At 45.1% G+C, this 121896-nt stretch overlaps 1 protein-coding gene across 1 annotated transcript; it reads right to left on the bottom strand.

Moving 5' to 3' along the window:
* Positions 1–3731: 3731 nt before the first annotated feature.
* Positions 3732–67435, bottom strand: CASQ2 (calsequestrin 2). Its single transcript, XM_060139250.1, has 11 exons — positions 66997–67435; positions 45754–45838; positions 42190–42290; positions 40618–40729; positions 33564–33637; positions 27296–27426; positions 25854–25899; positions 19110–19164; positions 8552–8652; positions 6335–6409; positions 3732–5351 (listed from the first exon to the last, which is right to left on the bottom strand). Exons 1-11 carry the CDS (start codon positions 67228–67230, stop codon positions 5142–5144), a joined length of 1224 nt encoding a protein of 407 aa, XP_059995233.1. The 5' UTR covers positions 67231–67435; the 3' UTR covers positions 3732–5141.
* Between the last annotated feature and the right edge of the window lie 54461 nt (positions 67436–121896).

The raw sequence follows: 121896 nt of genomic DNA, 5'->3' as shown, positions 1-121896 counted from the left end.
GTGCAGCTAGGCCTCAGCAGAGGAGGTGGTCCTTTTGCCTGGGGCGTGACTGGAAGTGTCACAGAGTGTATCTCTATAGGAGTTTGCCAGTCAGGCACAGATGGGGAAGGACAGGCTTTCCAGTCGGTGGAACAGCATAAGCCAAGGCTTGGAGGTGTTAAACAGCCACGCAGCTTCGGCCAACTTCAGGTTCTAAGGGTAGAGCGGCAAAGGGGCAGATGGTTGGGAGGTGTCATGAGACATGAGGATGGTAAGGTAGATGAGAGACACTTCACATAGACCGCCGGTGTCCTGTAAAGGAAATCAGTTTTTACCCCATGACAAAGCTGGTCCTGGCCCCTTAGCTCGTTGGCAGTGGTACTGACCCCACTTCTGCTTCAATAACAACTGGGTGCTATAATCCAGATGAGGCATTTGGACGCCATCATTCCAAGATGGCGCTCCCCACTTGCAGCATGGATCACCCCAGCTAGGCCAGTGCTCTTCTCATCCCTGAGCCCAGATATCCCCAGCGTCAACACTACTCAGACTTCGCTTTCCTCTTGTGGAGGAGAGACTCTTCAAGGACTTTTAGTTTTACAAGCCCTACCTCATTGTTCCTCCCCAACCTCATGCCCCACAGTCTAGACTCCACGTTTGGCCGTCAGAAAACTTTCCATTCATTACTTGCTCTTTGGACTCATCATCTTAAAAACAACAACAACAACAAATTTTAAGCACCTATTGGGAATAGAGAACCTCTGAAGAATTTTAAGCATGTGTGTGACATGATCAGTTTTTCATTTTCAAAAGATCGTTTGATTGCAGTGTGCACGGCTGGAGATGAAAGTACAGTCAGAAACTGGTGGTCACCCAGCTGAGAGATTGTAAAGCCACAATTACACAGTAAGAGCGAGTGAAGAGAAGAGGACTGGACCTGCTCCCTATTGGATGCGAAAGTGGGAGACAACAAAATGGCTCTAAGGTTTCTGACTGGGACGTTGTCAGAGGGGGATGCCTCTTCCCCACTCCTCTGCTTCTGTGAAGGACTTTCCCCAAAACACTGCTGGCCTTTTGTCCAGTCCTTGTTCCCGTCCTGAGATGGCGTAAGTTACCTGGTTAATGGGCGGTAGCCATTTGTCCATGTTTCTTAGCGTGAAGTGCTTAGGGTGCAGTTAGTGTGAGGGCTCCACTCCTTTTCTCCTGCCTCTCCATCCTTGAGTGCTGAGAGCACTGGTCCTCTCTGCACACCTGGATGACCTGCACTTGAAGGCTGGAAGCTGGCAAGCCCATTCTCCTAATCTCTAGTCTCCAAATTACTGCTTCTCTGTAATCAGGGCGATATTTTGGACTGCTGACTTTTGGAGCTAATTTCTCAGTTGGTTCAGATCTCAGTCAGGAAAAGAGAGCTATCAATACTTTTTAAGGGCACTCCCCCCTTAAAGCCCCAAAGCTGTGTTGGTCTAAGGTGCCTATGGGACATCCAGGTGATGCTGTCCAGGGGAGATGGCTGGAACGAGGGGTTTGGAACTCAGGAGAGGCCTGGCTAGAGACAGAGTTGGAAGCTGTAGGCCGGATGAGATGACTGGGGGGAGTGGCAAGAGCAGTGGTCAGTGCTGACTTGCATCCATCCCCAGTGACTCTTGTTAAAATGGAGAGGGTCGGGCTTCCCTGGTGGCGCAGTGGTTGAGTGTCCGCCTGCCGATGCAGGGCACACGGGTTCGTGCCCCGGTCCGGGAAGATCCCACATACCGCGGAGCGGCTGGGCCCGTGAGCCGTGGCCGCTGAGCCTGCGCATCCGGAGCCTGTGCTCCGCAGCGGGAGAGGCCACAACAGTGAGAGGCCCGCGTACCGCAAAAAAAAAAGAAAAAAGAAAAAAGAAAAAAATGGAGAGGGTCAGACCCCAACTCTGGAGACGGTATATCAGTAAGTCTGGGCTGGTGACAGGAGTCTGTGTTTTCTAAAATAAGCTCAGACATGATTCTGACGCTCACTGAGCAGGGTTGAGGAGCCCTGGTGAGAGTGGGAAGTTTGAAGACAGGCCCACTCAAGGGATGTGTGTGTCTGGGTGTAGCAGGGATTATTGATCAAAAGCTATTCGATAATTACCTGTGACTGGTGACATTATTAACAGAAAGGGCTTCCTGGGCAATACAAACTAGGGCCTGGAAGGTACACAACCTTGTTACAGAAGAGACAAGCTCATTTCAACTATGAGATGATGTTCTAAAGAAATATATTTAAATGATTGTGCATTCTTGATAACACAATGATTTTTTGTTTTATTTTGTTTTCTAGCAGGATGGCCAGATCTCACAGTTCTAATTAGCCTACATTTCTAGTACTGTATAATTGATTACTTGCCTCCAGAATGAAAGGGGAAAGGGCATCTTGGCTTAAGCAGTGAAAAGGATTACGAGAAAGTCACTTGAGTCCATTTTGGGACACCATCTGAAGAAAAGAAATGGAATCCTTTGATTGCTTAATTTAAGGAATTAAATATAGTTTAAATCCTTGATTTAGCTATAAAAATGGGGTTATATTTACACTCCTTTAAAGTATTTGTGTGACCCTGGGAAAAATTACTCGAGGCCTCTGTGCCTCCTTCAGTTTCCTCATCTGTAAAATGGGGAAAATAACAAAACTCATCTCATAAGAACTTTGGAAGGATTAAACGAGAAAATACACGTGAAGCATCTAGCATAGTGCACTGGGCACACACCAAACATTCAATAAATAACAGCTGAGAAAGTTTTAGACCAATAACTAAACAGCACTACTACTTACAGATAGTACTAGTTTAACACTCAGTGCTTCCAGCACAGGAGCAGCATAGCATGATTTAAACTTCATGCACATTACTCAGGCCTGTAAGAACCAGGGAATTTTCCTGGGCTGGGAAATAGACCACTTTCATGACAGAGCACATTCCTTGGCTATTTGAAAGGTTAGCTTCAAAGATCACTTTGAAAACTCACCTCGCCAGGAACTTATTTGGGCCTGTCTGGATGGCAACATAGCCCAGCTTGGGAAGTGTCTGCCTTGTTTTGTGAGGCGAAGGGATAAAACTAAGGAGGCCTTGGAAGCACTGTGATCCAACAGTGCTGATCAAACAGTTATTCACCCATCAGTTCAATAAATGAGTATCTACTTCATGCTGAGCAAAGTGCTAGGTGTTGGGGATACAACAGTAAATAAATTCCTTGTCTCCAAGGAGCCTGTGTTTTAGTGAAAGGACAGACATACAGATATGTGCTACCATTTAAATGACGAGTGCCAGGATTTGGGGTATACACAAAATGCCATGGGAGCAGAGGGGAAGGGGACCCCTTCGGACCACCCAGGCAATTGGACAGATGGTGATATTAATCATTTGAACTGGGGCTCCAAGAAGAGGAGGAGACGTTTAGGGGAGAAGGTAATGAGTTTGGCTTTTGTGATGTTGTCTGAAGAACTTGTGCGACGTCCAAACCAAGATGTCCAGAAGCAGTTGAATGAGTGAGTCTAAAGCTAAGGACAGAGGTCAAGGTTAGAGACCCAGACTTGGAAGTTATTAGCTGATGGGTGTGGATGATAAACTGTCTTGGAAGAATGTTAGAGCTGAGTGATCCTGTGGAAGACTAACATTTCAAGGGCAGGCAGAGGAAGAGGGGCCAGAAAGGAAAACGAAGAAAGAATAGAGAGGAAGAACAGGCGCCCAGAGATAATGAGCAGAAACAAAAACTCAGGAGAGGATGTTCAAGACAGTCTCAGTATTTTCAAAATATAACTTTAATGACAGAGTTAGTTAGCTACTATTCCATAAAGGATTGCCCTATTTTCAAAGAATTTGCAGTGTCTTACACGTGTGTTAAAAGATTGAGAAAATAAATTAGAACATTATAATGCACACTTAACACTAAAACTACCGAGCACAATATAACTTTTAGATAGTTCGGAAGGCACTGAGGGATTTTTTTCAGTGCCTCAGGGTATCATTATGAACTCTAATTATTATTGTTCTGTTCAACTGTGGGAGCACTGATAGATGGAGAGTTAATTGCCCTCTGGTTAAACCAACTTTGACTCTGAATGGGAAGGCTGACTAGGAGCAAAAGAGGGGATATGGGGGCTTCCCTGGTGGCGCAGTGGTTGAGAGTCCGCCTGCTGATGCAGGGGACACGGGTTCGTGTCCCGGTCCGGGAAGATCCCACATGCCGCGGAGCGGCTGGGCCCATGAGCCACGGCCGCTGAGCCTGCGCGTCCGGAGCCTGTGCTCTGCAGCGGGAGAAGCCACAACAGTGAGAGGCCCGCGTACCACAAAAAAAAAAAAAAAAAAGAGGGGGGTTATCAGGATCCCAGCTCAGGCTAGGATGCCAGCTGACCCAATCAGAGACCTAAAGCCATCAGAAAGAATTAAAACAAACCCCTGTGTGTCTATGCAAGACAGTCACCTAGAGGGAAGTTCAGAGAGCAAATCAACCTCCCGTCCCAGTATCCTAATATACTAGAAATGATGGTGACATCAGTACACATGTTTTTCAAGACCTACCCCTCAATAGCCATCCAAAGGTTTGGATGTGAGTTCATAATGGTCTGACCTACACTTAAAATAAGTTTAATAGAACCAAGAGAAGCTGATTTATAAACTTGTTTTCAAGGCTGAGCCTTCCCTAAGAGGGATTCTCTTGGCTTTAGGAGGGATCCTAACTGACGTTGTAGGCATGGGGGCTACGTGGATTGTGTGTCTTCCCCGGGCTCTGGTTATAAGGTCACACCATGCTTGTGAGTTAGCAAGCTGTGAATTCTGTTACTGCCATAGTCAAAGACAACAGGTAAATTTGAGTCAAGGTGTTTGGGGATTGCTCTCCCCAGACTGCCAGATTCGGGCATTGCCATGGCCACTGGTGATCTGGCAAAGAACGAGAGTTTTTTCATGACAATCAAGACCGTCGACATGGGAAAAATTCCCCACTGTTCTTGCTGAGTGGGATTGCTGGATTTAGAAAGGCATTTGCTGAGTTGCACATCTCCTGGTGAGAAGGAGGTGGGAAAAGAGATGTTGGAAGAGGGAAAGGAGCTGGCTGGACGTGGGCCAGGGCTGCTTGCGGCTACCTTGTGCTGTCTCCATGGGGGTGGGTAGCTGTACTTCTGTTTTCATGAAAATCAGCTGGAGTTGGGGGCTAGTCCTCATCGTCATCACTGTCATCATCCTCTTCGTCAGAATTGTCATTGTCATCATCGTCGTCGTCATCCTCTTCATCCTCTTCATCTTCGCCGTCATCATCCTCAGTGTTTATCTTCCCAGAAAGCACATCCTCAATCCAGTCTTCCAGCTCCTCAGCTGTGGGCAGGTCATCACCGTCTGGAATCTCCATCCAGACACTGTCAGCCTGCAGCCAGAGACAGAATGAGTGAGTGAGTGAGTGCACGAAGGGTCAGCAAGGCCAGGGGGCTCCAAGCAGCTGTGCTGAGTGGGCTCCAGGTCACTTACACTTGTCAGGAGTATGTGCACACTGTTAAATGGAAACGCTTAGCTGCAGAATGGCGTGTGTAGTATCCTGTTTGTGCAACCTAAAAGGAAAGGTGTATTCCATTGCATATATATATATATTTTTCTATTGTATGTATGTATGGCCAGTTAGCAATGTCCTTTTATCCTGTTGGTAGATGTTCAGTCACCTGGGAAATTCTACATTTCTTAACTCTACTTTTAAGATTAATAATAATAATAAATAATAATAATTTAAAATTCTGCTTAAGTTAAAACATTTTAAAACAAAACAGTAGGATACAAGGTGAAAAGCAAAAGTATTTCTGGCTGCCCTGACCCCGTCCCTAGTCTCATTGGTGGTAGTTTCATGGCTGTCCTACCAGAAGTTTCATATAGATCCTATATATCATATATATCCATATATTCATGAACATACACACACACACACACACACACACACATACACACACACAATGGTGATTGCCTCCATGGGCTTCTGGGCCACAGCTTCCCCATCACCCATTGAGCAATAACAACTCCCGGTGTGGGTTCCCTTGTGCAAAGACATCTTGTTGGGCTTTGGAAGAAAATATAGGAGAGTTTACTTGTGTGGAAAGTTCTAAATAGTCAGTGAACCAGGTTAGGCTGGCTCCCAAAGCAAGGAAATGTGCCCATGGAAGAGAACCATGGAACAATAGGCTGGGACTGGCTCAGACTAGGATTGGGCCACACTGGCAAGTCTCCTGAGCTTTGGCAAGGCCAAGGGTCCTGCTCATTTCACATGGGGCCAGGCTCCTATACATGATCTCATAGTCTGGGCTGCATGGCAGAAACCAGGGCAGGCTGAGGGCACCCGAGCAAACTTTCATGAGGTATACTTACATCTGTAACATTCACCACTCCAATCTGGGGCTTGAATAGGTCAATCTTGAAAGTCTTTTCCCAATAGGCAACAAGCTGTTATCAACAAAAAATAAAATTAGACAGCAGGCAGAAGGCATTCCCTGTTAAAGCCACTTTTTGTGGCTGGACCCACCTGCCATCCCATCACAGTAATTAGGTAACCATTGGTTACAGGTCTCCAAAACAGCTGTGGGCACTGAGGAAATTGAAGACTTGGCCCCAGCGTTCAGCACTTTAAATAAACACGAAAAAAAAAAAGTCATAACACAAACTGTGAAAGCATGTAATATAAAAGCTTCTACAGCTGTAAGGAAGAATATTACAGAGATAGTCCAAAGCTGATTCCCAAGTCACTTGTGGCTTTTTACAGTTTATGTGTGATGAATGAGCCATTTCCCTCCACCTCTCTTTCAATGTCTCACTTAAAAATCCCTTACCTTGCACCACTCTGCTCGTGAGATGCCCGGGAAAGCAGTGGTGTGCTGTAAGTGGGCACACGAGTAAGAAGAGGGCTTCTTCATTCAGCCAGACTTGGGTTGCATGAGGACTAATCTCTGACTAGGGCAGGACTAAAAAAGTAAGGGGCCATGGGGCTAAGAAAATGGAGATATTCAGTGGTAGAAAGTCTCCCAAACATGGGACTTCCCTGGGGGTCCAGTGGTGAAGAATCCGCCTTCCAATGCAGAGGGCGCAGGTTCAATCCCTGGTCGGGGAACTAAGATCCCACATGCTGCAGGGCAACTGGGCCCTCGTGCCACAACTACTGAGCTCTCACGCCTCAACGAGAGAGCCCGCGTGCCGCAAAACTGCAGAGCCCTCGCGCTCTGGAGCCCGTGCGCCACAACTAGAGAGAGAAAAACCTGCACACCACAACTAGAGAGAAGCCCACTAGAGAAGAAGATCGTGTGCCGCAACTGTAGAGAAGCCCACACACTGCAAGGAAAAGATCCCGCATGCCTCAGTGTAGATCCTGCATGCTGCAACTAAGACCCAACACAGCCAAAAAAAAAAAGAAAGAAAGAAAAAAAAAAGTCTCCCAAACAAATATATGGTCTCATGGAGACTGGAAGAGTATATCTACCACTTACAGCTTTAACCTCTCCAGCTGTCATTCTTTTCACCTGTAAGATAGGGATTATAGGGCTTCCCTGGTGGCACAGTGGTTGAGAGTCCGCCTGCCGATGCAGGGGACACGGGTTCGTGCCCCGGTCCGGGAAGATCCCACATACCGTGGAGCGGATGAGTCCGTGAGCCATGGCCGCTGAGCCTGGGCGTCCGGAGCCTGTGCTCCGCAACGGGAGAGGCCGCAACAGTGAGAGGCCCGCGTACCGCAAAAAAAAAAAAAAAAAAGATAGGGATTATAATAGTCTGTACTTCACAGGGTTGTTTGGAGGATTGGATGAGATGATGCATGGAAAGAATTTACCATAGTTTTAGGCAGATAGTCTATTAGCCACCCTCACTATCATTACCACTGGGCTCATGTATTGTACAAATTCTGTTTATTCTCTTTAAAACAAAGCATAAGCAAGGCTTTCTGGCCATTGATCACTGACCCAGCAAGAGTTTGGGCTTTAAGGACCTGGGAGAACATGCTGAACGAGACAGGCAGGGTCTCTGCCCTCCCTGAGGGTTTTTTTTTTTTCCTGGCTGCGAGGCTTGCGGGGTCTTAGTTCCCCCACCAGGGATTGAACCCGTGCACCCTGCAGAGGAAGTGCAGAGTCCTAACCGCTGGACTGCCAGGGAATTTCCAGCAGAGGTTGTTCTTAACTCTATGCAAAATGTTCATCTCTGCACATTTATTACTTAGTAACTCAGGTTGCCTCACAGCGATGGTCTCCACCCAGAAAATGAAAGAGGTTATAGTAAGGGGTGGTGTGGTGGTGGGGTGAAGGGCAGCTATGGAGCTGCTGGCAGAAGAATTTCACCCAACACCCTTGAGTGGGCCCTGCAGAAGGACTTCTGGCCTCTAGGGGGCGAGAACAATAAGTCTAACCATGTCGGGTAGGCACCAGGCCCTAAGTTCAATGTTGCCCCAGGGGCTAAGATCTCCCACAGCGGGTGGGGACAGCCACTGAGCTTCTGCAAGTGCCCCTCCTATTTCACATCCTCCTTCGTGCATCCAGGTCTCACACTAAACACAAACATGAGGCTGTGAAGGTGGCCAGGGACGGGGCCCCAGTCTGAGCCACTCACCAGAGGAAAGTCGTCTGGGTCGATCCACACGATGCTCAGGTCAGGGTTGTCCGTGTTGTCCCGAGCAACCTGCTTCAGGATCTCCAGGAACTCATAGCCATCTGAAGCGGGATTCAAGGAGGGTGAGTAAGCCCTGTGCATACATGGCTTCTAATGTGGAGAGCAGAGTGCCGTTATTCCACAAGTGTTTCTTAGGCCATTTGGTGCATACCCTCAATTATAGGATTATCCTATAAAATGAGTCAGATGAGAACTCCAGCCACAAAGCAGCTCTTCAAAGGAAACAATAAACATTTTGAATAAAGAAATTGAAAGTTTCCCAGGGAAGTGTCTGGTTGTAACGGAAAGCGAAATTGCATATGAAAATTGACCAGCCCTGTGTCAGAAAGTGCAACCCCAGAACAGAGAAACTTCTGTCTGGTCCTCAGTGCTCTGTGCCATCTCTTAAAACTGATAATTTATTGATACTACCCCTGAGAGTTTCCCATAGCATTTGCTCTATGGAGCAAGAATGTTTAGCCTGGATCCTTAGTTTTCTACAACCTGGAGTTCCCACAACCTTCAGACTAAGTGGGCTTCTGACTGACAGGTGGTTTCAAAGCTTTGAGATAGTAAATAGGGTTCCCTCCCCTCGTCAGCATTTCCCTGCATGCTCTGCCTTCCCTTTATTCAATTCGAAGCATTCATTGCCCCCCAGGGGAGGGATGATTCATAAGAGAAGCAGAGACAAGACTCAAAGGACAAACTCATAGCTTCAAGAGCACAGAAAGCCTAAATCTTGAATAAATGAGAAAGATGAACTTTATACCATAGACAAAAATTTTGGAAGAATGTCTAGTAAGAGAAAGGATAGCCTAAACCCTCGGCGTCTCTGCCCCACTCCCAGGGAGAAACAAAGAGTTTAGCTTCTGGCAAGTCCCTGAGAATAAGCTCTGTGCCTGTGTGTATGTGTTTGTGTGTACATGTGCACGTGCGCGAAAGCAAGCCCACGTAGAGAAACTCCACAGTTTCAGGGAGTCCCAGAGTATAGGGGATTCGTGCTTTGTTCTAAAACTCATGAAAATGGAAAGACCTCAGATTCTCTTGGCGAATCCTCTGGTGCAGGAAGACTAGGGCAGAGAAGAGTGTGAGGAGGCCCCACCGAGTTCTCTGTGGTTTTGAGGAACACGGACAAGGCTAGTGGAGGGGGCAGATCTGAAGAAGTCCAGCAGTTGGGATGAAGGGGACCAGTGGTGACCCTGGCATAAAGCTAGAGTCCAGACAGAATGACGGACTTCTCTGCAAATGCCAGCATGGATAGGTGATGATGATAACTCTGACCAGATGCACACTTCACACATCATACCTGAGAACCAGCAAGACGCCGGATCCCGAGGGACGGTGGGTGGGGGAGGGGAGACCATTCATTGTCAGACCCAGTTTCCACCATCCAGTGGTAAAATCTAGGTTCAGTTCTAGAAAATAAAGTTGTAGCTCTTGCATAGATGAATTTGTGGCCTGAAATTCACCTTCTGTATAAGCAACTAACTCACCCACTACTTAGAAATTCAGTACGGCCACCGCTCTTTCTTTGTAAAAGCTTCCTTCTTTTGTTGGGGGCCCCAGCCATTGTAAGCCCCTCTCTGTGGCCTCTGTTGAACACACCTCTCCTCTCTCCGGCACCCTAGCCTTTGTTTGGCTACCTGGGGCCTCTTGGGAGAGGTTTTTCTCTGCACTTCCTCATAGTTAACATATTCTAGGCAAAATGCACACTCTTCTTAGGAGCTCTGCTTTGAGTGGGTGTAGTCTCTTTAACTGTAGCTAAATAACACTAAAGATTCCGACTCGGCCCCCTCAGGCCTTGTTACCTGGAAGGCAGAGCTACCCTGCTAGGAGAGAAGAGGGTCGTTATGGCCCGCCGCCCTCTCCAGCAGAGATCCGGGTGGCCTGGGTGATTTTTCCATCTATGCTCTGAACTCTATGACAAATTAGATCGTATGACAGACACTTGGGATGGATGGGGCCTTGTGTTTCAGGGCTCATTATCTATTACTGTAGGGGTTGGGGTGGAGATGGGGGTGGAGGTAGGGATACTCTTCTTGCTGCCTGATGTGTGGCCGAGAAAGTCAAATCCCTCCAGAGTGCCACTGGCTGCTGCTACTTGGACACTACGGATCTTCCTTCTCTGGGTGTGTCGCCGTGTCACAGGACGGGGACTATGGCTGCCCCCTGGGTTATCTGTGGATGTATAAGTATCATTATACACAGACTGCAACAGGGGATTTCTCCTCGACAGCTTCAGTGACTGCTTTCAGCAGCCGAGAAGAGATGAATGGCAATAAATAAGGTGATGTTGCCAGTACTCTGGAAGAGGAGAACCACATGTGACAAATCATAAATTCACAAAGAGGATGAAACTCAACCACACAGACCCGAATTCAGGTAGAAAGTAAACTTGAAGGCGAAAGACTAACTCACATAAAGGGCAGGCAGAAACTGTCTAGGCACAGGGTTGTAGAGGGAGAAGATCTGAATGGAAGCCGAACACACAAGATGGCACTGTGGTTTTCTGATGGAAAAACCCACATAACGGGATTTATGAATAAGAATGTACATACAGGGATCGTTTCTATGTTTTAGAGCAGGTTTGGAGATAAAAAGAGAAAGATTGAAGGAACGAAAACTGGGTCCTGCAAGAAAAATCAAATGGATTGGAGTTTTTACATAAACAAGAGAAGTCAAAATTGTGGCTTAATGCCTATGTTCAAGAATACAAAAAGTTTTTGTGAGGAGGATGTTCTTTGTGTCTATGGAGGAGCAAAGCTCAAAAGACATGCCCAGAATAAATTAATAATTGAGTTGACAAAAGCTGGGGAAGTTTCTTCCGGAGTCAAGGGCAGCTTTTTCGTGTTCAGGATGATGGATTTTATAATGGGCATCATCCTTCTGCATCCCTGAATATTTCCAAGAACAGAACAGAACCTGTTCTTTAGGGAGGGAGCCCAGCATGATGTTTCAACACAAAGGACACTTGGGGCAAACAGTCCAAATCCTGGGTCTGCCATTTAGAGTGTGACTTAGGGCAAGTTATTTAATGTCTTGGTTTCTCAACTGTAAAACGGGGATGATAATAATAGTACCTATTTCATAGAATGACTGTTAGTTAAATGTGTTAGTGTCTCTATGGTACTTAGATGGTGCCTGGCACATAGTAAGGTTTAGCCATTATTCTTCTGAAATGCTCTGACAATCTTCTGCTTGAATACAAGGAACCTGGCCACTCATCTGTTCGTTCAATGCATATGTCTTAAGTGCAATGATCTGGGCACAAGGGGGCGGCTAGACACAGTCTCGGCCCCGTGTGTCAGAGAAGACGTACTCCCAAGCAGTTACACCAGGAGGTGGTGTATCATGGAGCTATTCCTTCCGGGCCCTGTTGCTGACTCAGTGACTGAAGTCTGCAGGGGTGGCTGTACCAGGCGGTATGACTATGAGTACCTCGCCTCAGTACGTGGTTAAAGCACGGTTTAATTACTTTGTTTTAAAGTCATTAAGCTAATTTGGATATTCCTGATCCAAGGCTCACAAGCCCCATACCTTTCCCCCCATTATTCCCCAGCCTTGAATATAGACCTGTTGGAATGGATTCTCATTCATCTGGGAAAGCGGAATTAAGGCAGTCACACTGGCCTCGCAGGGATTCAGTCGCTAACATTTTATGTTAGAAGTTCAGTTTCCTCTTAGGGACAGTAACTATTTCTTTGTAAAACAGGTGAGCTGGAAAAGGGACGCGTCCACTGTGGACCCTCCTGTTTTGACCAGGAAGGCAGGTGTAGGAAGCCACATTTCGCTTTTGTAATTCACTGTGAAGCAGAAGACAGCTCACAGTTGCAATTATATGAATGAATGAATGAGTTTGAAATTAAGGACTGTTTCCTTTATCAGTGATATACCTAGCTAAGAAGCCTTTTAAGATTGTGGCCATGTAGCTCTCAAAAGGAGTAGCCCATAATTTTTTTCAGAGGTAGGTTAAGAAAAAAGAGGAAATATTATTTTGAAATTTGTAGGTTAGCAGTTATTTCACCATTGAAACTAGAGGACAATTCTCTGTGGTCATTAGTTAGAGAAGCAGCCATTTTCAAAGCCAGAAGGGACTCCCAAACATCCCACAGATTCAGGCAGGTGTATAGCCCCACCCAGAACATTTGTCTGTCTTCTCTCTTGTATGTTTCCAGGGCTGAGCCCCTCGGACCTCCCTAGAGGTCCACTATAGAATCAATAACCCAGACAGACAAGAGTCGTTTTCTTGCATCCAGCTGAAATCTCCTTTTTTCTCAAGAAGTTCGTCTCCCAACTTCTTCCTTTATGAACACAGGGCATTGTTCTTTACATGCAGGAAGTCTGCCATCATGTAGCCCAACTTTGACTTTATGAGTATTTCTTGAGCATTTACTGGTACTGAGTCCTTTTGTATTTAATCTTCACATCTAGTCCTGATGGAGGTCAGGAAGATGTTTTTATCTCCATTTTAAAGAGGATGAAGTTGAGACACAGGGAGAGTACCTGACTTGCCCAGCACGACACGCCAGCAAGTGGCAGAGCCAGGATTCTAACTCAGGTCTTTGGTCTGCAGGTCGAGAGCCGTTTCCACAATCCACCTGTGGTCTCCACATTCCTACCAAAACTGCCGCATCTTCTTGCTCGAATTTGTGCTTGAGAGCCCAGTGCCCAGTGTAAGAGCTTCAATGTGAGGGAAGCAAGGGCAGGGGCATGAGGAGACACCTGGGCGGAGAGGGGGGCTGGTGGCCGGCCCCTGCCCTCCCCCGGAGTAATCAGGGATCCTTCCCCTCCTTCTAACCTGCCGCTAAGCCACACACTCCCCAGCTACAGCCTGTTTGGTTGGCTGTCTCAGCGATTTCCCTGAGTGCGCCTGGAATCTCAGAGGTGGCGCTAACTAAAGAGGGGCCCGGTGCTGTGAAAGCTGTGACTCTGTCCCTGCCACACAGGCCTGGACCCTGAGATCCCACGACCCGGGGTCGAGGGCTCAGGATGGGCCAGGTTTCCCACGGCGAGTCAGAGACCTCTGGGAATCACATCCTGTGGGAGGGGAAGCCGGTGATTATGCTCTCCTCCTTTCCAGGCAGAGAGAGCCTGGTGGGAAGGAGGCTGCACAAGCCCTGGGGGACCAGTTCCAGGCCAGTCGCCATGTCAGGAACCAAGGCCTGTCTGGCAGAGACACGTGTGTCTCAGACCAAGCAGTGGCCCCAAAGTAACAGGCCCAGGCCCTCAGCGTGCTGCCCACCCGGCTCTCACACCATCCTCTGGACCCAACCTCGGGGACTGGCGGTGCTCATTCCATAAAGGCACTGAGAGACCCCCCGTGCCGCCACACCATGTGCAGTTATGGGACTCGGGGTCTCGCCCCTGGAGACAGGCCTAGGCTTGGGAAGCCGGGCTGTTTGGCCCAATCCTGTGGCTATTGCTTCTACAGCAGACGACACAGATAAGCAGGCATCACACAGCTTGGAGGTTGTGTCTGGAGTTTGAAGACCCTGCACAGGTCACTTAACCTCTCTGGGGCTTCCATCTTATTGTCTGAAGATGGAGAAAACAGCTCCCTTATTACCTTGGGGGCCCACTGATAATAATGATACCGCTGTTATCATGTGTGGCATTTGCAGAAGGAACTGCAAAGATTTTCTGTCTTTCTTTCCCACTCCATCAACATTTAATTCATTTCAAGTGTTAATGGGAGGGATTCATTTTTTCATCGGGCAGGTATGTTCTGAGTGCCCACATGTATTAGACCCAGGGCCAGGTGCTGGGACACACAGGTGTGGAGGGCAGTCACCTGAGAGGTCCCCTCGCAGAAAGGCCCACTCAGGAAGTGTGGAAGTCTCAGAGAGCTGCGGCAGGGCATCTGAAGCTGGGCCCTTTGGGAGCCTAGGGAGGACAAGGTTGAGAGCACCTCCCAGACAAGGCGAGTCACCCAGTCACCTGTTAGAGTGAGACATCCGCTCAGAACCGGGAGACATCGTGTGGGCCCCATGGTTCCGAGATGGCACCTGCGACATCAGAACACCCTGACACTCCTTACTACAGCCCTCCTTCTCCGCTCTGTCTCCTAACTCTCGGGGCCCAGCATTGGTGGAAAAGTCCAGCGGTACAGCTTTGCTATACAGAGGAGCGTAGGTGGTAGTTATAGAGCTTGGGCTTGGGGCTGGACTGCCTGGGCTGGAATCCCAGTTCTACCGCTGATTAGTCACGTGACCGGGGGACGCTACTTAACTTCTCCATGCCTTTGTTTCCCTATCCGCATATCGGGGAAGATGATAGTGACGGTACCTACTGCGTACAATAGGGCTGCTGTGAAGATTAAATGTGTTGATATTTAAGGGCCGGAACTACATTTAGCATTTAGCAAGAACCGAATTTTAAATTTGACAAATCAAACTTAAATTTAGAAGCTCAGTTAAGCAGTTGCCTATTTGAGGCAACAGGTGTCAAAAGCGAAACCGAGGCTGTTGAAACTCGGTTGGAACAAGGGCTTGGAGACTTTGATTCGGGGCCCCTCACTGGTTGTGCTCCGCAGGCGCAGACGGCAGCCGGTTCGCGCATTTCCAGCTTGTTAGTGCTAATATTGCCAGTGCCCTTGGAGGATATCCATCCAGCATGCGCTCACGTAGAAACGCCACTTTGTGAACCGTTCATCGACTCTTCTAAAGAAGTTGTCAGCCTGATGCAGACACATCTGGGGGCGGCCGGGGAGACTAGTTCATTTTCAAACCTGTCACACAGTAGCTCCGGCGGCATTCTGAGCGCAGGAGCTGAGAGGAGGCTGTGAAAGAGGACGCCGGGCCGCACCACAGGGCACCGGCCAAGACCAGAGAGCCGGAAATGTCCTTCCCAGCCAGGCCCGCCTGCAGGGGCAACGAGGATGAGAGCTCACCGCAGAAGAGACCTAGCGATTACGCTCGGGGCCGGAGAGCAGTCACTGCAATCCCTGAACACAAGCTCTCGGCTGCGAATGTCAGAACCGCTGTGAGAGTCCCTGGGATACCCGGGTCACTCAGACCTTTGTTATTGCTGCTGCGGAAAAATCGTAGATTCCAAATTTGGAAACATCAGTAGGGAGGAAGTTTGACTTTTCTTCATTGATCGGGCGCTCAAGCTTCCAGATGGCTCCGCTCGCTCTCCTCACTCCCTCTTCTTTCTCCTGCGCTCTCGGCTCCCTCCGCCCCCATTCCTTGCAGCGGCTTTGCGCATGCCCAGAGCCTGCAGCTGGCTGGGAAGTCCTGGAGACGGTAGTGTGGTCAGATGGACAGTGACCAGAGGAGCCAACCAGAAATCTAAGCTTCTGTGTCCGCTGTGCCTCTAACCGTGTGATCTCAAGCGCGTCGTTGAACGTCTCTGGGTCTTTCAAATGTTGGAGGTGCAGGGGGTGGTAAAGGACAGCAGAGAGCAAGGAGGGTGGGCTAAATGGTCACCCAGACGTCCTCAGGGGTAGTAACTCCGAAGGGCCGGCAGACACAAGGCAGGGCCTTGTGGTTCAGGGTGCGGCTGGGGAACCAGACAGCGCTGAGCTTAATTCCAGCTCCACTACTTCCCAGCAAGTCAGCGGCTCTGGGCCTCAGCTTCATCAGTTGTAAAGTGGGAATAAAAGTAGCACCTCCCACGTGGGGTTGCTCTGTCACCTAAGCATACAGTAAGTCCCCATCATCATCACCTTCTTCCTCAGACTCAGAATGAATTCAGAGGTCAAGAAAGCCTGATAGAATCTGAATCTTGGCTCGGATACATCGAGTGATCTGGGCGAGTCATTTAACCCTTAAGAATCACTTTTCTCATCTGACGCTGGGATGATAATTATTATGCATATATCACAGGGTGGCCTTAGGGACCAAATAGGACCACCTCCATAAAGCTCACAGCACAGTTCCTCCAGACTGTGAGCTCTTTAAGGAGAGCTGTATTGTTTTCCTGGATGTATGACCCGTTTTCTTTGGCGAGGGTTTGGTTGGCGCGGTGGGCCACGTGTAGCTTCTTAGCAAAAGCAAGGTATATGAGGAAGTACTGTCTGGGTAGGAATGAAATTCCTAGTCCTGCAGCCAGGCCCCTCTGGCCCGGTTACACATCAGTGACCTGAGAGTAATGACTGACTAGTCGCAGACTCAGGGACTTTCACGGAAAAGCCCTTCCCTTTCCCAGCCCTGAGCAGGCCAGGCACCCCCCCCACCCCGCCCCCGCCCCCGCCCCCTCACCAAGGAAAGATGCTGAGAGTTCCTCCCCCGCCCCCCACCCCCAGCGCATTTCTTCCAGCTTCCCAGTAACAAGCCCCAGCTTGGGCTCCTTTGGGGCGAGACGCAGCTTCGGGCCCAGGGGTGTTTGTGCAGGGAGGAGGTGGAAGTAGTTTCTGGAGCCTGATTCATTACAGCGGCAATCTCGGTCAAACAGGTTCCTGCAACCTCTCGGAGGCCTCTTTGTTCCATTGTTGCAGAAAGCCAGACAGGCCTCCCCGTAATCCTGGGAGGGGGAGGGGAGGGGGGAGAGGGCGGGGGAGGAAGCCCCCTGGAGTCTGGCCAGCAGGCTGCTGCGGATGGCGATCTCTGTTCACACAACACCAGGGGATCCCATTCTGTTTGATTATAGCTTGTAAACCTTGGGCAACTGGCTTCCTTTGCTATTTTCTTCTCCAGGGGCTGAGGGGTGGCCAGAATCTGTGGGAAAAAGCTGAAAGCATACTGGTATATTTTTTTTTGGACGCAGACTAGATTTTCTTGAAGAGTTTTTCCAAATCTGCAAGTCAATGATAGGAAAACTGGGATATCAATGGACATTCAAAAAAATTAATGAAAAAAAAAGGGGGAAGGAAGCTTTCAGATAATTTGCAGCATAAATTTGTTTTTCATACAATGGAATATTATTTGGCCCTAAAAAGGAATGAATTATTGATACATACTACATACAGATGAATACTGAAAACATTATGCTGAGTGAAAGATGCCAAGCACAAAAGGCCACATATTACATGGTTCCATTTATATAAAAGATATAGAACAGTCAAATCCATAGCGACAGAAAGTACATTAAGTGGTTGCCAGGGGGTGGGGGAGAAGGGAATAGGAAAGGCTGCTAATGGGTATGGGATTTTTCTGAGGTGATGAAAATGTTCTGGAATTAGACAGTGGTGATGTTTGCACAATTTTCTGAATGTACTGAAACTGCTGAATTGCACACTTTAAAAAGGTGAATCTTATGGTATGTGGATTATATCTCAATTTTAAAAATTGCATGATAAAACATTTGGGTTTCAGCCTGTAAGAAACTATGGAGGCTGATAGTGTGTTACCAAAAAACAAAACAAAACCCAAAAAACTACTGGTCAGACAGTGAAGAATCGGGCTCAGTCTCAGTCAGTCATCTGCCTATCTAATCAACTGCCCACAGGCATTTATTGAGCACTATGTGTCAAGGCATGGGCGAGAACCAGGTATATATTGATGAATGAGACAATCTGTCCCTCCTTCATGGCCTCCCTCTAGCTCATTGTGCCCTCTTGGGCAGTTCGTTGAACTTCTCTGACCCTCTGTTTCCTCATCTGTCCCTATGAATGTATAAGAGGCTGAGGTCCTAGGAAAATATGACACAATTGTATCTTACGTGGAACAGTGGTTCCCAACCCCACGGTGCATCAGCACTTGCCTCAGAGCCCCGTGAACTGACAGGTGTCTGAAGGTCCTGTTTCAGTCAGCCCCAGGTGGCTTTGTGGCACTATCAGGTTGGGAATCCCTGCCCAGGCACCTCATAGTCCACAGCCTGACTGCTTAGCCATCCCAAAGGAAGTTCCCTGCCTTCTCTGGTTACATTCTGGATTGCCCCAGGTCTTCCAAAACACACTTCAGAATCACCACTGACACCTCCCTTTGGGGACCCTTTATTCACAGAGCACTGCTGAAGGGACCCGGCATTTTACCACCTGCAAAATTAATTTTTCCTGCACTTCGCTTTCCACTGGTGTTAAAAAGAGTGAAACCAGGAAAAAGTTCCAAAATAAAACAAAATTACACATCCATTTATAGCGTCATTTTGTACTTTAGAAATAAGCTGCTCGTTTTGCCCGGTTCTGATTATTTGGGGGAATATGTTCTATGAAGTCTCCTAAGCACAGACAATATTTTTCAGACCAAAGGGTACATGATTGTTATTTTAAGGTAGGATTGTGATTCACATAGGCTAGGTCACAACATTGGTAAATGAACTTTAAATGTGAACAGACGTTTACACACACACACACACACACACACACACACACATCCTTAAAGCTAGGACGTTTTAATATCCTCAACCTCAGTACTTGGTGCTTCTTCCTAGCTGGACAGGTAGGCAGAATGAGGTTCAACGTTCTGTTAGCTGTGTGCACATTTGAAGGTGGAGTCGTCCCTAACAGGTGACCACCAGGAGGCGCCCGATACCTTGCGGTTGCGAAAAACCGGAAGTGACGGAAGAGAGGATGAGGGCTGACAAAGGTGAGAGGTCAGTCAGGCTTAAGGTGTACAGGAGCAGACAGGGGGCTTCCTACCTGGATCACTCCTCTCCGCAAAGGCCACAATGTGGATCCCGTTCAAATCATCTTCCTATGGGAGAAAAGAATCAAAGTTACTCTCCTGGGTGGAGAGGTACCAAGGACAGACTCAGAGACTGGAATGGAAATGGGAGGTGGTGGAGGGGGGTGGACGCAGGGGCACAGAAGAGCCGAGCAGGGCATGCATTCAGGACAGGAATACTGATGAGCCCCTGGGAGGAATGTGTGGAGTTTGATCAGTGGGTTTGCAAGACAGGGAAACACCAACTGCACACAGACATTAGCACTAAAGGGGCCTCACCCCGGTGGGCTGGTGGGTCCAGGAGAGCAGCAGTAAAAGGCAAAATGAGGAAGAATGTGAGTCTGGTTTATCAGGAGCTCTGAGGGCAACAAGCATTCTGGACACAGCTCAGTGAGTGCGCACGTCCGTCTGTGTTCTCAAGAATTCACCTCCAGCAAATATAATCGGCGATATACCAGATTGTGGAAACTTCCGAATGCTGCTGACAGATCCTGAAGCTGTCCCCAAACAGGCAGCGGACAGGACTCTATGCAGTAAATTAGGATGTGAATCTGTTTTGGTCACACGAGGATCATATGCAAGTGTAGTGCTTCCCTGTTAAGACATCTCTTATTGAAGGAGCAGAACCTGTGTGGTCAGTAGGGGACGCCTTGCTGACTGTGACCTCCAGGCTGTTTCCTTGGGGTCCTTTCTGCTCTGGAACCCAAGCTTGCCAAAGCAGGATAGGCCTCTAAAACATGTCATGAAAGTGGGAGGCTACAGGGAGAGTCTGGAATTTGGAGTTAGGGAAGGTTGAGGGTGTGACAGTAAAGTGTGTGTGGATGTGAAGGCTGGGACGAGGTAAAGAATCTAGAGAGAGTATTTCAAATCCATGGACAAGCAAGTGGCATTCCATGTTTCTATGTCCTGGGCAGAAAGGACCATATATATGTGCCTTGTGTCTCCTCTGCATTGATTATTCCTGCAGAAGGAGAAGCGAGAGCTTAGAGGGACCCCTCTTTGGGAAATGTGATCCTCAGAAGACCTGGAGAGGAAGTTGTGTGAGAACGAGACACCGGGGACAAACCCAAGTGAATATGATTATCACTGACACCAGCAGAGGGATTCACTGGATGCCCTGAATGTGTCATATCAGAATCATCCTAGGGAAAAAAAAAAAACTCCGGGCATCTCAACCCTCCCATGATCTCTGTTTCCATTTCAATTGATTTTAATGCTGGTGCAATCCTATCTAAATGCTAATTTTTCCCCTTTGAGTTTGGAATGGACAAAAACCTCCAAATAGTCTAAGAGAGATTAAATGGAAAATATTATTATTAAAAACAAGAGAGTAGGCACTGCCATGGTCAGACTCTCTGGGGAATTGAATTTTACAGATAACGTGTGTGTGTGCGTGCGCGCGTGCACGAGTGCAGGTTTATTACACAAATCCGACAGCAACCAGAAGGGGAGTCTGAGGTTTCCCTATTTTACATTTGCTATTATCGCCAGACAGAATATCTTGATCAGTTCTCATTAGGCTGCCCCGTATCTCTGTCTCCTGCCATCAGTTGGAAGTAAGCAGTGTTAATTCTGTTCATTTCTGTGTGCCCTTCTAGAATGCATTTGGAAATTGGTTTTAGAATTAAGAATCCATATTCGTTTGCTAAGAGGCTGCTTATAATACAGCTGTCACTCCCCACGCCTGAGGTGGTCCCTGGATGGAGAGCCATACGTAACCCAAAGAAAGAGCCTCTCTCTCTGTGGGTCTCAAAGATTCAGCCCACAAACCTGTATTGAACACCTGCAAAGAGGCAGGCGCTGCTTAGTGCCAGGTGTTTTCAGTATTTTCAGTAATAAACTCACAGAGCAAGAATCCACGGACAAGCCAGTAAGTCAGGGTTACTCGATGAGAATCCAACGTGCATGGGGGGAGGAAGAGCCGAGCTGACCATCCACGGGCCTGAGAATACCCCAGGGGCTTTCTCTGAACCCCACAGCCTTTGCTGCCCAGATCACCCATTTAGTCATCGCCTTGCCTTGGAAATAACCTTTTTTTTTTTTTGTGATACGCGGGCCTCTCACTGTTGTGGCCTCTCCCGTTGCAGAGCACAGGCTCCAAACGCGCAGGCTCAGCAGCCATCTTCCCGGACCGGGTCACGAACCCGTGTCCCCTGCATCGGCAGGCAGACTCTCAACCACTGCGCCACCAGGGAAGCCCAGAAATAACCTTTTTAATGGCACAAATCTCTTCTCAACCAGATGGCAAGCTCTCTGAGGGAAGGCATTATGGCTTAAAATGATAATGATGATGAAAATGGAGACAATAATATTTGCCACCCTCTGTATCAGTACTTTGTAAATACATTGTTTCTAAATCGCAAATCAAAGTCTCATTCCTATTCAATGCTTCAAGAATTAAGTGACTTACCTTAAGGCATGAGATGGTACGTGACACAACTGGGATTCAAGCCAGTTCTGTCTGGCCCCAAAGCCCATGCTCCTTCTCACTGAAGGGGTCCAGAATAGGCCACTGTGGCATAAAAACTATTTTGGCTGAAGGCATTTGAATTCCTGAAATCTTTTATCTGCCTAAAAGTAGAGCCTCCCCAAAGAACTTGTCATCACTCTAATTTTCTTTTCTCAGATAGACATTATCACAAAACTATCATATCTGCCATCTCTTCTCCTAAGGGCCCATTTATCTTTCCAAAAAGTCATTTCGTTCTCCCAGAAGTGCTCCTCTGCCCCTACCCGCCCCATTCCCCATTAAGATGGTATATAAGCCCCTCCTTGAATCACATTTGTGAACTCGCATGCATAAATAGCTAATTACATCTTTTTTTTTTTTTTCTCTCTTGCCAATCTGTCTTTTGTCAGGTTAATTTGTAGGCCGTAAGAAATGAACCTAATAGGGTAGAGGAAAGATTTTCCTCCCTGACATTATGAACAACAGCAGAATGGGCTCCTTAAATCTATTGTCTCTCCACGGGCTTTGCAGAAGATGTTGCAAACTCTGGTCAGTGGCTCTTACTTAAGTTGAAAGAGGCCAAGAAGGGGCTTTTATACAAAGTGGCTGAGCGCCAGATCCCCCAAAGAAGTGGAAATTTGGGAGTTACTTTGGTGAATACCTTACTCTAGATTCCCTAGCACTTTGTATGTCCGTTTGTCATAGCGGCAAGCATACTGGGCTGGTGTTGTATTATTGCAACTGTTTCATCTACTTAACCTCAAATTCCTAAGGACAGGACAGCAAGGCTTATTTTTATAACCTCCGTACTTAGCACAATGTAATAGGTTCTTCTTAATGTTTATTGACTTAAAAAAAAAGAATATAGTGATAAAAATCTTACATACCGCTTGAAGAAAATTAGCAAATATTAGAGATACCAAGGAGAAATGAAACATCAATTACCCACCAATCAATTACCATTGTTCATATTTAACTCTGTTTCTTTCCAGTCTTGGTTGAATGTTTGCTCTCATGTTGAATGAAGAGATGCAAAGGAAAAAAAGAAGCAGTTAAACCTGTCAGACTCCCTAACTAAGGGGCAGTGAAGTGGTGCAGGGGCTCATCTGGAGGAGCTCTCTGCCCCCCTCTGGGAATTACTTGCCTATTGCAACAAAGGGAAGATTCTTTTAGAAAGAACTGCTGACTCCCATTTCTGTGGGCTTTTGCTAAGGACTCTGGCTGGCCACTTGCTAGGATGGAGAGCCGGTGGGAAGGTGGAGACTCAAAGAGGAAGGACAGGTCAGCATTGGGTCTGGACCGCCCTGCTCTACCTCGACATTCTTTGAATATTCTAAATAAATAAATAAATAGCTGTCTGGGGCTTTCCTGGTGGCGCAGTGGTTGAGAGTCCACCTGCCGATGCAGGGGACACGGGTTCGTGCCCCGGTCCGGGAAGATCCCACATGCCGCGGAGCGGCTGGGCCCGTGAGCCATGGCCGCTGAGCCTGCGCGTCCGGAGCCTGTGCTCCTCAACGGGAGAGGCCACAGCAGTGAGAGGCCCACATACCGCAAAAAAAAAAAAAAAAAAAAAAAGCTGTCTGATTTTCACACAGCAAATATTACTAGGCATAATGTTTTTAGGAATAATAAGTTATGTGTTTTCTATGATTTGCTGCTTTAAAAACCTGTAGAGTTTGGGAGAGAAGAAGGTCAATAGTTGCTTTAGCTCTACCTAGTTTTACTATTTTATTTAAATATCTTGCAATGTCTAAGGAAGTGGGTATTGAAGATAAAGACTTGAAAGTTCATGAGCTGGTCACTTTCCCCAACATGTGGGGTTTAAGTTGCTATGACCAAGTAGCCCAGGAAGATGCTGCTTTGGGGGTGGGCACATGTGGATGGGTTGGGGATAGGCAGAGAGGTTCCCCAAAGAGCCTTCTGACAGACTGATTTCTGCTCCTCCTTTTTCAGGATGTGAAGATAACCCTGGATGGCCTGTCTTGCCCTCCCTCCCTAGTTGGAGACTTGGATGAGGGGCTGACTAGGTCTGGCTAGGGCTTCTGGGGAATCACTTGGGTATTCCATGATGGCGTGTTGGAAAGGAGTAAACCAGTCTGTTTGCCCTTTTCTCTACCTGGTTAACTTCAATACACAGCCCTTTCCCAACTAGAAAACAATTGAATATATAATAATGTGAGCCATCACTGTTATCTTATAGTATAGCAAAAGCTGTATCTTACTAAGTGAAAAGAAAGCAGAGGATGGGTTCCAGGGAAGCCAGGCCGTGAACTTTCTTTCTGAACATCTACCTCCGATATGGGAGAGAGAGCATTTCTTCAGGGCAGTGTGGAGGATTAGGGGTGTCTGTGAAGGAGGGGACAGGACCTCTCCCGCTATGGTGTGGTGGTTTGGGACGTGATACTGCTATGTCAGTGAGGAAAGGCCTGAGAAAAGGGTTCTACAGTTTTGCAGTGTCTCCCTTCCAGGAGCCTAGAGACTTATCTCTTAAGAATGAACAAAGTAAGAAGAAGAAGTAAAGATAAAGGCATAGCAGAACGGAACAGTAATAATCACTCTCGATTTAAAATGGTACCTTGTGTCATGAGAGACAAAAACCAATGACCTCTTCCAGATTAAAGGCAACTGAAGTAACATAACGACCAAACATAAGCCTGTGATCCAGGATTGGATCCTGGGCCAGGAAAAAACAAATGTTTTCTCTTGCTATAAAGGATATTAGTGACAACTGGTCAATTTAAACGTGGAATTGTATTAATTTCCTGATTTTGATAAGCATACTATGATTGTATAAGAGAAAGTTCTTGTTTTTAGACAACTTCTGAAGTATATAGGAGCAAAGGGGAATTGGCTCTGCTACTTAGTCTCAGACAGTTCAGGAAAAAATCTGTATATCACGAGAGTGTGTGATAAAGCAAAAGGAGTAAAATGTTAACATTTGGGGAATCTGGGTAAAGGGATCATGGAATTCTTTGCACTATTTTTTATAAGTCTGAAATTGTTTTAGGTGAAAAGCAAAAATAATTTAAAAAGGAATATTATTTTCAAAGCACTGTTATATGCTTTTTGTTATTTTTAAATCTAATAATGAGACCTCCTAAAGGTTAAATTTTTGAAAGGTTTAAATGTTAGGAAAAGATGTTTCTATTGTGCTGTGTTGCTCTTCTATAGTTCTCTCCTCTGGACCAGATCATTTGCCTTCGGTGTGAAATGTTTGTTCTACCTTCAGATATCCAAAGAAGTTACGTGCCAGTAAAACAGAGGGTGTCAAGTTACTCCACGGTTCTGTTCATCTGTCACTTTAGACTCTGAGTTAGAGAGTAAATATATGCTTCCATGTTAATCCCTTTCCGCCCCCTCCCCGCCAGAATGTTGCCTTATGGGGACATGGCCCACTCTAGGAGGTATACTGGAGAAATGAGATTTGGCCCCAGGTGGTCTAAATTTAAGTCCCAAGATCTAATGCTTATTAGTTATGTATCCGTGAGTAATTAATCTAATCTGTATGATTGTCAGTTTCCCCAGGAAGCTAAAATAATACTTGTTCTATATCACTTTCTAGAACTGTTGAGAGATCCAAGTAAAAAGATGCATGAAATGCTTTGAAAAATGCTCCATAGACTTTGGTTGTTACTGTTTACGGAATTTTGTATAAAGCTGGGGGGTGGGGTGGGGGGAATGTATCTCCAAGGCCCTCTTTCTAATGCAATTTGACCCACCTTACGTCTTGTCTGTGACACAGACCTAGGGGACAGTCTGACTCAGCATTTTCCAGTGCCTTGAGTTGATATTTACAAAAACAGCTACCATGCATGAATGGAGTGCCCCCTATGTCTGGGTTCTTCACACCTTTCATACTTACAAAAAGCCTGATTTTAGATACAGAAATTAAAGCTCAGAAAGACCACGTGACTTGATCTACGCTGCAAAGCTGCTAGGTGGCAGACTGTGGGCTTCAGCTCAAGTCTGTATGTAACTCATGGTCTGAGTTCCTTCTACCACGTGACCTTGGGTCTCTGGTGGCCAGTGAATGAAAGCCAGTAGAAACTCTAGGAAATGAACTCAGAGATAGAGTAATTTTGCCTACTGGCCAGCCCAGAAGAACTGGGTTGTAACTCAGTGTGATATTGTCCACATTTCAAATTCTCCACCATCCAGACATCCACTCCAGGCAAATAAGACTTGGTTTGAGTTTTGGAACTCAAAGGGGTATTCCTCCTGGGGAATATACCCATCTCTACAAAGCAGAAAGAGTTTGCCACTTTCTTACCCATGTTTCAAACATATCTTCTGGGCGCAAGCGACGTAGAGTGGATCTGAAAAAAAAAAAAAAAAGATGAGCTTTGTTGAGTAGGGATTACCTTGGCTAACACCAAAGCCTCAGCACAGTGAAATGTAGAATGAGATGTTAGTCCATTTTCAAGAGTGTCTACGTACCTGTTGTCTCCCCTAAGGAGACAGAGCAGATTGACCCTGTTGTGTCACACACAGAGCTGGGCCTAAAGCTCTCAGCCTTTCCATGGGCTCATTTGATCCAAGGATTATAAAATCTATTACAAATGATAGGTCAGAGGGCACGGAGTCAGCTCACTCCCAGGCCAAGAAGCCGTTTCCCTCCTCACATACAGTTGCCACTCCTGAGAACCCAGAGCAGGCCCAGAATGAGGAGACCCAGGAGAGGAAACAGCCCAGAACTACAGTTGTTTCATCACAGGGTCATCCGTCAAAAGCCCTTTAGGGAGGAGCAGGTTGGGTCTATCTTTTGCTCATGGTTTCATTTCTTTTTGAATGTTGACAAATACTGTTAGACATGCTGATATTTGTTCCTCCAGGTGCTGCATCCCTGGAGGGACCAAGCTGACTGGGTGATGGAATCATGATGCTCCAGGTTCAACGAACCTATGTGAGCATGTGGAGGGGAGGGTGGGTGGGTGAGAGGGTGAACCACCACCATATTCCATGTTCCAGTATTGTCCCTCCCTTAAGAGCTGGGGTCAGCAAACTACAGCTGGTGGGTCAAATCCAGCCAATGGCTCCTGTTTTTATAAATAAACTCCCTTTGGGACACAGCCACACCCATTTGTTTACATATGGCCCGCGACTGCTTGCACACTATAACGGCAGAATTGAGTGTTTGCAACAGAGACCGTCTGGCTCATAGAGCCTGAAATATTTATTATCTGGCCCTTTGTAGAAAAAGCTTGCTGATCCATGCTAGAGCTGGTGGTATCAACGATTCCTCTCCCAGAAGTTCTAGGCATAAAATGTTCATCCTTGACTAAGTTACTCAGCTACCCTGAGCCCAATTCCTTGATCTGTAAAATTAGGATGATAATAATTACCCCATAATGTTGAAGAGTCGGTAATATAGTTTCCAAAAGCACCTAACATAGTACTTTAGGAGGCTGTCACTACATCACTATCATTATCATTGTAGAATTTACTTACATCCTACTGTATGAGGTGATTTCCTCACTGCAGGGAGGTGGTCTAACCTTGTTTGCAAGTGTAGACCCATATTCAGAAAATATGGCAACATCCCTGCCACTGATCAATGACCAACAAAGCCACACTACTGAGTTCAGTTCTGCTCGGTTACTAACTCCAGGTTGTTGCCCTTGGGGGTCTGAAATGGTAGGACTGAGAGGCTTTTCTCCATCTCCCAGGCCCTGGATCCCCCCTGCCCCCACCCCTGCATGCCATCTGGGACACCTTTGGTGCTCCTTCACAAACTCCACAAGCTCCTCTTCTGTGTAGGGTTTGTCAGGGATGGCAATGGGCTCGTCCATAAATGGCTCATAGAAGTCAACCTCATTCATCTTCAAGGACAATTTCTTTGCAACCTGTAACAGTTAGAAGTAAGACAATAGTTTCCTTGAACACTAGTCTAGAGTAGCAATGGGTTGTCCGGCTACAAGTGTGTGTGTTCTCTGCAAAAGACATGAAAGTGTATGCATGGTTTTTACTTAAACATTGAAATGATAGGAACTCATCACCTAACTCATCGGTCCACCTGGCTGGACCGATCTACTTTTGTGATCAAAGGACAGATAGAAAAAAACTTCTCTGGCAAATGAGATCCAGTCAGGGCCAGAGAGCAGTCAGAATGAAAGGTGAGAAATTTAATTCCATTATCACCATCACTCTACTGTATTTGCCAGGGGCTGGAGGAGGAAGCAAATGTCAACAGATCATGTTCAGTGTCCTGGGATGTATGGATTTAATTGAATCAGTTTTGATAGAACAGGCAATTGACAGAAACCATTTAAAGCATACAGGTACTCAGAATCAGAGGCCAACTCAGGAATCTGTCCTCGATCAGCTCATAAACCCTAATTGCTATTTTGGTTGAAGCATTGGCCCAAGGGTTGTCTCTCAGTCCTGGGCTTGTTTTATGGTTTCTCAGGCTCTGGGAACTGCCTGGTTAGTTACCTGTCAGAAGGTGACCCACCATCCTGGTTTGTCCAGAGTGGAGGGGTTTCCCAGGATTCAGACTTTCAGTGCTAACACTGGGTTAGTACCCAGCAAGCTGGGATAAGTTGCTCACGCTGTACCAAATAAAAAGCATGGGGAGCCAGCCCATAGCCTGGGAGCCATCTGCGCTCTTCATTAACGTGGCCACGCGGTCTGGTCAGGGCAGAATGGTTGCTGTGTTCGCCTGCAGAGCTGCTGAACTCTCATCTCCTTTTGTGAAATGATTTGAGAGGCCTGGAATGTGCAACGCTCTGTAGAAAACCAAATGCCATTCTTTTCTAGTTCAAAGCTGTGGTCCAAGAAAGCACAGGGATGAACAGTGGTTCCCTTGAAAATAAAGAGGAATTGCCTAAGAGCTGACGCCCTGTGGTGGTAACCAACAGTGTGGAGGCCCAGGGCAGCCGTGACTAATTGGTGACGGGGAGGAGCTGGGTATTACATAAGCTGTTACACAAGGAGGTCCATTCTGAGCACACACTGGTATCCCTATGGCTTTTGTCATCAATTGCTATTCATCCAGGTCACTCTATTCCAAAAGACATTTCTTAAGGACTTAAGGGAAAGAAATACCAACATCCTACTCAGAGCTAACGAAAACAAGCTGTGTTAAGAGCCGCAAAGAGATTTAATGGTCATGCTGATTTGGTTTTAAAGGACAAGAAGGTGTGGGTTTTTTTTCTTACTTTCTTCCCTCTTCAGTGGGGTGGGGGTGAGGAGTGTGGTTGGAGGAAGGGAGGAAAGAGCAACTCTACAACCACTGTTTGGGTTTACACACAGTTCTTCACAAAGCTGGGCCCATCATAGAATGGGCTTGAAAATGACATTGGATTCTGGTTTTCTGAGTTCACGTACTACATATTCTAGGAACCAGGAAACTGTGTTTATATGAAGTAGGAAGTGAGCAGATGAGCAAAAACTAATAATAGCAAACATATGGAGTGCTTATTATGTGCCAGGCACTGCTGCAGTGTTTTCAGTTGATTACTTTATGAATCCCCACTTTGACTGTATGAGGTAAGAACTATTATTATACTTATTTTACAAATGACAGACCTGAGGCACAATTTGAGTTCTCAAATTGTTCTCAACTAACAATTTGCCTCCGTTCCAACTTTCCTCTCATCTGAAAATTACCTTCTTCTTGACACTGTACAGAAAGGAATTTATGTCCCTTTAAATATTGCCTTGACACTGCGCATGTCACAGTGAGAGGTTTCCTTCTACTTCTTGTAACATGCTCTCATCAGTTCATCCCTAGCACAGTCTGCTAGAACGAAGGCTTCCTGAAGGTGAAAAGGAGCTCATCAGACCCTCCATTGAGGTAAGCAGTGGAGACGCACCTATGCACATGAGTGTGCATGTGTACGTGTGTGTGTATGTTAGGGTCTGTAGTGTTAAGACCATGAATGTAAAGTTGGATTATGATGTTCGTAAGTTTAAGTCTTTGGAACCCTGAGCAAACTTTTCCAGAGACCTGTTCACTATATCCCCATCACTACCATAGATTTTCCTCCTTTTGAATCTCAGAGAATTCCATTCTTTTAATTGTATCTTGGATGGTAAAGACTGAAGGAGATTTGATTGATTGAGGCATTGATTCTTTCATTCCTTCAATAAATATTTAGTGGGGTCTACTATATCCAAGGTTCTGTTCTGGGAGGAGACCTGTTTCATGGATGGTAAGAATGGATTTTACTATTAAAAACTCAAGAGGTCCGTATAATGAATTCTTTTGTACTTAAAAAAAAATAGTTGGAATGGAGTATGCCAAAGACAAGAAAGTTACAAAGTACAATTTTTTTGACATTTGCATGTGTATGAATTTTGATAACAGATGTTTTTCTACAAGTTAGCAAGCCATTTTGGTTGCTGCAGATGAAAACAACTCAATGAATTTAGGTTTTCTCAACATCTGTCTTGCCCATCAACTTTGTTTAGAGAATCACAGCTTCTTTTGGACCAATATGGTTCAAAAAATGATTTTGCTTCTCACTGTTCACTCCAAGAAAAGAACAGGCCAGTGGGAGATAGCATGAGATGATTAAAACTGACATTTTTCAGGCTGTGAGTTGCCACAGAGTGGACACCATCCTTAGCCCTCTCACTCTTGCTCCATTTGCTTCAGGGAGGTTAGGCCCTTGTGTGGCTTGATGTAGGATCAAGATCCACAGATCAGTGCTGGTCCCAAACCTGTGTACCAGGTAAAATCTCTCAGGGAGCTTTTAGAAAAATGCGTATTTCTGGGCCTGGTCACAATGCTAGAAAAATCCAAATTTCCAAGATGGGACTCAAGAATCCTTGCTTTTAAAAGCTCCTTGGGGCATACCAACATGGACAGTGGTTGGAAACTACTAAACTCCCAAATCTACATCAGCAGCCCTGATAGCTCGTCCTCTTGACAGTTCTCTAACTCATATAATACATTTACTATAATATATTTATTGGGTTGTTTACTTACTTTCTGTCTTCCCGTCTTTTCCTTTCCCAGACCTTACCCACCAATCCCATATACTAAACTCTAAATTCTACAAGGATAGGAATCTGTTTTGCTCAACGTTGTGTCCCTGGCATCTGGAAGAGTGCCTGGCACATAACAGACACTCAATAAATGCTTGCTAAGTGAGTGAATGAATCAATAAATGAAAGATCCTTCCAGTTGAATGTCTTCCCAGCTTGTAGAGATTAGAGCTCATCACCCCATCTTATGTTCCTATATATAGATTCTTCTTCCTAGATTTCCTAATGTTTTCAGTAGCTTTACAATCTTTGCTGTCTTGAAACAGAGACTTGGGATCTTAAGTTATTGGTGTGTCTTCTTTCGTCTTTCTCTCCTTCATGTCAACAGAGGCCAGGTCCTCTAGTCATCTCAACCTCTGACAGTTAGTTTGTCATCTTTGGGACTGTATTAGGGCTTCCCGGGCCCTTGCCTCTCCTGACTTCAAACGTCTAGAAAGCACCTCCCCTTCCCCAGGTCCCTCTGGGATTCCCTAGGATGTGTCTCACAACCAGGTCCTTCCACCCACCTCTTCTGCTCTAGCGCCCCCTGCTGGACACCACTGAGGCTTGGACTGGGGACAGCCATGGCTTCTGGACACCACCGTTTCCCCCACCCCGCAACTGATGAGTGCAAGTTCTCAAGTCCCAAATGGCACGATCCGGTCCGCTCAGTGAAACAGCTCTTCCTTCTGTGTTCTCTATAGAGGTAGAGAGTGCAGCTCTATAGAGGTAGAGAGTGCAGCTCTCTCCTTATAAATGTTCTAAAATCCCACAAGTCTCTATGAACAAGGGCACTTATGACTTAGTGTCTTACAGAGTTTTTAGTGAAGAACCTTCTGAGTGTTTGATTATAGCCCGACCTCACCTTCTTCATGGTCCACAGATATGAAGCCATATGGTCGGGCCGGGAGGCACACCTAAAAACAGACACTACCCTGAACTCAGCATTGGGCCAGCCTTCTAAGAACTGAGGCTTTCTTGCTTGGCCTGGCTTGCCCACCTGACTCTCTCTTTCCTCAGACTCTCTCTTTCCTCAGAAGCCACCTTATTCACTCCTGGCCCATCGTAACCAAACGCCAGCGATGAATTTCCTTTAGGCTCCTCTGGACCTCCCCTTCTCTACTAATATCCCCTCCCAACCTCCATCCTCCTGGGCTTAGAGGACTGCCTCTTCTTAGCAATAGTACTGGCTAACATTTACTGAGTGCTTACTACGTGCCAGGCGGCAGCTAATCATTTGACACGTAGTGTTTCTCTCTCTGGGGTGCAGCAGTACAGAGCAGTTGACTTTGAAGTCAGCCTAACCTACTCACTGTGTGACCCTGAGCAAATCACAGCTCACTTCATCTCTCGGTGCCTTGGTTTCAGCTTCTGTAGGCTGAGAACCCTAATCCCTCTTGTACAGGGGTGTTGAGAGGATTAAATGAGAAAACCTGTGTAAAGCTCTTAGCACACAGCCTGACACATAAAAAGTACTTAATAAATGATAGTTATTATTCCCTTTGATACTCTTGTTCAAGCTCTCTCCCAACTCTAATCCAAACCATTAGGGTAAACTTTCTTCAAGTTTAGATTACATTACTTAGATTATAGAGCTCCCTTCTGGATTACAGGCTTGTAGACTGGGGTCAGATCCATAGAAGTGGTTATGTCTATATATTTAATGCAATCTCTTTTCACCATACTCCTTCCCTGCTCCAGCACCTACAGGCTGCCTCTTGTTTTTCACAGAAAACTTGAACTCCTCCAAGTAGCAAGGCCCATGAGCACTGTTCTTCAATGCCTTACTCCTCAGTAGGAGTAACTTTTACCCTTTTTACTTTCAACTTTTACCACTTGGATTTGATCAGGATTTCGTTTGTCCTAGATTTATTTGTTCTAGTAGACGTTGTGATTTAGGGCTTTAGTTGGGGTACGTATGTGTAGGAGGTCGTGGATGTAAGTTTGAATGTATGTGCACTGGGGGTGTTATATATGTGTGGGTGTGAGTGTGATTGTGTGAGGAGGTATCTGTTATGCTTGTATGTTGTGTGAGTGTGTGTACTGTGTGTGGTTATATGGGTGTTGTGTATGTGTGTTCTGTGTGTGTTGTGTGGATGTGAGTATGAATGTGGGTGTGTGGGTGTGCACCCTGAATCTCAAGGGCAGATACAGAGTTTTCTGCTTAATGGTGTGGTACAGAAGAAATGGCATGAGTTTTAGGTAAAGATTGTCCTAAATTGTGATCTCAGCACTACTACTAATTCGCTGGAGACCTTGGATACTACTTAACCTTGCTAAATCGTTTTTCTTATCTGGGAAACAGGGTATTTTACTTTTCAGAGTTGTTGTGGAGTTGTTTAAAGGATTAGAAATAGTATAGATGCAATATATCAAATTGTGCCCAACACACAGAAAATACTCAATAAGTAGCCATTTTAGTAGTAACTGGAGCCAGAATGGAGTACTGCAACCTTAGTAGACCCCAGATAAATTACCCATTGATTCAAGATCCCTCTATCTCTGCTGTTCTTTGGCTTAAAAAAGAACTTGCCACATCCAGAAAATATAGATCCATTGAATTACAGACAAGCACGTCAATAGCTTCTCCTGAGGATGAAAGTAACTTTCTGATGCACCAGGGCTTCAGATGGTCAGTGCTCCTCTCCACTTCATCCCCCATCCTGACCCAGTAGAGGGGGAAGTACGCAACCCCAGGAAGGCAGAGGATGGCCCTAAACAAAAAGGAAGCAGGGGCACACTCTGGGCTCACACACTTCCCATTCTTAGTGTTGAAGGTGATAAAGAGTGGTTCATCTCTCTTTATTGGATGCTTTCAGAAATACGCTTCTAGAGATTCTGAATTAATCATCTTCATACTCATCTCTTATTCACTGCCATATTTACTGCCATATTTCTAACACTTTTGGAGAAAGTGTTAATGGATAGAGGATGGTTAATGTGGCCAAAAGAAAAGTGGCGGGAAGTTCAATCTTTAAAGCGGTTAAAGTGGGGTTTCATAGGTACTTACCCCTTTGTCGAAAGTAGCAAAAAATTTGATGTACGGCTGGAAATGTTCAGCTGCCTCTTCAAAAGCCTTGTAATCTAAGAGGAAGAAGATAAAACGGAGAGACATTTTCAAGATACACACTGCATCAGAAATTTCTCTTTTTAAATAACGTAGAGAAAGTGGGAAACCAATTAATTCTGATTGGATAGTTATTTAGTAGCCATTATTTAGATAGATAATTATTTGATACTATTTTAAACCCCAAGGAATTTGAACTGACTGGCATTCTATCACCCAAAAGAGGAACTCTTTATCATACTTTTCTGTGTTTTAGGAAATTGGGTGACAGAAAGGAGAAAACAGAAGAAACAAAGAGAGGACAAGGGAGAGAAAAACCAAAAGAAATTTTTTCACTCAAACTCACTGCTAGTTATGTGTGCTCTCTAAAGAGTACTGCTGTATAAGTGAGCACTGAGTAAGAAGAAAACCCACTTAGTACGCAAAGCAACTCAATCAAAAATGACATCACGGAAGAATTTTAAACTTCTTAACAGGAGTACTTCTTTGGGTAACTCCTAGTTTTTCTTTCCCTCTTTTTAAATTTTCTTTTTTCATTCTGATCTCCTGAGAGATGACTTAAAATTAACCAAGCCCAGGGACTTCCCTGGTGGTCCAGTGGTAAAGACTCCACATCGCAATGTAGGGGACACGGGTTCAATCCCTGTTCAGGGGACTAAGATCCCACATGACGCAGGGCAACTAAGCTCGCTCGCCACAACTACTGAGCTCGCACACCTCAGCTAGAGACCTCATGCCCCAAACTACAGATCCCACGCACTCCGGAACCCACACACCGCAACTACAGAGCCCACATGCCCTGGAGCCTGCGTGCCACAACTAGAGAAGAGAAAACCTGCACGCCACAGCTAGAGAGAAGCCCGTGTACCACAACGAAGAGCCCGAGTGACACAACAAAGATCCCGTGTACCGCAACTAAGGTACGATGCAGACAAAAAAAAAAAAAAAAATTAACCAAGCCCTTGCTTGATTCTGGCCCCAAACTTGAATCTAAACTGGTCAAGATAAGCATGAGACCACATGAGTGTGGCCATGCTGTGCCTCACTACACCTAGATAGTTATTGTTTGGTAAAGACATTCGTATTCCTGTCTGATATGTGAGGGTGATGGTAATGGTGTTGGTGTTGGTGTTGGTGGCTGTTCTGCATAAAGTCTATAATCCTGAGAGTCAATGAACCTATGATTCATTCTTAACAAGATTACCTTTTTTTCCATTTCATGGAATTTCATATCTCTTAATCATCAGAGGCATAAACTTTAGCTAGAATCCCAGGAGCAGGCAGAATTTTCTAATATTCAATGAAAAACATTTCAAGAATCATGCTGACTCAGGGGACACCAAGATGAGTAAGACAAGGACACTGATCTCAAAGGCTCACAGCCAAGGAGGGTTATGGGCCCTTAAAGAACCACAATGCAAGTGATAGCTGCTAGAATGGAGGAAAGCACAATAAACACAGGCGAGACAGGGGTTGAAAAATTTACAATAACAGCTGTACAAACTGATACACGTTTACACAAACTCATCCCTCATAAAAGTAGTTGTGTCATCAGAAAATATATCATAGGGCTTCCCTGGTGGCGCAGTGGTTGAGAGTCCGCCTGCCGATGCAGGGGACACGGGTTCGTGCCCCGGTCCAGGAAGATCCCACATGCCGCGGAGCGGCTGGGCCCGTGAGCCATGGCCGCTGAGCCTGCGCATCCGGAGCCTGTGCTCCGCAACGGGAGAGGCCACAACAGTGAGAGGCCCGCGTACCGCAAAAAAAAAAGAAAATATATCACAAAACCTGAGAGTTGGGATAGAGGATTAGGTGGAGGGGAAGAAGATGGGTGAGAGATGTGGAGAATGAATAGAGAGACAGTGGGAGAGTATAGAAAGTGGAGTGGTTATAGCTGTACCTCTTATTTACGTCTCTCTAAGGCAGCAGTGGGCTCCATGAGAATCCTCTGTCCCCTCTTCCCAGACCCCCTCTTCCGGGTGAACCTCTCCCCACCTCCATGACCCCCTATCGTCAGAGAAAGAATGGCCCTGATCTGTGTCCAGAGATCTCTCTTCTTCACTTGAGGAGCCAATCTACATCCCTTTCAAGATGAAGAAGGGTAGAGAAAGGTAATTCTCCAAGTTGGTGCTTCAAACTGTGGTTGAGCCTTTAGCCTTGCCCGAACAACAGCTGTCTTCCAGGAAACCCGGTCTAGTCTTCTGCTCTATTGATCTCATGTGATTCCCTAGATTTTTCCTGCCCTCGTGTCCTGTTTTTGTTTGTTTGTTTCCTCATTCCCCTCTGGAATGGGCTCCTGAACATCCAGCCTTCAACCTCCAGCTTATTGCAGACGTGTCTTAGCATTTTCTCACCTTTCTTGCCCATCCCTCCGGGTTTTCCGTACTGGGTATTGACCCTTTAGCTCCACATTTCCCCCAGGTTGGCATTCTTAACCATCAGCTGAGTTCCCCTAGGAAGTTCTTGTCACGCTCGCTCAACGCTAGCATCCATAGCTACACGCTCAAGCTGGAGATGGACTTTCATGCCCAACCTCCCTGGAAGATGTAGCCTCCCAGTTCTTCCAGGTCCTTTCTAATCCGGTACCAAATCTCTTAGGCAGCCTTTTCTGCTAAGCCTATTCCAGTCTACTTATGTTTTAAATCCTTCCAGTTTCTCCACTGCCTCCATTGTTCTTGTTCTACAGAAAAGCTTGGGACCGTTTGCAAAGCCAATGCCTTCTGTTCCATTAAACTTTCCTGACCAATCACCCTCAAACTACAGCAGAAGTATAGGACTCTCAACAACTGCTTCCCTGGGTGCCTTATCCACTCCTAGCTTCCCCACCCACTGACCTTGGCCTCTTTTGAAAGGCAAGAAGAAACAGACAGAGAGATGAGAATGCCAAGTAGAACATCCTGATGCTTTCAGCCAGTGTGTGATGGCCACGGGTATGTTACAAGGAGCTTGATAGACATAAATTTTTTTGGTGATAAATCTTTCTAGGTGTTTTCTACAGCCATTCAGACTTTACGGTAGTTAATATTATATTTGAAAACAATGGCTCCCTCTATAAATGTTCTGTTTCAATAACAATTATTTTGTGCCTAAGACTAGCGAGCATCACAGCTAGAGAGAGGCTGCTCCCCCGTCTTCCCCACTGGATCTTCTCGGTGTGACTGCTACTTTAGTCCAAGTTTGTTTATCATCAGTGAAGTTTTTTGGTTTGTGAGACTCTAAAGTATTTAATTTTTTTCTTTTGATTTAATTTACTGTAATGTTCATATTTTTCTACTAACACCGATGGAATGCATGATTGCTATCTGTTTATTAGGTTAGTAATCATCGTAATCAGTATTATCAACAAAATATGGCATTAGGTATTCCTAAAGAGGACAAAACTGATTTTCTTAATTTTCTGAATTATTCAATTTATCCCTTCCTTCCTACCATCCTTTCTTCCTACCTTCCTTCTTTCTTTTTTCTAATGCCTGTAAATATTAACAATTAGCCAATCTAATTCTAGATGGAGTTTTCATAATGTATTATTGTTTGTCTTTGTAAATTAAAAATATTTCTTTCAAAAATAATAATTGGACATAATATAATTAATTGATTCATTAAAGAGGACTGTAGGCCTTTGGCTTCAGAACTGATAGTGAGGCTGTAATGACAAGAAGGTGTAAAGACTGTGTTGTCAAGTTCATTCTGAAAATCTTGATATTCAAGCAGTATTTATTCACAGAAATTCTTTGTTATATAAACTTCACCTATTGGTCTGAATTCCACATATAAGATTGTTATTAAACAGGTGATCCCGGTAACAACCAAATCTTGATAGCCCCTTCTCTTCTTAGCTCTAGGTGAAGAAATGGGTTCAGAAGACCTGTCTCTGCTGTTTCACACTAAAGCAGTCTAACTGTCCCAGGGGAATTTTACTAAGAGGTGAATTTTACTAAAGGCTAAGAGATGAATTGAAAAAACTGAATTATGTTAAAAACTCTTCAAAGGATAAATTATTGGCTTCAAAACATGCCGGACCTTGCTGAGATCCTGAATGAAGTTAACTGAAAATTCCAAGGACCGTGTGAAATACACAGTGTACTGACAAAGTTTGTCAATTTAAAAGCAAAAATTTAACCTTAAAAAGGAGGTTAAAATGGCTCACTAGTAATTTTATTATTTAAATCTTAAGAAAAAGTGTAAGACCAGTAGAGCGATAATTGCATATTCCTAAGGAAATGCTTCATTATTATTTTGAAATATATAATATGAAAGAGCCGGGCTTCCCTGGTGGCGCAGTGCTTGAGAGTCCGCCTGCCGATGCAGGGGACACGGGTTCGTGCCCCGGTCCGGGAAGATCCCACATGCCGCGGAGCGGCTGGGCCCGTGAGCCATGGCCGCTGAGCCTGCGCGTCCGGAGCCTGTGCTCCACAATGGGAGAGGCCACAACAGTGAGAGGCCTGCGTACCGCAAAAAAAAAAAAAAAAAAAAGAGCTCAGTTGGATTTGAAGTCTATTCAAATGATCATAAGAAATATTAACACTACATTTGTCATTGAAAAGGAAAGTAATAGCTGTTAGATGGAAAGAACGCTCACATTCCTGAAGGACAATTTAGAGATTAGATTATCTAAATTCTGTTCAATGGCAAGAAAAGATGGTTCATCAATCAAAGAAAAAGCGGTGAATGTTGTCCTGTCATTTGCCACCATCCACATGTGCCAGCAAAGTCTCTGGTCAAGGGTGACTATCCAGAATTCAAAGAGATCATTTAAAACCTTGATCAGGGGCTTCCCTGGTGGCGCAGTGGTTGAGAGTCTGCCTGCTGATGCAGGGGACACGGGTTCGTGCCCCGGTCCGGGAGGATCCCACATGCCGCGGAGCGGCTGGGCCCGTGAGCCACGGCCGCTGAGCCTGCGCGTCCGGAGCCTGTGCTCCGCAACAGGAGAGGCCACAGCAGCGAGAGGCCCGCGTACCGCAAAAAAAAAAAACCACCTTGATCAGGAACTGTATGTTGCTATTTCAAGCATAAAACCTAATATCAAAATCTATATTCTTAGAAACAAGCACAAGATTTTCATTCAAAATCTAAAAATATTTTACTTGGTAGTTTTCTACAATGTAATATTTGATATCTTTCCTATTATTTTGTATATTATTATATTAAGAAGGTAAAGTTTGGGGTTTTTTTTGCTAGGCCCAAGTAAATCTCTTCCAGTTTACCACCATGTGTCTTACAAACATGGTCACATTTCATGTGTGCCATGACCCGACGAAGCTGTGAAGTCTTGAAAGTGCAGCCCAGTGGTTCAGTGTATGAGCATTAAAGTCAGATGTCTGGGGTGTAAACCTTGGCTTTACCATTTATTTGCTAGCTGTGTGATACTGGGTGAGTTCACTCAACCCTTCTGTTCCTTCATTTCCTCATCATTAAAATGCTGATAATGATGGTAACTGCCTTACAGGCTAGTTGTGAGAATGAAACTAAGGCGTCTACAGAAAGCTCCTTGCATGGGCCCTGGCATAGGATATATGTTAGTTAAATTGAATTATTATTGTTATTCATTTAGGGTGGGGGAAGGTATAAACTGGAAGATGTGTTTTGTTTTGTTTTTTGCCACACTGTGCGGCCTGTGGGATCTTAGTTCCCACACCAGGGATCGAATCCTGGCCCTCGGCAGTGAGAGCGCAGAATTCTAATCACTGAACCACCAGGGAATTCCCTGGAAGATGTGTTTCTTATCCCAATCTTGGCCTCGTCTCCCTCCCTATATGCTATCCTGAGCTTAATGGAGGAAGAGAGAGAAACAGAAGGATGGAAATGGATAGAAACAATTGAGGGGGTTGGGGAAGGCAGAAAAAGATTAAGGGAAGTAGAAGGAAGTGAAATAAAGAGGAGAAAGTAGAAGGGGTCAGGAGAAGCACCCCGAAGCAGTCAGCATCTATATAGGAATGTGAAAATTGAAATAAAGTCACCTAAAGAACTTGGTTGAAACTCCCTGGCTAGGCTCCTTCCCACAAACACACCCTTAAGGAGGGTGAATAGAGGCTTTTATGTAGAAAATGAGAAGACAGCTGGGTCATGAGAGAGAGAAAATAGGTGGGTTGTTGATGAGACGACTAAGGATGCCAGTTGGCCGATGGGGTACAGCAACGGCTTTACAAATAATTTCAAAATATTTTGAAGTTTCCAGAAATAGTCAAAAGCAGCCCTTATTTGCACCTCCCACACGTACGAATGCTACCAGATTCTCTTTCATAGTTATGCCCACTCCTTCTAACACTGTCCCTCTCTCCAAGGCTCAGACACCAGAAAAAGCCTTAAGTCATATAGGGCCCTTGTTGCCAAAGCAGTTTAAAAAAGTGTCCTCAAGTAGTTGGCCTTCCTGGTTCCTTCTCTTCCTGACTCTTCCTGACTCCCACTCGCTACGCCGATCACCCCTGTGTGGGTTGTGGTGATGTCTGATATGTTCCTCTGCCCACCCCAAAGCTGGCCACAAAGCTTTCAAAGGGAGTGCACCAAAGGGCGTGGCTGTGCCGTTGCAGGCAGCCTTGGTGGTCAAGGGGGGCTGGCCAGCAGTCTTCCACATTGTGCTGTAGCTCCCAAGCCCATCCCTACCCAGATTTTCCTCTAATGCTGTCCAAGTAACTGAGAAGCTCTCCAACTGCTGACCACAGGAGCTGCCGATGTCTGAGAGACAGCCCACTCTCTGCCCCATCTGGGGTTGGTGGGCAGGTGGAAAAGGCGGAGGAAGGGCTTTTCTCTCTTCTGTCAAATACTCGGCCCCCTTCAAGGTCAGCAAACAAGACCCAACCTTAATGTTCTTTCAGCTCCCCTGCCTGTTTTGCATAATTTCTGCTCATTTGTCCCATTCCATAGGGTGCAAGGAAGATTCTCCCTCTATGCTACCTAGCACATGATGTGCTAATGGCTCATCTTCTTTCTGGATAATCTAACACACCTTGTTGGGAAAAGAGCCTTTAGAGTGACAGGCTGGGGCTGACAGACAACTTACACTCTGAGTCCTCACTCTTGAAAAAGCCGATGAGTTTGATATGGTCCTCAATGCGCTCAAAGGCTTGGACTTCCAGTTTGCTGTTGATGATCTCCACGGGGTCTTCAATGAGCTGGAATGCCACACACACGCCACAAAAGCTGTTCAGATAAGAGAACTTTTCCCTCCCCAGAGAGGAAATCAGGAACATGTATAGAGGGCTTTGGAGGGAAGTTGTGGACTAGGTCCTGGCGCTTCAATGGCCACCCCACCTTCCCCCATGAGCACAGTTCTTTTCTTAGAGGAACTGACCTTACCTCAAGGGGTAGGCTGATCGGTCTGGGGGCAACTCCATTTCTCTTGCCGGTTATTGATTCAGGAATGGCATGAGACCCAATCCTGGCCAATGAATCTCCAGGGTAGATAAGCCTGAAGGCCTGGGGAAAGTTCTACTTTCCTTTTAAGAGAGCAATGGGAGGCCGGATTTCCCTCCCCCGCTCAGTGGATATGAATGAGGAAATGTGATATATCAGCTCCTGCTTCTGGCTATCTTATAACCAACTTGAGAATAGTCAGCCTGAGGACAAAGCCAACACGCCGAAAAGAGCATTATCTGTGATTTACAGAGAAAAACGGAGCTGCAGCCCTGACTGGTCAAGCCTAAAATCTGCCCTCGCCCTGGTCTTCCATTTGTGTGGGTCAATGACGCTGCTTATTCTTTAAGGTACTTGCATCTAAAAGCCCCCTCCTGGTTGACAGAGCCAGAGCAGGGCCATGGGGCCCACAGTTATCCTGTTGCCTCCCTCAGCTTTTTTGAGGGCTTATAGGTATGGGTTAGCGAGAGGGCCAAGCAGAGCCTATGCGCACTTTTTTGTAGGAAGTAACCTCCAACTTACTTCCGACCCTCTCTCTGGGTTTCTGAGGCAGTGGGGAAAATGCAATAGGCCACTGTATTCCACCTGGTAGATAAGGAACCACCATTATGGGTGTTCTATATCTGCACAGGCACCTGTGTTCAAAAGAACTTGACTTCACAGCTGTTATTGAAAGTGTGAGTTTATCTATGGAAGAATATTTTTATAATGTTTGTTGCTCTGTTTGCCTGAGCACGTGGACCCCAGGGTGTTGGACCTCCATGGCTGAGAGGGAGTGTGATATTGGGTGTCTCATTAGCCCTGCCTCTTTTCATCCTGCCTGAGGGGTCACTCAGCAGACTGTTACCCCTCTCCCTACCCCATCTTCCAGGGACTATCCAACTCTCTCTCCTTTCTTCAGAAGCCCTGGAACAAAGCCAAGGGGATTCTGGGGATGTTTGTGTATAATTGCTAAGAGAATTAACATCTTACTACTACACAGTCCCGATTTGTGACCCTCTGGTCGCTAATAAAATAGTTTCTGAGGTGATTAAGGGCCAGCTTCCCAGTAGACGTATTGCCGTGATATAGGCATGCTTTAGTTTTTTGTGAAGCTTGAGATATCTTTCTTAGACCAGGTCAGGTTATTCACCTTCTCTGTTCTTACTTTGGGCTTTTACTTCCCGCTGTATTTGAACCCAAATAGCGCCATGCAGGGCCACTGTGCATAAATGCTTACGTCCAAGAGAAACTCCACCAAGACATCAGCTGCAAACTCGCCATCAAACTCAATTGTGCGATCACCCTTAAGAACATACAGACTTCCTTCTTCATGAAAACCTAAAAAAAAAAACAAAGAGTTCCCCAAATAAAGTCATTCCGATGTAGGAAGAGCCATCCTACTGGCCACGGTCTGGCTCAGGGTCCCTGGGTGACATGGGGTCAGGCTCAGTGGAACTAGCATGAACCCTAGGATCAGTTCCCTTGCAGCCACACCTCTGAAGGGCTCCCAGAGTGGAAACTCAAAATGAACTAGTCAAGAACCAAAAATCTAATCTCCACCCCACCACTGCTTTAATTTTCCAACAGTATTGCTGACCCCATTCTTCTTATCAAAAAGTTTTCATGCCCACTGCCTACCTGGCTTTTTAGCCTGGCATTCAAGCCCTTCCACAACCTAGTGCCAGCCTTATCCTTTATATCCTCCTTTGGGTGGACCCGTGCTCCCTTGAGAACTGCACTCCTCATCCCTGTGCAACTCCCTTGGCTTTTTGCCCAAGAGCTGCTGTGAAAGGGGACATGAAGGAAAAATCACAGCACATGATTCTCTGCACAGATGTTCTCCTTGGGCCTAGAGTGACCTTCACCACCACCACCACGCCCTTGCCCATCTCGGTCAACTCCTTTGGGTCTCAGCTTACGACCCATTTTTCCAGAGAAGGCCGCTCCAATCTCCCTTGCCACTATGGATCTGCTCTCAGCTCCATTTAGAGGTATTCGCTATAACAGCGAGCCCTCTATAAGGGTAGGGCTGCTGTCCTCTTGGGATCCCAGCGCCTTGAATGGAGTCTGGACACACTGGGCTCCCCATAGATGTTTGCAGCCAGAATGAACAGCTTGCTTTTCTATTGTAACTGAATTCTGCGCATCTTTTCCCAGTCTGCTGATAACGCTGCAAGGGCAGGTTCTGCATCTTCTTTCCTACCCTCCATCACTCTCAGCGTAATGCTGTGTACTTTCACAGATGCTTGCTGGAGAACTGCATTTCCCCCCAGGGATGCTAAATAGCTGAGGCTGGCCTTAAGTCCAACGGCATGGCATCCTTAATTCCTTAGATTAATTGTTTTCAAACTCTCGGATTAGCTGAAGGATGCCTGCTCCAGATGAACTCTTCTGCAGAACCTCTAGGAAAGGGAAGCTGGCCCACTGCCCACCGTGTCCCAGGGCACTTCTGAAGAACCCATGGCACACCATGGAGCACCGTTTGTAAACCTAAAGGAGCAATGGGCCAGGTATCCCTGAAACAGGCAGTGACTGATCACAAAGGGTGCCATGGGGAACCTCAGCCAGTGTCCCGCTGTTAGATTTTTCTTTGAGTGAAACCAGTTAGGAGGTTGTTGCATCAGTCCAGAGACCAAACTCAGGCACATGGAAATGGGGATGGAGATCAAGGAGCAGGTTCACAAAATACAACTGTCCTGTAAACTCCGAGGATCGAATAGTCAGAAAGAACCCGCCCCATTTCATTTAGAGTTTCATTTAGACATTTAAACCCCCATCACATCCTCCATGGGGAGGATATCCACCAGTCCATTCTTACGAATATTTACCCAGCTTGTCCTCCGTAAATTTTTAGATTTCTGGAACACCAGCGTTTTCCTCTAACTAAATTTACTGGAAATTCTCGACCAAATTCAACTTCTCATTAAAACAGTGGGAAGGGAGGGCTTCCCTGGTGGCGCAGTGGTTGAGAGTCCGCCTGCCGATGCAGGGGACACGGGTGCGTGCCCCAGTCTGGGAAGATCTCACATGCCGCAGAGCGGCTGGGCCTGTGAGCCATGGCCACTGAGCCTGCACGTCCAGAGCCTGTGCTCCGCAACGGGAGAGGCCACAACAGTGAGAGGCCCGCGTACCGCAAAAAAAAAAAAAAAAAAAAAAAAAACAGTGGGAAGGGAGAAGACTAGGGTATCAAGAGGCGCTGGACAGCTCATCAACTTGCTTTTGACTAGGGAAAGAGTTGAACATGCTTTGTTCCCCTGCTCAAGGGAAAAAAAACTTCTTAATTTATCTCCAGGGAAAGAGATACCCCAGGCATTCTTAATAATTCATTATTATTTTATAGTCATGAGTTCTTCCTTGTAGCTAACCCTAAATATTGCTTCTTTTTTTTTAAATATTGTTTCTTACAATTTAAATCTTTCTTTAAAAAAGCTATTCTTGAACATAAAATAGAAAACAGTTGTTTGAAATTCTCTAAGATAATGCACTTTCGTGTGCCTGAAGGTATTTACTGAACCACCACTAATCTTTTTTATCCTGTGCTTACTGCTCCAAATCCAATTAACCTTTCTTCAAAGGTCCTGTTTTATAACCTCCTGCTCTCTTTTAATAGCCATCCTTCACTGGTCATGCAGAAAAAGTGAAATGGGCAATACACATCTGGGGGTGTTTCAACCCAGCGGAGTAACCTATATTCTCTCTCCTTGGGATTAGAGGTGTAAGAATCTTAAAGCACACTTGCACTTAACCATGACATATTGACACAAGAGATTACCACTCGCACTGTGCAGTCGCTTGCTTAACCATACCTCATCTAAATCCTCCCTTTCATCCTTGGTGACAATGCCCAGCTGGGCTTTGGACTTAAATTTAGAAACCACTGGGACCCTAGAGTCACTACTATTAATGACATTCTTTGTTGGCTGCTTCAGCCAAGAGGTCAGGAAATAATAGGTGTTGGAAAAAGAGATTTGATCTCCCTCAAAGAGATCACCATGTCAGTGAGATAGAGAGGTTAGGCTTTTTTTTTTTAATTGACGTATATTTGATTTACAATGTTGTGTTAGTTTCATATGTACAGCAAAGTGATTCAGTTATACATGCATATATATTTGGTTTTTTTAGATTCTTTTCCCATATAGGTTATTACAGAATATTGAGTATAGTTCCCTGTGCTATACAGTAGGTCCTTGTTGTTTATCTATTTTATTTATAGTAGTGTGTATATGTTACTTCCAAATTCCTAACTTATACTTCCTACCCGCCATCGAGAAGCTAGCCTTTTAACATGATCGAGAAGCTGGAAATAAAGATTTGAATCTTTTTTTTTTTTTTTTGCAGTACGCGGGCCTCTCACTGCTGTGGCCTCTCCCGTTGAGGAGCACAGGCTCCAGACGCGCAGGCTCAGCAGCCATGGCTCACAGGCCCAGCCGCTCCGCGACATGTGGGATCCTCCCGGACCGGGGCACGAACCCGTGTCCCCTGCATCGGCAGGCGGACTCTCAAGCACTGCGCCACCAGGGAAGCCCAAGGTTTGAATCTTTAGTGTCCATTTCTCCAGGAAGAAACCCTCTTCCTTGTACTGATACAAAGATATATTAGATGACTAATGTGAAATTATTTAATTCAGACCTGTATTTACTTTTGTGAGACTCTTCCCCAAGCCAAGACTAAGGTATGCAGGATCATTTTAAATCTATTCAAAAATAGTCTAGTAATCATGCAAGAAAAAATGACCGTACTTTTTTTTTTTGCAAGACACATTTGTTTCTTCATGATATATCTCAAAGAAAATCACACTTACCCAGTTTCTTGGCAAGCTTGGCTTCTTTCTTGGCATCCACCATCACAAAGCCTATATCTTTATGTTCCAGGACTTGGGCCACAAGCTGAAGGGAGAGACAAGTAGGAGAGTAAGTGAATCAAGATCAGAAAGACTGTAGAAAATACCACGGGATACTATGTTGATATGTTGACAAGAGGATTTTCCTCCATACTTCCTGTTACTCTGTGACCAGTTCAAGCAGCAATGTAGGGGTTCTATGCTTATGCCCTCAGGAGAAGGATGATTCAGTAGAATTCTGAGAAGGAAGGAGAGAAAAGTGTAAGGACCAGATCTAAGATATAAGATTTGGAAGACCTTGTCGCACACCCTTCTCTGCCCTCAGGGTAGATAAAATTTGAATTGGGAGACAGCAGGATCAGAAAGGAAGCAAAAAGTACTAGATACCCACAGATACCTAACATGGGGCCTGGAGCCCATCGCAGCTACCAAATGAACCTTGGGTTCGGTGGGGTCTCAAAAGATGCCTGATAGGCTGAGGGACCTTAGGACAAAGGAGACCTGTGACCCCAGTACCCAAGATAATCCTCAAGTCCCTCCACCCCGTGGGCTTGAGGAGTAAGAATGCCCATTGAGTGTATCTGGTAAAAAGACCAGAGGCAGCCTCTGAAGTTTTCCTGCTTCCAGTTGAGAGGAAGAACTATCAGAGTACCTGGGTGGAAGTATAGCCCCGAAGGTGAAGAGGATACAACAGTGTCAGGTGGACAGATGGCCGTAAACTACTCTGGGTGGACACCAGCCTAGATGATGACACCAAGCACAAGACTGACATCGTGTTAAGCTCCCTGAAACTTAGATATAAGGAAGTAGGGAGACCCTCTGTTGCCTGAGATCTAATTCCTGCCATCTGGCTGAATGGAAGCTTAAAATAGAATAGAGTGGAGAAGCTACCAAAAAGATCATGTAATACTAATATTACATTTCTTTATTTACAATTTAAAAAAAAATAATTGTAGATTAACATGCAGTTGTAAGAAATAATACAGAGAGATCCCTCGTACATTTTACCCAGTTTGCTCCAAAGTAACGTCTTGGAAAACTATAATACAATATCAAAACTGGATATTGGCATTTATATAGTAAAGATGCAGAACATAACCAAGAGGATCCCTCATGTTGTCCTTTCATAGTCACATCCACTTGCTTCCACCTTCATCCCTTCCCTAACCCTTGGCAACCACACCTTCATCTCTTCCCTCACCTTTGGCAACCACTAATCTGTTCCCCATTTCTTTTCATTTCAAGAATGTTATATAAGTTGAATCATATAATATGTAACCTTTTGTGTTGGTCTTTTTTTACTCATCATATTGCTCTGGAGATTCATCCAGATTCTTGTGTATATTAATAGATCATTCTTTTGTATTACTGAGCAGTATTTCCGTGGTACGGAGGTACCACAGTTTCTTCAATTATTCACCCATTGGAGGACATCTGGGCTGTTTCAAGTTTTTGGCTATTATGAATAAAGCTGCTATAAACATTCATGTACAGTTTTTTGTGTGAAGGTTAGTATTAATTTCTTTACGATAAATACTCAGGAGTGAAATTGCTGGGTTGTATCATAATTGCGTAGTTTTTAAAGAAACTGCTGATTGTTTTCCTGAGTGGCTGTACCACTTTACATTCCCAACAGCAATGTAGTGATGAGAGATCCAGTTTTTCTGCATCCTTACCAACATTTGGTATTGTCACTAATTTTCATTTTAGCTGTTCTAATAGATGTGTGGTGATATCTCGTTACAGTTTTAATGCATTTCGCTAATGGCTAATGATGATGAACTTATTTGCCATCAGTAAACTGTCTTCCATGAAATACCTGTTCACATCTCTTGTCTATTTTCCAAATAGATTACTTTTGGTAGTTGAGTTTTGAGAGCTTTTTAAATATTAGTCCTTTGTTGGATATGTGGTTTACAAATATTTTCTCCGACTCTGTAGCTTATCTTTTCATCCTCCTAATAGGGTCTTTCACAGAACAAAAGTTTTTAATTTTGATGAAATCATATTTATCAGTTTTTCCATTTATGGATTGTGCTTTTGGTGTTAAGTCTAAGAACTCTTTGCCTAATCCCGTATCCTGAAATTTTTTTCTAATTTTTTCCTAAAAGTTTTAGAGTTTTTTGTTTGTTTGTTTGTTTGTTTTGTTTTGTTTCCCATGGCTTTCAGGATCTTAGTTCCTTGACCAGGGATTGAACCTGGGCCATGACAGTGAAAGTGCTGAGTCCTAACCACTAGCCTTCCAGGGAACTCCCTAAATGTTTTAGAGTTTTAAGTTCCTCTAAGGCTAAGGATATTGGGCGGAAGCGCAGACAGCTGCTCTGTGGAGTGCCTCTGGTGATGGCGGCGGGGTGTGTGTGTGTGTGTGTGTGTGGACACGACACAAATAACAAATGACACCCGCACCCCTCAGGCGGTTTTCTCTTCTTTCTTAGATTTTGACTGAGACTAGGAAAGGCTTAGGATGAAAGGTATCATCAGTGTTTAGATTATGACTCATCTTGAGCGTCCCTGTAATGCTTAAACAGGTCTTTCTGCGAAGTCACTTGGCTTTAGTCTATTGCATTCAATTTATCAGACAAGGTTATTTTTGAATGAGTTTTCTGGTTTTCAGTGTAAGCCACTCTGTCCTATTTAGTGCTATCAAAACCTTAACTTAAATGCTCCCTTTCTATCATTAAAAATTAATGATGATGAGACCTGATGGCTTTGTGATATTAGTAAGTTTCCCAACTCCTAAAGCATGAGCCTCTAACAGTGGTTCTTAAACGTCTGTGTGCATAAGAATCACCTGGAGCACTGGTTAAAATGGGGCTTCCTGGGCTTCAGCACCGGAAAGTAGAGAACAGAGCTGGGGTGGAGCTCAAGTGTCTACATTTTCATAAACCACACTACCAAGCCCCATGATTCTGACGCAGCAGGTCCCGTACCACACTCTGGAAAACTGCTATAAATGCTTGTCAGTTCATCCAAAAGTGCTTGGCATAATATTTTCCAGCTGTGACCCACGGGCCATGCTTAGCCCTGCTGGCCACTTCACCTTAAGTGTAGGAGAGAAATATTAATAGTAGTAAGAACATTAGAGATTAACTGAGAATTAAACAGAGAATTTAACTCTGACCTCTCCTAGACATACATCACCACATTTTATTGGTTTCTTAGGTAGATGCCAATGTGTGCCTTTCCTAGGCTTGTAAAGCATGCCCTTCTCATTACCTTATTGGTATTTATATGTGACATTTGAAGATATATGAGTGGAAGGTGCTAGCTCAGGCAAACTCAGTTCTGTTTTTCTGCTTTTCTGTTTAAGCACAGCCAATTATCGTCCTAGGCACGGATGGATAGACAGAGCTGGCAGTCGCAGATGGCCCAGGAACCTGTGCTAGCTGACACCTGCCCACCTTCTCCTTGGTACCCTTACACACAATCCCTGCGGCGTCCTGTCACTCTCGCCTCCCACGGCGATTAGGCCCAAAGCCTGCCCACTTGAGCTCTGTCATCACTTCCATCAGCCCTAGCAAGCACCCTTCTTGGGCCTAGGTCAAGGGTGGCCAGGGCTGGCAGCCACCCAAGAGAGAGCAGTGAGATGGATGGGGGAGAAGGGCTGTGGCGAAAGACTGGGAACTTCTGGGCTGACTCCTAACATGACCATTCTCTCCAGGACCAAGGACCCCTGCTGGGCTGATGGGGCTGGCCAGACACTGTCTGCCTCTCCCACTTGGCTTCATCTCCACCTTTGCTCTGGTCCTAGATTTCCAGCTCCTAGTTTCCATTCTCTTGCACCACAATCCCACCGGGCTCACTCCAGTTGCTGCCAGCCTGGCCTTGACTGCAAAGCCCAGCTCCAGACTCATCTTTGAGTCCAGCCTCGTTTTTGTGAATTCCAATAGCCCATTACAGGGACACAGCACTCTGGCTCTTATTTTGCAATCACTAGGGCTCTGTATTGTGCATCTTTCCTCCCTAAGGAGAAAAAGCCCATTTTGTGCTTCTTCTGTATCTCATATAGTTCCTTAGAGACACTCAGCATACTTTGGATGAATGAATGGACTGGCCCAAGTACTTCAAAAGTTTAAGAGTCTTTTGAGCCGAAGGGCGAAGAGGAAATTGTTACCAATTACAGTGATTAAAATCTACAACCATGAGGAGGAGAAAAGATAGAGTCAATATGTTTCCTAAATTCCCAGAAAACTGGAATACTCTTTTCAGATCGGACTCCAGTTTTCTCCTGTTGACTTATAATCTTTCCCCTACTGGTTTTATCTGGTTGGTTGATTGGTTGGTTGGTTGGTTACTTCTCGGATGGTCTTGCCTCTTGTCCATCCTAGAGAATGGGGTTGTCTCATCAGTTGGTACATGCAGCCGCTGGGCATTGGTGCAGTGCTCATTCTTTCCAAGAACATTAGGATTTGCTTTGACCATTGCTGATTCTTTTGAGTACAAAAATAACTTTATATAAAAAAGTTATATTAAATAATATGCATAACTCAGTAGTAAAAAGGTGAATGTTCATAGTATGTCCTTTCTCTTTTTTTTAATAAATTTATTTATTTATTTATTATTTTTTGGCTGTGTTGGGTCTTCTTTGTTGTGCATGGGCTTTCTCTAGTTGCAGCGAGCAGGGACTACTCTTTGCTGCGGCTCACAGGCTTCTCATTGTGGTGGCTACTCTTGTTGTGGAGCACGGGCTCTAGGCATGCAGGCTTCAGTAGTTGTGGCTCGCGGGCTGTAGAGTGCAGGCTCAGTAGTTGTGGCACCCGGGCTTAGCTGCTCCGCGGCATGTGGGATCTTCCGGGACCAGGGCTCGAACCCGTGTCCCCTGCATTGGCAGGTGGATTCTCAACCACTGTGCCACCAGGGAAGCCCCCTGTCCTTTCTCTTTTTAAATTTTGCATTGTATAGGTATTTATTGTACCATTGTTACCTCTGTAATGATGTGGTAGAAATAGATCTCAGCTTTAAATGAATAAATGACCCAGGAATCCTAGTGGTTAAGAGTACACAGCTTGGCATCAGAGACCTGGATTCCTGACTTGGTCATAAGTGCTCACTCTTCTGTAAAATATGGGCAATACCCATATCTATTTCATAAGGCTGTTTTGAAGAAGATTAAATAAGATAATGTGTAAAGTTCTTGACACAGTTTTTGGCATGCAGTAAGTGCTTAATAAGTGTTATATTTTCTTCTTACTATTCTGACAGCTGGATAGGGTTCTGAACCTTGTACTAATTCAGAAATACCAAAGCCTAACATATTGGGATGGAAAAAGAACAATAATTATTAATTGAGGACCTACCGTGATCAAGGTTCCTTGCTAAACAAAAGTGTAAGACACATTCCAGAGTCAAGGACCTTGTGATTTCATTAGGGAGGAAGCTAATGAAAAATTAGCTGGTAAGTGTTAAAGGACTAGGACAGAAAATAAGGGCTATGGAGACAGAGCAAGAGAGCTCGTGGGCAGGGAGGTCAAATCATACAGAGCTTCATAAGCTATGATACGGAGTATAGATTTAATTTCTATGCACTCAAGATGAAATCCAAAATCCCTAACATAGCCAGCAATGCCCTGCACGGTTTGGATTGCCTGCCTCTCCAGCCTCATTTGGGGCCACTCTGCCTCTTACTTAACACACTCGTCTTCGGCTGCTCAAAACAGCAAATTCTTTCCTGAATCAGGAGGTCTTTGCACAGGATCACCTCGTTCAGCTCCCATGTCCTAGACCAAGACATGGGCCGCAGCTGCCCACAGGGATGCCTGGTTGTATTCACACAAAGACACTCAACATGCTCTGCTTCTGTGCATGCCCTTCCCTCTTCCTAAAAGATCTTTCCCTCCACTCTTTGCCAACTCCTATTTCTCCTTGAAGTCTGCACATAATGTCAGTTGCTCAAAAGGCATTTCCTGACTCCCAGTCTGAATTGGGTGCCCTTTCTACACTTGTCCATAGTGCCCTGTGCTTTCCCTTCACAGCCCTTTCACACGTTCACTTATATGATCATTTGTCTATCAACTGTCCACGTGCGAGCCTGTAAGCTCCATGTCCCTGTCTGCTTTTCTCCATATACTATCTCCAGCACCCAGTACAGTACCCGAGCAGAGGAGAGCTCAAAAATATTAGTTTATTAAATAAATGAATGGAAGAAAGAGGGGAGACCAGCTAGACCTTGAAACAGGAGGAGTGTCTGGATAAGCAGAGGAGAGCAGCAAAGACATCCAAGGAAGAAAAAGCAGCATAAATAGGTGAAGGTTTGGAGGGGCAAATGCACAGTGTGAGTGTAAGAGAAGAGGCTTCTGTCCTCGAGCAGAGGGCTTCTCAGGGGAGCTGAAAGGCGTAGTGTATTTAAGGCATGTTAGAAAAAGAGCACATAGCACTTGGAATATTAGGACTAGCGGTTCCGATTTGGGAGATGTTTGAGTAGAAGAACAATATGGCTAATTTGAGTTCGGAGAGGGTTGATCTAAGGGCGTAGACCAGACAGATAGAAAGGAGAGTAGAATCGAAGGTGACCAGTTGGGAGACTGAGGGGGAGAAGACTGGTCTCCAGCTAAGGCAGCACATGAAGTAACTTGTGAGGTAATGTTAGAGGTTGAGAATCATTCAGACCTGGTAACTATTTCATGACTTTGGAGAAGCTGCGGGGAACCAAGGAGAGAAGGAGGCAAGATGATTCCAGGGTCTCCAGCCAGGGAACAGAGTGAAGGGCAAACAGAGATGTCAGGAGGGCATGCCAGAACCACGAGCCAGCTTCTCAGCTTGGATTTAGAGGCAATGAGTTCACGGCCATGGAAATCCAGCCAAGAGCTGGAGGTGCCAACCTGGAGCTTGGGGGAGAGCTCCTGAAGGCACTGTGCAAGTGAGGGGTGAAGGAGTGAGGAGAGTGTACGAGAAAACCACAGGGTCCAGGACTGGCCGCCGTGTAGGAGGTGAGAGAAGGAGGCTGTGTGGAGGCCGAGAGGTCTGTGGGAGAAGTAGGAGACCAAGGAACACAGTCTCGTGACTCCAAAGTCATGAGAAGCTTGAGAACGAGCAGGTGGTCAGATCAAGTGTTGCAGGGAGTCCCAGAGATGGGACCACTGTGAGGTCTCTCCTTTCAGGATAGTAAGACACGGGTGACCTTTAGCGAGGAGCTGGGACAGAAGCCAAAGCAGTGAGAGTGTGGCCGACGAGTGGGTGGCAAGGACACATTAGAGCAGATGTGGATCACTTGGTCAAAAAGTTTGCCACGAAGGGAAGGGGATACTAACACAGCAGCGCCAGGGGACACGTTCCCTTTGGCCTCAGAGGACAGGACATGCAAGATGCCCTCTCTGTCTATGTGTGTCCCTCCAAGTCCAGTCCCTTTGTGGGACATCTCAGCCCTAAACCAAGGACGGACAGGAAGAAAGATACATTTGTACCACTTCCCAAGAATGGTCTTCCTGGAGGAGAAAGACTGATTTGTTTCATGGTCAGAGGAAGCTGGGGAGACATGCGGTAGCAGAGACAAGGGAGTGTTTACTTATTAAAGGGAGCTGAGGGGGGGTTACTTTCTGCAGGGTCAAGAATCTGAAAAAAATCAAGGGCTGAGAAATTTGGGGGAAAATGTCACAGATCTTTGCTCCAAGTGAATGTCCCTCAGGCCAGTCATTAAAAATACCCTGGCTGCAACCCTGGTCTTTCCACGTAAGCCAAGAGCCAAACAGCTCTTTTCACCCACTGTCCCTGATACCATCTGGCCACACGTCAAGCAATTCAACTACTGTTTGTGTCCTCCCCTGAAACCGGAGAGCTGACGTTCATCTCCGGTAATCTGTCACTTGCCACCGCCCTCAGATGAGGCCCGGGCTATGTATAGCTGGGGGGTTGGCACATGATGTGTCTATGCTAGAGGCAGGCAAGGGAATGGAACAGCTATTTTATGAGATTCAAGTGAACGTGGGGGCCTCTTGGGGCTGGACTGGGAGGCTTCTAAAAGAGCCTTGAGGGAAAGGGAGGCTGTTGATTGTTTTTATTAGCACTTTGGGGCTATCACCTTGGTCAAGGCCAAGGAAAAGACCCAGAGGTCATCGCTATGTGTTCTTTCCACTCCACCACATTGAGAAGCAGTATAACAACAACAATAAAAATAGCGTCTATTGAGTGCTTGCTATATGCCAGGTACTGCTCCAACACCTTACAGGAATTATCTTATCGAATCTTCACAAAACCCACATGAAGTAGAAGTTTGAGTTGAGGAAATAGAGGCACAGAGAGGTTAACCAACTTGCCTGGGCACACAGCCACACAGCGTTTAAGTGACACAGCTGGGATTCCAACCCTGACACTCTGGCTCCAGGGCCCAAGCTTTCATCCATTATATTCCATTCCCTTCATCTGGGCCTCAGAGGGACCTGGGCCCGAATCCTGGCTCTGCCACTTATCAGGTATGAGACTCTGGGCAGGTCACAACTTCTCTGATTTCAATTTTCTAATCTGAAAATGCGAGATCTAATTCTTGCAGGAGAAACATGTATGCAAGTGCTTATGAATGTTTGTTCCCTAGAAATTCACTATACGGCAACCTCATTACCCAAGCCGGTGGTTCTTGAATCTGAGCCCGCGTCAGCATTACCTGGAGGGAAGCCTTGTAAAAACCCAGATTGCTGGGTCCAACCCAGAATTCCTAATTCGGCAGGCCTGGGATGGGACCTACGAGTGTGCATGTCTGAGTAGGTCTCAGGAGATGCTCATGCTGCGGGTCCTGGGTCCACACCCTGAGAACCACCGCCTTACAACTGTCTCTAACATATAAACACGATCTCCCTGAGTAGCATTTTGTAATGTCCAAAATGACTGACTGAGGGAGGCTGTTCCTGGAGTCCAGGGGGTTTTTTTGTTTTCTGTTTTTCATACTAAAAATATTATTGCAATGGGATTTAGGGGGGGAAATGGATTTGACTGACATGGGGGTGAGGCCATGCCCTTTTCCAATTTTTTCTCAGCAGAGTTCTGTTCCCGAGAGCCTGTGAAAATGCAGTCTGGTAGCCCAAATGCCGACACCCCTTGGTAATCCCCTTCCTGGGAAGAGTCCCACACATTATCCACCGCGTTCCTGCAGCCAGAGAGAGACTCTCCCTTTTCTAATGAGACTTTCCATAGGTTGGTGCACTTCCTCAAAAAAAAAGAAAAAGAAAATCAGAGGGAAGGACGGAGGCTGCAGCTGGGAGAGCCTTTCTAAATGTAAAATGATGGCAGACAGGCCTCTTTGCTGCATCTCCCCCATAGCGCACACTAAAAAGCGGAAGAGAGGGCTTCCCTGGTGGCGCCGTGGTTGGGAGTCCGCCTGCCGATGCAGGGGACACGGGTTCATGCCCCAGTCCGGGAAGATCCCACGTGCCGCGGAGCGGCTGGGCCCGTGAGCCATAGCCGCTGAGCCTGCGCATCCGGAGCCTGTGCTCCGCAACGGGAGAGGCCACAACAGTGAGAGGCCCGCGTACTGCAAAAAAAAAAAAAAACAAGCGGAAGAGAAACCTGCTGCTGCTTGACTGAACTTTACGAAATGTCTGACTAGTGCTTATTTTGATAACATCTGCTAATGACAACAAACACCACGTATAACTAACCTGAGAGTTAGTTTTCAATGTACTATTCGAGAACAGTCCTTTCCTGAGCCCCAGACGTGGGCCGTTCACGTTACACACACCCCTCTCTTCTCTTCAGAGGAACCCTGGGACAAGGGGTTGGTGGTCTGTCTTTTACAAAGGAAGGGGCTCAGCCTTGAGCAACTCAGTGACCTGCCAACTGTCTGGACAGTGTAAGGACTCAGACCCACGGGGTCTCCCTCCTCAGTGTATGCTTCTTGCATTGCTGGGCCACGGTGCGGGGCTGCTGTTCATGGGTTGTATTCACTCTTTCCTTTGGGTTCAGGAAATGCTCTCAGTTCCTTCACAGGGAAGCTGGGTGTGTGTGGCCAGGCTGAGGAATGGCTTGGGGTGCTGAGCCAGGGCAGTGTAAGGTAGAGGCAGGTGAGCGTGTGAAGGAGTATCCGCTGGCCCGTCTCCCTGCCCAGTACACGGCAGATGGTGAGGAGAGCTCTGCCTGGCTTGGGGCACCGGGCAGCAGGCGGGCGCTCCTGGAACAGGCTCTCTGGGCACTGAGAAGTGGCTCTGGCCTGCCCAGCCCCTCGCACGGCAAGATGGTGCTCTGGCCATGTTCCTGCATGTCTTTCCAAACAGAAAGGGCTTATCTGGATCAAACCACACTCAGTCTACAGAAGAGGGAACCTCAGAGCCTTCATTGGACAGATGCAGTACTTTGTGGGGACTGGCTTTTTTAATGCAACAAGTTATTATTATTTTTTTTGCAATACATCCTATTTTTATTTTTTAAAATTGAAGTAGAATTGATTTACAGTGTTGTATTAATTTCAGGTGTACAGCAAAGTGATTCAGTTGTACAGGTATATGATATATAATATATATAACATATATATATTATGTATATATATCCTTTTTCAGATTCTTTGGAACAAGTCATTTTAGATGCTAAGGCTGAGCTGATAATTATGCAGAAATACTCCACACCAACCAGTGAAGCTCAAACTGCAATAGGGCTGCTGCTTTTAAAGAAAAATCCTGTGATTCTGAAACATTTTGTTTGTTTCTATTTTGCTACTTTACACTACAATTATCCTTATAATACTTTTATCACAGTGACTTTTTTGGTCTCTCATATCTCCATTTAGAAATGTATAACTTTGGGAGGAGGTCTGCCTCAAGGATACGATGACTAGATATCCTATTTGGGCTTGAATATTATCGAGGGCTTTTGCGGGTGGGAGGAGTGAGAAAAGAAGGTTCCAATGGTCTAAAAACTTCTGAATCAACACTGTATTTGCCATTTTGTAAAATCTCTATTTCCGTATTAATTCTGTGTATGGAAGAGAACATTTAACTGTAATCAACTCAATCCACACTCTTACCATAACACTTCTTGTCTTTTCACCATCTCACCCCAGGCTCTAGTTTTATTACTGAGAAGTGAAGAGCAAACACGCATCCAGCAGTTCAGTGGCACGTGGGCTCTAAGGAGAAGTGCAACTGAAGTGTGAGCCTGGGCGCTCATCTTCTGAGAGCACTGGCTCTACGCGAGGATTTAGTCTCAAAGCCAAAACAAAATAAGCCTGACCTCATCTGAGTTTTCCGAGTGCAGCAGGTGCGAGTTTGGAGAATCCCATCTTTGGGCAGTGAGCAGTTGGAAGAAATACCTGAATCCTGTGTGTGTTGCGATTCTCTGCCCAGTGTTCCCACATCATCCCATCTGTGGATTCACTTGCCTCCCAAAATTTCATTTTGCCTTCCTCTCTTGAGGTTTGGAAATGCAACCACTGGGACATTTTCCAGTGCTAAATAGGTTTGAAGACAGCATCAGCCTTAGAGAACCCAGAGGTTTCTGCCCATACTGTGTATGTATTTTGGACTGAGAGTCCCATGGTTAAAAAAAAATCTGTTTTACCCATATTTCAGCAGGATTAAGCAGGGATGACAACAGTTCCCTGAATCTGACAGATTCAGTTTAATTTTTCACATTTCCACTCAGTTCTTTTTTAAAAACTGATTTAATTTTTAAAAGATATCAAGGAGAAATATATTTCCAATGTAGGCAATGAATCTGTAATTCCATGCTTTTTTCTTTTCTCTCCATCCATCCTTCTACCCACCCACCCAACATTTATTAAATACCAAGTAGGTGGTGCTAAGCATTAGTCCCTCTACTCACACCAGTCACTTCAGTTCCACACATAGTCCAGTTGTGAAATTAAACACTGCTTAAGTGTGGGTGAAAATCCAGAATTCAAACTAGAGACACTTGTCCTTTTGTAAGTTGGCCCTTGCGATCCAATTCAGCAATCCCAGTTCCTTGGTGTAGTGGAAGGAACATGATGTTTGGAAACAAGTAGACGTGGGTTCAAATCCTGCTTCATGCTGTGCCATTCTGTAGCTTTGTGACTTTGGGCAATTTCTACTCAACTCTATGGAATCATTTCTTTGTACATAATGTGAGACTACGTTGTAAGAGTTCAACAGAATGACATATGCAAAGCACCCATATTGGACATGTTTCATGGCAAGTTCATAATAAGTGCCATTTCCATACCCCTCCATCCTCATCTGTTCATTTAACATTCATTCAGCAAACACCGTTGAGAGCCCACTGTGAATCAGACACTGATCTAGGTGCTGGAGTACAGCAATGAAGAGAACAAAGTCCTTGTCTCTGTGGGTTTTACACTCTACAGCAGTGTAGCACGATATGCACTACGTCAGCCAAGGGCTATGGAGAAGAATAAAGTAAGGTTGAAGGGATAAGGGGGTGCTTGGAGAGTGTGATTTATATAGGTGGTCAAGATGACTTCTTTCATGGGATGACACTTCAGCATAGACCTAAAGGAAGTGAGTTCTCATCATTAACAAAAGAAGACCAACTCCTTAGCTACCAGGGACCATGTCATCTGCATTTTCTAAGTAAGCAGTGCATGAATATTTGACAAATAAATGAAAGAATGAATATTTCTACTTGGGTGTTCACAAGTCTTAGTTCCACGTTATAGAACACTCACCAATTTTCTCTGAGCAGAGAAACTTTTCTGTTAAACATGCTAACATGTTAGTATCCCATATTCATATACCCGCAGGGTTCTCAGATTTTTGTCATCTCTTTTGGAGAAAAGGGAAGTGTGCCATGGCAAACAAATAGATGCTTTTCCTCCCTTTCTGAAGGTAAATCCTGGACCCTGATCTAAGATTCTTTAAGGCACCTTCTGATCTGGCCTTAGAAACCCCTGTAATTCCACTGGAAACCTCTCAAGGAGGGGGAGGCTTCCCATGGGCCCAGATCTTCCCTTTCTTAGGAGGTCCAAAGTATTCATCACTGACTGTGTGAGTGAGGGGACCGTGGGAGAAGACTTGGAGACCTGGCAGAGTCCCTAGAGCAGACCTGAATCCCTGCAGCCCCCAAACCAACTTCACGTCTCAGCAGTTTTCCAAATCAGGGGAATGTTGACAGGTCCATTGTCATTCAGGAGAGTCAACAGACCAAAGGTCAAGCAGGTGCAACATGATTATGGTCATCTGGAAAATTTCTCCAACCCAACAGACCAGTATAGTGCTTTGCAAACTTTAACATGCCTACGAATCACCTGTGGATCCTGTTTAAATGGAACAAGCACCCTGGTTATACCATTGCCGCTGGTGTGGTTCGCCGTCCACATTTTGAGCATCAAGCCTCAAGTGGTCCCCAAACTTGGCCGCACGTTAGAATCACCCAGGGAGGTTTTAAAAACTGTAGCACCTGGATCTCATCCCTTCCCCTACGACCAGTTAAATCAGTGCTGGTGGGGGGCGGGGGGGTGGGAAAGACCCAGGCATAGGTGTTTTTTAAAACTCCATAGGTGAGTCCCACGTGCAGCCAAGGTTGAGAACTACTGCAACTGGCCAAGAACAGGGGCTACCTTTCAAGTGACAGGTGAAGGGAATTAGCATTGGATAAGCACCAGCTGTATTTCAGGCACTCAGCAGGCTACCTAGTTCCTAAATAGTAAACAACGTAACAAAGTAATGATACCTGACACTTGTCCAGCTTCTTATAATCTTATGAGAAATTTTATTCACCTGTTTTCATTGAATTCTCTTAATTCACTGAGGTAGAAAGCACGCAGTTGATGTTTTAGATGAATAAAATGCGATGCATATTTGTGACTTGCCCAGGAGCAAATAGTAGATGAAAGAGAAATTCAGTTTCTCTGACCCGCAGCTGCCTGTTTTGCCCAAGCACTGCGACCTCACCTGAAGTTGGATACACGAGGATGGCTGTGCACAAAAGTCATGTCGACGACACTGGGCATATGGCGGAACCTAAAGAGGCTGCAGTCACCCCACCAAAGATTTCTCACTGATATATAGATTGATTAGGAAACTGAGACCTGAATACAGAAGGGAGCTCGGTCTGTTGTGGGCTTTGGCAGACTGAGAGCAGCGGCGTTAGGACACTTAGCAGAACCCAGAAGCCTGCATTGCACGGGATTCAGATTCTTGGTTCTGCCATAGATGATGGGACCAGCCTCCTCCTCCCCTGTAGGGCCTAATGGATGATCTGTTCTGGAATCACCATCTAAAAAGTATTGGGAAATAACCTGCTTACCAGCCCTGGACAATCAGTCATAACAATAACCCTCCCTGCTGGTGGACAGGCCATTTCCAATAATTTTTAGGGAGTGATCTTGCCATTTGATATCCAAGAGGGCTCGGGAGAGCCCCTGGGCAGGTCATGTGTGGAGATGGCAGTGGCTTTTTTGTGGTGAGCGAAGTGGGACCTCCTTAAGCAGGAAGAGCAGAAGGCCCTGCAGAGGGGATCCTCTGGGGAAGCATCAGAGGGGATGCAGAGAGGAAGCGGCCTTGGACCTCCCGAGAAACAACAGGTGCAGCTGGTCAACCTGGCGGGCAACTACCGGAGTGATGTGGCTATTTCTGTGCCAGGACCCCAGGTTGCCTGCCAATCCCAGGGACCAGTCACCCTAAACAAATGAAGTGATATTTACTGTTCACAGTGTGGAAAGCATTGCTTGTTCACCACCTATTCAGTGACTCATTCATTCATGCTATGATTCCTGAGAGTCCCACTAAGAGCAAAAGATATTTGACGAATGAATATTTCTATTCAAGGATTCACAGTACGTATTTTCATGTTCTGAAACACTCACTAACTTGCCTGAGAAAAATCCCCTGTAGTTTTTCCTAATCCTGTAAATGTATATTGGTTACAGGTTGGTGTGTTTAGTTGCTCCCATAGGACATATATACACAGTGCACAGCCTCAGCTCTGGAGATGAATGTGATCAGAGTGCCCAGCGATTCCAACACTGAGGGCTCCTTTCTCCTTTCCCTCTAGAGATGTTTAAGTGGCCATGAAATCATTTCTCCGTACACATGAAGCTCACTAGGAAAAGTTTTCACCTTTTCCTTCCTTCTTTTTCAGGTTGGAATGCTGGTTTCCTAGAGGTGGAGTGGTGTAGAGGAAAGGAAATGGGCCTTGGACTGGGGGATAAGATCTGTGTGAAGGTAGGAGGGGAAGAGGAAGAAGTAAATAGTTCCCCAAACCTGGCCTAGGCATTTGGCAGGACCATGACACCGTTTCCAGCGAGCTCAGGAACTCACAATGTGGACACCATACTGCTGGGGTTCCTTCTGACATCAAGGCATCCTCTGTCACATGACCAGGTCATTCATTCAGTTGTGTTTTTGGTTCACAAGCAGTTTTTTTGTCCTTGTCCATAGGAACTTGATTCCATCTCTTTTTTTTTTTTTAAACTTTCCCCCCTCACCAAGTTTGCTTTGAATTCAGTTGCCTTCAGGAAGCTTCCAATCTAGGGGGAGAACTCCAACATATGTCTCCAAGGAGAGAAAGAGTGAGTTAGAAGGAGCCTGAAGGGAATGGAAGAACTTCTTAAATGCAAGGAGGCTGCAGTGTGACTGAAAATGTGGAAGGGGCCTAATTTAAGAACTGACGCTGATGATGTTGTGGAATCTATCAGACACAGGCTCCGTAAGCCTTGGCCATCAGAGGGAGAGGGTCTGTGATCAGGGAAAGTCACTCCACCTTTCTGGGCGTGGCTGGCTGTGAATAAGCAACATGGCATCACATCACCAGTCCTGAGCTCTCTGAAAGTGGCCTGGGGTCCTCAGTCTCTAAAGTGACGGGTTAGGCTGGGCTGTATCTAAAATCCCAACTGAAAGGGGGTGAGGGCTGAAAGGAGTCAGCATTTTTCCAGTACCTTCTGTGTGCCAGAAGCTGAGCTCTTGCCATCCTGCCTCACTGAATCCTCACGCCATCTCCAGCATCTCACATCACAAGTAAGGAACCTGAACACAGACAGACTTCCTTGGGAATTAAACCCAGGTCTGTCTGATTTGGAAGCCCACGTTAGGGCACACCACCTCTCAAGCATTTCAACCTGAGAGAGGTCAGTGATGTCGAATGTGGGAGGACTTTCTCTGGCAATATTTATAGAACATGATAGGCCTAGCACTTGCACTGCAGTTTCAAGGCGAAGGTGGAAGCAGGCAACAAGGGAGCAAGGAAGAATCAAATTCAGTGCCCGTATCCTCCTCTTGTGTCTCTGAGTCTTGCGGTACTAACAGGATTCAGCCATTGTGGGATGACTACATTTGCTGACTTGGCCAAAGCTGAAGGAAATAGTATACAAAATTGCAACTCCCTTTATAAACTGAGTTGACACCTCAATAGAAAAAATGGGGAAAAGACAGAAAAATAAGAAAAAATGTAAATGGCAAATAATTTTATGAAAAATTCAGCCTAGCTAGAAATCAAAGAATGTCCATGAAAACAACAATAAAAATATAAATAGACAAAGGTTTTTAAAACCCTGAAAATTGTGTCAGTGTCCAAAAAGAGAGAAATTCTGTAATGGCCTATATGGGAAAAGAATCTAAAAAAGAGTGAGTATATGTATACATATAACTGATTCACTATGCTGTACACCTGAAACTAACACAACATTGTAAATCAACTATACTCCAATAAAATTTTTTTTAAAAATTAAAAGGAAAAAAAACAGAGAAATTATCTTAAAAATATGTATGATCATACAATGGAATACTATGCCAGCATTAACATTATGTTTGTCAAGAATTTAAAGCTATTTAGTGACATAGGAACACTCACAATATACTGAAACGAAATAAGCAGGAAACAAAACTATAAAAATGGTATATGGGCTTCCCTGGTGGCGCGGTGGTTGAGAGTCTGCCTGCCGATGCAGGAGACACGGGTTCGTGCCCCGGTCCGGGAAGACCCCACATGCCGCGGAGCGGCTGGGCTCGTGAGCCATGGCCGCTGAGCCTGCGCGTCCGGAGCCTGTGCTCCGCAACGGGAGAGGCCACAACAGTGAGAGGCCCGCGTACCGCAAAAAAAAAAAAAAAAAAAAAGGTATAAACCTAATTGGAAAACGTGATTTTATGCATAGAAAAAAATACTGGAAAGAACTCTATCAGAACATTAACCACGTTTAGCTCTGGGTGGCAGTTCTTATTGCCTGCTTTGTCTTTTCCACATAGTCTAACATATTCTTACACTAGTGTGTTGTTACTTTGTGGATGAAATGCCCAACCAAGAATCAGGATTACCAGCTGTGTAAGTCACAACACTGGAAGGCCGCATGTATGACATGCGAGGTTCAGAAAAATCTAGATGGTTCACAAGGTTCTTTTGAGCTCTAGCACTTCACTCATTCATTCAACAAGCATTTACAGAACATCTGTATAGAGCTACGTACAATGCACCAACACTGGGGTCCCCCAGAATTAGATCCCAACCAAACGCAAAGCAAAGTTTGAATGTGATGCCTCCCGGTGCCATTTGATTTAGCCTTTTTCTGCCTAAGCTTTTAATGGCCTCATATTCTTCCCTTTCTCCTCTTCCCCTTATCAAACCCTGCTCTCAACATAAAACTCAAACTTGATCCGATGGAAGTGTAAATGGATAGCAATGTCTTAAAAGATGGCTTCTCCCAGAGGGGCTTGACTAAGTAGGGATAAAAATTTTACCTACAGGAATGAGGCCCTCGTGGCCAAATTTTAGGAAAAAGCGAGTGGGGTGGAAGAAGATTTGGGAGCTATCAGAACCTTATCTCTTGCGGTTCCCTCCCCGACCCTCGCTTATTTGTCTGGTAAATTCTACTCATTTTCACAAATCAATTCTTCCTTGTCATGCCTTCCACATCTCTCCCAGAGGGCGGGGTGCTTCCTCTTTCCTCTGCGCTCCCAGAGGACCTTATATTGCCCTACTGTTACAGTGACCCCGTTGCACTGGCTTTTCATTTGTATTGCACTGTAATTTCCACATCAGGCTATGAGCCACCTGAGTGCCTCACGTTCCCGGTATCCACGGCGCGCACCCCAAGGCCCAACCTAGAGTAAGTGACAGATGTATGACTAAATGATCTGTATTTCAAGGCCCCAAGTCAGGCAGTGACCTCCTTACCCTGTGGATGGGACTGTTTCTGGGTGTTTCAATGTCAGTCCTTACAGCAGCAGACAAAACATTGACCATGGTACCTTTGGATTTTTTTTATCAGAATGGGATGGCCTTTATGTGATGAGTTTTGAACTTCTAATTCCTAACTTTCTAACCCTTAGAAATTCCCCGGGTTTTCAACCTGAGGATGGCAACTCATCACCAGAGAGGGAAATCAATTTAATAGGTTGGGATTAGTATTTTTTTAATGAAATACAATAGAAGAATAGAAAATAACAATAAAATAGAAGACAAAAGTATTTTAAATCCAAGTATTCCCCAAATAATAATGTGTTGTCCTATGAAACTTTTGTTTCACCTGTGTATGTGTCTGTACACATTAGGTCATAGTGAGTTATGATAAAAAACATGGACAGCCACCTTCCCCGGGTGGGTGGTGGTGGGATGAATTGGAAGATTGGGATTGACATATATATACACTAATATGTATAAAACAGATAACTAATAAGAACCAGCTGTATAAAAAGTAAATAAAATAAAATTCAAAAAGAAGAAAGAAAGCCACCTTCCCAAACGATTGGGAGGGAAGGAGCCCCCCAGGGCTGAGATTTCACTGTCTCCTCCCTTCCTTCTATCCCAAACAGACACAGCTCTGGGATGGGCAGGATATTTTCCTTAGTGTAGGTTTGGAGTCCAGGGAATTAAGAGGACAAAATAGGCTTTTCTGACCACAAAAAAAATTTAGAGGCTCACATCTACCCTCTCGTATCAGTCGTGGGATTCCTGGAACCAGTCTTGTCCTGGATTCTGAGGAACAGCGGGCACCTGACAGGTATCTCAACAAAGGCCCACCCCTCCCCTCCCCGACCGGCGCTGAGGGAGCCCTACGTCCCCCAGGGTTTGGACATTTGCATGAGCAGCGCCTCTGGGGCTCCGTGCCTCTCAGCTGATACAGATGATGCAGCTGGCATCACCAGGCCCAGCCTCACAGGCTGAGTGCTCTATTTAAGGAAGACTCTTGAAATAATACTGAACAGGGTATCCACCAACTCCTTGTACATCGTCTCATCTGATTCCAGCAGTAACGCAGTACAGGGGCTAAAGCTGCCTTCACCCGCATGAGTAGAGTGATCTTGGGCAACTTAGCCTCTCTGTGCCTCAGTTTCCCCATCTGTAAAAGGGGGATAGTAACTGTATCTACATCAGAGAAGTACTGTAAAGATCAAACCAGCTACCACATACAATCCCTGCACGCAGGAAGTATTCAATAAGTGTTGATTATTATTATTTAATCATCTCATAAGCCTGTATGATAGTTATTTTTTTCATTTATAGATAAGAAAATGAGGCTCAGAGAAATTAAGTAACCTGCCCTATGTCATGCGTCCAGTAGAGGCAAAGCCAGAATATAAATCAGGAACTCCTGACTCCAAGTTCTGTGATCTCTTTCCCTTAGTGATTTAGGAGTCTGTGGGGCAGCAGACTACCTCCTGTTCTCAACTTCCTCCTTGTCAGTCTCTGCCGGGCACTCTTGGATCAAAGGTGGCTGGAAGGATGGTAAGTCCAGGGCAAAGCTCCTTCTCAGGATTTTCCTTGGGAGTACAGAATTCATCTTTGGGAGAGACAGATTCTTGGGGGAGTTTGTGTGTGAATGTGTGTGTGTGTGTGTGCATGTGTGTTAATATAACAGGGAATCAGAAATGGGGTCACTGCTTGCACTGGCATTCTTTTTGAGTTCTAGGCTAAGTGGACAGATACGAGCAGATATGGTAGAATCCTTACGCCTTCAATTAACTTTTCATAAATATGTCTCTGTAATTGAGTAGGGCAGTTTGAGATGGAGATAATCATGTGAGTGAGGATTTCATGGGCTGAGCAGCAGCTGTGCTGTATGTCCTGGTTTTTTCCAGCCTGTAATTTTCCCGTATATATAGTACAAAGACCTAATAACGGTCCCTGCTTTTTCCTCACTCGTAACCCACAAAGGTTTCTTGTCCACCAGAGCCCACTGTAATGACCACACTGCCGTATATAAATCCTCTGAAAATAGATACGTGTGTGATGATCGGGACACACAGGATTCTGCAATACTTTTTTAATTATCAAAGATATTTTGATGTGTTTGGGGTGGTTTTCCTGGATTTTATTACAGTCACTTTTTCTTGAGAATTAAAATCCACGTGGGTTTCACATGGTACTTCTGTGCATCAGAGTCTTTGATTATAAAGTATGTCAGTTATGTCTCAATAACACTGGAAAAAAAGAAAGAAAAAAAGGCATCTGATTGAGCTGAGCTTTCTGGCTGCGCTGGTTAATAAACTGCTGTAGTTCTCCAGGAGTCCTTTTCACAGATTTGTGCCTGGGCTGAGCCCGACCTGGGGACTGATAAGGGATCTTGGTGCCTATTAGAATTCTTGGCACTCACAGGTGTTCCTGAGTGTAAGCGATCTGAAACTGTCCAGGAGGAACTGTGGGAGGAGTTCCTGGGGCACTCACACAGGATTAGAGAACGGGTCCCAGCGCCAGGTTTACGGACAGGCCATGTAATGCAGATGAAATAAGAACTGACTTCAGCATCTTCCCTGAACTCACACCAAGAACTTTCTGAGAAAGAGAAATATTCCCATTAATGAACGCGCAGCTTAAATCTTCCCACGTCTACACTGTGCAATGTTGACTAAAACCGCGTCACAGGAGAGGCTCATCGCTTAGTGATATTCCCCATCTGACCCACGAGGACAGGCAAGGTCAAATGACTCCTGCTTCATCGGGATCATGGGGAGACTTAAGGGAACAAAGAGTAGGAAATTAGCACGCCGAAGGAAACCTGCAAATAATCCTGGATTTCATTTCAGTCAGGCTTTTTAACAATAGCTTTAACATTCTCTGAGAAAAAGAGTCGCTGGAACTATTGCCCTTGAGAAATCAAGAGGACCATCAGATGACAGACTTTACATCTTTACAGACTATTATGCACCATGCGGCACGTTCAATTGTCCCGTCCTAAGAGTCTGGACCCACCCCTGTTTTTCACACATCCCAGCTTTGCAACAAGAATATCTTCAGATTTGCCTGAGACTGAAATGCGGCAAGACTTGAGGATATACTCTCAGCGACCTCAGGTCCTCCCATGCCGACCACTGGCCACCTCCCGCTCCCTTGGGCCACGTGGTCTGGGGGCCCCCCACTCACCTCCAGCACGATTTCTTTCAGTTGGAACTGTTTCTGCGCGACTTTATCTGAAGACACGGGCTCATGGTAGTAGAGACAGAGCAGGTCGTATTTCTTCAAAACCTGCTTGAAGTTCTTCTCGGTTAGACTGACCACGCGGTCCTTGCCGTCATAGGTGGGGAAGTTCAGCCCCTCCTCTGCCCTGCAGGAGGACAGCAGGTAGACCGCCACCACAAACAGGTGGGTTCTCTTCATCTGGGCGAAGTTTTGTTTTTCTTTCCCAGAGACACCGTGTGTAGGAAAGAGGCTGGTGCCTTAGAGGACTTGCTGGGAGCAGTGGGGAGCAGAGAGGCCGATCTCGTCTCTCTCCTTGGCCCTTCCTGGGCCCGAGAACCCCCTCTTCACCTTCTCCGGCTGCTGACTGTAATCGTGGGCTTGGGACGAAGCGTGCAGAGGCTCACACCCATGCATGTGTAGAACCAGAGCCAGGCTAGGCGGCCCAGCCCCAGATACCTCGCATAGCTCTGCCCAGCCCCTGTCTCATCAGGAACTCCATTTTTAGGATGCAGTTGTTTCAGGCTAAAAATAAATCATGCAATGAATTAAAAAGTTAGATATGGCACTGTTGAGGGATTCGCTGATACAGTTTGTCAGGCCGGTGGAGGAGGAGGTGGGAGGGAGACGGGGGGGAACGTGTGCACATGAAATAGGGAGGGCGGGAAGGTCAGAGGAGAGAAGTTCACTCAAGAGGGAGGAGGAGAAGAGGAGAGGAGAGAGACGTGGCACTTGGATGTGCACAGGGCCACTCAGACGCTGTTGAATCGGTCTATTACCCCAGGGAACTATTTCAGTCTCTTCCTTCCTGGCAGGCTGCTCATCCCCTACCTACTCACTGCTGACCTGGGGACCAGCCGAACCCCCAGGTGGACTTGACGTTCTGCACCTGCCTTTTCCCTGGCTGGCCATTGCGCCGTGTCCCCGTGGCTCTGCCGATCACTGGGCGAGGAATGTAGGGTCACCCTTTCTCCACAGAAAGCGTGGAGCTTCCCAGGAGCCCAGCCCACCAGGGGTCACAGTTCCTCTCCTTCTGCCCCGGCTCACTGCTGAACGCTGCTGACACCAGGAGATCCTGCCCCATTATAAAATTAAATAAAATAAAAGTTCAACAGTCGTCCTCAGAAGCCCTCGTAGGCTTTTTGCTATCATCCCCGTCATCTTTCTTTTTTAACATTAACCCCCAATGTATCATTTTTGCCCTTTTCCTCTTCATTAGAGACAGACTGCTGTAGAGAGTCCAGGAGCCGGACAGATCCGAGTTCGAAGCCGTGCTCTGCCTCTTAATGGCTGAATAGACTTTGGAGGGTCACTCACCCTCTCTGATTCTCAATCTCTCCCCCCCACCACCACGCCCACCATGTAAAATGGGGATAATTACGACTATATTGTAAGGCTTGGAACACAGAGATGGGAAGGCATGGTACAAAACAGTTACCCAAACACGGCAGCTATTATAGTTACTTCATTCTTCCTGGAGATGGTGGAACGTAGGTTATTGTAATAATTACTTCTCAGTTTCTAATAGTAATGGTTTGTGAACCCTTTTCTCTCTGCCTTCTTGAATCCAGCAGGCAACTGGGGCAGACGTGATTAGGGCTCATTGCACAGGGGAGCTAACTGAGCTTCAGGGAGCTCAGCACCCTGTCAGAGGTCGCGTCATCAACTGCCTGAGTGAGGGTTCAGCTCTGCCTTGGAGCCTGGCGCTCCTGGGTGCTTTCACTCTGATGGGGCAATTCCCCCACAGACACTTCTTTTCTTAAGTGGCTCCACCTTTTCTGGTCAAACAACAGTCCACCCCTGTCTTTCCGCTCTTTAGAGTAGTCTAATGGCTCTCATGATTTAGGCCAAATTTTTCTTCTTCTGGTTGGAAAATCAGCTTTGGAAATAGCAAGGACTCTGTCCCATACAAACTTTGCAGGGAACAGAAGGAGAAAGGAAGTTCAGTGGCCTGCATGAGTGAAAGCAGGCCCCTCCACTGCAGCCAGAGGTCCTGATGCTGACAGTCAGGCTGACGGGAGTTGTCTTCAGGACAGGTTCATGTCCAGGAAGCCAGGACCTTGGGGAACCCCTCGCTGAAACCCATGACAGCATTCTGTTCTTTCTGATGGTGAATTCTCTAGGCTTTTAAAGATACAGCCAAGAGGGCTTCCCTGGTGGCGCAGTGGTTGAGAGTCCGCCTGCCGATCAGGGGACACGGGTTCGTGCCCCGGTCCGGGAGGATCCCACATGCCGCGGAGTGGCTGGGCCCGTGAGCCACGGCCGCTGAGCCTGCGCGTCCGGAGCCTATGCTCCGCAACGGGAGAGGCCACAGCAGTGAAAGGCCCACGTACCGCAAAAAAAAAAAAAAAAAAAAAAAAGATAGAGCCAAGAATAGCCGTTCTAAGATGTGGTTAGCTTTTCAGGTCACTTGCAAGTGTGCAAGATCTCTGCTTTCTTTAGAAAATTTAAGGGGAAAATGATTTTTGAGTGAAACAATGTATGTCTTGTCTTTTCAAGGTCAGCTTCCCAAAACTGTTCCCAGTTGTCTCAATCTCACTGGCTTATCTTTATTTAGAATTTGCTCCACTTCTCTTAATATATGCTTTTTTTAAATGTTACCAAAAAACTGAGAGATGTTTAAAGTCAGAGTCTGAATTTCCCACTGACTTGCAACTGATGAAAAGTACCAAGGTAAAGGGATAATTTAAAAAAATTCAGTTTAGCCCTCAAGTCTGGCTTATGACCAACTGTGTATTAACAGAAAAAAAGCTCCAGTGTGGAAAGTTCCTGTCCCTAAATCCTGGCTCAATTTGGGGCCTCAAAGCCCAGCCCTGAGGACGGCATGGCTACTCACACGTGTTGTGGTGATCAGGTTTCCCACTGTCCACCCACACCGAGACATGGGGGGTGAAATGCGTGTCCCCCTCTTAGGAAGGTTAGGTTTGCATGATCAACTTTTTATGTCCCAGCCATTTTTTTCTGACTGCTTTTTATTGTTTTTGTTTTTCCTTTGCTTTCTTGCCCACCAACCTTAATGTATTTATTTTTTATTATTTTTGTGTGTGTTAGTTTCTGCTTTATAACAAAGTGAATCAGTTATACATATACATATGTTCCCATATCTCTTCCCTCCTGCGTCTCCCTCCCTCCCAATGTATTTATTTTGTAAACAAGGGATGCTTCTGACATGTCTGAGTCAATGTGGCATCTAGCAAATCAGCTTTTCATTCCAGTTTTAGCAGCTACCCAGGTCACAGTGTCACCTGCACATGCCTGGTTTATGTGACTGTGCTGAATTGTACGTGTGTATTTATGTGCCATTAGCAGGTATTTTTTGTCTTTGTTTTTAAACAAGAAAGGATAAAATGAAGGAAGGAAATCAATATAAATGTACGTTAACTATTGTCACGATATATGACATAGGCCCCTTGTTTTTGCTAACAATTTCCAGTCCCTCACTCCAAGTGGCCACTCCCTAGAATCCCATATTCTAACCTCCCCCTTTCATTTGTTTACCCTTGACAGGTGGCAGGACCATTTTGCATATATTATTTAACTGGATCTTCACGATAACTCGTTTTACAGATGAATCAGTATTTGAAGCCATGATCTTTCATTTATTTGTTAATTAAATACATTTTTATGGGGCACCTTCTATGTACCAGACACTCTACTGGGTACTGGGGTTGGACACATTATTCATCTGAACTCACTGAGTTTACATCCGAGAAGGGAGATGAGCAGTAAATAATCAATGTACTTAAGGGGTATATGTGTGTGCACCCGTGTAAAATAGGACTTCAAATAGAGGCACGTGCTCTAAAGAGCAGTTGAGAAGGACAAGGGAGAGCCTGCGACAGTGGGTGGGAGGTGGCCCTTTTGGACCGGGGGTGAAGGAAAGCATCTTCAAGGAGGGAACCTAGGAGCAGCAGGGAGGGCAGGGCTGAGGCAGAGAGCATGCTTCTTCCAGGGAGAAGAGGTAGGTGCCTCCGCACTGAGACCTACGGGGATTCCACCACTAGGGGGCGTTGCATCCACCTCCGATGGAAGCATCAGTTTTCTCAGACTTTTTTGTCTGTTAATAAGACATATGGGCTCACACCTACATGGGTGGGTCCACAGGGTACGGAACCTATCTCAACGACTCGGAGGCAGCTCAGAGAGAGCTGTGACCCGGAAGCCAGGACACCTGGATCCTGGGCTGGTGTGACACAGCTCAACACAGCTGTGTGACCTTGGTGAGTCTCCTCACCTCTCGGCCCTCACATTTCTAATTTGTGGAAAAGAGGGTCAGACTCACTGGTCTCCCATGGTCGCTTTCTGGCTCTAAACTTCTAGAATCTGTTCTGCCCATAGAATATTTTCTTTCCCAGGATAGGCCCTGGCACAGGCCACAGGTTTGAGGAAGTTCGTTGACTGTTACCCGCGGAAGAGGGTTTCATGGGCGTGACTCTCACAAGTCCAAGCTTGCCTCTCCTCCAAGGCAGAGGTCTAAGACTTCACTGCCTCCAAAAGCCCCTACTTTGGCTAAAATACTCCACCTAGTGGACAAAGTGGAGTATGGCATCTTTCTTTCTTTGAGCCCATTCCTCCCATTCCGCTGCGCCACGGGCCAGGGGAGTCAGCATGCTGGCCTGGAAGAGAAAGTCCCAGAAATGCCTGGGTCTACAGCCGGGTGCTCGAGGCTTCCTCTGGTCAAATCAGAACAGTCCTGTCCGCAACCCCAGGGCCTTCCTTTTCCTCTTGACTCTGAATATCAGGCAGCCCCAGGAGCCTTCCCTGGTCCCCAGCACCAGAAAACTCCTAAATAGAGCGGAGCAGAGAAAGATCAATGCTAGGTTTAAAAAGAGCAAGGTTGGGGGCTTCCCTGGTTGTGCAGTGGTTGAGAGTCCGCCTGCCGATGCAGGTGACACGGGTTCGTGCCCCGGTCCGGGAGGGTCCCGCATGCCGTGGAGCGGCTGGGCCCGTGAGCCATGGCCGCTGAGCCTGCGCGTCTGGAGCCTGTGCTCCGCAACGGGAGAGGCCACAACAGTGAGAGGCCTGCATAAAAAAGAGCAAGGTTGTAAAACCGTCCAGATCTTAACGAATGTCACTTCCTCAGGGAGGCCCTCAGGGTAGACCAGGAGCTGACATTCACTCCCCTTAGGTACCAACCATACTTCTCCTTGGGAACATCCCTCCCATTGGGGATTCTTTTTTCCCCAGCTAGACTGAGCCTTATAGGAGCCGGCACGGCATCTGTTCAAAGTATTCCTTGAAACCGGCCTTGCCAATAGTAGTTCTCATTAAATATTTGTTAAATAAATGTGAAGCACTAACTTTGTACCAGGTCTTATTTTAAGTACTTTACAAAATTTAACTTATTCTTAAAAACCCAGGAGGTTGATAGTTTTAGTATTCCCAGATGGGTAAGCAGAGGTACAGAGAGGTTAACTAACTTGCACAGGGTCACGTGGCTAGTCATAGCAGAGCTGGGGTTTGAATCCAGAAGGTGGACTTTGTGCTTTGTTTCTGTTTTCTCTACCACTTGCAACCACAGCTAGATGCCTCTCACGGGCGGCTCATGAATTCGCTTGGACAAGCCAGAAATTGCTTCAGAACAATGTGAGACTGCTCATTTGTGGACATGTTCTGGGTTTTGGCCCTGTACTGAGTCACCTCCTGTGCTTTCTTGTGTGTATAAGAGGAAAAGCAAGAAGGGAACTAAAGTTTTCAGTGCTTGCTATGAGTCGGTCATTGGGCTCATTACATTTTATACATCATCTCATTTAAAATTCAAAATCAAGCTAAGTATTATTCCTTCTATTTCACAGATGAGGAGACTGGGATTCAAGATCAAGTACTCTACCAAATTAATACAGCTGATAAGTAGCAGAGACTGGATTTGGACCCTGTTCTTCTGTCGGGCTTGTCATGATCCCAGGATATTCTGCATAAGGAGGGGGACCCTTCTCTGTCTCCTTCAGGAAAAAACAAAAATAGAAAAACTTAGAGAAAATTTAAAGGACAAGAAAATAAAAAGAAACCAGCTTGGTTTTTTTTTACAAGAGAGAAAAGAGGAACAATTGGAAAAAAGAGAAGAAAGAAAATGAGAAATTTAGTTCAGAAAAAAATGTACATGAGAGCAGATACAAGGAAAGCTTATGGTTTATTTGTCCTGGAACTACAAGGAAATATAGACTTCTCAGGGAAAGCAGTAAAAGAACAGAAAACCAAAACCAAAACCCAAAATCACCTGGTTAGAGAGGTTACGTCAAAGTGTCCAAATGGAGATTGTGACGGGCAGAATACTGCCCCCTCGATCCACTCCCCAAGATGTCCAGTTCCTCACATTTCCATGTGAACTTCAGAATCAGGTCATCAAGTTAAAAAAAAAAAAAAGTCCATTGAGATTCTGGTTGTGTTTAATATGTAAACCAATGTGGGGAGAATTGACATCTTCACAACACTGAGCTTTCTCAAACATCAAAAGGCATATACCTCTCCACAGATTTATGTCTTTTTTGATTTCTTCTGGCAGTTTTTTGTAGTTTTCAGTATCCAGATCTCATAATATCTTTTGTCAGATTTATCTGATAGCATTTCATTTTTACAAATTAATTAATTAATTGATTGATGGGTTGATTGATTGATTTTTGCTGTGTTGGGTCTCCGTTTCTGTGCGAGGACTTTCTCCAGTTGCAGCCAGCGGGGGCCACTCCTCATCGCGGTGCGCGGGCCTCTCACTATCGCGGCCTCTCTTGTTGCAGAGCACAGGCTCCAGACGCGCAGGCTCAGTAGTTGTGGCTCACGGGCTTAGTTGTTCCGCGGCATGTGGGATCTTCCCAGACCAGGGCTCGAACCCATGTCCCCTGCATTGGCAGGCGGATTCTTAACCACTGCACCACCAGGGAAGCCCCATTTCATATTTTTGATGGTATTAAAATGATAGGTTTTTTAATTTTTGATTTCCATTTGTTTGTTGATAGTGTATAGAGGTACAACTGATTGTTATATGTTGATCTTGTATCCTGTAAACTTGCTAAATGCACTTATTCTAGAAGATTTTTGGAGATTCCACTGGATTTTCTGCATAGGTAGTTATGTCATCTGCAAACAAAGATCGAAGATTTTCTTTCTTCATTTGAAATTAGGACACCTTTCGTTTCTTTCGCTTGCCTTACTGCACTGACTAGGACCTTCTGCACATTGTTGGTGGTCGTGGGAAGGGTGGACATCCTTGCCTTGTCTCTGATTTCAGGAGAGGATCCAGGCTTTCACTACTAGGTATGATAGTAGCTGTAGGTTTTTTTATGGATGCCCTTTATGAGGTTGAGGAAAGTTCACTTCCTTTCCTAGTTGGCTGAGAATTTTGATCAGAAATGGGTATTGAATTTACTTTTGAGAATGGGTGTTGAAAATACTTTTTCTACATCTATTGAGATGACCATATGGTTTCTCTTTTTACTTTGTTGATTTGGTGAATTACCAGATTGATTGGCTGATTGACTTTTCTTTTTTTTTTTTTTTTTTTTGTGGTACGCGGGCCTCTCACTGTTGTGTCCTCTCCCGTTGCAGAGCACAGGCTCCAGACGCACAGGCTCCGGATGCGCAGGCTCAGCGGCCATGGCTCACGGGCCCAGCCGCTCCTCGGCATGTGGGATCTTCCCGGACCGGGACACGAACCCATGTCCCCTGCATCGGCAGGCGGACTCTCAATCACTGCACCACCAGGGAAGCCCCTGATTGACTTTTGAAAGGTAATTCAACTTTGGATTTCTAAGATAAAGCCCATTTGGTCATGATATATTATCCTTTTCATAAATTTTGGATTAAATTTACTAAAATTTTGTTTAAAATTTGTACCTTTGTTCATGAAAGATATTGGTCTGTAGTGCCTTGTGAAGCTCCAGATTGCCATCCGGTATTTTCCTTCCACCGAGAGGACTTGCTTTAACATTGCTTGTGGTGCAGGTCTGTTGACGATTCTTGTAGCTTTTGTTTGTCTTAAAATGTTTTCATTTTGCTTTTGTTTTTGAAAAATATTTTCACTGGATAAAAGTTCCAGGCTAACAGTTGTTTTTTTTTTTTCTCTTAAACTCGTTGTTCTACTGTCATCTTGCTTGCATTGTTCCTTACAAGCAATTGCTGTCATCCTTATCTTTGTTCCATCGTATATAAATGTTCTTTTTCCCTGTGGTTGAATAAAAAAGATGTTCTTTTCATTCATAGATTTTTAACAATCTGATTTTTAGCCTTGGTTTAGTGGCTTGGTTGTCTTCATGTTTCTTGTGCTTGGGGTTTGTTGTGCTCCTTGGAACTACGGATTTATAGTTTTCATTAAATTTTTTAAATGTCTGACCATTATTTTTTCAAATGTTTTATCTGTCTCCTCTCCCTCTTAAGAACTCCAACTACACATATAATGAGTCACTTGGGGTTGCCTCACAGCTCACTGATGCTCTTTTCATTTTCTAACATTCTTTTTCCCTCTCTGTGTTTCATTTTGGATAGTTTCTATGGCTAAGTTTTCAGGTTCACTAGTTTTTTCTTCTTCAACATACAATCTTCTGTTAATCCCAGCCAGTGTATTTTTCATCTCAGACATTATAGTTTTCATCTCTAAAAGTCTGATTAGGTCTTTCTATATCTTCCTTGAGTTAAATTTTTGAAGATATGGAATATAATTATAATAACTCTCTTAAGATCCTTGTCTGCTAATTCTAACATCTGTGTCGATTCTGGGTCAGCTTCAATTATTATTATTCTCGTCATTATGGGTTATATTTTCTTGCTTCTTTGAATGCTTGATAATATTTGAGTGGCTGCCAGACTTTGTGAATTATTTTTAAAATTTTTATAAATCTTCATTTATACATAAAGTGCTTTATTTTTAAATTTCGTATAAGTCTTCTTCAACTTTGTTCTGTGATGAAGTTAATTTTTTGGAAACAGTTTAATCCATTCTGGTCTTAATTTGAAGTTTTTTTTTTTTTTTTTTTTTTTTTTTTTTTGGCAGGACCAGAGCAGCAATTAGCCTAAGACTGATTATTCTCCATGGCTGAGACAAGACCCTTCTGAGCAGTCTACCCAGTGTCCCATGAATTATGAGGTTTTTCAGTCCGGCTGGTGGAAACAGGCCCTCTTAGTGGCTCTATATGAGCAGAGAATACCCTTGTGCAGCTCTCTACTCTGGTTCTATGGCCTGTGAACTTTAGCTTTTTGGTCTCCCTAGACCCTCAGCTCCTTCTGCTCAACACAGGGACTCTGTCTTGGTTACCACTTTCTGTTCTACTACCTAGAGGCTCTCTCCAGGCAGTATGCTGGGGCAACTGTAGGGCTTAAATCCTTTGTTTCCTCTCTCTCAGGGATCATGCTCTTTTGCTGCCTAATGTGCGGTGTCTTAAAAACTGTTATTTCAAATGTTTTTCTAGGTTTTTTTTTTTTGCTTGTTTCAGATGGGAGAGTATTGGCTAGAAGCAGAAATCTTTGAAAATTAAAATTTAGCTGTGGATTATACAAGCAAAACTAGACAACAACTGCTTTTATTATAAAGATGTGGGTCATTCTTGTAGATTGCACTTATCTCAACAAATTCATTTTTATAATTTTTTTAGTTTATTTCTAAAGAATTATAAAAGCTAAAGGTATAGCAGTGAGATTATGCTAGGATGCAAGTAACAAAAAGCCCAGGCGAGCTGGCTTAGCGTGTATTACTGGAGGCAGGGAAGGCTGTAGGGTTGGTTTGATTCATCTGCTTGACGGTGTCATCGGAATCTTTTCTGGTTTCATCTCTCTGCTCTGCCTTCTCTTGTCTTAAATCCTCATCGTATAATTGGCTGTGCCTGGTTGTTGTTCGCTGACTGCAAACCACTCTTGGGCTTCATGCTTTCTCTTCCACTTCCAGGAAGACAGTGTGGGTATTTTTCCCAGAAACCACCAGCAACCATCTTCTTTAGCCTCCTGAGCTAAGAGTAGGTCACAGGCCCACCTCTGAAAACTAGAGCCCAGGGGGTTCGCTTACAGTGAATCACTGGGACACGGGTGGGGTCAGCTTCCCTCAAAGCCCTGGGCTGCCAGGAAGGGGTGGGATACCCAAACAACACTCAGCGTCAGAGGGATGAGGGGAAGCCATCACAGTGTCCACCTGGGTAGGCGGCAGGTTATTTATAAGTACTCTGGAACAAATAATACAGCATAGGTATGAGTAGTCTATTCCTAATAAATAAAAACCCCAATTCATTATAATTATGATAGTATTTTTTGGATTCCAACTTTAGAAATTTTGGATATGTCTGGATATGTAAATTAGGATTTGGGTCAGATAAATTAATGGGGAGTTATATATATAGATCACCTCCAGATGCATTCACAGAATTAATGAATACTTATATGCTTCCTCTTAATGTGTGTTTCAGCACCAACGTCCCTTGTATTTCTTGTCTTTGTACAATAGTGCATTATAGGCACAAATTTGAAGGCGATGACTAAGACTAAAGATTACTGAAAGCTCTACAATCGCCAAGACCACAGTGGCAGCTGAGGGATACTCTGAGTGCCTGAGTCAGGAGCTGGCTTATCTGACCCCGCTAAGGGGCATGTACACTGATATGTAATTGGAGGCTCCCAAGCAGTTTTATTTTAGGTGGCAAGATTTTGATTTAGTATTTTAGGTACGTAAAAGAACAAAATTGAAAAAGCAGTCTTAATGCCATCATATCACGAGCACTTTGAAGAGTGTCATAGCCCCCAGCTGAGAAGTGCTAGCATAGGTCACCTCTAGGGCTCACCACATGCCAAGTACTGTGGGAGCACTTTACACGTAACTGCAAATACATAGTCTCAGATACCCTGTGAGGTTGTTCCTCTGGTTATCCACAGTTTACAGATAAAGAAACTGAGGCACAAAGCGATGAAAGTCCCTTGCCCAATGCCACCCAACAATAAGTGGTGAAGCTGGGATCGGAGCAGCTGGGATTCTTGCTGTAGAGTATGTATAATTAACCACTACACTGTAAGCCTCTGTGAAGTGCTTGGGGCAAATTTTTATACAAATAATGGCTGTTGGCTTCACAGCTATAAGTAAACCCACATAAGAGGTCCCTGTATTTCACACCAAGCTCTTGTCTCAGGAAATATTATTGCAAGCGCTAGCAGTTCTTCTGAGGCTTAAGTCCAGACGGCCCAATCAGTGATTCTCAGCCAAAGATGATTTGAAGACCCAGGAGACAGTTGGCAATGCCAGGAAACATTTTCAGTTGTCGCTACTCTGGCGGAGGGGTTTGGGGTGTTACTGGTACCTAGTGGCTAGAAGCCAGTGGTGCACTAAACTTTCAATGCACAAGACATCTCCTCACAGCAAGGAATTGTCTGATCCCCAAATGCCACTAGTGTTGGGGTGGAACCTGACACAGAGACCACGATGGGCTGGTTGACAGTCTCCTCTGCGGACCCTCCCTCGTGTTTTGATCTTTGTGACTTGTGTAGCAGTGATCTTAACCCTGCGCACAGGACCTGAAGAGGATGTGACACACTCATTCCCTGTTTGTGCAAGGGCACTGGCGTTGCCTGCATCTCTAGCCCCGGCTGTAGAGCTTGTTGCTCTTCACAGCTCTGTCTCTTTGCCTCCTGGGCCACAGGATAGGTTTCGATTGGGAAGGACACTCTATTCTTAGCTGTTCCAAGATGAGTCACCACAGCCTACGTGATCCTTTTGCTCTTCCCGGGGTTATCCTTTAATATGGTCCTCTGATTACTCTTTCTGCCCGTCCTGTTTGCTGAGTCCTGTGATGGTAGCTACCCACTGCCTGCAACACCCTGATCGTCCATCCTCAGCACATGACCAGCCTGATGGAGTGGAGGTACTCAAGGTCCTGTGGGATTGTGTCCTGTGGCAGAGTTCTCAGGCCTGATGAGGCATGGACACACGACCAAACTAGGGCAGGGGCAGATCAGTGACACCCTGAGACAAGGGGGCTTTACAGCAGGGATGATCCCCTCTAGACCATCATGTCAGCAATGTTCCAGGAATAGCTGCTCTATCTGGCAATGGGTGGTCTGGGTTTGTGACGTCCAGAAACATTCCTTTGTCACTCCTTCCAAGGGCAGAAGGACGGCTAATCCTCCCTCTGACTCATAACTAAAACCAGCTTCCAAACTGGTGAGGTTGTACAGCTTGACAGAGGGGCCCCCTGGCCACAAATAATCTCCTCCACCTGTTTGCTGCCCCAACAAATTCCTACACATTCATTTAATGTTATCACTTACTCCAATTTTACAGATGAGAATCCTTAAACTCAGAGAAATTAAGTGACTTTCCTGAGGTGACACAACTCATGAGCTAGATGATCCCTAGGTATGTATTTCAAACTCCCTACTCTTCGCTAGGTTATTCCAAGGGGCCTTCTGGCTGGAGTGAAGGTTGTGTGCAGCCTTCATGAGCGATAATGCTGTGAACATACACGGGACCCAGACTGAGCAAAGCTGTGAATGTCAAGTGCAGTGGACGTCTGCTCTTTTTCTTGTCCCTTCCTCTTTCCCCCTTCTTCTCATAACAGTCTTCCATTGGACCCAGCCACGTGGTTCTAATGGATTCTGCCCACCACAGAGCATACTCTACTCTTCTGGCCACAGAAATAGGTCCCAAGGAGCACTGATAAACTTCACTTTCCTGGCTGGGCATGAAGACATGCCTGAAACCTGGTGCACAGAGCCCTGCCTTGCTGGTCAGAATGACTAGTGATACTTATGGAGGCTTGCCTTGCTGATGGCAAGTCAACTGGAAGCATCTTGGTCCAGGATATAAACACACTGTATCCAGCATGCTGGAGTCCGACACATCATGCACACTGCACGGATCTGTTTTCTTATAAAATCAAACCATAGAACCCTCCAAGGGGTAAGCAGAGAAGAAGGCTGGGGGGAGGGGCTGTGAACAAGAATTGTCAAAAACAGTTCCCCTGAGTTTCACCTCCCGCTTGGGATTTTCACCACAGGGGACATCAGTTTCCATTTAAACTCAGGCTCGAGGGTGGACAACATTGTTTCCCTTGCTTCTTCACAGCACAGCTGAGATAATCTGACATTTTCAAAAAGAACTTAACTAAATACTAAGGGAGAACAAAAAGGAAATAATAGCAGACAATACAAATAGCGAGTTTCCAGAGCACAAGTTTTCTAATGCTAAGATAACCAAACACTGGCCTTAAGGATGGGGTAATCATTTGGATTATTGTTCAGAAAATATTCATTCCCTACACCCTCTCACTGTGGATGGAATATACATCCTGTCCCATTGATACTGACCTTGGCCATGTGGCTTTCTTTGACCACTGAAGTGTTAACAGGTGCAGCATGAGCAGAGGCCTTAAATGTGCTGGCATGGATGAGTTTTGCATCCAGCGATCAGCCACAAGAAGAACATGCCTTGGGTAGCATTGCCTCTTCAGCCTGGACCCTAGAATGACACATGGAATAGACCTGAACCCCTCCTGAAGCCAGGAGCCTTGCCTAGCTGACCCACAGCAGAGCCTCTCAGGCAGCCCATTCTAGATCAGCCGAACTGCAGAAAAACTACAGACCATGAGCACAAGCATAAATTCGGGTGTGGTGACTCACTGAGTGCCGGACTGACTTGTTTTTCAGCAGCATCGTGACAAAAGCTGACTGATACAGACGATCCAATGTCACAGGCCCCGTCGAAATCCCTCCCTTAGAGCAAGTCCTGCCCATCGTACTGTCTGCTGCCCAAGAGCTGTAGCAGGACATCTTGACCTTATTCCTGTTAGACAGACAACTGAGTGAAACACAGGACCTGCCTTCCACCCCCTGCAGAGGGGGAAGTTTACCATCTTACTCAGGAAGAACCCCTGCCTCATCACCTCACTTCTCAGTGGAAAGCAGCCTTGCCTTGCAGACAGCCTTGGCTGTATACCGCAGACCTATAGCATAAAATGTGTGAACCAGACAATAACTGATGCAGTGAATACCTGCGATTGAAGAAGCTTTTTTGGCCCATGCTGCTCCAGCAGGAATGCTCACCCTTCCCTCCCTCAGGGAGTTAATGCCACTTGTCCTTCAGCTCTCAACTCAGTTGCCACTTTCTCAGTGGCCTTCACCAATGAGTCAAGTCCCCCACTAGCCACTCCCATAGCTCTTTGCTTCTTCAGAGCACTTAGAGGTACAGTTTCACATTTGATTTGTTTAATGTCTGTTTGTCCCCCAGACTGTAAGCTTCATGAAGCCAAGGGTAGGCTTCTGGTTGTTTTCTTTTCACCACTGCATGCTCCGTGCCCAGCATGTACCTGGCACGCAGAGCCTTAGTAAATATCAATTGAATAGAGCAGGCTCTTGTCTCTCCCAACCCTCAGAAGTGCCCCTTTCCTAGGTAATTATTTAATTTCCTGGGCTTTATTTCCTTTCTCTCGCACTTTTTTTTTTTTTTTTTTTTTTTTTGCGGTACACAGGCCTCTCACTGCTGTGGCCTCTCCCGTTGCGGAGCATAGGCTCCGGACTCGCAGGCTCAGCAGCCATGGCTCACGGGCCCAGCCGCTCCGTGGCATGTGGGATCTTCCCGGCCCGGGGCACAAACCTGTGTCCCCTGCATCGGCAGGCGGCCTCTCAACCACTGCGCCACCAGGGAAGCCCTCTCTCGCACTTTTTAATCCCACAGCTCACGAACTCGTATGGTTCTGACCGTAATTACAAGGTCCCTTCTGGTCCCTCAAGGTCACACATGCAGGAACAGAAATGGAATCTTTGCTCACAAAAAGGTCTCATCATCTGCATGGAAGTGAGGGCACCTGCCTCTCAGTTAATAAAGAGGGAAACTGAGGCACATTGTCCCAGTGAGTTTACTTGGCCAACATTGGCAAGTGTTAGAGCTGTTGACAGGAAATTGCTTCTGCCCTTTTGTTGTCACCGTGTTCATACATTGTTTTCCTCGTGTAATGATGACTTTGGCACCAAATACCTTTGGTCTGGAACGCCTGATCCTCGTTAAGCAGCCCTGGCTTTAGAGGGTCTGCAGGCAAGTAGGGACGGATTGGGAGCCGTCCACTGGCCAGGTGTTTGGTAGCAGCTGCCGCTTCCCTTCCTTTGTTTTTCCACCGTCGCTGGTTTTAACCCTCATCAAGAAGGCCACTTTGTCTGGGACAGGGAGGTAACTTCGTCTTGCGTCTGTTTGGCAGCTCCTTGATTACCAGCTGAGCCTGATTACACAGTCTGCGTGCCTGTCCCAGGACAGACATGCCACAGCCGCGCTGGAGGATGGAGGCAGCTCCAACTGTGAAATTGCATCTTGGAGTCTCACTTCCAACACCTCTCTGGGGCTAACCCAAACCCCGTTCCAGGGGACAAAGGGCTCCCCGGTTCCACAGTTAATTTCAAAGCTACCTGTGCTGGCTTTCTCTCTCCAGCAGGAGGTCCTAGTGGCTTAGACCAGGCTATCCTCTTTCTGCAGACCTCAGATCTGCCCCTTTGCTGGGCAATCCTTGGACTTCCGGTGGGGGGGGGGGGCAGTGTGTGTGTGTGTGTGTGTGTGTGTGTGTGTGTGTGTGTGTGTGTGTCTTACGTACTTTTGTGAGAATAGCCTCCCATTCGTGAATTTAACAAGCTTGACCACACTCACAAACGATGATTGAGGACTTCTGTGCGAGGAAGTGAAGGTGTAGGTTGAGTAAGACACGGTTCTGACCCCAGGATCTTTCACGGTGGAGATGCAGACAGATATGCAGTGTGGGGAGTTGTAGTCGTGGGAGCCCAGGAGAAGAGATTCCTTTTCTCAGAGAACAACAGAACAGAGTAGATCTGGGAAGGCTTCCTGGAAGATGTGCCATCTTGACTGGGCCTTAAAGAGTAACTGAGATTTTTTTTCCAAATAAGGAAGTGATGGAAGGACAGAGGGAACATTGTGAGTAACACAGAGGCATGAAAACTCGAGGTGTGTGAGGTGGGGAAACAGCATGGGTAGGTAACCCGACCATGGTGAGTGGAGAAAGGGCAGCAACCGGATGTGCCTGGAAGACACACTAGGAGGGGCCTGGGGAAGGAGAAGGGCGAAAATAAGGCTGGAAAATAGGGCTGGGATCAGAGGTGAAGGATGTTATATGATAAGCTAGTCCACTGTGAGGAAGGCAGTCACCAACGTCAGCACCCGTTGGAACACGGAGCAGATCATCAAGCTTCTATAAGAAAATATCACTTTTATATGATAGATCAGATATTTCTCCTGGATGTATCAATTTCTGATAGATAAAGTACATGTCATAGATAAACCAAGGAAGATAACTTTTAATTTTTTTATAATTTTATTAAAGTATAGTTGATTTAGATAAACCAAAAAAGATAACTTTTAATTTTTTTATAATTTTATTGAAGTATAGTTGATTTACAACGTTGTGTTTAATTTCTGTTAATTAAATTAGCGAAGTGACTCAGTTATACATATTAATTAATTAATTAGCGAAGTGACTCAGTTATACATATATATATATTCTTTTTCATATTCTTTTCCATTATGGTTGATCACAGGATACTCAATATAGTTCCCTGTGCTACACAGTAGGACCTTGTTGTTTATCCATCTTATATATAATAGTTTGCATCTGTCAATCCCAAACTCCCACTCCTCCCCTCCCCCACCTCCTTCCCCCTTGGCAACCACAAGCGTGTTCCCTGTATGTGCGAGTCTGTTTTTGTTTTGTAGATATGTTCATTTGTGTTGTATTTTAGATTCCACATATAAGTGATATCATATGATGTTTGACTCTCTCTGTCTGGCTTACTTCACTCAGTATGACAATCTCTAGGTCCATCCATGTGGCTGCAAATGGCATTATTTTGTTCTTTTTAATGGCTGAATAATATTCTATTGTATATATGTACCACATCTTTTATCCAAGAAAGATAACTTTTAAAAGATTCTTTTATAAAATGGGATTAAGGCTGGATTGAGAATAATTGTCAAATGGAAATTGGGGCCTGGCATCACTGAGCACATATGACGCACCTGGCAGGATGTACGCACTTGATGTACGTTTACCTCACCTAACCCTCAGAACGACACTACAAGGCAGATATTATTACCATCCCCATTTGGTAGCTGAAAATGCCGAAAACAATGGGCTTTCTGAATCATGTAATTTGAACCCAATCGGTCTGATTCCGGGGGTTGTGTGGTAACCTATACTCTATTTGGGAGATAGTCAGAATCCTAGGCCAATGAATGCCAATTTTCTCCAGGCAGTGGGGAGCCACAGAGGGTTCGAAGCAATAGGGAAGGCGTATCAGTGAATGATGACTTCTCTGTTGAGCGAATAAGGAAGGCCGAATAAATACTTGCAGAAGTTTCAGGGGCAGCTGTTCAAACTATGAGTGGGCCATTGGAAAAGGGAGCCAGACTGGTGGGTAGCGCTCTTCCTGAGAAAGACTTTGTGCTATGCTAACTGTGCCCCTAAGGAGGCAAGCTGCACAGAGTGACGGGCTCTGAGGACAAGGGGCTGTCTCTGCACATCAAAGAATGGCACAGACTTGACGGCATACTGATCTTCTCGATCATCCATATGCCTTAAAACGCCCCTCAGCAAGAGCACCTGCAATTAAGAAGGCAGAGATCCTAACTGAAATTCCCTTTGTCTTCTTATGATTAAATCCAGCACTCTAAAGACAATCTCACAGACCTTTGCCTTGCCCGTCCAAACTCCTAAAATGATGGATATGTTCCCTGACAAGCAGGGGTTGCTTGTGTTAACGACCGTTGCCAGGACGCTTTCAGAATTCCTGCAGCCCGAGATGCCTTTCACCTACTGCGTTGGAGTTCCTGCCTCGGATTCACCATTTCACTGCTTTCCAGCCTTCTTTGTCCTTTTCTAACCACCTTTCCAAATGAACCTCTGAATTTCATCCCTGCTCTTCCTGGGGTCTGCAAATCCTCCGTAATGAGTAGCCATCTGCAGATTTCATTTTTATGCGGTCTCCCCTCCCCCTTCAGGTTGGTAATAAAAATATTAAACAGGACTAAACCCAGTGCTGACCCCTGCAGCGCCCTGCTAGACAACCCCCCTTGGGACTGACTGCCTTTTATCACTGGCCTTTTTTTCCTGCAGTTGTTTGGCCAATTTATAGTCATCTCCCTCTGTCCTCAGCCTAGTCAATTGAAACCGATTTTGAAAATAAAAATGTTGAAAGATATCCCCAAAATTTTCTAAAGTCCAAATCTGTATTTTTTTCCTGTACAACAGGAAATAATTATGGTATATAATAGAGTCCTTTTTTTCCTAACAAGATATTAAATATCAGCATATGTTGATGTGATCTAGAGAGTTGAGGAAATGTTTTATTTTCAACAGGTTCTTTGCAATCCTGTGTTCATGAGCTAACAATTGCTAATCAAGAGTAAAAGTTTCACTCAGTTTCTCACTCAGGCTTGGACCATTTTATGCTCTAGTTTTTTCTAGTATTAAAAAAAAGAAAATTGACAAATTTATGTTTATAACAAACTCCAAGGAAGTATTTAATAGACCTACAAAGGATTGTTTACCGCCTAGAAACGCTTTTGTCTTTTGACACAAATATTCCCCCATGTTTGGGGATCCCACCTAGAGAGATGCCATAGTGATCTTTTTTTTTTTAAGTGATGGCTTTTATTTATTTTTTTCTTTTTTTAACATCTTTATTAGAGTATAATTGCTTTACAATGGTGTGTCAGTTTCTGCTTTATAACAAAGTGAATCAGTTATACATATGTTCCCATATCTCTTCCCTCTTGCGTCTCCCTCCCTCCCACCCTCCCTATCCCACCCCTCTAGGTGGTCACGAAGCACGGAGCTGATCTCCCTGTGCTATGTGGCTGCTTCCACTAGCTATCTATTTTATGTTTGGTAGTGTATATATGTCCATGCCACTCTCTCACTTTGTCCCAGCTTAAGATCTATTTTTTTAAATAGACTTTTAAAATTCTTTTAAAAATAGACTTTATTTTTTAGAGCAGTTTGACATTCACATCAAAATAGAGTGGAAGGTCCAGAGATTTCCCATGTATCCTCTGCCCTCCCCATAACCTCCCCCTCCATCAACATCCCCCACCAGAGAGGTACATTTCCTACAATCCATGAACCTACACTGACACATCATTACCAAACTCCATAGTTTACATTAGGGTTCACTCTTGGTGATGTACCTTCTATGGGTTTTGACAAATGTATAATGACATGTATCCACCATTATGATATCACACAGAATAGTTTCACTGCCCTAAAAATCCTCTGTGCTCTGCCTATTCATCTGTCCTTCCCCCTAATGCCCCAGCACCCACTTAGCCTTTTACAGTCTCCATAGTTTTATCCATTGCGTTTTTATTCTGCATATACCATGCTTTTAGAAGTCCTAGAAGAATAAAAGTAGCATCTCACTGCTCTGGGACTGCATTCTGAGTGTATAAATGTGCTATGAAATTTGAATTCATCTGTTCCTGGACAGAGTTTTTTTTTCCTTGCCCTCCCGAGATGTGGCGCTTATGGAGTCAGAAGCTCAGGTGGTAGCATCTGGCCATGAGAAGACATCTTTTCAGGCTCTGTTTATCTTTGCCTCAGTACCCTCATCATAGTAATGAGGATGGACGGAGATTTAAAAGCAAATATGACCTAACAAATAGGCCAGACCACTTCCTCATCCAGCATGCAGAACAAAAGATAGCACTTCTCAGAATTTGCTCACCAAGGGGGAAACAACCTCATCTAGTTCTGTTATGCCTTTCACTTTCCCTCTCTCTCTCTCTCTATATATATATATATTTGTATATATATATGTGTGTTAAATGTATATATATATAAATATGTCTTATGTTTTTATAAGGACTCAAAGGGAGAGCCTTCAATATTTGGACCATATTTTTAAATTTTTTGTGACATTTTTCTTAGCCAGGAGTGCTTTAACAAACAAAACCATCCAAACTGGAAACCTTAATAATATTTTTTACATTACAACTGAACAAACAGCATGAAATAGTAAGAACCCCCCTATTCTCAATATATTTTAACTCTATTGTATAGAGAGAAGATATGACAAAAGGGAAAAGAATTTTATAGTTCACAGAATACCTTTATCTATCAACACAAATGTTATTTGTATTCTTAAGATGTCATTATACATGATAAAGGGATTTATGAAAATAATATATTCTATATAGCATACATAGTAAATTGATTTATTCTGTACATATAATATTTGCTTGTGTTGTATATTACATAGGCGCATTTTTTTGCAAATGTATTTATAAAAACATATATAAATGTAATTTCACTGGTGAGCTGTCTCTCATTGAAATGGTGATGTGGTCCTGGCCTGGCTTTCTTTGTATTACACTACATCAGGTCTCAATGGCAATGGAGTGGGAGCTGTCCCGTTTCTGAGTCCCAGAAGGCCAGGTTTGTGTTTGTGTATGGGGAGAGTTAATGAGAACAGAATGGCTTTCTTTCCCTTGCTTCCCCAATCCCATCTGTTCAAACAAAAGGCTGAAAGGAAAAGAGAACTGAGACCCTGCTGGTCAAGGGGGGAGGAATAATAACACATATCCTTGGGCAACATTTCAGCACATGCAACCCTTTTATACTGTGCTAGAGCTTTTATTCAGACAAAAGGAAGTCAGACCAATGTAGGTTCCATTAAAAAAATCATTATTAAAAAAAAAATACATTAGGCCCAAAGGCTAGTATTTTGTTTTTTTCCAATGACTGCATTTGTAAGTCTAGATTAAAAACTGGAAAACATGTAAGGGGATAAAAGCAATTTGGCTGTAGTGAAATCTGCTGATTAACCCACCTGTGTAGGGAGTTGTAGAAGAACAGTTTTCACTTACTTTGCATCAAGTTCAAGGTCCTAGTCATTAATATGATCACAAAAGGAGTAAAAGAAGGCACTTCCCACTCTTCCTAAAGAGAGTCTATGAAAATATTGGAATTTCCGGTGGTGGACAAGAAAACAAATTTGCCCTCTGCCCTTCAGATCAATAGCTTGTCAACAGAAGCCTGGAAAGCATCTCTCCGGAAGGTCTAAGAACTTTCCCCAGAACAGTTCATTGAGGTTGACTGGCTCCTAGAGATGGCTCCTTGAATACCAATGGGACATCCTCAAGGAATTATCCTACAAGGTTTCCTGATGCTCTGATACATCAGAAAGACTTACTGGATATTGCTCCACTAACTCCAGGCCTGAGCTATTGGATGTTCTTAACCACAGTGGGGAAAGTGAATTTACCATCAAACAATTAATTTTCTTTTATCGGTATTACTAATCTTATGTTTTAATAAATGATTCATCACAATAGCCGTGTTGCCATCATGTACAGACAGCCTGATCATTCTTTTGAAATTGTGTAAAATGAAGTCTGTTTTCTCCTCTTGAGTGAACTCTGATGCTTTCACTCCTGTGACAAGGAAAATAAGAAAGGGAGGGAGAGAGTCACAGAGATCACCAAGGCTGTTTAGGTCACTATATATTTAAGAAAGAAAGGAGACCACATCTTCAAACTATTTTCCAAAGGATGAAAAAGAGAAAGGAAGTGGAAATTAAAAAGAAACTGTGAGTGTTAAGAAATGTCATTTTAGAATCTCCTGGGAATTGTGAATGTCTGAGGAAACTTCAAAAAGAAATGCTATTAGAGATCCCTAGAGGGGCTTGCCTGGTGGCGCAGTGGTTGAGAGTCTGCCTGCCAATGCAGGGGACACGGGTTCGTGCTCCGGCCCGGGAGGATCCCACCTGCCGCGGAGTGGCTGGGCCCGTGAGCCATGGCCACTGAGCCTGTGCGTCCGGAGCCTGTGCTCCGCAACGGGAGAGGCCACAGCAGTGAGAGGCCTGCGTACAGCAAAAAAAAAAACACTACCCTTGAGATCCCTAGGACACACAGAGGTGTGGAGAGCTAATTCACCCCCTAGAAGGTCCATCAGCGTGAAAGGCAAATCAGACCTAAAATCTAAGGAGGTACAGACTGAAAACAAGAGACATTTCCTGAGAGGGGAGCCTTGAAGTTTAGTAAGGCACAAGTTTTACAAATCTTGATCATCTTGGTAGCAATATTTTCTCATAAGTGTTCCTTTTCATCACATAGTCAACATTCAATTATTCATGTAAATAGAAAGGAAAGCAGGGAAAAGACAGTCCAGAGTGGTGATTGATCAAAACTGTAGTATCTGCCTTTCACCTACATCATATTCTTCTTTTTACAATGCACTTTCTTTCCTCATTATTTATTTTCACTTGGGCTAATTTTAAAATGAGTTTTTATTCCCTAGGTACCTCGGTCAGTGTTGGCCCAGAATAAAAAACACACCCCTTATAATCCACAGAGAATGTAATCCACAACATTAATAACTGGTGAGCTGGATGCATTTGCCTACCCCATCTCCCTCCTCTATCCCTAAAGGAAAAGAGGAATATAATTATACCTACTTTACAGAATAGATGAGTTCGTAAAGGCTTGGCTACAAATGTAAATTTTTGGTGAACAGAATTCTGTTTTGCCATGGTTTTCTGTCTGAAAACTAAAGTTCTGCACCAGATGAAAAGCCTTGCTCTGGGGGATAATAGAAACCATACTTAAAAGATAATAAAGCTGTTAAGTGCATTTAAAGGAAAGTTGATCAAGGCTAATTGTTGGGTGACTATCATTATACTGTCCCTACTAAGTCACAAGAGACAAGTATACTATGGTAGTTATGACAAGAGATCCCCTGCCCCAGCTCCCAACCATAAAATTTCAGACAGCTTTAAGGAATGTTTTGTTGGTTTTTGCCACTGTTTTGTGTAAGAAGGTAGTCATACAAGTGAATTGGATCCCTTCTCTCTGCCATCATTGGCAAGATGTTTATACGTTTGAAAGAGTTGCTGTCTTCTGACCATTTGACTTAAATGCCCGTGTATCAATACATTCCATAATCGTTCATTGTGAGAGACTGAACAGAGGCTGCAGGTGATTTGGAAAGGCTGGTACCCAGTTGCAAGTGTGGGAGTGGAGGCTGTGGTCTGCCAGGTTTGGGACTTGGGTATTTATCCTGAGGGTGACGAGGAGGTGCTGGATGTGGGAAACAGGGAGGACCAGAGCGGATCACTGCGATAGTAATGCTTATAGTCTGTATCTGATTTAACCAAACTCTTCGTCACTAGATGAATGAGTGGCATTAAGAGATTCCTGCATAGAAACAGCAGACCAAAGCAGACAGGAGAAGGGCAAGGTCACTCCTCTACTCTTGAACTTTCTGTCAGCCACATTATGGGGTAAAAGCAAAAACAACATAATTAGCTCTAACAAAAAGCCCCCAAATTAGAAATTATCAAGACTCTTGAAACAGCAAATTTGTAACACTAACCACAGGGTACAATTATGGTGTATATTGTCTGTTCAGAAAGTGAGGTGTCTTTTCAGCCATGTCTGCCATGAAAATCTAGAGGGAAGTCAAAAGGTATGAACTTCCAGTTATAGAATAAGTCAATCCTGGGGATGTGATGTACTGCATGGTGACTATCGTTAATAATACTGTACTGTATACTTGAAAGTTGCTAAGAGAATAGATCTTAAAATGTCTCATCACAAGAGAAAAAATATTGTAACTGTGTGTGGTGATGGATGTTAACTAGACTTATTGTGGTGATCTTTTTGCAATATATACAAATATCAAATTATCATGTTGTACACTTGAAACTAATATACTGTTATATGTCAACTGCATCTCAATAAAAAAAATCTAGTGGGAAAATAAACTGGGCATAGAACCATGTTTTGAATCACTGCATTGTAAAATGTTAAACCAAGTTTGTTTGATTTTTAACAAAGTGTATCCAACTATATTGCTCTCACTAAAAATATTATGAATTATAACATTAAAAGACTCTAAGAGGTTTTTGTACCGTTAATAAAGTAAAATAATTTTAGAAATATTTTTCACTTCATCTTTCTCATTTTCTAGAACAAATCATCCCAAAACTTTGTGGCTTACACAACAACAATACTGATTTTGCCTACTGTTTCACAATTTGGGCTCAGCTTAGCAGGGAAAGCTTTTCTCTGCTCCACATGGTGTCACCTGGGTCAGTTCTAAGGCTGGGACCTGAATCATTTGAAGTCAGGAAGTTAATTAATCAAACTGGCCAAGTGGAGCTGACTGTCAGCTCCTTTCCACGTGGGCCAACTACTCTTATATATTGGCTCAGGGCCCCCAAGGCACACATCCCACGAGAAAAAGAGCCAAGCAAAGCAGTATCTCCTCTTATGACCTAGTCTAGCTGGGTGGTCACGAAGTTCTGTCCAGGTCCCAGGGCAGGGAACACAGACATCACTCTTCAATCAAGGAGTGTCAATGTCATGTTGCAAAAGAGTAGATCATATTGATATGCCATTTTTGGAAAATACAATCTTCCAAATTTTTCATCTTTATTATCTTACTCTATTTTATGTATTTTGCACAATATATCAGTACATGTTCACATTTTATCCATAACTAAATATATATATGTGACATTGTCAATATGTTTCAAAAATTAGGGTACATAATCAAAATTTAAAACTTCTTGTAACTTCTCACTCTGTGCAGCCATACTTTTCCCAAGTTCTTGGATCATCTTTACAATCATTACTCTGAACTCCTTCTCAGGTAGATTGCCTATCTCCATATCACCTAGTTATTCTTCTGGGGTTTTATCTTGTTCCTTCATCTGGAACATATTCCTCTGCCATCTCTTTTTGTCTAAATTCTTATTTGTATTTTTATGTATGTGGAAGTTTCATTCATTTCTTGGTCTTGGAGAAGTGGCCCTCTATAGGGGATGTCCTATGTGTCCCAGCAGTATGCTTCCCTCTTGTCACCCACAGCCCAGAGACCAGCTAGCCCCAGGGTAGGTTTGACCTATGTTTGCAGACTCTGTTCTACAGGCTGCAGGACTGTAGTTTTCTTGCTTCTGGTGTCTGCCCCCTGGTGGGTGGGGCTGGTCTAGAGGCCTGTGCAGGCTTCTTAGTGGGAGGGACTGGTGCCTGCCCACTCATGGGTGGGGCTGGGTCTTGGCCCTCTGGTGGGCAGGGCCATGTCAAGGGGCATGTCTAGAGGTGGCTGTAGGCTCAGGAATTCTTTAAGCAGCCTGTCTACTGATGGGTGGGGCTGTGTTCCCCTCCCCCCCAACCCCCCCCCCCCCCCACCGTTGGTAGTTTGGCCTGAGGTACCTCAGCACTGGACCCTACTGGCTGTTGGGTGGGGTCAGATCTCGGTGCAAAGGACCCAAGCAAGATGTCTGCTCCAGCCAGAGTTCAAGTACATGAACACTCTGCTGTATTTCTGCCACCAGCATTTATGACCCCAGAGAGAACCACAGCTGCCCCCTGCCTCCCCAGGAGACCCTCCAAGACCAGCAGGTAGGTCTGGCCCAGGCTCCTTTTGTTGCTTTTGTCCTGGATCTTGGTGTGCAGGACAACTTGTGTGTGCCCTCCAAGAATGGAGTCTCTATTTTCTCCAGTCCTGTGGGGCTCCTGCAATCAAGCCCCACTGGCCTCCAAAGCCAAATGCTCTGGGAGATCCTCCTCCCGATGCCAGACTGCCAGGCTGGGTAGTCTGCCGTGGGGCTCAGAACTCTCCTGTGGGAGAACTTCTATGATCTCCGGTTTGTGGGTCACCCACCCCAGAGGGTATGGGATTTGATTAGATTGCGAGTGCACCCCTCCTACCCTCTCTTTGTGGTTTCTTCTTTGTCTTTGGATGTAGAACCTACATAATTAAAATTGTTTGAAAACCTCTAATTTAGGAGATTGAAGGTAAATAAAACAACCTGTGCTTGCATATCATGGCAGGCACTCAACATATTTTAGTTTCTTGATCCTTCCTCATTGGCCTGCAGATTAGCAGATGGGTAACTACCTTTTAAAAGCAGTGTTACACTAGGACTCCTCACCTTAATTCATCTTGTTCCTCTATATTTTGATAGTATATTATGCCTTTGGTACCACATTTCCCACATTTTTTTCGCATTCAAGTTATGTACGTAGATGTCATATAAGACCTACTCGGCTCTGTATACTCAGCAGCTAGCAGGATGCTTTGTACCTAGTGGGTACCCCCTTCCCCAAATATTGAATGGAATGGACTTGCCAAAGTATTAGGACCTTTCCTCCAGGGGTAGAAGGTGGTGGTAGGAGAGCTGACTGAGGAGGAGGGGAAGGGAGAAAGAGCATACTATTCCTCACACCAACAGCTCTCCCTAGCATGTTCTGTTCATCTTCCAAGCCAACTGGGAGGGCCATAACAGTAAGTGAGGAAGGTGACTAGGCCCTTAATCCAAAGGACTGTAAATATCTACCTCCCACCTTTGACACAGGTACCAATGTGTCTGATCCCATGTCTCATGGTGAATGGAAATAGCTCCAGACTGGCAGTCATGATGTGGTCAGTCACTGGTGAATATAATCTTTGGCCAACTAACTCTTGGTTTCCTCATCTAAAAGGGGTAGAGTTGTTCCAGTAAGGTCTTAGGTGCCCTGCAGCTCAGAAAGGTTGTGATTCTCAAAACCCCTGAGATATGGTTCTGTGTGGGTTGTCATGATGGAGAAGCAAAGGTAGTGGTCCTGATTAATGGTCTGGATATGGCACTGTCTTCCGGGCTTGTGGTTTAATGAAAACCATGGAATATATAGATTATTCCCCAACGCCTAGCATAGTATCTGGCCCAGCATAAGTGCTCAGAATATTTGTTGAGTACAATATAATAAAGAATACAGCTGGCCTTTATTTTTGGTTCCTGGCACAGAGTTGCAAAACTTCTTGGAATTTCCTGAGTGATAGTGATGTATTTTATTAGCATAAGAGGCCCTTTTGACCATACCTGAATTTATGCTAATGAGGTGACTTTTGATGGGACCTTAAATAGTTTAAAGGCAGAGACTGGTCATGTAAGAAAAGCCAACCATGTGATTATAATGAGAGGGTTAGAACTTTCAACCCCACCCCCCAATCTCTGGGAAGGGGAGGGGAGCTGTAGATTGAGTTCAGTCATGTAGCCAATGATTCTTTTAAAATTTTATTGAAGTATAGTTGATTTACCATGTTGTGTACAGCAAAGTGGCTCAGTCATATATATAAATATATATATATATATATATATGACTTTTCCATTATGGTTTATTACAGGATACTGAATACAGTTCCCTGTGCTATACAGTAGGACCTTGTTGTTTATCCTATATATAATAGTTTCCATCTGCTAATCCCCAACTCCCAGTCCTTCCCTCCCCCAACCCCTCCCTTGGCAACGAAAAGTCTGTTCTGTATGTCTGTGAGTCTGTTTTTGTTTTGTAAATATGTTCAGTTGTGTCATATTTTAGATTCCACACATAAGTGATATCATATGGTATTTGTCTTTCTCTTCCTGACTTACCTGGCTTAGTATGATAATTTCTAATTCCATCCATGTTGCTGCAAATGGCATTATTTCATTCTTTTTAATGGCTGAGTAATATCCCATTGTATATATATTGTATGTACCACATCTTCTTTATCCACATGGCCAATGATTTAATCAGTCATGCCCATATAAGGAAACCCAGCAATCAGGAGAGCTTCCTGGTTGGTGACAAGATTGATGTGCTGGGAGGGTGACACACCATAGAAGGCAAGGAACCTCTGTGCCTTTCTCCCCAAGAGTTTGCCCTACGTGTCTCTTCTATTAGGCAGTTCCTGAGTTGTAGCCTTTAGTCACTCTAGTGAATTATCAAACCTGAAGGAGGGTCATGGAAACCCCCTAATTTGTAGCCAAGTCAGACAGAAGTGCAGGTATCCTGAGAAAACCACTTGCAACTGGCGTCTGAAGTAAGGGCAGTCTTGGGAACCTTGCCCCTTATCTTGTGGGATCTGACACTAACTTCAGGGTCCTTAACTTGTGGGGTCTGTGCTTACTCTGGGTAGTTAGTATCAGAATTGAATTGAACTATAGGACACCTAGTTGGTGTCAGAGAATTGGTGTTGGAACATAGTAAGTACTTGCGTAGGTAAAAATAAATAACATTAACGAACCCTTGCTCTGTTCCAGGCACTGTTCTGAGAGCTCATCTAATCCTCACAACAAAACTGTGAGGTAGAAGTCATTATCATCCCCACTTTATATGCAGGAAACTGAGGCATAGAGAGGCTAAGTAATTTCAACATTACACATCTGGTAAATAGCAAAATTGGGATTTAAACCCAAACAATGTGGCTTCAGGACCCACATCCTAAACCACTACCTCTATGCAGTCCCGCTGTTCAGCTCTGTCTCTCTGACCCCAGGGCAGCTGAAGCAACACTAAAAGAGTCAGACTTGAAGATGTTGGGCGAACCTGATGGCAAACATTCAGAAATATGGAAAGGATTTCTTTTAAGACACTTCCTAAAAGAGGCTGTGATATGGTTGCCAGTTCCTGGAGAACTGAAAGGATGCCACGCGCCTCATCTCAACTCGGGTATTAAGTGTGAAATTCCTCAGACCCTATTAACCAAAGCAATCTCTAGAATCAATATTCATTAAACAGCCATGTGCATGAACAAAAGTTAATCACAAAGAAGACGTAGGTGCTGCTCCCAGGTTGACTCTGTCCAAAAGGATAGATAACGCTAATGGAGATAAACCTTTCTTCCTGTCTTGGGAAAAGAGAGGGTGGAAGAGAGTCCCACTTATCTGAATGGATTTGAAGCACTCCACAGCTGCCCCTGTGCCCTGCTCATATCTCTTCATATGTAAAGTATTTTCTATTTGAAGGACAGAGCAAGACTAGATTAATAGCTGGACTGGTGACCCTTATCTGTAAAGGGCCTTGGCCTCTCATAAAAATACTTAATAGAGTTCTTTCCCTTTAATTGCATGCCACAATCTTTGGGGGCCCATCCATCTCTATGGATCCTCCAGGCACTTGCCTCCTTTTATAGTGTGACTCTGCCTGAGTGCGGAATCAGCTGATGAGGCCAGGGGTCTCAAGGCAGTACACCATCTGGTCAAGGTCATGGGTGGCACATTACCAATTAGAAAGCATGGCAGGGAGGATGTTGTGTGGCTGGGGGCCAGGAATAGATGGTGGATCAGCCATCAGTAAAGGAACCAGTGTAGGTGTACCAACAGATTAATACACAAATCTTTGCTCTCAGGGGATCCTGCATGAACTCTTAGATTTGGTCACTCGGAGCCTTCGGAGTGGATAATGAAGCAACTTCATTAAAAAATGAGCGTGCACTTAGAGCAGTGGGTCTCAAACTTCAACATTCATTTGAGTCACCTGGGGATCTTGTTAAAAGGCTCTTTCTGATTCAGTGGGTCGGAAGTGGGCCTGAGATTTTGCATTTACAATAACCCAGAAGATGCTAATGCCGCTGGGTAATGGACCACTCTTTCAATAGCAAGGTCTCAGAACATATCCTACCTGAATTCTCTGCTTCCCCTCCAGAAGACTTCCCTGCAGTTTTCTACATCGTTGGAATCTGGTTCCTATAGTCAGGCCTTCTACTCAACACCTTAATTAAATGAGGTTTCTCTTGTATGTTAATAGTGAACAAGAAAGACCTGTCTCTAAACTTTCTTTTTTCTTTTCACTTACCTTTTAATTGTGCAAGTAATTCTATTTTGGACGACTTAAATATCATATCATTTCATCTGTGAGCTCTTCCTTGTCTATCTCTAACATAAGGGCTCTTAAGAGTAACATAACCACAATACCATTATTATTCTCAAAAACTTTAATAATTCTTTAATATCATAAAATATCTAGTTCATGTTCAATTTCAGATAATTATCCCCAAGATGTCTTTTCATAGTTGGTTTGTTTGAATCAAGATCTAAGTCAGGGGCTTCCCTGGTGGCGCAGTGGTTGAGAGTCTGCCTGCTGATGTAGGGGACACGGGTTCATGCCCCGGTCCAGGAAGATCCCACATGCCGCGGAGCAGCTGGGCCCGTGAGCCATGGCCGCTGAGCCTGCGCGTCCGGAGCCTGTGCTCCGCAACGGGAGAGGCCACAACAGTGAGAGGCCCGCATATCGCAAGGAAAAAAAAGAAAAATGATCTAGATCTAAGTCAGGTCTACAAATTACATTTGGTTGGTTTGTGTCTTAATGTGTTAAATCTCTTTTAATCTCTAACAGCTCTTCTTTTTTTGTTTGTTTTTTTGGTTTTGTTTTTTGCTATTTCATTCCAATTATTTGTTTAAGAAACTAGGTTATCTGTTCTGTAGAATTTCCCTCATTCTGAATTTATCTGATTGCATCCTCTTGGTGTCATTTACCATGTTCCTGTAACCTCTATATTCCCTGTAAATAGGTAGTTAAATCCAGAGACTTGACTACATTCAGTACCCTTTTTTTTGTTTGTTAAGTAATAATCCTTAAGTGGTGCTATGTACTTCCTAGTCTCTCACATTGGGAGGAACATAGGACTGGCTGTTTCACCTTTAGAGATGTTAGGATTCATCCTTGTGTTCAGATGATGTTAACCTGAGCCACCTATTACAAAGCCCTTCGTCATCCTTTGGGTTCCAGTTTTAGCCATCATTGATAATCCCTGTTGGCACTCTTGAAAGTGTTCCTGCAGCACTCTGTGCTTCCCTATCCCGCCACTTTGTTCATCAATTTTCCCTATGTTATGGTGAATTTCCTCAAGGCAGGATCACGCCTCTCTTTAGCACCTAAGCCAGTACCCGGCATAGAGTTAATACCCAGTAAATAGTTATTGAATGAGTGAATTCTGCTGCTAACATCTCCTGAGATGAGTGGATGCCCGCCAGGGATTTGTTCTTCAGTCACATTCTTCGTGGAGGTGTCCAGGACTTTTAAAGGCCTGGCAATATAGAAGGAATTCCTTCTAGAAATTCAACCACTGTTAGGCTTGGCGCCACCTCAGAGACAGGTATTTAAGACACGACTGGGGCTCCCAGGCCCCATGGTGCCACAGAGGAGGTAAGGAGAGAAAAAGGAAGAGCCTTTCTCAGTCTCTGAGTCAAGGAACAGATCTCTCGGGGTCAGATACATGGTCACAGGCAGAGAATTACTGAGGGGACAGAAGTTCCTGCTTTGGAGGGAAGCAAGGAATACTCCAGGCAACAATTTCCTATATGCCTCTTTGCCTCCTTTGAACCCCAATAACCTATTTCTGAGTGGAGGGATCACTGACGTTTGCACTGAACTTTGTTCCCCTTCTTCCAGGATGTCTTTGAATTTAACAGCCCTCGTGTGGAACAGTGCTTCCAAACTGCTCCACTTGTGGGATGGTAGATGACCTTTGAACTTCTTCAGTGTATTTGTGACAGGAAATAAAATGTGGTGGGTTGCTTCAATATCCCAGCTCAAGGGGCAAGATCTTAGTTTTGGGAGGCTGAAGGATTAATAACAACATGTCCAGTAGGGGGAGCCCTTACCAATGAAGATGCCGATGGTATTTTGGAATAAGGAGGAAAGGCTAAACGAAGGTACTTGCTGAGGTTCTGAAGACACCCCTTAAAAGAAATGTGTAAAATTAAAGGGGAACTGCTAAATTTCCAGGTTCCAAATGCTAACAACTTCATTCTCTCCCCTACTCCCTCTGCTAATGTGAGTTTACACACGGACGCGCAGTGTTCGTTAAAACACTGGTTCAACTGGGGATGATTTTGTGCCCCAGGAGACATTTATCAATGTCTGGAGATATTTTTGGTGATCAAGACTGTGGAACGGCTACTTGTATCTAACGACTCCAGGCTAGGGAAGCCACTAACCATTCTACAATGCACAGGACAGTCCCCACATCAAAGAATTGTCTGGCCGAAAATGTCAGTTGGGCTGAGGTTAAAAAACCCTACCTTCAAACAATCTTTTGTCCCTTCACCAGTTATAGTCACATTCAATTGCACAAACTCTGAGACACTTCCGTTTAATGTCTTCCACCTGAATTCCTAAAATCCACTCTCACGTTCCTTGGACTCTCCCTTCAGATTTATCCAAGGAACAGTTCTGTATTATTCTTCAAAATCAGAGGTCCCAAATGCATTTCTCTTTTACTAGCCAAATCTCTGCCATTTCCCCATTCAAGTACCCTATTCCATTTATGTGTGTGTTGTTTTTTAAGCTTTGCTTTTCATACCTCATATTGTTTTAGGAAAGATAATACAGAAATATATAGAACAACTAATGAAACAAACGAAAACATCTCTTGTTAAAATATTTATTTTTCCTGAATACTCCCTACACTCCCTATTTCGGAGTTAAGGAAGGTCCCCCCGCCACCAAGATCCAATTAACCAGGGCACTTTTGGGGGATCTGCAATCAAAATTAAGAGATTGATGCTTGACAGAAAAGGCTAGGAGGTTTTAACCTTTGTTGAGTTCGAAAATGGAAAGCTATGGCATCTCTGCCATCAGTGAGTTTCCTTAAATATTTTGATGAAGGTGGTAGAAAACCCAAATGATAGAGTTGGAGAGTTACAGAAACTCTCAAGTCCTAGCTTTTTTCCTGTAAAATAAAGGGTTGTCTCCAGGACCCCTTCCAGCTGCAGACTTAGAGTCAGTGCCCACTCTTAGGAACAAGGGGCTAGATTGAAAGTCTTTCTGGAACTAGTCAGAGGAGCTACAAGTTAAGTGGGCAAGGCAAGCTGGGCTGCAAAGAGGAAGATGTTTCAGTGAAGCTGTCTCATCCCCTCATACCTTTTCCTGGGAGTATTATGATCTCCTTAAATCATCATATCCTCTTCAGCATCCTCACCATCACCATAAGCCAAGTGCTAATGCTTTACCTGCTAATCCGCAATCCTCAAAATAATTTTCTAAAGACCATAGAATATAAGCGATTTTCTCAAGGATGGGAAGGATGTATACATATTTGTATCTGAGGAAGGGAGTTTGGAATGAGAGTAAAACGGAGAGAGGACTTCTAAAGGAGCAAAACCTGGTCTCAAGTTCTTGAGTGCCCAACGAGACAGACCAGCCATCACTCACCGAAGATTGACAAGCTCAGCCTCACCGTCTGATGAGGTCCATATTAGTAAATGCCACGTGGTGAGTTCCCAACCTTTTGTATTTCTTCCCTGTCCCCTCTTAGAACTGTAAGCGGTCTAGATTGCCAGCTTTCTCAATCTGTGGATGAAAATAAAATTATATTACTGGGCTTCCCTGGTGGTGCAGTGGTTGAGAGTCCGCCTGCCGATGCAGGGGACACGGGTTCGTGCCCTGGTCCGGGAAGGTCCCACATGCCGCGGAGCGGCTGGGCCCGTGAGCCATGGCCGCTGAGCCTGCGCATCCGGAGCCTGGGCTCCGCAACGGGAGAGGCTGCAACAGTGAGAGGCCCGCGTACCGCAAAAAAAAAAAAAATTACTAACAACCAGTAGAAGCTTTTATTTTTGTCCCCACTAACACCCACCTGCCTCACCTCTTCAATTCCTTCTCTCCCCTACCCCCATATTTTCGATATTCCCAGAAGAGGTGCCACTCATGAGTTCACAAACCACTACATGGTACCTGTCATCTTCTTCCTCTTGAAGAATCGTGAAGCTTCAAGGAATGGCAATATTGACACTTTAGATGATGTCCTCCGTTTTTTAGGAAGGCAGGATCCATTCCAGCATGCTCCTAGTCACCACCAGTCCTTAAAGTGGCAGAGCTGTGCTGAATTTTATGGAAAAGTGGGGGGAAAGTCTTTTCCTCGTCTCTGTGTGGATCTGCACAGCTGCCCCTCAAAGCTTTGCCCAGAACTCAATAAAAGACGTCCAGGAAAACAGCCTCTGCTTCAGAGGCTACTAATTGGCCGAGAACACACATGCGCACACACGTGCACACACACAGGCTCACATTAGCAACAGAAGAGCTGAAATCTCTGTTTAGAAATTTATTTTTCCAAAATAAGTAGGGTCTGCAGAGAGGCAACTTTGCCTAAAACCGAGATAACTTTCGTCCAATAACGTACAATTGTTCTCTCCCAGCTGTGGTGTCTCAAGCATCCCACTCCACAACTATGGGCCCTGCTTTTTACTTACATATTTAAATTTCTATTCCCAGAGTTTTCCCAGATTAAAAGAATACTACCTCTACCTCTTACAAGACAGAAATCTCTTGCAACTTTTGAATCATAGTTTTAAAAGCTATGTACCCTTCCCATGAAGGTCCCCAAATGATTAGGGCAAAGCTTCAGTCAGAATTCAGGTTCAAATGTCTTTGGGTTTCTTCTTGCTTCAGCACGTGACCTGGAAATCACTTCTTCCCAAGGAAATGGCAGTGGGAGAGGAGATGGTAGCAGAAGGCATAGTTTCCTCTTCTATACTCTTTTCTAGAGATATAGATCCCTTCCCTGCTCAGGGATCCTGGTCATATGTGGAATGTTAGACTTGAAGGGACTTTAACGGCCTGCAGTAGATGCAGCAAATTGCCTGACTCAGCTTCCATCCTCACCTCCTAGTATGCTTCCTGCAGGTGCTGGAAAGTTCAGCATTTCATTTCCCAAGCTTTCCTTGCAACTAGGGTCTTGCATGCAATTTAGGTTCTGCCACTGACATGCATAAGCAGGGTTCAAATCATGGAAGTGAGCCAGGGCCTGTCTTCTTGCTCCACTGGCTGTTGCTGCTGCAGAGCAAGGTCAAGGACATAGGTGTGTCCTGCACAGCGTCAGTTTCTAGTTTCCTGGTGCCTAGAGGCAGTTGTGGTGGAGGTGGCAGAGGCCATGGATGCTTGGTTAGCAGGCACGACAGTGTGGACTTGAGCTCAACGGTTCCAGGGCTGACTTTCTGGAGCCCAGTCTAGAATCCACTCCCCTGGCTCTTCCAATAACTTTGCCCTACCGCATTTCCTGTATTAAGTTCGTTTCTGCTTAAAACACCAGATTTCTGTTTCCTGCTTTGAACCCTGCCTCATACAAAGTCATAAACAGATGAAGAAGCTCTGTCTTGCTTTCCACTGTTCTAAGCACAGAAGTGAGGGCCCCAGTGTAACAGAGAGTGGGAAATAATAAACAGGAAACTAAGCCAGGGTGTGTCAGGGCCTGGGGAGACCTCAGGGCTGCTTTACAAAGATGTACTAGAATATGTTCTTAAAGCTCATTAGTTTAACTGAAATATTACAAAAAGTTTCTAGTTCCTAGGCTTGGAGTTCAAAACAAGGATGAGCTCAAACTGCAAATTAAGCAGAAATACCTGTTAATCTAAAAGTCCTTTTCCACATAAATGTGAAGAGGAGGTGGGTACTGTTCATTAATTCTCTCTCATCTTCTATAAATAAACTGACGAAGTGGTAAAAGTTGTGCACACAAAGCTTGTATTCACACGAAATCACACCTCACATTTCCTGGTTGTAGCTCATATACCCATTGCTGAGAAGTTTAATTTCCCTGTTGTGTTACATCACGTTGTTCGAATAACCTATACATTTACAGCCCAGCGATGTATTGAGTTTCTAGGGCATACCGTAGATGCTCACATCTGTTGTTCAGGGTAAATAATGTTTTACAGGATCTGGAAATCGCCTACAGTTATGGGTCCAATTTTGCTACAACTATCTGGCAAAAGAAACAAACTGGAAGGGTGGAGGGAGGACATTAGGCTTTTTGAAAAAGCTGAAAATGAAAAGGTAACGTGCTCTGTTGGATAATAGAGGTCAGAATCAAAGCAGGACCAAGAGGCCACTGGGAGAACAGCAGAGTGACCTTGGATTTGGGATAAACTGGAAAATAGCCTCTGGTGTTCTGGGCACTCCCGCCCACCTGTTCTGTGCAGCACACACAGTGTTCCACTTAGGTCGTTTGCACAGGACTTGACCCTCATGATGCCTCACTCTGGGCTGAAATTCCACGTTTGGGCTGAGTGCCTTCCCAGCTGTCCCAGCTGCCGTCCCCCTAGGGTGGAGTGTGTCAGAGGTCCCCCAAGACCACCCTCAGGCTGGATGATTCATTAGAGAAACTCACGGGACTCAGGAAAGCTTTTATACCCATGGTTAGAGTTTATGACAGCAAAAGGTTACAGATTAAAATCAGCAAAGGGAAAAAGCACATGGGGCAAAGTCCAGGAGAAACCAGATGCAAGCTTCCAGCTGTCCCCTCCCAGCAGAGTGATGGGGACATGCTGAATTCTCCTGGTAGCAGTGTGTGAGAACACATACAACCTATTGCCAACCGAGGAAGCTCACCCAAGCCTTGCTGTCCAGGGTTTTTATTGAGGGGTCTGTCACCTAGTCATGCTGTGCCGTGTGGCTGACCTCAGCTACCCGGACTCCAGCCCCCAGAGCAAAACAGGTGTTCACCACGAATGACACTGTTTGCATAAACTATCTGATCAAACTGGTAACACCTGGCCCAAGGCCTCAGCCCTACAAAAACACTTTTATTAGGCAGACTATTCCAGGCCCTCAGAGCTCATCACCCAGGGGCTGGCCAAGGGCCATTCCTGAAGTCAGGTTTTTTTTTTGGAAATGTGCAGGGTTTGAGAAACCCAGACCTTCTGAGCTACCCCTTTCCTGCATGGGGAGGGCACACCCTTCTTGGTCAGTGGCTGCAGGACTGAAGCCTTGCTCCATGGAGTCTCAGCGCCCCCAGTAGCTGTGCTTGGTAACCACAGGTGTCCAGTCAGGCCGCCTGCACTGGGCATAAGGATGGATGAGCATGCAAACGAGCCGTGCAGAGCTGGGGAGTGTGGGAAACCTGCTGAAAGATGGAGCTGAGGCCATGAGTCATCCTCAGGGAGGCTCGGCCCTTTGTTTCCACCCAGGACCCGCCCACTTTACCCTTAAACATTTCTCGGATCTCCCCTGTCCTCTGCATCTCTGTCCTCCCTCACCTGGACCATCGCAGCAGCAGTGTCCCTCATCTCCTGGCCTCCTGTCTCTTCCCCACTAGCCCGAGTGAGCTTTATTGAAAGTAAGTTGGCCCTTCAGTAGCTCCACATGGCCTGCAGGGTGAAATTCAGGCTCAGGGACTCTGAATGGAACATCCTCTTGCCCCTCCTCCAGCCTCCAGCCTCCTCTGCCTTTCCTCCTTGCCTTTGATTCTCGGCACAGAGCTCGTTGTTGTTTCTCATCTGGGCTGTGCGTTTGCACCAGCACTGTTTTCTGGTTCACGGATCTCTTCTCACTTCCCCACCTCAGTGTAACCACCCTCTACTCCTTCTGGATTGAGCCCGGGTATCACCTCGAAAAGTCTTCTCCAGTTTCCTCTTCACCCCGCAAGCCAGGTTAGCTGCCTGCTCTCCTCTGTGTGTTATAATTAGCTGTTCACTTGTCTGCCTCCACGCTGAAACTGTACCTCAGATGGGACTCGAACACACAATCTTCCAACGGAAACAGCACAACTCATCTCAGGACTTAATGAAGCTCCGGTTCTTTATATCTCAGTGCAGAAGGAATTAAGCAAGAGGCAAAATGATAGGTAAGAAACAGAGTTATTAATAATCTTTGTAAGAGGTTGCAGGAAAATGGGGCACCAGAGGACAGTCATGTCCCAGGTCTCGGATGAGTCCCTGGGACGGGCTGCCAAGTGAGGGTCCTTGGCTTCATGCAGGAGAGAATGCAAGGGTGAGCCATAGGAAAGTGAAAGTAGAGATACACATTCCATGGACAGAATGCAACGCACCTCAGAAGGCAAGTGCTGCCCTGAAATATGGGGGTGGTTAGCTTTTATAGGCTGGGTAATTCCATAGGCCAATGAGTGGGAGGATTATTGCAACTATTTTGGGGAAAGGGAGGGGATTTCCAGGAATTGGGCCACCGCCCACCTTTTGGCCTTTTATGGTCCCCTCGAAACTGTCATGACACCTGTGAATGTGTCATGTAGCATGTGCTAATTTATTGCAATAAGTGTTATAACGACGCTCAAGGTCTACTGGAAGTTGAATCTTCCGCTACCTCGGGCCTAATCAGTTCTAACTAGTTTATGTCATATCCTCAGTGGCCATGTCATTCTTTCAAAGGTTGTCCTTTGCCCCCTTCCCTCCTGTCTCCACGTCTAGACTGTTCTCATTAAGGGCAGAGATGATCTCTTATTAGTTTTTTATCTTAAATACCTAGCGCAGTGCCAACCATATTATATTGTAGGTGCTCAGTAATTGCTTAGTATTTGAATAAATTAATGAATTCATTTGTTAATGAGTAAATTAATCCATGTATGAATAGATGTGAGAATGAGCCCAACCTGAGCCAGACTTGTCTTGCTTTCTTTTTGAGAAGTCTATCTTCCCCTCTGCAGTTTCATGCACCAGTCAGAAGCACAGACTCTGTGTGTCTCAGTTCCTCCCCTTAGTAGCTATGTGAGCTCAGACCAGCTACCCGATGTCTCTGAATCTCAGGTTCCTTATAATAAATCAGGGACCATCACAGGGTTGATAGTAACATTAAATGACATGAGATCTATGAAGCGCCTGGCACAGGGCCTGCCACCTAGTGCTTCGTGTAGGGAAGCGCTTTCATTACTCCTGATCTATTCGCCTCTGCATCCTACCTGGTCTTCCAGCCGGACAACTGGAAAAACCCTCATGGCTGTAACTCCCCTGAATCTCCAATGCTTACAGTCAGCGGATGGCAGAATGCCCCATGCTCCTGAGATTGGCGTTCGGCTGGGAGGGAGGGGACCTAAATGCCAAGCCAGGGGTCTGCTGTTTACTTGGAGCCTTTCCTTCTCCATCTCCTAGGCACTTGCCCTCCTTGATTCCAGGAGCAAATTGGCCACCAGGTCTTCTGATTCCACCCTCTCAGAATTCTAACTCCAGTTGTCATGTTACTGCTGGCAGACTCTAGAGTCCAGGCCCTTATCCCTGGACCCTAAGCCGCTGAAGTTACGTCCTCTCCTACTCTCTCTCCCCTAACCATCTGCCTCTGGTCCATCCTCGAACTACTGTGTGAGTTCACCATGCTCAGGGGTCATTATGAAGGTTAAGTGAGTGAGTGCCTGTGAAGTGCTTAGCACAAAGCCTGGATCGCAGTGAGGACTCACTCCATAAACGGTCCATACTGTCAGATTTGATGATGTCATTCCTCTACTTAGAAACTTTCACTTGGTTCCCCACGGTTTACAGAATGAAGTTCAAATTTCTGAGCACAGCATTCAAGACCCTCAATGGTCAGAACTCCATGGACCCTGAACTTTTTCAGCTTTGCCCTTGTCCTATGGCATTCCTCCCCCTTGGAATGCATTTTTCCATTCTGCCTGTTGCAACCTGCCCACTGAGGCCCAGTGCATATACAATGTCCATGAAGCATTTCTTGATTCACTTAGTTGTAATTGATCACCTTTTCTCTTGGGCTCCCATAGGGTTTAATTTATATTTCCACCCTACCCACTTTTGCCCTATGTTTGTGTTAGTAAGTTCTGTTATCAGACTTCTTTCAACGAGAGAATGAACCTGAAGTCCAAAAACATGTTTGAATTGTTGAATACAGGAGATGTTGGCAACAAGTGATAGAAACTATGTGGGTGAGGCAGACCCAGCCTGCGAAACAGAACTGCAAGAAAGGCTGTTGTAGTTGAATTTGTTGGAGAAGGCGTGCGAGGACAGTAGGCCAAGGGAAGCTTATCCGTGTCGGGGCAGCCAAGCTGGGCTTCCAGGCACCAGAGAGATCTGGTATCAGTGGTCCAGGGAAGATGTCTGCTCTTCAGAGAGGATGTGGACTTTATCTGAGTGGAGACTGATTGAAGATTAACTGTCTCCACAGCCTCAGGGGCCAAGCTGCCTGAGAGACACCAGAAAACGGAGGTAGTTTATAACTGCAACTCCATCCCTCACCAGTAATGAGATGAGCACAGGCCGCAACTCTATGCATTGTCCCAAGTCAGGCAAAGGAGAGGGTTAGAGAGAGGAGACCCCTAACTATGAACCCAGTGTGAGAGGAAATGTGATCCCTCCTGCACGTGGCTTTGAGGGGAGCCCAGTCCTTTGAGCCTGTGATGGACAAGAGAGGGTGGGTCTTGGGGCAAAGGAAAACATGTTCCCCAACTCATATTCTGTCACAACTCCTTCCCAGACACAAAACTGCCCTACTTTTCCTTCATTCCTGCTGGCCTTTTCCCTCCCTTTCTCTTGTCAATTCTTTTTCTCTTCTTCATTCCTGCCCATATCGGAGTCACCTTGGGTCACCTTGTCCTTAGTAACTGTGTCAATGCCCAGACCATCAGCTTCCTTGTTTCAGGCTAATGTTTACAAACACTTTATTTTCCTAGTGTAAGTATGTGATAATCCCCAATGAAAAGTATCAGGAAAGTCACGTAAGATGGGGCGTTTTCCATCACACAGGATTTGGGAATGAAGGATTTGGGACTTGACTGTCCTTGTGTTGACCCTGTCTATACTCTCCCATCATGGTTGGGCTGGACATGCAAAATGTACCATCATATAACTTTGGCTTTGAACAAACACCGCAGGAAATTATCATTCTGTTTTATTTAATTAGGCTTTGGTGGACAACTTTCCTGGAAAGCTAACACCTAAGGTGCTCCGTGAGGCCCAGAGGTAAGAGGTTGGAGACTACGAGGGGGCTTGTCATTGCCAAGTTTTTCTCTGCTCTTGGTAGAGGGTTGTCCTGCAGCCCTGTCCAGCTTTCATTGCTTTTATTCCATGATCACCAAGGACTCTTTCGGATCATAATTCCCTTGGCCTTGTAGGCTCACCACAGAAAGACGATGTGGTGGGCAGCAGCCTTGAGAATACAGTCTGCTAATAATCATACTTCTCATGGTAAAGTTAACACTTGGGATGTGACCTGGGGAAGAAGGGGGAAAATGATGTAAGACTGGAGACAGCACTACATACTCTGTCTTGTGTTCCCTGGCTCCCACTCTCTCCCCACCAGTTCATGTGTTTTTATCTAATAAATGAATAAATGGACAGCACTAAAAGGTAAAAGTACCAGAGGGGAGCAGCTGGGAGAGGGGAGAAGCTTGGCTGCAGAGTCACGGAAGGATGTAGGGGCTGGTTGTGTGGTTGAGCCTGGGGCTTTTCAAAGCCCTGACTGAGGGAGCCTTGTCCTTTTACTCCATCATTTACTTTCCCAAATTACTGCCTGTGATTGTAGACTGAACTCAGCAAACTCACTTCAGTAATTTACAGCCTACTTACTTTTCCCTAGTATGCATGAGGAATCAAATCAACTCCTGGAACTTAATAAAAAGAAAAGAACTCCCTCTTGGGGCCCAGGGATCAGATGGGAAAGACAGAAAGATAGCTATCATCTAGTTCTTATTTCCCAATCCCTGGTCCTGGCGTGCTCCCCCTAAGGTTGGGAATTATCTCACATGAATTGGTGAGCAATTTCCCATCTCTGCTGGTCAGGAGGAAAACCTCCAAAATAAGGTTGGATCTATAGTTGGACACCAATAGATCCAACTGATGTAAAGAAGGCAACCTAAGTGTTACCAACCCAAGTTTGAGAACAGGGCCCAAATCTTTAAGGGTGTCCTACTTTCCGAAACCGTCCATTACATAACCATATTCCCATGGTCTGACTCCCCCAAGGCCATTATATCAGAAGTGTGAGGCTGATCTTTCATTAGCTATTGTCTGCTAATATCCGGGCAGAAGTTTAATTACTATTGCCTCAACTACTTTCTCCTACTTAGGGAAATGTTCATAAATCACAATATTTTATTTACAGTCGATCAATATAAAGCTATCTTTTAATTTGTGTCACATGAAAATTAGTTTTAAAAATTTACCTAAGCAAATAGTTACGAAAGTAAATGGTCCAAAAGTGAAATGCCACAAGTCTTTGCCCCTCTGCCCAAGTCTGCTTTCCACAGGCAACCACTTTTTTTTTTTTTTTTTTTTGCGGTACGCGGGCCTCTCACTGTTGTGGCCTCTCCCGTTGTGGAGCACAGGCTCCGGACGCGCAGGCTCAGTGGCCATGGCTCACGGGCCCAGCCGCTCCGCGGCATGTGAGATCTTCCCGGGCTGGGGCACGAACCCGTGTCCCCTGCATCGGCAGGCGGACTCTCAACCACTGCGCCACCAGTGAAGCCCGAGGCAACCACTTTTAATGGTAATTGTTTTTAATTCTTATGGTGGTCCCTTCCATACCTCTAAATCATCAGATTATCAGTTAGACATTCCCTGTTAACTCCATTTAAGGTGGGCAATACTTTATACACCTTTCTCCACCCTTCTTCATTCCCACAACATAGTAAAATAACTATTTTTTAATTTCTCTCACTTCAGCAAAAATATGTAAACCCCTCTTTCTCGTTTTATCAACTCTGATTTCTTAATCTGTAAGTTAAGGATAGTAAAAGCCCTACACTTCTTTCCACCTCCCCTTCTCTCCTGCAAGTACAATCAGCTGTGCTCTTTCTTTTGCATTTCCAAGGTTGCTAACATCTATTTTGTAAGCATTATTAAGCCTGCCATAATTTGTCTACAGCTTTATTCTATAATTTAAAGATCAATAAACAAAAGAGATTTGAATCAATGAAAAAATACACTTTCTTTTTTTTAAAATTCCATCTGTTTATTTTTATATTGTTTAATATGGCTACTAGAGAATTTAAAATTACATATGTGGCTCATACTTGTGGTCTGTTATGGGTTTTTTTTTAATTTAATTTTATTTATTTTTCTATACAGCAGGTTCTTATTAGTTATCTATTTTATACACATTAGTGTATACATGTCAGTCCCAATCTCCCAATTCATCCCACCACCATCCCCAGCCCCCTTCCTCCCTTGGTGTCCATACGTTTGTTCTCTACATCTGTGTCTCTATTTCTGCCCTGCAAACGTGTTCATCTGTACCATTTTTCTAGGTTCCACATACATGTGTTAATATACAATATTTGGTTTTCTCTTTCTGACTTACTTCACTCTGTATAACAGTCTCTAGATCCACCCATGTCTCTACAAATGACCCAATTTCATTCCTTTTTATGGCTGAGTAATATTCCATTGTATATATGTACCACATCTTCTTTATCCATTCATCTGTCGATGGGCATCTAGGTTGCTTCCATGACCTGGCTATTCTAAATAGTTCTGCAATGAACATTGGGGTGCATGTGTCTTTTTGAATCATGGTTTTCTCTGGGTATATGCCCAGTAGTGGGACTGTTGGGTCATACGGTAATTCTAAAATAACCCTTTCCTGAATAGGAAGATTCAACATAAAAAAAGGTCTTGTCTTCCTAAATTAGTTTACAAATTTAATGTAATACAATAAAAATACTATCGGACCTTTTTTTCTGGGCTAGATAAGTTGATTATAAAGTCCATTCAGAAAACAAAAAACAAGCAAGAATAGCTAGAAAAACTCTGAGAAGAAGAGCAGTGGGGCTGGGTTGAGGGCCGAGATCTACCAGGTATTAAAAGAACCTTACAAAGCTTTGTAAACCATAATGAAAACAAGATGGTATTTGTCCATGAATAGACAGAACAATGGAAAAAGATCTTATAAAATCCAGAAATATTCAACTGCATATGGAAATTTAGTATAGGATTAAGGAGAAATTCTGTTATTAGGAGGATGCACATTTAGGATCGTGTCTTCTTGGTAAATTGACCTTATCATATGAAGTACCCTCTTTACCTCTGGTAATACTTCTTGTCTTAAATTCTACTTTGTCTGTTATTAATATAGCCACATCAGATTTCTTATTATTACTATTTGCATAGTATACCTTTTTCCATCCTTGTGCTTTTAAACTGTTGGAACTTTGAATTTAAAGTGAATCTCTCTTTGATCTTGTCATGATTTGCCCTAGGAGAATGTTGGAATAGACTGTAATTTCAGATACTTTTGGTTCACGTTTGGATTCTACTCTGATAAGTTTCCAGAATCCAATCACTATGAGAATGCATATAACTAAATGATATCTCTGCTTACTAACCCCTCCTCCACTGGAAAAACTTGGGTAAAAATCCCACTTCCAGGCATCTGCCCTTCACATACACTGGCAAAAACATCAAGGACAGATGCTCAAGATTATATATTGCAGTGCTATTTATAATAGTAAAAGACTAAAAACAACCCTAATGTTCATCAATAGGGAACTGGTACCTCTACACAACAGAGTATAGTGTGGCTACAAAAAAGGAAATACCTAGGAGTGGAATGATTGGGTTGTAATATAAGTGTATGTTGCACTTTTGAAGAAATCCACAAAATATGTTCACACAAATACCGGCACATGAATGTTCATAGCAGCTTTATGGGGAATAGCTCCAACCTGAAGGTAACCCAAATATCCACAAGTAGGTGAATGAGTAAATATTGTGGTTTATCCATTTAACGGAACACTACTCAGCAATAAAAAGGAACAGACTACTGACACATGCAACAACATGGATGAATCTTAAAATTATTGTGCAGAGTGAAGGAAGCCGGTGAAAAAGGAATACAGATGATATGATTACCTTTGTGTAAAATTCTAGAAGGTGAACTTGAATCTATAGTGACAGAAAAATTGGAAATGGGCTGGGGACAAGGGTGGATGGAGGAATGAATTAGAAAGAGGCACAAGGAAACTTCTGGGAGTAGTAGATGTGTTTGTTGTCTTGGTTGTGGTGTACACACATGTCAAAATGGATAAAATTTTACACTTTAAACATTTGTAGTTTATTATCTTTCCATTACACCCTTAAAATATTTTTTAAAGACATGTGACTATGTCTACATGTTCTTATAGAGTGATTTCCAGGATACGTTAAATGAAAACACAATATGAAAAGAAGTACATATAACATGCCACTGTCTAAGAAATTGAAAGATATGATATCTCTCTATCCATATTTTGCTTATATATATATATTTTTTCTTATATAAAAAAGAGAAGGATAAACCATAAAAACAAGTTTTCTGTAGGGAGAGGGAGGAAATATAGTGGAGGCAATGATGGGAATATAACGTTGATTCTTTAAATATACCTAATTTTGGGCTTCCCTGGTGGCGCAGTGGTTAAGAATCCACCTGCCAATGCAGGAGACGTGGGTTCGATCCCTGATCCGGGAAGATCCCATATGCCGCAGAGCAACTGGGCCCATTGTGCCACAACTACTGAGCCCACATGCCACAGCTACTGAAGCCCGCGTGCTTAGAGCCCGTGCTCAGCAACAAGAGAAGCCACTGAAATGAGAAGCCCGCACACCACAACGAAGAGTAGCCCCTGCTCACCACAGCTAGAGAAAACCCGCGTGCTGCAACGAAGACCCAACGCAGCCAAAAGTAAATAAATAAAATAAATAAATTTATTAAAAAATATATATATATACACCTAATTCTATAGATAGGCTTTTTGAAACATGTAAATAGTCTGCATAATTGTAAAACAAAATTAAATTTAAAGAAGCAATTCTGGAAAATTGAAAGCAAAATGAAATAAATGATTCCCAACTATAAATCCAGTTGGTGGTGTTACCATCCAGAGAGAAACTATTTCGAGTAATTTTAAAATACAATAAATATGACTATGTATCTCTAGTGGTATATAACCTAAGACAAAAAGAATTACCGGAGGGGAATCTTTGAAACCATCTTTGCAGTTATCTATTCACTTTCTGAATCCTCCTCTTTACCCGTTTAATGACTTTCAAATGTAAGAGGCTAAAACATCCCCTGTGCCCCGATCCCTTTAATTTTATGCAGGAACGCCACATACATTGGAGACACATTTTGGTTTCTCCTGGCTGCACCGTTCACTCTGGTATGGGTCAGAAAGATGAGCAGCAGGTTTGGAAGCCTGGTGGATCCCCACTCAAATCTCACCTCCTGCTCTGGGAAGAGAGTAGAACTCCAGGCAGCATTGTTAGATCTACAGTTCAGATCACCATACTTTGCCTCTTAATTTCCTTGAAACTGATTCTCTTTGACCTTTCTTTAATCTTTCCCGATTTGGATCCCAGGATGTGGCTTCCTCCTTTTTTTTGTTCACACTGTGGGCTTGGCCAGGCTGCACTTCTCTTCATGTTTATCAACAGCTGAGAATATCATCACCTGTGCTTATACAGTCGATACCGGTACTAATGGGCAAGGCTTCTGGACTAGTGTTTGTATTGCAGGGGGAGGGGAGGGGAGAGGGCCACGAAGACACTAAGTTGCTGCACACTGCTGCGTTTGGGTAAGAAAGCCTGGGTGGGGTGGGGCAAGTGGTGGAAGAGAAGGGTTTCCAAACAGCAGCCTGTTACATACCACCTTGAGATTATTTCCTCCTTTTAAAATCATAATTATTATGTGAATGTTTTCACGTGTTAGCTGTGCCTTTCCTCCAAGGAGCTGGAGACTGGCCCCTTCTGCAAAACCCATTGTGCTTTGCTTCCAGAGGCCATCTCCTATAGTGTCACCACCTCTTTGAGGGGCACACCTCCAAGAGATACAGATCGTCCAATAGAAGAGAAAACCTGATAAAAATTCCCCTGTCCTTTGTACTAGAAAATAATTTTAGCGTCACACTCTGTCCATCTGGACATCATTAATATTGTCAACCACTCCCTTCAGTAGCTTTTAATGTCTAAATAATTACTCCCTGTGGCCAGAATCCGACATGATGTCACTCCCCTCCTGATTTGCATTTCATAGATAACAGACAGCTTGGGAATTACAGGAGGCTTTGTGAGCTGTTCTGAAACCCTAACACTCCCACCATCACCTCAATCACATCACGTCCCCTCCTCTAAATCTGTCACCCAACGGTGCAACCTTCCCCCAGTCAATTACCCTTTTCCTTCCATTACACCGTCACTGGTTCTGTCTATACCAAGCTCATCATCCTGATTGATAACTGGAAACAGAGTTGACTAATCGGGACATTTCAATGCTTTGCTTGATGCGGGCATCCTTAACAGGAATTTTGCCTTTTCATTCCTGTGTGTGAGAACACCTCCTCCCAATACATTCATCACTTTTTCACTTGGTAGTTGCACCTCTTTTCAGACACACAGCTGCCCACCCAGGGAGAGCCTAATGTCTGGGCACAGGCTCCTCTATTCTCCTCCTGGGTGTCTTCCAGGTCATCCTTTTGTCCCCTTTTCCCTCACCCAGATGTGGACAAGCAGAAATGCTTCTCAGGAAGCCAGGTAAGAGTGAGGCCAGGAGGTGGGCTGTCAGGAAACAGAAAGTTGTTCTCTTTTTGAATATTTACTTGTTTTCCTTTTTACCTCTTTTCACATTTTTCCCCTTTAATTTCTCCTTTTCTTCCCCCATCTCTTGGCCTCCCTCTTCCCAGTTAGTTATTTTCCTCCTCCACGTCTAGGTTCGGCCTTTGTCTACACAATAGCAAGCATCTGGGTGTACGGTGCGAACATGCTGTCAAATACGCAGATGTTTCCAAACATCTGGGCAGTTTGGCACCCCGCAGCAACAACAGCTGGATACTGGAATTAATTTCTTACTTTTCAGTCATCACCTGACATCGGATGGACAGGGTCTTACCAGCCACAACCTGAGCACAGCCCATTATCTGCGAGCAATTCTTTTCTCCTCTCAGGGAATTATCTCTGTCAATCATTTCATTGTTGAAGAAAAGGGGAAGAAACGTGTCTCTTCTTGGGCCTGCAGTACATCATCACTCTATGCCTCAGTTCTTTTCTTATTGAAAGAGCTAGTGGGAGCTGACAATTGCTTTGACCTTTCCCACCCCAGAGGCAGGAAGAAGAAAGGGTAAGACATGTGAAACATGGTTTTCTCCACACAAGTCTGGAGAATTTGACAAGAACTTGTTTCTTATTAGAACCACTCTATCTGGTTTGAGGTTTCCCCGACTCCCCCCATTCTCTCTTGTATTCTTGGTACCACTCTATGAGAGAAAGCAAAATGATGACACTTTATTATTCCTGTCCATGGTGTTTCATGAAAGGCCCACGTTATCTGTTTGCATTTTTCTCAGGCAGCTTAGAAAAACATTGCTCTGCCACACTGGGGCCTTCAGGAGAAGGCCCTAGAGTCTCTAGACGCTGCCCCAGACAGCAAAGTGTTCACATTATCTCTGCTTATCTCTGGCGTCCTCAAAGTGACTTCCAAATGTTAATGAAGCTGCAGGATGTCACCAGGGTAGAATCAGCATTATCTCTCTCTACCACTGCCCCCTCTGGCTCTCTCGCTGCAGGACAAATCCCTGCAGAGGTGCAGTAGCTGTGCCCACCCAGGGCTACAATCACAGAGGTGCATCTGTGTCTACACCTGCAAATTGGTGTGGCTTAATTAGAGAGAGAGAGTGTGTGTGTGTCTCTTTTCAGGAGATTTGGTGGAATAGAGACTCAGCCCCCAAATCAGTGCAGTCAGAAAATATATCAGTCAATTTAGTGAAAACCAGTTCTAGCCTGAGTGTTGGTCGGAGCCGCGTAGACGCGGCCAAAGTGGCCGCAGAGCGCGGCAGATCAGTGAAGAGCCTGGGGTCGCAGGCCCACACCGCATCCCCAGGGTGGCAGTGTCTCCCTGCTCCACATCCCCGGCGCTGGCCAGGCTCCTCAGGAGGCAAGCAGAGTGTCCTCTCCCCTCCCCCGCCTCCCCCTTCCTCCCTCCCTCCCATCACCCGTCCTCTCCCTCCCTCCACCTTCTCCCAGAGGAGGTGACAGACGGGCCTGTAATTTGGTTCCATTCGCTCGACTGGAGCAACACCTGCCCCCCTCCCCTGGGATGCGAGGGTCTCATCCCAAACCATGCAAGCAGCCAAAGACAAATCTGGGCCCACATGCAAATACGACAGCACAGGGGCAGCAGCGCGGCCTGCAGCTCAGCCACTCGCCGCATTCTGCCCACAGACCAAGAACATCAAAGCCCGCTTGAGGTTCCAGCCACTAAAAATCATTAGTTTTAAAAAAGTAATCATTAGCGATTGTAGTAAGTCATATCTCCTCCCGCTCACACCACAAGACACTAAAACGAAGTGGCTGCCACTGGAGGTCCTGATAGCTAAGTTCCGAAATAGAGGGACAGGGGAATTGAGATATGTAGATGTGACAGCCCTAGACCACTGGTGGTCTGTCACACCCACGACACAGTAGATGTTCCATTCCTGGATGGGCTCATTTTCTTCGTGTAAATGTTCAGTGCCCACACACAGCCTCCCTAGTAAGAACACTCATTTCTTTTTTCCATTTATCAAGAATTGGACCAGGACGCTAACCACTAGGCTTTTCTGAACATTTTCCAAAGTCTAAAGTGTTGTCAGGATGGTCCCGCTAGAGTGACTCGTTCTGGCTTGTCCTGAGGCTTGATGCAGACCAATAAGGTGCGGTGCTGTCAGTCCCCAATCCTCTACAGCCACACTCAGAACATGCCCTGCCTGTATGCCTTGTCACCTGATCCCCATCTTTGCGACACTGAGGTCTCTCAACAGGAGAGGACAAGTCCAGGGGCCCAGGCCAATGTCTAGTCCAGGGCCAAGGCTGCTTCGAAGAGAAAATTTGCTCTTTCAATTGCTGTAGTTTTTTATTTTATGATTTTCACAAAAGAGAAACTTTTGTATTTTTTCCTTCTTTTCAAAGTATAAGCTTTTGAATTTTACTGCCCTTCAGCCTTATTTTCCCATGCAAGTCCTTACTAGCAGCATGACCTTGGCCATGTTACTTGACTTCTCTGTCTCCTGGGGTCTTGTCTGTAACTTAGGAATAAGAGCCCCTGTCTCACTGAGCTGTCGGAGGGTTAAGTGAGTTAATGGGAAGGCGTAGGGTGAGTGCTAAGTGTTTGCAGTTGTTTTTGATGATATTATTATTAGTCACCGGGCTACTAACTACACGCCAGGGCAGACAGCGTGAGGTCGGTGTGGAGAACGAGCACGGGATTGGTGTCAAAGGCTTCTAGGCGGTTCTGGCGCTGAGAGAGTGTGAGACTGGGTGAGTCACTTAACCCCTCAGAGTGTTGGTCGTACCCTGGTGCCAGGCCTGAGGGACTCACAGAGACAGCATGTGTGACAGATTTGTGACCTGAAAGGACGTGCTAGGGGAGCTTGTTACTGTTGTTAGTGGTCCTCAGGCCTTCATAGGTGCTGCTGTCCAGGGGGTCTGGCAGGTCCTCACTCCCGAGTCCCCAGAATGCTTTCTATGCCATGTCACCCCCTCACCCCAGTTCCTCATCCACAGCTAAAAGAATCCATCTGACTTTTTGTTTTTACATCTTTAAAATCGGCCTAAGTTGTGCTCTGGCCATGTGTCCATTCTGTCGTGTTCTAGCGATCCCTTCTCCGTCACCCTGAGCTGTAGCTAGCCAGCCACCAGCCACCAGCTACCCCAGCATGGCCCACACAGCAGCCGTGAGCGTGGAATGGCCTTCTGTGCCGAAGTGGCCAGTTACGTCCATCCATGATGGGGCAGGGGGAGGGTGGCCAGAGGGGCACTCTTGTCCGGTATGTGAGTAAGAGAACATGCCAAAGTTAAGGAGGACAGGGGATGGATTTTTAATATAGAAGGAAGACTACCGGAGAGACAATCCAACTGGCTGGCGAAAAAAGATAATCAGGAAACATGGGTTAGACCAGCTGTGAAATTCCCCTCAAAAATGTAGGTGCTCACTGACAGTATTCAGGAAAAACTATTCATTTTTTTCACTGTAATAATGGCATTTCAGCTTTGTTAAAATAATAAAAGAGTCCCTTAACTTTTAGAGATACTTACTGGTGTATTTATGAATGAAATTGTGTGATATTTGGGATTTGCTTCAAATCGCCCGAAGTGGTAATGAGGAAGCATGGGTAAGTGTACAAAGAAATGTCAGTTGCATTAGAAACCAGTGTACTATCCCCTTAGCTTTGGTAGATGTTCTTAAATCATCCATAAGAGTGTTTTTTGTTTGTTTGTTTATTTTGGTTTTGTTTTTAATGTAGTTGCTCAGAAAGTTCATGCAGATTGATTTTTACTCACCAGGCCCCACTTGACTCGCACCTGAACTAAGGTAACCTCCCCCCTCATCCTCACCTCCCCCTCCAGTGCAGCTCACCTCCCACTGCTCAGGGGATAAGCCCCAGCCCTCATACTGCTCCACAGAATCGCCTCTCGAGGATTTTCTTCCCTCTCTTGCCCTTCCATCAGTCTGACCCTCTCAGGCAGGCAGACCCCAATGTCCTTTTCCTCCTACTTCTCCCATCCTGATTCCAGGTGATCCTAGGGAGTCTGCCCCTTCTCCTCCATCCACCAAATCTTACCACTTTTCCTGTGATTCAAGAAGCTCATGAAATCTTCCCTACTTTTTCTTTCTTTTTTTTTTAATTGAAGTATAGTTGATTTACAATGTTGTGTTAGTTCCAGGTGTACAGCAAAGTGATTCAGATTTATATATATATTTTATTCTTTTTCATATTCTTTTCCATTTTAGGTTAAGATATTGAATATAGTTCTCTGTGCTATACAGTAGGTCCTTGTTGTTTATTTTATATATAGTAGTGTATATCTGCTAATCCCAAACTTCTAATTTATCCCTCCCTACCTGACCCCCTTTCCCCTTTGGTAACCATAAGTTTGTTTTCTGTCTGTGAGTCTATTTCTGTTGTGTAAATAAGTTCATTTGTATCATTTCTTCAGATTCCACATATAAGTGATGTCATATGGTATTTGTCTTTCTCTGTCTGACTTCACTTAGTATTATAATCTCTAGGTCCATCCACGATGACACAAATGGCATTATGAACTCTTCCCTTTTCTTGGTATATTTCTGGAATGATTAGCAAGGAGATGAGGAACCTCCCTCCTGACCCAGAAATACTTAGCAAAATTCATTAGGAAATTTCAACAATTTCTCTCTTCATTACCTCAAAAAGAATTTAACTATTTAACTTTTGAAAAAGTTATCTGCCATAAGAGCTAATACAGAAAATGCTATTGAGATCTGAAGGTGCACTGGATATGTTCTAAGTGATTTATGTGAATTAACTTAATTAATCCTCCTAATAAAGCTACAGGGTAGGTACTACTATCACCCCCCACCCCATTTTACAGGTGAGAAACCTGAGGCACAGAATTAAGTAATTTTTCAAGGCCACAGCTAGTTAGTAGGAGATCCGGAGTTCACAGCATGGGAAAAACCAAGATGATAAAAGAAAAGGCATTGGCCAGGCCTCCCACATGGAGTGGAGTAGGATTCTCAGACCTGTACATAACTTTAGATGCGTATGTTTATGGTCTATTCTGTGGATTCCTATTTACTTACCTATGATGTTTTCTGTTTTATAGGACAGGGATTATTACTGTCTGACTTTCTGTAGAGTTAATCATGTGTCATATGCAGATGAATACAGTTGGTAGAGACCACAAATCATGAATACATAAATGAATTATGAATGTATTATTATTTTTAGCTTCTCTCATACAGCTTCCTATGCATACTATAAATACAAAGTTAATAATAATCGTTCACATTTATCAAGCACTTACTATGTTCTTCCTGCTCTGGAAACACTCTGCCTTATCCCATGGAAGCCTCACAGCAGCATTTGAGAAAGGTGCATGCATTGTCCCATCCCACACATTTGAAAAGGAAGGAAATACAGTCACATGTTCAACATCATACATTTTTTTTTTTTTTTTGGCGGTACGCGGGCCTCTCACTGTTGTGGCCTCTCCCGTTGCGGAGCACAGGCTCTGGACGCGCAGGCTCAGCGGCCATGGCTCACGGGCCCAGCCGCTCCGCGGCACGTGGGATCTTTCCAGACCAGGGCACGAACCCGCGTCCTCTGCATCGGCAGGAGGAATCTCAACCACTGCGCCACCAGGGAAGCCCAACGTCATACATTTAGAGTAAGTTAGAGCCAGGGTCTGAACCTGGCCCCAGAGTTTTAGGTCTCAAACACAGGGATGGGAGAAAGATAAGTTCTGGCATAATGACGATTGTACCTGGGATTCAGAGAGCAGAGCAGCTCACGCTGCCCAAGGAAATTGAGGAGAGTTTTGTAAAGTGGTTACACTTGAGTTGGGTGACAATGGCATCGTTGGAATTTTCTGGGCAAAGATAAAGTTGGAGGAGAGCATTCTAGGCAGAGAGAAAACAAGTAGAGGTTATAAAGGACAGGCATCTCCAGGGAAGTGAGGAAATCTGAATTTGGCAGGAACACTTAACTTCAAGGAAAGTGGCTGAAGGTGATGCTAGAGAGGATCTGAAACAAGGTTGTGAAAGATTTCTGTGCCCAGAGAAAGAATTGGAGTTTTATTTTTTTATAGGCATTGAAGAGTCAAGAAAAATGTCCAGGCAAGGGGTGGTGTGCAGTGTGAGGATGGGCCTTGATGTGCAGAGGCGTGTGGATGGGGGAGGCTGAGGAGTCAGGCTCACCCGTGTGGTGGTGAAGAGTAGTACCATGGACAGTGTCAGCGCCAGACTCCTGCAGGAGGGGCTGATTCAGGACTGCCACTAGCCCGCAGTGTCTTCCCAAGAGTTTAGCCCCAAGTCAGGGCACATGCTTGACCCGGCAAGCGGAACAGAGGCTCAGTCTTAGCCTCCACGTGGCCCCTTGGTTTGGTAGCTGGTGCGTGCACTGCAGATCCTGCACTCCTTTGGTATGTCTGATCTGAAGCTTCCCCTGATCACATGGGTGGAGAGATGGGGTGCAGGAGCTAAGGGTGGGGGTATGTGCATGGCCCCGCCGTCCCTCTGGCAAAGGAAAGCCATGGAGTATGATGGGTAAGAGCAGGGGTTTTGATGAACTGACAAACATGACTTTGTGACCCTGGGCAAGTTATTTTATTTCTCTAAGCCTCATGCTCCTCATATGTTAAATGGAGACAAAAGTACCTACTGCATTGGGTTGTTGTGAGTTAAATGAGATCATGCCTGCAAAGCACTTAACTCGGTAAGCACATAGTATACACTCAATACATGTTAGCTATTAATATTTCTACCACTACCAGTACTGAATGAGATAGCCCTTCTAAGCCCAGAAAAAGTGTATCAGCTGTGCACATGTTCACATTAGCTGTCCCCACTCCCCTAACTCCTGCTGCCCTGAACCTCCATGGGAGGAAGACAGGCATCCAGAAACAGAAAGCAGCGATGGGAACTGGATAAATCCCAGTGTTACAGAGATCGGCTCTGTCTACTAACCTCATCATAGCATCAGGCGATGCTTGTTCAAGGGGCAGGGCCACTGGAGGAAGCCCCAGGAACAGGGTTCATGTGGGAAGCAGGCATTCCCGGCCCCAGCCCTCCACCTCCACTCAGCCTCATTTCTTTCTGTACCCATTTCCCCTGACCTCAGGCTGCTCTTCCTTTCCCGTTGCATCCCACCACCCACGCCCTCTGCCGCTGCTCCTCCCGTTCTCTTCCCCATGCAAGGGAAGGGTTTTTTGTTTGGGGTTTTTTTGCCCAGAGCTTTTTTTTTTTTCTTACGGCACGCGGGCCTCTCACTGTTGTGGCCTCTCCCGTTGCGGAGCACAGGCTCCGGACGCGCAGGCTCAGCGGCCATGGCTCAGGGACCCAGCCGCTCCGCGGCATGTGGGATCTTCCCGGACCGGGACACGAACGAACCCGCGTCCCCTGGATCGGCAGGCGGACTCTCAACCACTGCGCCACCAGGAAAGCCCTTGCCCAGAGCCTTTGCCCCTTTTCTCTGGATGTCTCCGAACAGTGGCAGATGTGAGGGGACATTTGGGCATAGAAATATGCAGCCCAGATGTCCTTATCAGCTGGGCCAGGTGGGGCTGAGTTTTCTGGGGAGCAGCAATGTCCTGGTGAGTTGCTGGGCAGTGGGGACAGAGAGCAAAAGGGGTGAGGAGTAGTTGGAGGAACTGGAGTTGGTCCCAGGTCTGCCTACAGAGGGAGCAAGCTGGGGGTGAAGGGTGAGGCTGCTGCCAGTGGGGAATGGTGAGTGATCCCCAAGAGCTGTGTTGGTGGCCTGAGCACAGGTCAGGTTAACAGGATGCTAGAAGAAAGGGCACGAGGGGCAGCAATTGTGGAGGCTGCTGGTTAGGCAGAGCTAGGTGGCTACTCAGAGGTTTCCTCCTCAGAGAGGCCTTTCCCGACAGCTCTATCTAAAATAATACCCTCCAACAGCACCCTCAGCTGCCATTCTCTATTTCCTTACCTTGCTTTAT

The sequence above is a fragment of the Lagenorhynchus albirostris genome, chromosome 2, assembly GCF_949774975.1.
Source record: "Lagenorhynchus albirostris chromosome 2, mLagAlb1.1, whole genome shotgun sequence".
NCBI lineage: Eukaryota > Metazoa > Chordata > Mammalia > Artiodactyla > Delphinidae > Lagenorhynchus > Lagenorhynchus albirostris.
The sequence above is the reverse complement of the archived record's forward strand: the minus strand, read 5'-3'. Positions and strand labels throughout refer to the sequence as shown.

Bases quoted from the DNA above. Each gene is read 5' to 3' on its own strand.
- CASQ2 (XM_060139250.1), bottom strand. From the start codon at position 67,230: ATGAAGAGAACCCACCTGTTTGTGGTGGCGGTCTACCTGCTGTCCTCC. The intron at 27,427-33,563 runs GTAAGTACCTAT...TAACTGTTACAG, and splicing joins TTGCTACTTTCGACAAAGGG to GTTGCAAAGAAATTGTCCTT. The intron at 6,410-8,551 runs GTGAGTGGCTCA...TGTTGATAACAG, and splicing joins ACCCAGACGACTTTCCTCTG to CTTGTTGCCTATTGGGAAAA.